Below are 138742 nucleotides of genomic sequence, written 5' to 3' on the forward strand. Positions count from 1 at the left end.
GGGGTGAAAGCGAGGGGGGGTGGGTCGAATATGGGCCCTCGAGCATCTGCTTGTCGGGCAGCGAAGGAGTAAGGAGTGGTGACTATAGTGGGGAGGGGGTACGGCGTGGAAGCTGGCCATTATGGTAACCTTCCTGAAGTCAAGTAAGTGTTTGTGGTCGCATTCGAGAGTGCTGACTGTAGTGTTGAGGGGTGGTCTCGGAGACCGGTTGAGTTTGCGGGTGAGGGGAGCGGGCCGCCTCGGTTAAGGTATGTATGGTCGCAATCGAAAGTGCCGACCGTAATAAGGGTGGTCTCGGAGACAGGTTGGGTTGGGGTGAGGGGAGCGGGGCCGCCTCGGTTAAGGATGGGTTGCCTGGTTGAGGCCGAAAGAGAGGGGTAAGGTTAAAGCTTGCAGGAGCTCGCGCTTGAAGGGAGGGGCTACTTTCATGGATCGACTAATAGATATACGGGGTTATGAAGAGTCGGATCAGTCAGAAAGGTTCTATTGGGTTCTACCAGGTTCTGTTGATCGTTAATGTATGAGTTATGTTGTATTTATCATCGCTGAGATTTCCTTGGGTATATCAAGGGGGTTTGTTTGTATTTCTCGTTCTTTTTCTTCTTCTTCTTCCTTTACGCAACGTCTTCTGTATCTACGCTGTCTATTGCTATACAATATTATCGTCCTCTTCTTTCTTTAAGAAGACCACTGCCTCGCTTCCTCCTTGTCTCGTCGAACCTTACCAACGCTAGAGTCCCGTACTACCCTTATTGCGAGTTCCCATACCGCCCCCTATTACACTCTTCGTACCCTGCGGAATACTCGCTACTCCCCCCCTTGAGAAACACTAATCCCACTGCTAGTAGAATTGGACCTATGGTCTTTTGAGAAGTAGTAATCAGTCAAAATATTATAGCTTCTCTTTTAACATTTTGTGGTTGTACAAAGTACTAGTATTGCATGCTTTATCGCGTCTCAAACTGTCTCAGAATGTGCCGAATTTGTTGCTTTGGTACCAGTAACCTCTCTAGAAAATCAAGTCAGGATTGGGTATATGGCTTATAAAGGATTCAAACCTTCCTATCTTCCTGCATAAGTACTGCTTATCTTCCTATTCATATATCAACATCTTCCTCAAAACCTAATACTTATATATGCTTCGACACCAACTACTTACTTGAATCTAGATATGAATATATTTTTACCAAGCTCTTGATTTTAACCCCTATACCGACAATACTACATACTCCTAAACAAAACCAAACAGATATCAAAATAGCAGCAAATCGATTCTAAAATTGAGATCAAATAAAAAGCTGAACTTTTGCATGAGGGTGCACCGAAGAGAATTCACATATTTTTGTTCTTTCATAAATGCAGCTCTGTAGTCACTGGAGTATGTGTAGGCAATCAGGTTTGAATAAATATTTGGGCAGGCAGTTACAGAAAAAAAAGTAGGAACCGGAGTGGATACGGAAGTATGCAGGTCACTAACAAAGGTTTATACAAAATTGGGTAGAAGGATAAAAAATATAACAATGGTACGGAAACGTTGTCATATGTAATATATCAATTTTCAGTTAAATCTCATTCTAGAAGCAAAGGCTGCTAATGAAACCTGTCAACCGGGCTAATGATGATAGCGTAAACATCAGGAAAAAATGTGTTTCGATAGGACGAATCGGTCAGCCTATATATACAAATTATTATTCCGCGCCTATAACCTTGTTTGTTGCTAACAAAACCTCGTCCTGCTACTGCTAAAATTTGGAAAGTCCTCCTTTAGTAACTCGTGAGCATCCGAAATATTACCTTTCATATTTTAACGAATAGTTGGCGTCCAAAATATGATATCTCATCTTTTGATACCTGATCACCTCCGAAAATATAATAAATCGTCGCGCATCTGGCAAAGTTCTAGCAATAGTCCCGACCTTGCTAGCAAACTCCCAAATTACATCATATCTGAGCCGTTATCAACATTCCAAGGATTCTTGCTTACTTACACACCTGATTATCTGACTGTCTTATTCTCGACATCTACATCCACACCTACCTCGTACCTACTTCGATACCTACCTACTACCTGAATGAAACTTAACTCCTACTAGCAGTGATATCTAACTTCTAACAGCAGCGATGCCTGAATATGTATATACTTACCTTTTGATTTTGATGAGTGTACTGACACCGCTACATACTGCTAAAAATCCCAAATTCTCAATAATTTCACCAAATTGTCGCCCAAATCTACACCTAAATCGGTGTATGACGATGCAACAAGTCAACATCAAATAAGCTCCTAATCGGTAAGAGGGTTAGCAGGCAGCTGCAGAGGTATATAGGGAGTCAATGTGGTGTAGAGCCGTCCGATAGGCTTCGCGCGGTTTTACGCAAGGTGGCAGGTAAGCAGTATGGGAGTGGGTAGAGTACAACCGATTATTTATTTCGAGTTAGGTGGACAGATAGATGAAATATTGTGAAAGTCAATTGAAAATCTTCTCCTGACCCATATACTGTTTGCCGAGTGATCTAATACTACCAGCAAAACACTGCTAGCGAAACCCGTTAACCGGGTACAATATAGTAGTAAGGAGACGGAATGAGGCTCCGAAAGATGACTATGCATCCTATCCTGTCGCCACGGTTATTTCTCGCAAAGAGGCGCACTGGCTCCAATTCCGTATATCCCGGGGTCAGGATACAAGCAAGTAAAAGTCTAGGGATATATGGGGCATCTAGAGAATTTGAGGGATTTCGGGCACCCAAGTGCCCCAAAAAGATATGCAGTTTTTTCCTGATCAAAACGATACCGAACAATGATACCTACTAAAATCACGAGTTGTTTATTAAACTGCTGCAAAGTAGTCAGATGAAAAAGTTAGAGAATCATGTCAGCTGAATCTAGGTATAAATGTAACATATGCGTGGAATTTGATGCATGTCGGTTGTGTGAGAAGTAGTAGTAATGTAACGAAGTCTAAAGAGGCGGGGTTCTCGGGAGGATTTTGGGTTAGGTACCCAGGCTAGAATTGACTCGGGTAAGTTCTTGGACTTGGACGCAGGATCGGGCTGAATACCGATCGAAACAAAGTATATTACTAACAAACAGAATAAAGATTTTGCGTAAAGAAGGAAGAAAGAGAAGTACACGGAGTAAGGACGAATCCCCGAACATAACCCCCAAAGAGAAACCTGATGACTAACCCCAGTAACCATATCTAAAGAAATCTCATAAAAACATAGTAAAATCCTATAACCGAGCCCGATCTTTCTTCCCACAATACTAACCCGAAGCGTTCAGCGCTTCCTGTATCTTCCGTACACCTTCCTTTCTGATCCAACATAACCAATATCATCCCGATCCTTCAACCAATGACACGATTCCGGAGACTTCCCGATGGCAAGGCAGGTGAGGGCGGTCGGGCCGTGATACGGAGCCATTTCAACTGTCTGTTGTATGAGTACAAACACAGCCCGGTTACATGCTGAGAGTAGTTGTTAGAAGCCAGTTGTATAGTAACATTCAAGTACCAGCAGTGTGGTTAGCAACCAGCTGTCAGAGTAACCAAATTCTGAGCCCTAGGAAGAGGATCTATTTCTGGGAATAACGACTGACGAGTCTATGCCTCGCCAATAATTAGAAGGCCAGTCAGAGTGAAGTTTTGAGTGCTCAGGAATCCTATGCATCCTCTGAGCATTGTAAGTCCACCTGTAGTGGCAAGGACTATGACTGAGCAGTCTACAGTATACGAAGTTTCTACAACAATGATTAAACTCACACACAAGCGGCAGCTTATTCATACAGGCCCAGTTTTGTGACAACAAAGGCTGCAGATATTACAAAGGCTTTGACTAATGGTAGTTGCCTTCGGAACCAGAAGCACTCGCTGACGCTTGTATAGAAAAGAATTAGCGATGGTATTGTTTCACTTACATCAGGAGGTATCGCCGGAGCTTAATAAGGAAGTAGGAGTAGAGAACGGAGTTCTTTGGAGTATAAGTACCCGTTGCCATTCGCGCTCAGCTATCGGATTTCCTCAGTCTTCTTCAGAGGTTTCAAGTATTTTACTCGGTAGTCAAGTCCTTAAAGATAATTAAGTTCTAGCGATAGTATCTTTGAATAATCTGTACCTGATTTCTATCTTGTACGGCTACATATATTCTATTGAATTCTAGCGATAAATAGAAAGTCTGCCCCAGTTACAACTAATATATATCATTACTAAAAGCGATCTTACCTTTATATTTTATATACGGTTATACAAGTACTTGTGAACCACACAAAAGTTTGGTTTCGAAACCAAAGCTTGTAAATACAAAGCTTAGCAGTATTTGACAAAAGTTCAACTCGTTTCAATTGTGCCGGTTAATGTTCCCATATGTACAATGTATCAAGATCATTCATTGGAAATTGATTTATGTCAAAAATAGTTTGTGCTTTTAGATTCTGAAAGACGTAACAAATTCAGTTTTGTTAACTCTGACAAAATAAATTCACAAAATCAAACTTTGTCAAATATGAATCACTATTACTTTATAGAAAAAGCAAAGAATATTCCGAATCAATAAAATACAAACAGGATAAATAACACATTTCGATCTGCTGAACGTATTCTATACAAAATACACTAATATCAAATCAAGTATTTTATTGATGAAATACAGCTTTCTTTGTTTGTATAAATTTGGAATTTTGATAGAATGGTAGCTAAATAACACAATAAAATTTGGTTAACATAATGAAATACAGAAATATTTTATCAATCCCAAACATTTCAACTATAATTGCATTAGTCTCATACAAATCAAAATGGTTAAAGGTAAACCTACATATCCGGATTTGTGAAATATTCCAAAACTCACAAAATAGTGTAATTCTGAATTGCAGATTTCAATCCCGTAATTTGCAGTGTATCCTTGGTACCAAAATCGATAAAAACTGGGATCGGAAAATTCTGCATTGGTAGTTGTTTTGGTTCTCCTGTTTGATAATCTCCTTTCCTCCCTGACCCCTCTAAAGCTTTCTCAAAAGTCTTCCAGTCAGTTACTGGTATTTGTCTGACTGAATACCAAATTCTTTGTCTTCTTCCCGGACCCGCTCTATGGTTTGAGGTGTAAATTCTTTGATAGAATCTGGTTTTAACTGGATGTGGCAAAACCCAATTATATTCTAGGAATTGGTGACAGTGTTTTGGTGCCCATGCTTTGGCTTTGGAAATCCCGAAATTTCGATCCAAAAAGGTGTAAATCTGTTTGAAAAGTAGCCTGAAATGCTTGTTCTCCCAACTGTTTCTTTCAATACCATCATTGAAGAACCAGAGGTATTCTGCCCTCTGTAATGGTGAAAACCGAAATTTGTTGGATGACTCTGTATAATGGTATTCCAGGCCTTCCACAACTCTTTTCCTCAACCCTTCCACACTCATCCCAACCTTTCCCAATAAACAATCCTCCATATCCTCACATTCAAAATCCTCCGATGTGTTTGACCAAACCTCTTGTCTGAAATTCATAATACAATTTGTAGACAACAGTAACAAAGCTTGATAAACGTAATATTTGTTTGTTGAATGTCTCTTGATTGTATCGAGTATGGCGGTAAATTGATTGTGAATATCAGTGATGGATTTTGTAACGGGGACTGTGGGCGTAGGAACTATGAAGCCAAGGAATACAACCGAGGTGAAGACGTAAACGTAGACGTGGGAGGTTCGTGGACTATGGACTATGGGGCCGAAGGGTACACCTAAGGCAAGAACGGGGACTGTGGACTATGGACTATGGATGGTTGTACCTGGTCTAGTATACCGGGTAAACCCTATGACGTAGTGCAAACCAAATAGTATTCGTAACTGTGAAGTACAGAGGTTGCATAAAGAGAAAAGGAAAAGAAAGAGAAACAAGAAATCATGAAACAACGCCCCCCTTATATATCCATACGCTATCACAATGCTGACTCATACTCTCGCATAACAGAAACAGAAAGAACATAATAGAAACCCGCTTCGCTAAACCCAACCACACTACATAACCCTTCCTCTTCGTACCCTAACACCTCGCATGACCAAACCACATGGCTGCCATTACAGATTTAACCTGCCCCCATCTCTTCTTGTATGATTGGTGAAGGCTGTTGTTCTTGAATAGTATTTTCTGAGAATACAAAACCGAAAAATTCCACTTCCCCCAGTCAATTTTCTGAGATGGGAGCCAAGGATATCCAAACTCTTGCATGGAATTTTTAAATCCCATTCCCTCCATGCCCTTATCACCATAAATGCCACCAATGCACTTGTCATGCCATAATCCAGCCTCTCTACTGATATCACGACCTCCATAACAAATTTCAATATTCTCAAAAACATCACCATGAAACGAGTGTGTTCCCATGAAACTGTTGTACTTGCAGGTGTGAGGCTCATTGTATACTCAAATCCAAATGCGAATTTGTTGATATTTGATTTCAGATACTCAAATATTTCAGGAGTGGGATGAGCCCAGAATGGCCTGTCGAAAGTGGGATTGGAATTGTGAATTATCTTTGGTGTTTGATCCGAAAGGTATTGACTGATCTTGAACAATAAGGACATAGTGACGCGATGTTCCTCTCTTATCCCATAGGACTTCATGCAATCCGATTTCAATGCTTCATGACATCTCATTTTGGAAGTGTAATATGCTTTCTGTACTGAATTGGTTTCCCACTTTGAACCACCACCAGCTGCAAACCAAGAGGATTTCAAATAAGGATCAACTGCCAACCCTTCCAATGCGTCATTTTGGAATGGATATGTCTTCGCTGCATTGAATATCTCATGTGTAATAGTGTAAAATTGAAAATACACTAATCCCGCTTTTCGAAATACACTTTTTTGAGTTGGTGTGAAGGACATGCTAGCTGTTTCATTGCTTAATGCCCACTGGTAAAACACAAACTGATTGGCTTTGATAAAATCCACTTTTGAAATCAAAGTGTTATAGTTTTGAAGGCAACATTTACGCCAGAGATAGGTGATTGGGGTTGCTGAAATTGCTGGTCCCTCAATGTGGTTGGGGAATATTGAGAAAGGAGGACACTTTTCCACATATTCCTTCCCGTAATCCAACCAAGTATACTTGGGATCCAAGTATTGGTTATCACAACTGTGACTCCAGAGATGCAAAAATGAATTGAAACAATCATTTGGATTCTCCTTCTTGGTTATCAATTTCAAATCCTTTCCATCAAGCAGAATAACCATATTTTCGAAATCATGTAATCCCGCATTATTACATCTTGATTTCATTTTGATCCAAATTTCATCCAAGTACTGTGGAGCAATGAGGTGGGTAATCAACTGTGTGGCGCCTGAGGTTTTCGTTTTTCTTGATCTGTTCTCTGTACCAGCCGCATATGCATTGAGTTTTGCCTTTTCTATTGAGGAGGGAAGATGTTGAAGTCTGTCTGGAGGACAACATTCATGGACTGCAGGGAGAAATACAGAATCATAAAATCTTTGCAATTCTTTTTCTGTCAGGAAATTGTTGTCCTTGTCTGGGTGGTATAGGTTGGGGAAGAAAATGAAAATATTCAATTCAGTAAATTGAAATATTCTGCCCAGAATGAGATGCGGGATTTTCTGAATTGGAAGTGTATTATTTCGTTTCGTTTTTGGGTTGGTAACAGAGAGTTGTATGTGAAGGTTTTGTTGAATGTTGAGATGTCTGGGAGGAAAGAAAAAGACCCTTAATCCTCTTTTTGCAACAGCCAAAGATTTAGGTAATGCCAATACACTGTCAATGTCAAACATAGTATGGATTTGCAATTCTCGATTTTGAATTGTTGGTGGTTCCAATGCAAATGAGATTTTGGGTGGAGGAGAGCCTGTTGTTTTTGAGATACCACAAAAAACTGTTCTGAATTCATTTGGTGTAAGATTGTTTTCCGTGCCTTTATAAAATGATGCCTTGTTCAAAACGTATGGTATTTCAACTCCAAGGGATTGGGGTGTAACTCCCAATGGTGGGAGAATTTCGGTTTTTGACTGCTTGGGACTTTTGATGTCTTGTTGCGAATGTATTTCTTGACCACAGCCTTGGAAACTGTGTAGTTGTTGTACCAAAAACTCCACCACCCTCTCCACTGTACTTTCTCTCTGTTTTTCCAATTCTGAAATTTCATTCACCGTTCCAACACCAAACTGTTCCTCATACTCCTCCTCCTCCTCCTCCTCCTCATCCTCAGTTTCACTGAAAATGTAGGAGGAATCTGATTGAATTGAAACCGGGATATGTATTGTAGGAGTTGATTCTGAAATATCGTTGAAATCTGAAATGAATAATCAGTCAATCATAGAATAGAATTATTTCGAATTTGATGTAATGTATGTAAGTACCTCCTTCCTTATCCTGCTCCTCATACTCCTCCTCATCCTCATCTGAAATAGTATTACAATCAGTCTGACTGAAAGTGTAGGAGGAATCTGATTGTCGTGAAACGGGGATATGTATTGTTGGTGTTGATTCTGAAATATCTTTGGGATCTGAAAGAATAATGAGTAAATCATACAACAGAATTATTTCGAATTTGATATATGTAACTACCTCCTTGAATATCTGCTACAAGGTTTGCAGAAAAAGGGATTGATATTCCATGAGATACTATTGCAGTATTGGTGGGCGAAATATCGTACTTGGGATTTGGGATTTCATATTTCAAATCTTCGGAATTCTGCAAGAATACTGGTATTGAACTTGTTGTTAATACTGGATTGGGTACTTTGTTGTTACCTGTTTATTATCAGTAAGCTGAATTTGAATTGTATTGGACCTAAAGTTACCAATCAAAGTTGAGGTGGAATTGTTTATTTTTCTCCTGGCTTTTTTTCCTGTTGGAACTTCTATTTTCAACTGGTGTTTTTTTGGGCTTTGTGGGAGAGAATCATCAGAGTCATCCAAACATAATGGCAACATCTGTTTGGTAATCCTGGCTTGTTTTTGCCGTTGTTGGAAAAGGTTAACTGATTTTTTGTTCGAAACCATTTTGTGAAATATGCAGAACTGAAATATTAGAAATTGTATTTGGTGGTTAGAATTTCTTTGAGAGGATTGAGAAGTATGTAAGGGTTTGGATGAGAATGTAGATTATATATATGTCATATTAACAGTACCATTATAGGACAACCATTACCATTATAGGGCAACCATTACCATTATAGGGCAACCATTACCATTATAGGGCAACAATTACCAATCGCATGCATGAACTTCAAAATTAACAAAATAATCGAATACATCGTAATATTAAAATACTTTAAACAAAACACTATTTATGTATAATTGATACAGAAGTATTCATAAACAATTGGAACCATCAATTTTCATGCATTTTGTTTTTGCGAATTTCTAAATATAAATAAAATCCAAACAGGTAACTTGAAGTAAAAAAGGTTACCTAATTTGGACGGGAGTGTATTACTGACATGTTTTCAAAATACGCATTTAAAATAATATGCATTATCTCAAATACAGTATTGCAATACTTATACCAAATTCTTACTAATATAAAAAATATATTGAGTATTTGATCACATCTCTTCTACAGGGTAAAAAGCACACTTTCAACTTACGGTTATCATTGCTCTGGAATATTACAATTTCGCTAGGGTAAAATCATCACCCAACTCCGAATGAAACTTGAGGTCAACGACGATCGATTCCGCAACGAGGCAGCAAAGGTTATCTATGCCGTAAGCTGCTTGGAAGGAATGGCCCTTGATCAGGTCATTCTACTCTTTAACGCTAACTCTCCTGCCGAATTCTCCTCCGTCACCGTTTTCGTCGTCTACCTATAAGTCTTGTTTGGAGCACCAGATATCCGGCGTACTGCGAGCCGCCAACTCTTCACCCTGAAGCAAGGCAAAGGTGACTTCGTCACCTATTACTTACTGTTCCTCCGTATCGTCGCCTACCTACACTACAACGAAGGAGCCAAGATAGACGGCTTGGCCGAAGGACTATCGGAAGATCTGAAGGATGTCATGCTATACCGGATGGACAGGCCTAATACTCTAGAGGCATAAGCGACTATGTTAATGACAATCGACTACCGGATTCGGAGCCGTAAGATCCAACAACGTGCCATCTGTGTCATTATGGGACAATTCACCGCCCCCACCGCTGTCGTACACCCATCTCATACCGCCGGAGGCCTCGCCCCAATGGACCTCTCCGCCCTCCAAACCTATCCCACTCAACGCTCTGCCACCGAACAACGATACACCTTTGTCAATGGACAATTCAAAACCTCCGCCGCGGAAAAACAATAGCAAATGGATAACAATCTCTGTATGTACTATGCCAACCCTGACCATCTCTTCGCCAACTGCCCCTCTGCCAATCGCCAATGTGGCAAGCAACCGGTCATGAGGGTTGGTCTCCTTGCACCAGCTCATACTGCCGCCGACCCTGCTGTCCTGCCGATCGCTAGTTCGGCCTGCTCCGAGTCGGGTTTCCAATAGTCCCGGACTTGATGAATGGCCTCTGACCGGGACCTCCTAATGTTTCTGCTTTGTCTGTGTTCTCTATCTGCGGCTTCTCGGTATCGTATGTGGAGGAAAAATTGCATGGGGATCATTTTGCTGCTGCTTGTAGAATTGTAAACAATAAAATATCCATTCAAACTCACACATTGATTGATACCGGTTGCTTCGGGCTTGCATTCATTGATGAAACATTCGCGTGCCATAAGAACCTCCGCTTTCTCCCCTCAAATCAACCCGCACTCTTGAAGTTATCGACGGTCGGCCCATATTCTCCAGATAGATCACCCCATATGCTACCTGCCAATGTCAATTGACTCCCACCACGAAACTATCCCCTTCTTCATTACCAAACTCGGCTCCTACCCACTCGTACTCGGGATCCTTTGTCTTCAACTACACGATGCCAAACTACAGTTTATAGACAATAGCATACTGTTCGACTCCAAATAGTGCAAGCGCAAGTGCAACTTCCCCGCGGGATTGGTTCCCATTAAAGGAATTCCACCACTGTTACGCTTCCAACTCGTCAGTTCAGCTGCCCTCTGCCGCTTTGCTGGAAGGGACAAAGTCCAAATCTTCAGCACAACTATACAGGAAATCGACCAAGTAATGGCCAAGGCCCTCAAGGAAGACTGGAGAGACCGAGTTCCAACCCGGTACAAGATGTTCGATGAGATGATGGACTAGAGGTTCGCTAATGAGATGCCACCATGCCGCCTCTATAACTACAAGATACCGCCCAAGGAAGGACAAGAACACCCGTTCGGGCCACTCTAGGATATGTTCCGCCAGGAACCTATCATGCTCAAGCAATGAATACAGGATAACCTGGAAAAAGGCTTCATACAGCCCAGCTTTTCCCCCACCGGTGCCTCCATCCTATTTATTAAAAAGACCGGTAGAACACGCTGTCTCTGCGTCGATTATCGTGGCCTCAATGAACTTACCGTAACAAACTGCTACCCACTGCCGCTTATCCGGGAAACTCTCGACCGCATTTCCAAAGCCACGTGATACACCAAACTCGACTTTCGCCAAGGGTAAAATAAGATCCGAATGGCTGAGGGTAAAGAATGGAAAACAGCCTTTCGTACACGTTACAGGCATTTCGAATACACAGTAATGCCTTCGGCCTTACCAATGAGCCAGCCACCTTCCAACACTTTATCAATGACAGCATCCTTGACTACCTTGACATGTTCTGTACAGCCTACCTTGACCATATTCTTTGCTATAGCGACACCCTCGAAGAATATCAGGTATACGTCGAAAAAATCTTGGAAGCGCTACAAAGAAATGGAGTACTACGGAAACGAGAGAAATGTGAGTTTCACACACAAAGTACTACCTACTATTGCTCATCATGGAACCCAATGGTATTAAAATGGATCCAAGGAAAGTGAATACAGTGAAGAATTGAACCGTTCCCAAAATAGTTAAGCATGTGCAAGCCTTCCTGGAGTTCCCCAAGTTTTACCGCTGATTCATATGTGGGTTCTCGGAACTGGCTTCTCCCTTACCAAACTGATACGCAAGGACATATCGTTCGGATGGACACCCAAAGCCCAAGCTGCCTTCAACGCCTTCAAGGGAGCCTTCACAACCGTCTCCATCTTTATCAATTTCGACCTCGAGAAGGAAATTACTGTAGACACCAATGTATCTGACTACGTCTCTGACGTGGACTCTCCCAATATGGAATGGTACTCTTTGACCCGTCTCATACTTCTCAAAAAAGTACTTTCCCGCCGAATACAACTACGAGATTTATGACAAAGTTTTACTGGCGATCATTCGATCATTTGAAGAATGGCGACTGGAGCTTAAGGGTCTGCACACCCAATCGCCGTCATATCCGATAATAAGAACCTCGAATACTTTATCAATTTTAAACAACTCAACCGGGGACAAGCACGCTGGGCGGAATACCTCTTACGGTTCAATTTTCTCATCAAGTACCGACTAGGGGAACAAGGAGGAAAACCAGATGCATTGACAAAGAGATCAGGAGATTTCCTTTGAGAGGGGGATAAAATGCAATTACACCAGAGTCAATTTATATTGAAAAAAGAGAATCTTGAAGCAAAGCTAAATTTGTTGGCGGGTTCTTTGTCAAATGAACCCGCTGAAAAGAACGCCTCACTGAGTACACTATTTGACGAAGGATATAATGCTGACCCACTCCAACAAAAGATACTGGACATGCGGAAAAAAAGTGAATGACAATCAAAGGACATATCACACGCCGAATGCACCGAGGTTGAATGCCGATTGCTCTACCGAGGTAGTATATATGTACCTTATCACGAACCTCTTAAACTCCGGATTCTCAAACTATACCACGACGCTGTCTCCGCCGGACACTCTGGGGGCGAAAAAACATTTGAACTCATCAGTCGACACTACTACTGGCCCCTTATGCGGAATTATATTGCCCGCTATGTTTGGAACTGCCACACCTGTCAACGAAGTAAACCCAACACTTATGGAAAACTCCGCGTACTTCGACCTTTACCAATCCCCGAACAACGATGGCAAGAGGTATCAATGGACTTCATTAATGGCCTACCGGAGAGCGAAGGTTACGACGCAATCATGGTAATTGTTGACCGATTAACAAAGAGGCGACATTTTCAACCCTCCAACACCACCGTCAACTCGAAGGACATTGCCGAGTTATAACTGCGAAATATATGGAAACTCTACGGGCTAGCCACATATGTCGCCTCCGAGCATGACACGCAATTGACAGCCAAATTCTGGAAGGCTCTCTGTAAATATATCGGCACCGAAGCAAGAATGTCCACCACCTTCCAACCGGAGAGCGACGCCCAAACTGAAAGACTGAACGCTGTAATGGAACAATATCTACGCGGATAGGTCTCTTATCAACAGGACGATTGGGTAAAATGGCTCCCTATGGCAGAATTCTCCGCCAACAATCAGGTTTCTGCATCCACCAAAGCCATACCATTCTTTGGGAACTGTGGCTTCCACCTCCGGTTGACAGTGACGATTAAACCGCTTGACAGGACCCCAACGAGCAACAATGCTAAGAACTTCACTTCGAAGATAAAAGAGCTCCACGAATACCTACCTTCCAATATCCGCACAGTACAAGATCAACAAGAGCAGGCCGTTCATACCAAACGAACGCCGGCTCCACGTTACGATATTGGCGACATGGTGTTTGTTTCAGCAAAAAACATCCGAACCACCCGTGACTCTCGAAAGTTAGACTGGAAGAAGCTGAGACCGTTCCCCATCAAGGAAATCATATCGTTATATGCATACTGAATCGACCTGCCTAGGAGCATGAAAATGCATCCCGTCTTCCATGTATCGCTGCTAGATCCCACTGCAAATGATCCCATCCCCGGGCAAATTCAACCAACACCCTCACCTATCATCATTGAACAGGACGAGGAGTACACAGTCGAAGAAATCCTGGACTCACGGGAAACAAAAAATAACAGCCTGCAATACTTTGTTAAATAGACAGGCTACACCTACTCCACCTGGGAACCCGCACCACACTACTACAATACCGCCGCTGTTGATATTTTCCACCCACGTTACCCCGACAAACCTGGACCGTTGGGAGAAAAAGTTAGGGTTAAGGCTCGCAGGAGTTCGCGCTTGAAGGGAGGGGCTACTTTCATAGATCGATTAGTTAATACACTGGGTTACGAGTAGTTGGATTAGTCGGAAAGTTCTATTGAGCTCTATCGGGTTCTGTTGATTTCAAAGGTATGAGTTTAGATTTGTTATCGCGGGGATTTCCTTGGGTATATTGGGAGGGTTCGTCCTCGCCTCTGTCCTCTTTCTCTTCTTTCTTTTGATATGCAACATCTTCTGTACCTACACTGTCGATTACTATATAATATCACTTCATATTCCTTTGTCATGAAGCCCACCATGCTGCTGCTTCCCTTATCCCGTTGACCCTTACTAACGCTAAAGTCCTTCAGAACACCTATCGCAGGTTCCCAGGCCAACCTCTACTGTCTCCTTCGTACTTTATGGAATCCTCGCTATTCGTCCCCTTGAGACAATACCACAGACTACTAATTAACGCTGAAATGAAAACCCAAAGAGATGCCCAATTTGAAGTCCAGATCGATACAATTTGATGTCCAAATTGATGAACAAGTTGATGCTGAAATAGACGACCAAAACTATTCCTAATTCAATATCGAATCAATAAATAAACAGACCAAATACAGGCAGTCTGGCTGGGAATCTCTCAAGGGGGTGGGTGGTGAGTATTCCGCAGGGTACGAAGAGTGTAATAGGGGGCGGTATGGGAACTCGCAATAGGGGTACTACGGGACTCTAGCGTTGGTAAGGTTCGACGGGACACGGAGGAAGCGAGGCGGCGGTCTTCTTTAAAGAAAGAAGAGAATGGTGATATTGTATAGCAGTAAACGGCGTAGATACAGAAGACGTTGCGTAAAGAAAGAAGAAGAAAAAGAACGAGAAGTACAAACAACCCCCTTTAATATACTCAACGAAATCCCAGCGATGACAAATCCAACATGACTCATACATTAACAATCAACAGAACCCGATAGAACCCAATAGAACCTTTCTGACTAAGCCAACTCTTCGTAACCCCGTTCCTCCACTAATCGATCCATGAAAGTAGCCCCTCCCTTCAAGCGCGAGCTCCTGCGAGCCTTAACCTTAATCTTGCCTTCCAACGGTCCAGGTTTGTCAGGGTAATGTGTATGGAAGATATCGACGGCGGCGGTATTGTCGTGGTATGTGACGGGTTCCCAGGTAGGGTCGGTATAGCCTGTCCATTTAACAAAATATTGCAGGCCAGTATTCCGTAATTCTTGCGAGTCCAAGACTTCCTCAACTGCATACTCCCCCTCCTGCTCAACGATAATATGTGGGGGTGGTGGTTGAATTTACCCCGGTACAGGATCGTTTGCAGTGGGGTCTAGCAATCATACATGGAAGACGGGGTGCATTTTCATACTCCTAGGCAGGTCAACTCGATACGCATATGGCGATATAATTTCTTTAATGGGGAACGGTCCCAGTTTCTTCCAGTCCAGCTTCCGGGAGTTACGCATGGTTCGGATGTTTTTTGCTGAAACAAACACCATATCGCCGATATCGTACCGTGGAGCCGGCGTTCATTTGGTGTTGACGGCCTGCTCTTACTGATCTTGCGCCGTGCGGATGTTGGAACGTAGGTACTCATGAAGTTCTTTCATCTTCGAGGTGAAGTCTTTAGCATTGAGACTCGGTGGGGTCCTGTCGAGCGATTTAATCGTCACTGTGAAACGGGGGTGGAATCCATAGTTCGCGAAGAGTGGTGTAGCTTTAGTGGATGCGGAGATCTGGTTGTTGGCGGAGAATTCTGCCATAGGAAGCCATTTTACCCAATCGTCCTGTTGGTAAGAAACATACCCACGTAGATATTGCTCCATCACAGCATTCAGCCTTCGGTTTGGCCGTCGGTCTCCGGGTGGAAGGCGGTAGACATCCTTGCTTCGATGTCGAGGTGTTTACAAAGAGCCTTCCAAAACTTGGCTGTAAATTGGGTATCACGGTGGGAGGTGACGTGTGTGGGTAGCCCGTGGAGCTTCCATATGTTTCGCAGGTATAGTTGGGCGACGTCTTCGGAGTTGATAGTTGTATTACAGGGGAGGAGATGTCGCATCTTCGTTAACCGGTCAACAACTACCATAATTGCATCGTACCCTTCACTCTCCGATAGTCCGGTAACGAAGTCCATTGATACCTCCTGCCATGGTTGTTCGGGAATCGGTAAAGGTCGAAGTACGCCGAGTTTTCCGTGGGTATTGGGCTTGCTTCGTTGACAGGTGTGGCAGTTCCGAACGTAGCGGGCAATATAATTCCGCATAAGGGGCCAGTAGTAGTCTCGACTGATGTGTTCGAATGTTTTTTCGCGTCCCGGATGTCCAGCAGAGGCAGCGTCATGATAAAGTTGGAGGATTCGGAGCTTAAGAGGGTTGTAATCGGGGACATATATGCTGCCTCGGTAAAGTAATCGGCCTTCAACCTCGGTGCATTCGGCGAGTGATATGTCCTTTGATTGTCGTTCATCTTTGTTCCGCATATCCAGTATCTTTTGTGGACATGGGTCAGCGCTATATCCTTCATCGAACAGTCCATGCAGTGAGGCCTTCTTTTCAGCGGGCTCGTTTGAGAAAGAACCCGCCAACAAACTTAGCTTTACATCAAGGTTCTCCTTCTTTAATACCACTTGACTCTGATGCAATTGTCTTTCATCCCCCTCTCCAGGGAGATCTCCTGATCTTCTTGTCAACGCGTCCGGTTTCCCTCCTTGTTTCCCTGGTCAGTACTTAATGACAAAATTAAACTGTGACAGATATTCTGCCCACCGTGCTTGTCTCCGGTTGAGTTGTTTGGTACTCATAAAGTATTCGAGATTTTTATGATCGGATATGACGGCGATTGGGTGTGCAGCTCCTTCAAGTTCCGGTCGCCATTCCTCAAAAGACCGAATAATTGCCAGTAGTTCCTTGTCGTAAATCTCGTAGTTGCATTCGGCGGGGGAGTGCTTTTTTGAGAAGTATGCGACAGGTCAAAGGGTAGAAGTGTCATTGTATTGGGAGAGTACGCCGGCAGAGACATAGTCAGATGCGTCAGTTTCCACGGTGATTTCTTTCTCGGGGTCAAAATGAGTAAGAATGGGAGCCGTGGTGAAGGCTTCTTTCAGGGCGTTGAAGGCGGTTTGGGCTTCGGGTGTCCATCCAAATGATATATCCTTACACGTCAGTCTGGTAAGGGGAGAAACCACTTCCGAGAATCCACGTATAAATCGGCGGTAAAAGTTAGCAAAACCTAGAAATGCTTGCACATCCTTAACTGTTTTGGTGACGGTCCAATTCTTCACTGTCTCCACTTTTCTCGGGTCCATTTTAATACCATTGGGTTCGATAATAAGGCCGAGATAAGTGGTGCTTTGTGTATGAAATTCGCATTTCTCCGTTTTCAACAGTACTCCATTTCTTCATAGGGCTTCCAGGACCTTTTCGACGTGTATTTGATGTTCCTCGAAGGTGTCGCTGTAAATAAGAATATCGTCGAGGTAGGCTGTGCAGAACATATCGAGGTAGTCGTGGACGCAATCATTAATGAAATGTTGAAAGGTGGCTGGTGCATTGGTAAGGCCGAAGGGCATCACCGTATATTCGAAATGCCCGTAACGCGTTCGGAAGGCTGTTTTCCATTCTTCACCCTCAGCCATTCGGATCTGGTTGTACCCTTGGCGAAGGTGAAGTTTGGTGTACCACTTGGCTTTGGAAAGGCGGTCGAGAGTTTCCCGGATGAGTGGCAGCGGGTAGCGGTTTTTGACAGTGAGTTCGTTGAGGCCACGATAATCGACACAGAGGCGGAGTGTTCCATCGCCCTTTTTAACAAATAGGACAGAGGCACCGGCAGGCGAAGAGCTGGCCTGAATGAAGCCCTTCTGGGGGTTGTCCTGTATGTATCGTTTAAGCACAATGAGTTCCTCACGGGACATACCATAAAGTGGTCCAAAAGGGGGCTCTTTCCCTTCCTTAAGCGGTATCTTATGATCGTAGGGGCGGCGAGGCAGCATCTCGTTAGCGAATTCTTCGTCCATCATTTCATAAAACCTCTTATATTGGGTTGGGACTCGGATTCTCCAGTCTTCCTTAGGGGCCTCGCCCATAGTTTGATCTATTTCCTCAATAGTTGTACTAAAGATTTGGAGTTTGTCCATTCGAGCAAAGCGACAAAGAGCAGCTGAACTGATGAAGTGGAAACGGGGCGGTGGTGCAACCCCTCTAATGGGAACGGGTATCGCGGAAGAGTTGCACTTGCGTCTGCAGTGTTCGGAGTCGAACAGTATACTGTTGACCTTAAACCGTAATGTGACGTCATGCAATTGGAGCCAGGGGATTCCGAAGAGGAGTGGGTATGAGCCGAGCTTGGTGACAAAGAAGGGGATAGTTTCATGGTGGGAGTCAATTGATAGCGGTAGGTAGCAGAGGTGGGTAATTTGTCCGGAAGATATGGGCCGTCCGTCGATGACTTCAAGAGTGCGGGGTGATTTAAGGGGGAGAAATGGGAAGTTGTTATGGCGCGTGAATGTTTCATCAATGAATGCGAATCCGGACCAACCGGTATCAATCAATGCGTGAGTTTGAATGGGTATTTTATTGTGTATAATTTTACAAGAAGCAAAAAAATGATCCCCATTCAATTAATCCTCCACAGACGATACCGAGAAGCCAGAGATAGAAAACGCAGACAAAGGAGAAACATTGGAAGGTCCCGGGCAGGGGCCATTAATCAAGCCCGGGACTACTGAAAACCTGACCCAGAGGAGGCGGGACTAGCGACCGGTGGAGCAGCGGGGTCGACGGCCGTATGGCTGGGTGCGAGGAGGGCGCCTCTCATAACCGGTTGGTTACCGCGCGGGCGATTGGCAGAGGGGCAGTTGGCAAAGACATGACCGGAGTTGGCGCAGTACATACAGAGATTGTTGTACCTTCGCCATTGTTTTTCGGCGGCAGAGGTTTTGCGTTGTCCATTGATAAAAGTGTATCGTTGTTCGATGGCAGGACGTTGAGTGGGGTGGCTTTGGAGAGCGGAGAGGTCCATTGGGGCGAGGCCTCCAGCGGTATGAGATGGGTGTGCGACAGCAGCGGGGGCGGTGAATTGTCCCATTGTATTCCGAATGGCCCGTTGTTCAGCTTTATGCCCCTGAACCTGGTTGTCAATTGTCATTAACATGGTGGCATATGCCTCTATGGTGTTAGGCCTATCTGCCTGGTATGTTATGGCGTCCTTCAGGTCTTCCGACGGTCCTTCGGTCAGGGCACCGATCTTGGCTCCTTCATTGTAGTCTAGGTAGGCCACAATATGGAGGAACTGCGAGTAATAGGTGGCGAAGTCCCCTTTCCCTTGCTTCAGGGCGACGAGTTGGCGACGGGCGGTATTCTGGGGATCTGGGTCTCCAAACGAGGCTTCCAGGTGGGCAACGAAGGCAGTGATGGACGAAAAGGGGGCAGCAGGGTTAGCGTTAATGAGTGGAACGACCTGGTCAAGGGCCCTTCCTTCCAAGTGACTGACGGCATAAATAACCTTTGCTGCCTCGTTTCGGAACCGATCGTGGTTGACTTCAAGTTTCATCCGAAGTTGGGTGATGAATCTGGGGAGCTTGGTGCGGGTGCCATCGAATTTTTCAGGGTCTGGAAACTTTTCAGACCTGAAGGTGGGGACAGGAGCAGGTGGGGGAGCAGCGGCAACGGGGACAGCGACGGTAGGGGCGGAGGAAGATAAGCGAGCGGTCCAATGCTCTCCTGAGCCATTAAAAAAAAAATTCAACCCCTCTCACACCCTCCTGACATATAGGGAGCCCTCTCATTCTCTCCTGAGCACCCAGCTGCTCTCCTGACATCCCAGGAGAACCTCGGAAAAGACTCTAACAAGGCGCAGTGGGATTTAGTAACCCAAACCCAAACACATAGTAATATATTAGCATACAAAATTTCTGATGGAGCGTAGAGACAATGTATTTATTTATCCATATCCACGAAAGGAATTCCTACCGTTTATTCCTCCTATGCCCTTGGTTAGGCTTCAGAAGGCATTGGTGTAATATCTACTGCCTCACTTAGCCCCTCTACCCTATCAACTAGCCATAGTGACACACCAATGTTGTCCACGTTGCTATGCTCGACCGTAGCTCTGTCTCCCTGAGCTTTGCGATGGGCTTTTGCAGCCCTCCACGCCATGATATCTACTGCCAATGCCTCATCATCTTCCTTCTGCCCCAGCTTCGATATCAACTCCCTGGGCCCTCGTACTTCCTCAAAATATATAGTAATGTTATTAGTACATTCAGCACCATGTCTAGTTACATAGCGATGTTGACCTTCTCTTCAATCGTTTCTCGTATCACTTCTAGAGTGCCCACTTAGGTCTGTACACTTCTCTGCTTCCATATATTCATCATCCTAGAATACGTTCCTTGACATTGACAAGTCAGCAGGAGCCTTTCACAGGGTTGGAGACGCCTTAAACATGATATCCATATTCTGCCTTGGGTTGAAGTGCACACCTTCTACGTAATCTCCAGTCGTCCAACATCAGAGAACAAACTAGATTCCGGTACAGACCAGGCATATGAATGCCGGAGAAATACCATCGACGAAATCAGGATCCTTTGCATCACGCATCTTGTCGCCTTTGTAATACTTCAGAAATATCACGTCCAGGATTTCTGGAGCCCAGAAGTATCAACGGCCTCCCTGAAGTCTGTTAGAGCCTTCTAAAATGCTAATCAAAGACAAGAAATGTTTACCGAATAGTTGTCAGGGTCATTGATGAGGCGGTCCTTTTCGAGTAGATAATTGACTTTGGTGGCCCATTTCTCAGCTGTAAGAAGCTCATTCATCCCATACAGGACGAACTTCGCTATATAGTCTTTGACAGCATAAATAAGGTGTGATCTCACTCGTGAAGATACGATTTGAACCTAGTCGTATAAGCAAGGGCTCCCTGAGCCTTATGGAAGGCTTTAAACCTATTCACACCTGTTCTATTACTTTTAGTCAGATTTAAAGTGGTATTAAAATGATCGCTTGCTTCTGCCTAAAATTTTCGAATATTAACCATAAGAGAGTCAGGTTGTGGCCAAGGTTCCTCAAGCAGTGTATAACACCGGAGAAGCTCTCCGATGTGTTTAATTATTAGCTTGTATTCTGGCAACTTGCTATACGACCTGCCAACTAACTCCGGCCCAGGTGTTCCATGCACGGATGGGAAACCATGATATTGGGTAGCCGGAGGGGTACGATATGACTGTGAAGCCGCTGGTGTACGATAAAGCTCATGCTCATGTCGTAAGGTGCTTAACGAACCAACCGAGGAATTTGGAGATGTAAAGATTGCTCTCTCGAAAGCTTGCCCGGCCCTCAGGGGGTGCTGTTGCATCGTCGGTTTGGGTGGATTAACTGCATCACGATTGCCATACTTGTACGATAAGTATAGACAAATCAAAGAGTATAGTGGGCACATACCTGCGTTATTTTCACCGGGACAGAGAAAGAAGCAATTGCTTCTTCTACTGGCCTACTTGATCTCTTACGGGAGGCCACAAGATCCCTAACGGAGGCTACAGGAGCCTCCACTGCTCTTTTTCTGAGCCGTGATCCCTATTTTGGGGGAGCCTGAAAATGTCTTCATTCTGGGGGAGTCTGAGATAGTATTCATCCTGAGGGGGGCATTTGTAATGACCGGTTAGATGGTGGTGGTAGTGGGGAGGGCCTACATTCAGAGAGGGGACTTGGTGTTAGTCGGGGTGGAGCTAGGATTGGTGGTGGAGGTGGGAGAATCTCATCTCCAGGTTCATCCTCATCATAGTCAACCACATAGTCATAGTCATCTTCATATATCTACAGGGCAGCGTCGTCCTCCTCTGAATGATCGTCAAGTCTGATCCACCCACGTGAGGAGTATTCCACCACTGCTTGGCCCTCAGGATAGCTATCAAAACTCTCTACAAAGCTCGGTGGGCCGTTATCAAAATCTGTGTCCACCTCTGTTGTCGATCCAGAAACTATAGAGTTTATAGAATCGAAAGAGCTGGCCGCACTGGAAACACTCATTGCACCCCGTAAGTGTTTATTAACAGAAGACGAAATTGAAGCACGCTGACTGGGTCTATCGGGAACTGAACGTTTCTGTTATTTTGGTCTGGGAGGCATGCTTGCCGTGCTGGTAGTGGAGCAGAATATGCATCCCGAAAATCTTGACAAAGGCCCTCGGGGCCTCTACTATATAATACCCGAAAAGCACCGGTAACTGCCTCGAGGAATCAACTCCGCTGTCAATAAAGGGTACTTTTAGTTTATTGCCGGCGGCTGTAAAAATATGGCATTGCGACATCGGTTATGTATGGTAATTACTCATGTATAAGGGATGACTTATAGTTGGAATAAGGAGGCTTAGCGCTAGGATTATGTAATCAGGGGATCACGTGGTACTAAGAACTATCTGTATATAAGGAGCAACAAACTCCCATAGTTGTCGCTGGAACTCAGCGGCGCAATAGTATCTTCTTTGCACTAAAAACATATTCCTCACAAAGGTCACGTGTTCAAACCCTCCTCAAGTCGTCTATTCTCCCACACTCCAACTCACAGGTTATGAGCCCGGGTTCTGCCAAATAGAATCCGCACTACACCATCGCCACCTCGCTTAACTCAACAATACTTCATACAACATCATGCCTTCAGAAGGAGAATCGTCATCCAAGGCTGCTGAGATCAAACCCTCAGAGACAACAGCTACCAGTAACATTCGTCTCAAGTTTGATGGACTCCCTAAACTACAAGGGCAATCCAACTACCAAACTTGGGCGAGTGCCTGGAGGATAACGTTCGACGCTGTAGACTGGTGGGAAGCGTTGAGCATCGAGAACCCTGACGAGAATGACACCGAACTCAGCAAAACCGAGATAAAGAAGGCTCGTAAACAAATGCACAGCCTTCTCATCTCCGCTGTATGCGAAGAAATACAACCAACAGTCGTCTCCGCCGAAAATGCATTCTACGCATGGAAGGCGCTCAAAGACCTCTACGATCGTGTCTCACCCAACACCACGATCACCCTCCTCAGCCGCGTCCTAGACACGAAGATGCAAGAAGGCGGATCACTGACCGAGCATCTCGCGACCTTCGATGCGAACTGGAATACTCTCAAGTCCAGATGCCAAAGCGCAGACCACAAACTCGCTCAGGCTCTCCTACCCCTCACCAAATCCAACGAAGCTATGGCGGCATTCCTCCTAAGCTCGCTACCCAAATCGATGAGCAACGTCGTCGACAACATCCAGACCAAACAGGATGTTACCTACGAAGACGTGCGCCAACGACTACAGAACCTGGATGAGGTAGCCCCTCAAACAGGGAACAAAGTGCTCCATACCAGGAGTACCACAAGCGACAAGGAATGCACCTGGTGCAAGAAAAGGGGACAGCCTTACAAAGGCCACGAGTACACGGAGTGCAGAAAGCTCAAGGAACAGAACAAGAACAGAAAGGGAAGGAGAAAGGACAACTCAGCATCGGTTGTAGTAAATGACTCTACAACCACTATCTGTATGGTACGCCACGACAACTCCCAACCCCTTACTTGGATCCTTGATTCTGGAGCAACCTCTCACGTCACACCCTTCCAAGACCAACTCATCAACATCCAACCTCACACCGGCAATGTCCGAACAGCTGATGGAACCAACCACGCTGTCACCGGAATGGGAAGCGCTAGTTTCAGCTGCAACCTTCCCGATGGAAGCAGATCTTCCATACTCCTCACCGATGTGCTGTTGGTCCCAACCTTGGGAAATGTGGGATTGGTCTCCGAAACCGTGCTCGACAAAAAGGGATTTAGAACGGAGTCAGGAGGAGGAAGCAAGTTGGTTACAAAAGAAAAGAAAGGAATAATTTGGGCAAAATTGGAAAAGGGACTTTGGAATGTACAAGTAGTTAGCAATACAGTTCGTTTGACCTCTTACGATGAATGGCATCAAGCGTTAGGCCACCCTGCGACACTAGAAAACTTGTATCACGACATTCAAAGGCTGCCTCCCAAACCAGAAAGTTTCCACTGCAGTCAATGTGCACTATCAAAAAGCGTACATAAGAAACCTGCACCAATTAGTACTAGATCCAAACGACCATTCGAACTAATCCACTCCGATCTATCTGGAAAGTTCAGTATACAGTCACAAGGAAAAGCTCAGTACTATATGTCCTTCATCGATGATTTCACCCGCTTCGCATGGATATACCTCCTGAAACAGAAAGAAGACGCAAAAAAGGCCATCAAGGACTACGTTACAAGGATCGAGAAACAGTATAGTACAACAATACTGAGATTCAGAACGGATGGTGGTGGTGAATACATCAACAAGGACATAACGAACTACTTCGATTCACAAGGAATAGTTCACGAACAGACTCCCCCATATACTCCTGAATCTAATGGAGTTGCAGAACGATTCAACAGGACGGTAACCACAATGGTCAGGTGCATGATCATGGACCACCCTAAATCGTTATGGGGAGAAGCATACGCAACAGCTGTCTATCTCAAAAACAGGTTACCTCATAGTACGCTTAAGGGAAAGACCCCCTTTGAAGCTCTAAAAGGAACCAAGCCAAGTATACAACACCTTCAACCATTCGGCAAAAAATGCTACGTCCACATCCCAGAAAACTCTAGGCCAGCAGGAAGCAAACTAGCACCCCGAGCGTATGAAGGAATCATAGTTGGATACTCAGACAGTGATAAAATATACCGTATCTGGATAGGAACACAATATAGGGTAATTGAAAGTCGGGACGTCACATTCCCCCCTCCTGAATCAGGGGAAGTCTCAGTGGAACTCGACTTCATCCCCAGCCTGAAACCAGAAACGGCAAATGCACCATCAGACGACGGATACGAATCAGAAGACAGGTCTGATCCAGAACCCGAGTCAAATGCAATCGAAGAGAACCGTACAGAAATGCCAGGATTGTTCCCGGAATCACCGGAACTAGTTAGAAAACTACCACCGGCTACACCAGACAAGGGAAAACAACCTGCCGTACCTATGGGACAACCGCGAGACCCAAGAAACAACTGGGAGAAAATTCCAGCACCAGTTGTACCATTCAAAGGCTTCAAAGGAAAACCACTTGTGTCAACGACACCCAAAGGTACACCACCACAACCTCCAAAACGATCAGATCGAATACGCCAGCGAAAAAATAGAGAAATTGAAATGGAAGTACGAAGGAAAGAGTATGACGAGAAGGTATTAGAACAACAGAAGTTACTTACAAGTTATATCGAAGATGTGAAAGAAAATGGCCCAGGAAACAAAGCCACTGAACAAGAATTAATCGATCAATACAAAGAAGACTTCAGACGTTATAGGGCTGAGTTAGACACGGAATATGGAGACATATCCAAACTCCCCCCGAACTACCAAATACACCTCGTAACAGAACCTTCCACCTTCAATCAAGCTATGCAGAGCGACGATCAACACCTATGGAAAAAGGCGATACAGACTGAGAAAGACGCCCTTGACAAAGCCCACACCTGGGATATTGTCAACAGACCATCCAACCGAGCAGTAGTCAAAGGAAAATGGGTATTCAAAGTGAAACACAACGCGGACGGAACAATCGAGCGGTACAAAGCAAGGTACGTTGCTAAAGGCTTCACCCAAGTACAGTACCAAGACTACGATGAGACCTTCGCCCCCGTTGCACGATATGATTCTCTACGACTCCTACTGGCACTAGCTGCACACAACGGTTGGATACCACAACAAATGGACGTCAAGTCAGCCTTCCTGTATGGTGTACTCAAGGAGGAAATCTATATGGAACTGCCTGAAGGCTACAGGCAGGACAACAAGGTTTGTAAACTTCGAAAATGCATATACGGACTAAAGCAATCACCCCGTGAATGGTATGCTTGCCTAGCAGACTCCCTTCAACGGAAAGGATTCGTCCCAGCCAAATTCGACCCATGTGTCTTCATACATAAGAACCACCATCTATACATATCGGTGTATGTAGATGACATCATGATATTCGGACCCGACTCCCCATTCAGAAAAGAAATCAGACAACTACTCAAGGCAGATTTCGAATGTACGGATCTCGGTAATTCGAAGTTCATATTGGGAATAGAAATAACGGTAACCAACAACGGTATCACACTATCACAACGCGCATACATCAACAAGATCCTGGATAAATTTGGAATGAGTAACTGCAAACCAGTTGGCACACCACTCGAACCGAACCTCAACCTTCACAAAGGCGAACCGGAAGATCAAATCGAGAAACCAACTGAGTACCAATCCATAATAGGATCACTGATGTACGCGAGTATAGCTACCAGACCTGATATCACCCATGCCGTTACCGCTCTCTCCCAGTACTCCTCATGTCCAACCGAGGACCACCTACGAGCAGCCAAGCGAACTCTCCGTTACCTCAACGGAACCAAAGACTGGAACTTGTTCTACCCGAAGGGGAATACTAGAACACTCGACGGATTCTCAGACAGTTCCTACGCTTCAGACCTAGATGACAGAAAATCGTTCTCAGGATACGTGTTCAGACTAGGGAAGTCAGCCATCAGCTGGAGAAGCCGGAAGCAGAAATCAGTCGCAGTCTCAACAACAGAAGCCGAATATATGGCCCTGTCCCTCGCAGCTCGACAACTGGTATGGATTCGTAATGCCTTGCTCGAACTCCAACAACAATACCAGTACTTCATACACGCCGACAACACAGGTTCTATTGAACTCTGTCGGAACCCACGCATCCACGATCGGTCCAAGCACATCGACGTTCACTACCACTATACACGTGAACAACTCGAAGTCGGAACCTTCGAAATCCTCTACGTCCCTACCGAAGACAATGTCGCGGACATAATGACCAAAGGACTACCAAAACCAGCTCACCAAAAATTGTCAGAATTGATACGATGTGGCAAGTGAGGGGAAGTGTAAAAATATGGCATTGCGACATCGGTTATGTATGGTAATTACTCATGTATAAGGGATGACTTATAGTTGGAATAAGGAGGCTTAGCGCTAGGATTATGTAATCAGGGGATCACGTGGTACTAAGAACTATCTGTATATAAGGAGCAACAAACTCCCATAGTTGTCGCTGGAACTCAGCGGCGCAATAGTATCTTCTTTGCACTAAAAACATATTCCTCACAAAGGTCACGTGTTCAAACCCTCCTCAAGTCGTCTATTCTCCCACACTCCAACTCACAGCGGCTTCCATTTCTTTTTTGTATTTGAGGACTTTGGTAGCTGCGGTTGTGAATATTGATTCTAGGATATAGTTATCTTTGTTCGTTTTCTGGTTGGTGATGAGTTGGCAGTCAGGATCTTGGATTTTGGAGTTGATTTTGGTTCTGACATCGGGGGGGGTGTGATTAGCGGATCCCTGCTTGTCTCGATAACGAGTTCCCCATTGATTTTTGTGATTTGTGGTTAAACAGTGGGTCATCTTTAGGTTTTTGTTTCTGCTTGTTGGTGACTGTTGTGAATTCAGTCCCTGTATCTTGGGCGGCGGCGACAGCTTATGATTCGTGTTCGCTGCTGAATTAGGTTGGGCAGGGGGCACAGATATTTCAATTTCTTGCCTTTGTGTAATGGGGTGAGTCGGCTTGCAGCTGGGGCTGGGGGGGCTATGATCGGTCTGTGGTGGTTGGAATCGTTCTGTTGGGTCTGCTTCATTGAGGAGGTTTGGTGTTGTAGCCAGTGGAGTTTCTCGTTTATTATGTCAAGGTTCTTAGTTATTTCGAACATTTGTTTTACTGGGATGTTGAGGGTGTGTTTCAGAGCCCCATTTTGCTGGAAAATGAGTTGCTTGCTGGCAGTGTTATCGTGGTTGATTTGGTTGATGTTTTGTTTGATCCGTTCAATAGCGATGGTGACGGCGTTACTAACTACCCATAACATATAGTTCAGGTCTATTCTGGCGTTTGATTCCTGCAGGACAATCCTTGAGTAGATGTAGTAATATCGGGGTGTGTATTGTTCATTGTATGGGGCGTGTTCTGCGAAGATGAAGAATGGTTCATTGTTGAGTTGGATTTGTTCAATGATAGTAGATTGAGTTGATTGAACTTGTTGGGTTTGGTGAAACGTGGTGGTGCGAAAATCCCTGTGGGTAGGGTTGTCACGAAAGAGAAGTTCAGGAAGCCTTGCTGGGACGTGACAGATATCCTGGATTGGTTGAGGACAGGGGAGACTTGTGAAAGTCTTCTTTTCCTGCCTGCAGTGCTCGGTGGGGTAGAGGGGCGTAAGGGGGTTGGGTATATCAGGTTATAAGTTTTTGCTAGGGTCACGAAGGTTGTTTTCCTTTGTTAAGCAAGGGGTTTGGGACGGATAAGAGATCACAATTCAGGGACCAGAGTGTCATTAACTTAGCGTACAAACAGATTTGCGATAAGATTTTAGTATATTGTGCGGTCTATTGACATACAGGATCCTGTTTGCAAAACATTTTTATCGGTTTTGTTAGGATTGTAAGTTGTCGATGTTTTATATTAGAAGTTAGTTTATGAGTATATTTAAAAAATTTCTTTAAGTTTCGTGGTTAGCGGCTCTCACATAAAACTCACATGTTTCAAAAGAATTAAGTTTGTGGATCGGAAAAATATAATCCAGTGAGTTACCAGAAGTAATTCATTTGCTTAGTCATTTTGACCAACCCTAACAAGGGGATATGCAAAACCAGACTGCAACAATACACAATATGGAATCTCGGTCATGGATCGTCACTCACATATTGGGTTGCAGGTATTGCACATAGCGTTGTTTGAGATTGAAATCCGATTTAGTGTTACAAAACACACCGGGCGGTAACCTGGAGGTCAGAATCCGAGTTGGCGTAAGAAGACACAGCGGAGACAAGAAGTGGGATTCGCCCGATGCGGTGACCCGCAGTTCGGAATCCGAAATTTATGTATTCCATCGAAGCAGAGGATGGGGAAACGCGGCATCATTGAATTTCGTGCGCCGTCATGATCGTGGGCTCGAGACGGTGCGTTCGGTGCCATGCAGTCATCGATCGTTGTACCCGCCCGGTGAGTGGCGGTGCCGGGAGTGAACCAGGATGGGTCGCCAAGACTCACAGTGAGTTACCCTACTCAACAGCCCCCAACCACCACCTCCGCCCCCGCAATCACGACCACGACCCCCTGTACGCGCATACCTGATGATGGGAATGGACTCGGGTCGTCCTGTTCGACCCATAGCCACGGAGCCCGGAATTGTGGGGCGACGGTTCCCGGGCAACCTCAAAATCCTGTCCGACATTCGACTACTAGATTGTACAATGATATTGACGCGGATACTGACCAGCCGAGACGTAATCCATCACGGGAACGGAAACCTCCGGTCAGATACGAATACAACATTCAGCATGATACCACCATTGCAGAACCAACAAACTGTCGCCATGCGATCAACAGTCCTGTCTCCGAGAAATGGCAAAAGGCTATGGAAGTTGAACCAGACTCACTCGCTAGGAATAATACGTGGGATCTGATTGACACACCAGATTACCGAAAACTGGTCGACTGTAAATGGGTATATAAAATTAAACTCGGGCCCGATGGCAACCCCATTTGGTACAAAGCCCGACTTGTCGCAAAACGTTTCTCACGGGTGCCTGGTCAAGACTTTGATCAGACTTACGCCCCCGTCACCTGATACGAATCCATCAGACTGCTTCTTGCTCGCTGCCTTCGAACTGGCGGCCAATACGATCAGATTGAGATTACTAGCGCTTTCCCATACGGCGAACTCCGGAAAGAAATCTATATGAAATCTCCACCTGGCTACTCTACTCCCGGTAAAGCATGCAGACTTATTAAATGCATCTACAGCCTCAAACAGTCATTTCGGGAATGGTATGCTCGTCTCTCCAAAACTCTAATCGGAATGGGTTTCAGAAAAGTGGACTTCAATCCTCGTGTTTTCATTCATAAAACAGTAAAAGTGGTCATCGCCATCTATGTGGATGATATCCTTATCATCTGCTGGTCCGTTGAACACAAGAACTGTGTCAGCCTTTAGCTCCACTCAGAATTGGAGAAGACGGAAACTGGCACAGCCAAGTGGGCACTCGGGATCCACTTGATCCACACTAAGACCGGCGTGATTCTATTACAGGAAGCCTATCTCAAGCTTGTACTTGTTGAATACGGTTTCAATTAATCTAGACCTGTGGCAACACCTATCGAAAACAATGTTCACCTACAAAAGGGAACAAAAGCGGAGAAAATTGACGATCCAACAATCTATCAGTCGATAATTGGTTCATTAATATATGCAGTAATCGGTACCAGACCGGACCTCGCCTATACCGTCACCATGCTCTCGCAATTTTCTTCCTGTCCCACCAAAGCTCATCTGGCTGCAGTCCATCGCGTCTTTCGTTACCTCAAGGGTACCCTCGATTGGTCACTCTTCTATGCAAAAAGACTACCCACTGCACTCATCGGCTTCAGTAACGCAAGCTATGCCTCTGACATCGACGATCACCTCTCATTTACCGGCCACTGCTTTATGCTAGGGGAAGCTCTTATCTCCTGGCGCTCTTATAAGCAGCGCTCCGTCGCCATCTCTACTACTGAGGCAGAATACATGGCTCTTTCGGATATTAGTCGACAATTGATCTGGTTAAGGAATGCGATACACGAGTTGGAACGGAAACCGAAACTTTCTTTTATTCTTCGTGGTAATAATAATCGTTCTTTGTCCTTGGTTAAAAATCCTGTCTTTCATAAAAGGTCTAAACATATTGATGTATATTTTCATTTTGTTCGGGAACGATACGAGTATAAATTGTTTGAGTTGGAATATATCTCTACAAGTGAAAACGTGGCGGATTTACTTACAAAGGGATTGGATAAGGGCAAGCTTGTTTTATTTTCTTCGACTATTCACTGTGGTTCATGAGGGGAAGTCTTGAAATAGTCCGCTTAGCACATTTCATCGTATTGGAAGATTCTCATTTGTCATTATGAGTGATGGGTTTTGACTTATTCTTTCTCTGGTATTTATTAGTCATGTCTTTCTATTACTTATACGGTTATGATTCACTATGTTTTGTGTTACCTTTCTTTAGCATAAATATGGGGCATTTACCCCTCTCTAGTTAGTTGGAATAACACGTTCAATTATTACACTTCTCTACACAAACATTTCTCTAATTCCTTCAGGAAATATGGCGACTACGTGGAGTATCCGAAGAAATCATTTCTGATCGGGACTACAGATTCGAAAGCAAGTTCTGGCATTCATTGATGAAGCTTCTTGGAGTCAACCTCTGTCTGTCTACGGCATATCGTCCTCAAGCTGACGGGTAAACTGAGAGGGTCAATCAAACTATGAGCACTGATATTTTTAAGGCATAACCCCGGCAGAAGAAATGATATGACCAGAAGCATATGAAAGCTCCAGAACCTGAAGATGGGGATAAGGTGATGATGGACCGATGCAATATGGTTGCCAATCGACCCTCAAGCAAGCTTGACTACAAGAAACTATGTCTCTTTGAGGTTGATGAGAAACTTGTTGTTGCGTTCTACAGGCTGAAGCTTCCCTCTCAATGGAACATTCATGATGACTTCCAAATATTTCTGCTGGAGTCCTATCGGGGACTGAGATATCCTCAACGCACTGAAGTCCCTCCTACTCCAGATGAGGTCGAAGGAGAATACAGTCACGTTATCCAAGAAATAGGTAATAGCCGATGGCAACAGGCTGGGCATTAGAAAATGTTTGTAGAGTATCGCATTGTTTGGGAGGGCTATCGTTCGGAACACTCCTGGGAACCATATGAAATTCTGCAAGGAAGAGCCGATGAGGCCCTGAAAGTATTTCATCAAAAATACCCACAAAAACCTCGGAAAATACGGTGAAACTCTAGAGATCCTCAAAACACGGCGTAAGTAGCTCTGTATCTCAGAAGAAATCTGGGAACAAAAACCAACTCTCCTGTACCAGGTTTTTCATCTGTCTGACAGAGTTCGGATACCATTTTTCACTGAAAACAATGCAAGAAACGATAGAAAACCGAAGCGTGAGGAAACCCGCCTAAAAAAGACAAGGGAACAAGAGAGATTCTTGCTAACATCGAAATCTCCACTAGTGGAATGGAAGGTTCTACGACAAGAGTGGAGAATATGTCATTTTCTTTCTTTTAAAAGACATTTCATTTTAGAGTTTTCCTTCTCTGATGGAGATAGAAACAGACATGTAGTTTGTACGTAATCACCAATAGAGTTACTGTTTTTCTTCTATGCCAAATACTAATATTCCAGTAACACTACAGTGGACTCAAAACGAGTCTACCATAGAGGAGAGTAATGTAACAGTGCCACTGTGAGCCTGTTACAAAAGAACCTATTCCATCAGTTAAGCCACCGACCTTAAGTAACAGCAGCTTGTTCTTCATCGACGTGTGAAGACAAGAGCAGTTGAGCTCGTACCTTTATTCATATAGAGGACAGTGATCTCAATGAGTAAGAAGTCTTATAAGTTAAAAATAGGGGGCTGGGCAAGCTTGGAACAGAAGTACAAAGATGGCTGATAGCAAAGGAAACGCAGGACGGGAGTTCCCTACCTATGCAGTCGACTCTTTGAGGTTTCATATCTCTGCAACCGACGCTCAAAGATCATGCTTTAGCACTACAGACATGATTCTGGCGGTGTCCCGGAGCTAATGGAAAATCTAATTCCAAAAACACGTTTTAATACCCAACACTAACCTCCGCAATGTCAAACTGCCGGAATGCACCTGTTTTGCTACGGAGCATCTTTGGGGAGTGGGAGTGAGACTCAAGCTACTAAAGCAAAACTTCGGTTTACAAACACTCAAATCGGTTCTAATAAAGTTAGAATAAACAATTATTATCTGGTCGGCTGTTTCCAATAGTTCTTAAGATTTCGACCACAGCTTTCAACAAATTGCATGATTTGACTCGGACAGAAGTTCATTCAAGGTGTCGCAGTTACTCTCTTCTCCCCTGATAAAAAATAGTTGCTGTACCCCCGACTATCAACAGGCAGTTTGTCAGTCGGAAAAAGAACTTGAGCAAATGCGCCGTATTCCTATAAGGGACTCGGTGTTGCCCCAGGTTGGCCTCTCATCATCAACGGATCTTTAATAGAGAGAAGACCCCTTAAAGTTATAATTTTCTAGACTTGAGAACGTTCAAACATACAAACTCCCTTTTCTTCTTTCTGAACGAGTATTATCAAAACTAACTCTCTTTATTTACACTATTCGAAAGGAATTCACGGTTATGCCTCATCATAGTACGTCAGTTACATGTGGTTGTCGATCGTCATTGACATGGTCGCATATGGTTCCACCATATTGGGTCTGTCCGACAATCTTTCTGCCAATTCGTCAATCTTAACTCCTTTGTTGTAATGCAAGTGGGACACATTTCTGATGAACTGCGAGTAGTAGGTGGCAAAGTCTCCTTTGCCTTGCCTCATGAGGACGAGTTGGTGGTGGGTGGTACTTCGGGTGTTTAGGTCTCTAAACGAGGCTTCCATGTGGTCGACAAAAAAGGTGACGGAGGAAAAGAAGTCAATAGAATTGGCATTAACAAGTGGTCCGACCTGATCAAGGGCTCTTTCCTCCAAACAGCTGACCGTATAGATAACCTTTACTGTCTCATTGGCAGTGTTATCGCGGTTGATCTGGTTGGTGTTTTGTTTGATTGGTTCAATAGCGATGGTGAGGGCGTTACTAACTACCCAATACATATAGTTGAGGTCTATTCTGGGGTTTGATTCCTGGAGGACAATCCTTGAGTAAAATGTAGTCATATCTGGGTGTGTATTGTTCATTGCATGGGGCATGTTCTGCGAAGATGAAGAACAGTTCATTGTTCAGTTGGATTTGTTCGATGATAGTAGATTGAGTTGATTGAGCCTGTTGGGTTTCGGTGAAAGATGGGGGGGCAAAAATTCCTGTGGTTAGGGTTCTCACAAAGCAGAAGTTCAGGAAGCCTTGCTGGGACATGACGGATATCCCGGATTGGTTGGGGGCAGGGGAGACCTGTGAAAGTCTTCTTCTCCTGCCTGTAGTGCTCGGTGGGGTAGAGGAGCTCAAGGTGGTTGGATATACCAGGTTATAAGTATTTTGCTAGGGTCACGAAGGTTGTTTTCCTTTCTTAAGCAAGGGGTTTGGGGGGGATAAGAGTTCACAATTCAGGGACCTGAGTGACAATAACTTAATATACAAACAGATGTGCGATAAGATTTTTGTATATTACGTGGTCTACGGACATACAGGATCGTGTTTGTGAAAAGGTTTTATTGATTTTGTTAGGATTATAAGTTGTTAATGTTATGTATTAGAGTTTAGTTTATGAGTATATTTGAAAATTTTCTTTGGGTTTCCGGGTTAGCGGCTCTCAGATAAAACTAACATGTTTCAAAAGAATTCAGTTTTTGGGTTGGAAAAATATAATCCAGTAAGTTACGAGAAGTAATCCATTTGCTTAGTAATTTTGACCAACCCTAACAAGGGGAGATGGAAAACCAGACTGCAACAATACACAATATGGAATATCAGTCATGGATCGTCACTCACATATTGGGTTGCAGGTATTGCACATAGCGTTGTTTGAGATTGAAATCCGAATTAGTGTTAGAAAACACACCGGGCGGTAACCTGGAGGTCAAAATCGGAGTTGGCGTAAGAAGACACAGCGGAGACAAGAAGTGGGATTCGCCCGATGCGGTAACACGCAGTTCAGAATCCAAAATTTATGTATTCCATCGAAGCAGAGGATGGGGAAAGGTGGCATCATTGAATTTCATGATCGTGGGCTCGAGACAGTGCGTTTGGTGCCATGCAGTCATCGATCGTTGTACCCGCCTGGTAAGTGGCGGTGCCGGGAGTGAACCAGGACGGATTGCCAAGACTCACAGTGAGTTATGCTACTCAACAGCCCTCAACCACCACGTCCACCCCCGCAATCATGACCACGACCCCCTGTACGCGCATACCTGATGATGGGAATGGACTCGAGTTGTCCTGTTCAACCCATAGCTATGGAGCCCGGAATTGTAGGGCGACGGTTCCCGGGCAACCTCAAAATCCTGTCCAACATTGCCCTACTAGAAGTAACCATAAATATCCCTAAATAACCCTAACTAACCCTAAATAACCCTATCCCTAACTAACCTTGAGCCTAACTCAAAGAAGATGATACTAACGATCGATAAAACAGCTAGGTTTGTAGTAGTATGAGCGGATGCGAGAAGGGTGCCCCTCATAACCGGTTGGTTCCCATGCAGACAATTGGCAGAAGGGCAGTTGACGAAGACATGGCCGGGGTTGGCGCAGTACATACAGAGATTGTTGTCCCGTCTCCACCCAGAAAGATGTATCGTTGTTCGGCGGCAGGGCGTTGAGCGGGACGGGTTCGGAGGTCAAAGAGGTCCATTGGGGCGAGGCCTCCGGTGGTTTGAGATGGGTGTGCGACCACGATGGGGGCGGTAAATTGTCCCATCTTATTACGGATGGCCTGTTGTTCAGCATTACGGCCCAGAACCTGGTTGTCGATTCTCATTAATATGGTCGCGTATGCCTCTACACTATTAGGCCTGTCCATCTGGTACTTCGTGGCATTCATCAAATCTTCCGACAGTCATTCGGCTAAGGCATCGATCTTGGCTCTTTCGTTGTAGTCTAGGTAGGCCACAATATGGAGGAACTGTGAGTAATAGGTGGCAAAGTATCCTTTGCCTTACTTTAGGGTGACGAGTTGGCGACGGGCGGTACCCCGAGGATCTGAGTCTCCAAACGAGGCTTCCAGGTTGGCAACAAAGGCAGTGACGGAGGAGAAGGGGGTAGCAGGTTTAGCGTTAATGAGTGGAATAACCTAGTCAAGGGCTCTTCCTTCCATGCGGCTGATGGCATAGATACCTTTTCCTGCCACGTTTTGGAATCGATCGTTGTTGACCTCAAGTTTCATTCGGAGTTGAGTGGTGAATCCGGGGAGCTTGGTACGGGTCCAGTCGAATTTTTCAGGGTCTGTGAACTTTTCGGACCTGAAGGTGGAGACAGTAGTAGGTGGGGGAGCAGTGACAATGGGGGCAGAGAAGGTAGGGGTGGTTAAGGTGCGAGCGACATTGAGGTCGAGGTTGAGCTGAGTTACTTGCTCCTCGAAGTTGTTGATGGTTTCATTGACGGCGGCGAGTTTTGTACAAGCGGTATCCCTTTCGTTGCGGATAATTTGGATGAGGACGGCAATGTGGTTAAATAAGTCAGAAGCGTCGACCTTATACTGCCGCTTGAATTCTTCTGTATCGTTGGGTCGGACCCATGTAGGTGAGTCAGAGTTGAACATGTTCTACGGTGTGGATGAGGACGCAACGTAATCTCAAGGGGATGAGTAGTGAGTATTCCGCAGGGTAGTAAGGGGGTAGTAGAGGTCAGTATAGGAGCCCGTAATAGGGTTCTCGAGAGATTCTAACTTTGGTGCGGGTCAATAGGGCAAAGAAAGCAACGGCACGGTGGTCATCTTGAGTAAAGAAGAGAAAGTAGTATTATATAGTAACAGACAGTGTAGGTACAGAAGCGGTTGCCTAAAGAAGGAAAGAAGAGAAAAAGAACAAGAAACAAGGGCGAACCCTCCTAATATATCCAAGGAAATCTCCGTGACGACTTATCAAAAGTAACTCATACGCTTACGATCAACAAAACTCGATAGAACCCAACAGAACCTTTCTGACTAATCCAACTCCTCGTAACCCAGTGTATTCACTAATCGATCCATGAAACTTTGATGACTGACACGTTAAGAGCAAGCGAAAAGGAAAGTTCATCGTCTGTGGAATCACAATGAACACCAGCAGCTGCACCTTGGAATCTCATTGTGTTGGTACTATGATTGATTTGCGATGAAGTGAAATAGGTTTGTGAACCAGTAGATGGCCTAAAAAGTAGTGGATTGTAATGTTCATCTCTTACCTTCATGAATTGATTATAGACGTCGTCTATAACAGTTGACATAATACCTCCATCAAGATCGCTAATGATACAATGGAATTTGACCAACCGTTACATAAATTCAGAATCTTTAGTTTTCTCCCAAGTTGAATGTACAGCAGGGGTCACTGTATAAGAACCTTAAAGTGTGATTCCGGTCGTATAGGCAGTATTCGGACTATAACAGTTACTGGTCATATAATGATCGAATTTCTAGCAACCTGACTCTCATTTCTGCAACACCTAATCAAAATTGCCACGTAAGTGTTCAGGAAGAATTTTATGAACACGGAGAATTTCAGGATCATTGAAATTGCCGATATGGCTTTGGTCAAAATACATAAGCTTAAACCATTCACCGACAACTTGGTTGTTGTCATCGAGTAACTAATGATAATGAGGTTGACCACTTACTCCAATATGCAGATCGGGGTAATCACAGGGATTAAAAGTGCATTGAGACATCTTTGCCTTAATATCCTGCAATTGAGTAATGGAAAGCTTCGTACCAACCTTATGAAGAATCAGTTCATTTAGCCGGAACTTAATACTTGCCCTTTTTTTCCCCTCTACCCCTGTCAGCTTATATAATACCTACACACAATACTCAACTTTTTCAGTCAGAGTACAAGTTAACCTTGAAAGAAAATGGGTGGTTGCATCCTTTAATATACCTTCCCTTCCACTGCCATCAAACCCTAAACCTCCCCACATCACTACAGAATATTCTACCCCCCTCTGATTCCGATTACTGTATTCGGTCGCCACTCGTGCCCTTGGGCCTTTTCGCAGCGCTCCAACAAAGCGCACCCGATACCTAGTTATTAGTTAATAATTATCCAATCCAAGAGCTTATTAAGCAATTATACAGGAAATAAGCGTTATCCACCAATAATTATTAAATAGAGCGTATTTGACAACTGTTGATTCTGTCAATTGACAGTTCACCAGCTGCAATAGCGGTTTGCTGAACGGTCAATTTTGGGGCAGTGGCGGATTATGTCTCGATCTCGTCACTATTGGCAATTGTCGAGACCTACCAAATACTTGAATATAAACCTGAGAGTTTGTAATATGTATGTAGTGCAGAAAATACATCATGGATCCTCCCAGTTCCGATACCCCCTACAATCCTGCCAGTCTATACGATGGTGTTCCACAGGAGGACTTTGAAATTGATACTCTTTCAGCTGCCGATTTCTACCATTTTACCAGGTTTGACTTTGACGATCTCAAGAGATTAGCCAAACTACTTCAGATCCCCGAAGTTGTCTATACCTGATCTGTTAATGCCTTTGATAGGTTGCATGCCATGTTCCTCTTGTGTGCTCGGCTTGGTGTCTTGACCGAGTTTTGGAGTTGATTGATGGGTGTTGGGGTTCTTTGTTGAGAGACTTTGATTCGGGATTGTTGTCTGAGCTACAGTTGGCCATCTTTGCGTCAGCGATACACCAAAAAGGCGCACCACTTGACAGTAGCTGTGGTTTTTTGGACTACACAATTTGTCCTATTTGCCGCCCTACGATCTATCAAAGACAAGCATACAACAGACATAAGAGACTACACACATTTACATATTCTGTTGCTATGTATCTAAACGGTGTCATCTACCACCTTTACGGTCCAGAAGAAGTCAGAAGGAACGACAATCATCTCCTAGTATCTAGTTGCCTACTTGATCGCTCTGCACAAAATGCCAACAAAACCAATGGGGATGGTTCCTTCTATCTGTACGGAGATCCGGCATATCCATCTAGTAGATATCTGCTATCACCATTCACAAAAGGTGATGACATCACCCCTAATGAATACATTTTTAATGTGCAGATGGCCAAGACAAGAGAATTTGTTGAGTGGAGGTTTGGTGGTATGCTGAGGCTCTGGTCTTATCTTGATCACCGTTTGGGTCAAAAGGTTTATCAGTCTCGTATTGGTTTAAAATACAGGGTGTCGGTTCTTTTGACAAATGCATATGTTTGCTTGTACGGGTCTCAGGTTTCAAATTATTTCTCTTGTCCGCCCCCGAGTCTTGAAGAATATCTACATATCTAATTTTTCTCTACTGTATCGATAAACCTGTTCAATACTGTCTCAATTTTTCCTACTATCTCCCGCAATGTTTTAACCTCTTCAACTAATGCATCTGCATGCCGACAGCTATCTTCATTTTGTTCCGAGTCAGAGGAGATTCTTTGCTTTTCCTGTGTAACTCTATCCAACCTTGGGCCCTTCCCTTGTCCTCGCCATTTTTTAATGCTTTGTTGTTGATTGTTACTTCGCAAACTGTCCAAAGAAACTGTAGAGGTACGAACAAGAGAAGAAACAGCTGAAATCTTTAGTATTTCACCCTCACGGTTCCGCAGCTCATTTGCTATTCTTTTCTCTCTTGTCCTGCTTCTCTTATTTTCCTCCGACTTATCCCAGTCATAAGAGATGTGTTCAAGTACACCCTCCAATGAAGCCTTCACCTCCTCTATAGCGAAGAACTTCCATTTCTACTCTGGATCGTGATGTATTTCAATCAAATTCAATGTCTTCCGCCGTATATACTGACCGTCCCTATTGCAGATACCACATGCTTTTAGGTCTTCTGCCACTGCATTCCACATCTTCATGACCTCTTTATGGGGTGCACACCAAGGCTTTGCATTGTAGATGGCCCAAACAAGATCTCTAGTCTCGTTCGCAGTGGTATTTGGTTGTGACCCGGTAACCTCCCCCTCTTCTAATGGATTGACAAGAGACTCAGAAGGAATTGGAACTGATGAAGATGCACCAGGTCCATCGGAGGGAATCACAGGTACCAAACATGAAGAATTAGGTACAGACGAGGGGTTAGCATCCTCGAGTATCGGTACTTCCAGGGAAATACCCCTCGAAAATGGATTCCTAATATGCGGCCTCATGGAATCTCAAAGGGAACAATAGTAACAGGTAGCGGGCCCAGGGGCAGTGGGTATCGGACACGGGCAGCAGCGGCAGCAGCCTGAGGACAGTAGAGGTAGCGGGCCCGGACAGTAGCAGGTAGCAGGGCCTGACAGCAGCAGCAGGTAGTGGGCCCAGAGAGCTGGCGGCGTCTCGGCGTCTCGGCGTAGAAAGGAATATAGGACCAGTAGGTAGCGGGTCCGGACAGTATGAGCAGCAGCAGCAGCAGCAGTAGGTACCGGGCATGGACACCTTCCGGAACTGTCTCTCGGCGTCTCGGCGTTCAACAGCTAGCTAGCAGCAGCAGAAGGTAGCGGGCCCGGACAGTAGCAGGTAGCAGGGCCTGACAGCAGCAGTAGCAGCAGCAGCAGCAGCAGCAGCAGGTAGCGGGGACTCAGCTGGCGGAATTCTCTCGGCGTCTCGGCGCTGCAATAAGCGAAATAATCAGCTGAATTGTATGTAGTTAGTGAATTGCGTTCTTTATAAATTGAGAAATGAACACTCACAGACGGTTTGTTGATGAACCTTGAGAACCAGACTGTATGCTGGATAAGGTGAAGAACTTAAAGGAAATCAGCGTACAGAAAAATATATTTTAAATTTTTTTATTAGCTCCATATACATGTGGGGCAACCATTTCGTCATAAAGTATAATGTCAATTTTGCGACCCGCAACTGTCAAAGCCGAACTGTCAATTGTCGTAATCGACAGTTGTCAAATACGCTCTAATAACGATTATATAACGATTATTTAAGCCTTTACTAACGCCTATTTTTTTTCCCCATCTCGACGTTAAAGTACCCTCCGGTTCTCTGCTTGGACCTACAAGTAATAAAAATGCGAGGATTCGAAGACGTTACTTGACAGAAAAAAAGCTAAAGCCAATAACACTGTTCCTTTTTTTTTTTACTTTACTTCATGCATCATATCAAATCACTCGCCTCGCACAGACAGCAATCAATTCAGCGAAGCATAAATACCCCCAGACCTGGCGTGGGTGTCTGAAGTTGGGAGCCCGGGCAAGCACAAAGCATTTGGGGGGGGGGGGGGGGGGGGAGATGTGCAGGAGGCGAACTTGTTGATATATATAATTGTCAATACTGTACCCGGAGATTGCAGAGTGACTGGCAAAGAGGTTCACTGGAGTTCATAAGGGCCGGGATAGAATCAAAGATACAAACGGTGTTCCCGTTCAGCGGTCATTAAGAGTTACAGTTGGGAATATTACTCCCCCCCCTTCCTTCCATCCTGTCCCCCACCCACCCACTACAAAACATCCCGCCCTCTCCGCCCCTCCTCCCACACCCGCGCTGCCTCGATCCCCCTTTCCACAATCCCCTTCACCCTCACCACGCCCCTCATCACCTCCACCACTGCTCCCCACTGCTCCCACGTCATCGGCACACTCCTCGGTCTTCCCCTGACCAATACCGTCACCCCCCCTTCTCCCAGCATATGCATCGTCCACACCTTCAAGCTCCACCCCACACACAACACACCCACAACCTGTACCCCATCCCCCGGCATGCCCGTGCCCTCCACCACAGCCCTCAGCATCCCCCTCAAGCCCCTAACCAACTTCGCGCCATCGTCGGCCTCCTTCGCCCCCACGACACCACGGCCCACCACACCACGGCTAACCTCAATAGCGCCCAGATCGTAAACGTGCCCGTCCGCCAGCACACACCGGAGAACCCCGTCGTAGCGGTGGTTCGCACTCCCTGCCGCGCTCTTGATGTCAGTCCGCGACACGGAAAGCCCGGGGATGGTATGCAGGCAGCGGTCCAGCAGCGGCGTCCACAGAGAGGCAAACCAGCCCTCACGGAGGTCAGAGGGGCCTAGCCAGGGGCAGGATGCGTAGCTGGTAAGGAGCGCGAGTCTATAGTGGAGGGGTAGGATGTTAGTGTGTGATAGTTGTAGAGCTTGGGGGGGGGGGGGGGGGGTGTACATAGAGGACGCAGCGCTATTGGCATACAGCGCCGTGGCGTGGAGGCGCTCATCGAACGCCTCCCCCGACGGCCGCGACGGCGTCTCCATTACGTCGTAGAGCTCCGCTTTGCTCTTTGGATTCTGTCACATCTTACTTAGCACGCCAAACGCCAAAAGCCAACCGCCAACCGCCACACTCCCTTCCCGCCCCCAAGGAAAGAGCTTACCGTCGGAAAGCGCCCAACCGCATATTCAAAGGCGGCATCCCTGTCCGGCAGCCCGGGCCCCCACGCTGCAATCTCCTCCCTTTCCGCAGTGTTGAACCATCGAAACACCACCGGGTCGGAGAGGTCGACGATCCATTGCAGGATCGGGTTGTTTTGCAGCCAGGGGGTGGCAGCAGGAGTGGTGCGCACATGGTGGTACACGATGTCCTCGAGGACGCGGGCGGTGGTAAAGGTGTGTTTCTGGGAGGGAGGGATGGAAAGATAGGTGGTGACGAAGAGGGGGTCGTAGGGGAAAGGGGGGAAAGAGGAGTAGGGGTCGTCCATGTAGGGGGGGTGGGGAGAGGTGGGTGATGAGGGGAGGGAGGAGGAGGGAATGGAGGAGTGGCGGCCGTGGTCAGCAGCGTGGTGGTGGTGGTGGTGGTGGTCGGCGGGGTGGTGTGGCGGGACCTCAGGGGTTCCAGAGGGCGGGGTCGAGGAGGGGGTTTGGGGAGAGGCCTGGAAATGATTAGAATTCAAGATGAAAGCGAAAGAGAGCATATGTAGTTGATATTGATGCATGGATGAGGTAACTCACAACAGCCTCTGCCTCCGCCTCCGCCTCTGCCTCCGTCTCCACCTCATCAGCCCCATTGTTCCTCTGCGCGAACCCCTCCACCGCCACTTCCTGCGCCTCCTCCACCTCCTCCGATAGCTCGTCCCTCGTCCGCCGCATCCGCCGCTTCCCCGCCGTCACGCCCTCACCCCGCTGCCCATCATCATCATCCTCCCCCCTCCGCTTCTTCGTCCCCGCCCTCTCAACCGTCACCCCCCCACTCCCACTCCCACCTGCCACGAAAACATCACTGGCAACCTCATTTATCTTCACCCCGCCCGTCTGGATGATATCCCCATTGACGATCGTCTGCTGCTGCACCGACACTGGCGGCGTGTCTGGGCGTGCACGTGTCGATCCCGCTCCCCGACCGTATCTCTTCTGCAATTCAATTAAACCATTAACCGCACACCGAGCAAAGGTACACTCCCTGCGAACGCGTCGGCCCAGGCAGACCAAGTGTCAGCACTAGCATAGCGAGAGGAGAAGAAGGCAAGTGAGGACAGCGCTGGTCCAGCTCAACTGCGGGGGGGGAGGACTAGTATAACCCTCCCTGGCCAGGAGAGCAGTACTAGCGCGGGCATACATACCCACGGTGCAGACAGGGAAGAGGGCAGGATATATGTGTAAGATACAGATAGGTAAATACATGTAGACACCATGAAGACGACTAGCCGCAGCCATCGACCCATATACGGCCCACACAAACCCAGCGTTGGGCATGAAACGGAAGGACGCACCCCACTCCCCGGGCCCCAACCCCCCACTCTGGTGCACCCCCCAAGTCGCAACTAGCCGCAGCCGAAGCTTCTCGTTGGGGGGTGCATAGGAGGCTGGATATGGCAAGGACGCACCCGCCAGGACGCACCCGACCCGGGGAGCCCCAACGCTGGGGGGGAAATTCTAAATAGAGGGGAAAGGATGGAGGGGGGAAGAGAGAAGAAGGGGGAGGGAGGGGGGGGGGGGGGGGGGGGACATACAGCACTAGACCTCGCTGCATCCAAGAGACTGCGCGCCTTCCTCCTGCGGTCGCGCGACTCCAGGCGCGACTCGGCGATGACGGAGAGGTTCTTGGCCCAGCGGAAGTTGAGGACGTCGAACTTGAGGGCACCGAGGGCGGCGGCCAAGTGGGTTGCGAAGGAGGTGTAGGACCATTCTTCGGACGGGCGCGTGAAGTAAAGGTTGCAGTGGGTTGTTAGCTGCTCGTAGGTGTGTTTTGGCGGTGGTGGTGGGGGTGGTTCTTGTGCGGGTCCCTGTGGGGGATCTTGTTGTTGTTGTTGTCCTGATGTGCGTTGGCATTGTTGGCGTTGGCGATGAGGAGTTGACATGGTGGTTGGTGATGGTGGGTGATGGTTGGTGATGGTGGGTGATGGTGGGTGATGGTGGTGATGGTGGTGGTGGTTGTGGTGGTGGTGATGGTGGGTGAAGGTGGTGATGGTGGTGGTGGTGGTGATGGTGGGTGGTGGTTGGGGAAGGAGAGAGATGAGCGAGGGAAGACAAGAGACGGAGAGACTGGCTTGGCTTGGCTTGGGTTATGGCTTGGCATCACCATTTCGCTTAGCGCTGAGTCAGCTTGGCAACATTCAGGGCTTGGCGACCATTGTACCACACCACATGTGGGTACATGATGTTCATACACCACCCACCTGAAGCAACGCCGAAATCAGCACTTATCTAATAGCGCAATTTGATCATGAGGAGAACTACTTGGCAGTCTTGAATTTAAAAATTATTTATTATAGAATTGGTGGTAGAGAACTTTACTAGGCTGTCCTCAAAAACATATGCGCCAAGATCACTGCGAATCTCAGAGTTTGTAAATTCGAAGCACATAACTTTCCACACATTTCTTGAACAGACCTACGTCTTGGAGTATATGTTATTCCATAGTTTATCTCCTTACCCATGGCAGTGGCAGTGGAGGTGGTGGTCGTGGTCGCGGGTGCTGGGTGATACTAGCAAGGTGGTACAGGCTGTGTATGTAAGGCATGTCAAAGAAGTCTATCGAGTGATACTCCATGACTCACTCGGTAGCCCTGCTTACAATGGTGACGGCGGCTTCAAGTCAGTAGGTGGAGGTGTTCAGCATTGCGTCGTAATAGGGGGGAGGGCAGAGGAGAGGGACAGCTCTGATAGGTTGAGTCGAAGGACGCGATGTGGAGCTGGAGGTGGGCGTAGGGGTGGGCGCTAGTGGAGCTACATGTAGTTAGGGGTGGAGGTGGAGGCGGAAGTGTGAACAAGTCGCTCGTTTAATAAAGGCTACTTGCTTGTGGGGGGAGGGGCGGTGTACTAGCCGACGGTGGCGGATGCGGAGTGAAGTATGCGGTCTCTGAATTATAAAACTATGTATTTCAAGCAGCTGCAGCAAGGATCTCGGCATCTGCACATCAATAACCGATTCAGCATCAGCAACAACAACTAAAAAAACCTCAGCTTCTGCGATTTTGTGTTGAAGATCATACTTTTGTTGATTGATCCTCCACCTCCCTGGAGTCGTCTCTCAATGTGAAAGGAAGGCTATGCGTGCGGACTCAGAAATAGGAGAATATCCGGATGGATCCAAAGCACGAATGGCAGAACATCTACGCACATAGGATACGGATACACGTAACCAGTAAACCTAAGAATGAGCTGTAAAATCCCAAAGGTCTTACCCAGCTTGCGCTTAGTGCCGGCAGGGCAGGGATGTTTTGCTGCACTGACGATCGAAACGAGATTCATACATGCGAGGCACATGATCCACACAGGCATCCAATTAACATGCATGCGCTTTTATCTCTCGGGGCACAAGTGCGGAATTTAAATCATGTGTATGTGTGTTTACCAGCATGTAGGTACAAGTAGTTCTTGTTTCAGCGTTATTAGCGCGCAGCCTTCTTCTTGTTATTGGAAACAGAATGGCTACTGCGACTGCGCATTTCAAACAGCACCAAGAAAATTCATGGCAAGCTATAAACATCATCATGAGCTGATGGATCAATTATATTAGTAGCACTTACCGCGGGTGGCGTCGGGAGTAATTTCACCTCCACACCTGCGAATAGAGCTTCAAGTTACTATCACATTAGCACATTAGAGGCTTTGAGCTGATCCCTGTCTTTCATTTTCAAAGTGAAAAAGAAACTCCTCCAGCCACGACTCGAGCATGTCATCGACAAACGGAGCATCGCGCATGTGCAGGCCGAAGAATACTCGAGGACGGAATATTTAGCGTTCACTATTCATGAGAATTAAAGTGACATGTCAGCTACGGAAGCAGGCGCGGCTCTAGCTGCACGGGTTTCCCTGTGACTTTGAGAAGCCTCTATTTGAATATTTGTACTCCTCCAACGAGCTGATATGCACGGCTAGTCTACACCTTTAACTAACCCCTCCCATCAATCCCTGACAAGCTAGTATTACATTGTACCTTAGTCGAGCTATGGATTTCCAGATAGATATATATATCTACGTAATTTACTATAACCTTTTCAAAGACTGGAAACATTAATTCCGATAGGTGATTGTTCCACCAATTTGAGAATGAAATAGAAAGAGAGTATATTCATATTCATTTATGAAGCATGCTTCTCACTCTTCGAGCAATCCCCACATAGGGCAACCTTCCAAGTTGATCAGCCAACTACCTAGCACTTTATTGCCTCTGTGCCGACGTTTACCCCACTGTATTTGAGGCGCGACCACACATTCAACTTGGTGCAGTAGGAGCTGAAAGCAGAAATCTAGAATCGTCATGGACCCTCAATCGCCGATTTCTGTGGAGTTGATTCCACAATTCAGATGGAAACGCCCTATTGCTGACATGACACTTGTAATGTTGCCTTACCCCTTGACCCGTCAATGTTGACCCCACCCCCCTCCCAGAATTGATCCAGAGATCCAGAGTTTATGTGTGGTATCCATATGGTAAATTGTGTAACTTGAAGCCCTTTATCCGGTAGCCTTCGGAACAGGTGTGCTATACATCAGGTCAGTATATACTGGCGATTCGGACATATTTAAGCCACCTCTCACGACTCAACTCGGCTGCAATACACAAGAGCCATCAAGCATATATCCAATTCCCAATCCTCCGGTTATATCCCACGTATTTTACACCTGAGCTTATTTCAAAATGAGTTACAACACTGGCGGCGCCGCAGGCCTCAGAGCTCGTATCGCCAAACGTGTCATTGAAGAGGATATTAAAGTCTCTCGTGGGAAACTCGGATCTTTCGTTTCTGTTCCTTCCTTAGGTCATCCGGCTCCTGGATACGAGGACTTGACTCCAGAAAAGCTTAGAGCCCCTCCCAAGGCAGGGCTTAAACCCGTCGACTTCAATGTCGGGGTTGTTGGGGGCGGAATGGCTGGTCTTTATACAGCAATGATCCTCGAGGATCTCGGTATATCCTACGAAGTCCTTGAAGGCTCAAAGGACTGCGGAGGAAGAGTCTGGACCCATTACTTCTCTGACCCCAAGAAGGAGGGGGATTACTATGACGTTGGTGCCATGCGCTTTCCCGATATCGCTATTATGAAAAGGATCTGGAAGCTGTTTAAGGAGCTAGGAATCGAAAGGGACCAGTCAGCGAATCCAGCACAGGAGGCTCTAATTCCCTACTACTTTGCAGGGCCACAAAACCCTCTGTATTACAACGACAGGTTGGTGGTTGCTCAAGGACCTGGAGAGAACGTCGACGAAACAGACGTTGATCCTTTTCGTGTGAGTGTTTCGAACGATAGATTAGTCCCAGACAGGTAACATAGCTTATATTTAAGAACTCTTTCAGGTGAAACAACTAACACCCGAGATTAGCTTTGTCAAAAAGGGCTACGAGAATATTCTCAAGGAAATAGTTGATGACTGGAAGGATGGTTTTGCGACAAATTTCGAGCAGACCTGGATCGATCTCATGAGGCAAGATGCACAATGCGCAACCGTGCGGTCATATATGGCTGACAAGCTCTCGTCTGAAAAGTACAAACCGTACGTTAATGGCCTATCCGTTTTCTTTTATGTCAGTGGCTAAATGATTGTTATTAGGAGAGATATTTACTACGTCGCCAATTGGTGCGAAACTATGGATGCGTAAGATGACCTACGACCCTAGACACATTTTTTAAAGGTAAAGAGATTGTCCTTTTACCAGGGCTACCAACCAGTACGACTCTTCATTTGTCGCCCTTCTTCTCCACTCCCTCGAATTTGACTATCCATTACACCCGGCTAGTAGCTATGACCGTTGTGGCCCTAAGGTAGACCCCGAGAAGAATATATGGTGGTGCCTCAACGGAGGAACGAGCGTTCTCACCCACCGAATGCTAAGGAAGCTCGATTCCAGTAAGATCCTTGTCAACCACCGCGTGACAGCAATCAAAGCAGATGGCCTAGACCCTGATTGCAAGCCGTCATCTTGGCTGTCACTGTCGATGATACTTCAACCGGAGCCAAGGTGCAGGTTACCAAGACCTACTCCTATCTCATCACAACATGTACCACTCCTGCGCTTCAGATAATGGATCTCCGTGAGGCACAACTGAAATACAGCCATCGTGAGGCGATTCGCGTCCTACGCTGCGACAACTCGGTGAAGGTCGGTATTAAATTCAAGTACCACTGGTGGGCCGATGATAATGGAATCATAAGAGGTGGACTCGGAAAGACACATCGCCCAACTCGAGTTATTGTCTATCCATCATATGTGCTCAATACTCCGCGTGGTCACGAAGGGGTTCTCCTGGCCTGCTACAATTGGGCCCAAGATGCCGCGTGTCTTGGTACCTATTGCGATGAGGAAATTGTGTCTCTTGTGATCGCAGATCTCCCAATCATGCACAACAAGACGGAGTCCGACCTGCGAGATGCTATGGACTGCTACCACGTGCATGACTGGAATCGTGATCCTCGCACCGGAGGAGCCTTTGAGTTATTTGGCCCCGGCCAATTCGCTACTCTATTTCCCAAAATCCAAAGGCTTACTGCAGATGGCAGACTGATATTTGCTGGCGAGTTAACCAGTATTTACCACGGCTGGATAGTGGCGTCCTTGAACAGCTCGTTCAGGGCGGTTCATCAGATGTTACTGGCGCAGTGGGGGAAGAGCACGCCTGAGGAGAAAGATTATATTGCATGTCTCATTTGGAAATTACTTGAGAACTGGGGAGGGGATGATCACGAGCCTACTGCAGGAGCGGAATATGACACATACCCACAGGGGACGGCCGGGTGGCAGGTGTTTCTGGGAACACGCAAAGCGGATATTTGATAATTAATCTATGTGATTTTCTCACTTTCATGAGTATGTAGAGCAGATATCCTCCGGGAATCATTGAATGAACGAATCTTTTAAGAGATCACTCATTTGAATACGAACGCATGCCAGTCAATGAGAACGAAAATCATAAGTCTGATTAAGAAAAAGGGGTTTACAACGTAAGTGCTTGTAAGATATCTACATGCGGAAAACTTTAGATAGAGTAAGATTTATATCACATACTAGAGGTGTAATTAAGATAGCGAGGATGAAGAGAAGATCTCAAGCGATGGTTGGAGGTCAAGAAGCTGGGGAGGGATGAAAGACACTAAATTACGACGTAATAGGACGAGTTCGCCAAGTCTGAAAGTTACCATTTTAATTTACTTTTTTCTTATCTCTTACTTTGATATTGTCATAACCGGCCTACAGGTAACGAGTTGATCACACACTATCACTCCGCTGTGAGGGTTAGGGTTACTATCTCCCTCGATTGTTGTGTTGTATGTATCGGTCGCGATCGGTCCGCGCAGCCCATTCCCAGAAATGACTCACCCAGATCAATTGGGTCTGTTTCTTGTTTACGAATTGTCTATCCCATTTATATCCGCGAACACGAATAGCGGTGATGCTCGTTTTTCGAGTCTTTCTATTGAATATCTCAAGTCCCTAAATTTCTCCTACTATGCGGTAGTCCGCCCAGAACCCACCGGTGCCCGTCGCTCATGTGTTAAACCAAACCACATTGTACATGCACTATGTCCATATGGACCAAGGTTCGCAGTACTGAACTCTCTATGAATCCATGAGGTAGGGTCTGCCGAACACTCTAGAAACCTGATTATATATAGTCCGGACGATAACCCACATTTGCTATATCAGACATAGTTACTAGCGTGTAAGAAAGGGGTTTCTCGGCCGCTAAAGATGGACCTTTTTATCCCTACTTATGCACGTTGGCCCTCTAGGTCTCTCCTGTACTAGTAGTTAGCGAATGGAAGCCCTATTGATTAATCGAGATTCCTCTTTTTTCGTTCTGAGTTAAACAATTAATTATTTGCCTATTGGAACCAAATTTCTAATCGTGTCTCATGCCAAGTTGTGAATATAGATAAAGCTATCATACCTCCACAGTCCATTACATCCCAAGACGTTAATAGAAGCAAGTATATCGTGTGCTAGGATGGCAAAGGTCGTGTAGCTACCGAGGTGGTGTGGTGCGTCGCATCGCTCGAGATCAGCTAATGAGATCTTGAGGTTTCACATCGACCGACGGTCAAATGATCTATCTAGTTTAACGGATCGCGGCTACTTGTAGTTAAAACGTTCTATTCGAGTTACAAAAAATACTCATCTATGCTTCACTACGATACGTTTAGTGATTTCAAAAACTATTTTCAGTATTTAAACATTTTAGAACCGTATGATATGAGCCAGAAAATAAATTTATACCCCTCAAAACTACGACCTTTACTAGAACGTTCGAGCAGTATACATACATCAACACACCCCGAGATCCGCCGAAGTATTCCTTCCTTCAAACTTACTGTACTTTGCGTGCTCTAAGTACTATATATCGGATGTTCAATATCTAGAAATTAACCGCTCCTTATTTACTTGACTTGATCAAATCCGCCGCCTAAAGAATGACAGAATTAGTACTGATCTCGCTATGGAAAGAACTGCCGCCCAACGTACCTTCTCCGCCACCGCGTAGATAGTGGCTTGCAAATGTGCTGCCGGAACAACCGGCACCACTCCCGCATCTATAACTCTCAACCCTGACACGCCAAATACTCTTAACTCCTCGTCTACAACTCCCCCCATTTCCTTTGGCATCATTGGGCTCGTGCAGCACACATGGGAGAAACTTGGTGACATGGTCTTTTTCAAGTAGTCCGCGATCTGCTCATCAGTTGTCAGGTTCCCGGTTGTGGTCTCGATTGCCCCCAGTTCTGTCATTGCCGGCGTTTGCATCAACCGCCTGCCAGCGCGGAAGGCGTCAATCATCAGCTGCATATCCAAGGGGTTCTCAAAAGCCCGCCAGTCGACACTGGGCGGCGAGAACGGATCCAGAGATGATGCACGGATATCACCGCGGGATAAAGCATGCGAAAGCGATATAACAAGTGGACCAGCAGAACCAACGCTGCATTCGATTGTTGCGGCGTCACTAGACTCCCATATGTCAAGCAACAAATCGCGTTGCTTCTTATAACCTGCAGTCACGCTTGACTCAACGCCTGGGCTGAGATACGTCTCATTCTGGTTGCGGCCCTCGGCCACAAGCTCTGATGTTTTATTGGTGAAGGAGTTAGTGGAGATAAACGCGAGTGCATTCCCGGCAGAGACGGTGTACGGGCCCATCTTGCTCCTATTGTAGAGCTCACGATAGTAAGCAGCTAGAGTGGCGTTTGAAGTGAGGTTCTGAGGGCTGAAGGCAAGATTTGTGACTTCTAGGGCTTAGTACACCGCGATGCTCGACAGAAAACTACCATGAAAGAATTCCTGACTTACAGCTATATGGCACAACAAGGGACGGATGATCTTGAAAATTACTCCCCACCCCCGGGAGCTCTGATACCACCTGAACGCCTAGTTCTTCGAGCAGTGTTCTTGGACCAATTCCCGAAAGTTGTAGTAGCTGTGGAGTATGGACTGCGCCGGCAGCAACGACTACCTCGACCGTGGCATTCACAGTGTACCGTGGCTGATTGCTACCAGCGGAATACTGCACCATCAAAAGAAAATATTAGTGAATAAGTTGATCCCCGCGCGCAAGAACAGGGAGGGCGGAATGGCGAACCTCAACACCATAAGCTGCTGCATCCTCTGTTAAAATCTTTGTTACCTGGTTTCCAGCCAGTAAATGATAATTCGCGCGCTCTACTGCCACGTCGTGGTCGTCAGGTCGAGTGAATGATCGTGTCATCGTCATTGGATTCAGCGAGTTCGGGAGATAGAATACACCGACTGCACTAGAAGCTTGATCGTTGGAGGTCTGGACTCCAAGCTGGTTCATGGCCTGTATAAAATTTTCTATGCGTGGGCGAGGGATGTCAGTACAGTTTACACTTAACCCCATGACGTTATATTTATGGTGGGTTCGACTTACTGGTTTGGTTGTATATGAATGGCGGATAACTCGCATGTACTAAGCCATTATAACCATGTACCGACTCATCATAGGTAATCCCAAATTCACTCACAAGCTCATCAGATGGCGGTGTGAATGTCTCGCTCTATATTTATACATGATAGAATTAGCACGCATTTTCCAAAGCATACCGCTAAAAGAAGAGCTCACGAACCTTGATGAAGTATGGCAGCAATCCTTCCCATCCCCACCCCTCGTTTCCCAGTGCCTCCCACAGATCATAATCCGCCGGCGACCCGCGATGGAATAACATCCCGTTCAAGGCGCTACTCCCGCCAACGACCTTACCGAGTGGTATGGTGATATTACCATTTACGAGAACATCCTGCGGGACAGTTGGTACCTGCCAGTCGTAAGAGGTGCCAAGAGTAGCACCGACATCCCCGGGGACATAGATGCTGTCTTCATGCTTGTCTCTGCATTTAATCGTTAACTCCAATTCAGAATTTCTATATATGTACTTTTTAATCTACTTACAGTTCACCAGCTTCAATAACAAGAACCGTCGCTACACAATCGATTAATACTTGTTCAGAAACCGAATTAAGCTAGAGAAGGTTTATAATGAATGGGAACACAGCTGAAACTTACTGGCTAGGTCCTCCGTCAGTCGATTTGCAACCACCAGCCCCGATAGTCCGCCGCCGATAATGACATAATCATATTGATCGAGAAGATCCTCGCGGCGCTCAATCAGTAAGTACGCAGAAGCCGTAGTTACGGCAATGGATAGAAGAGAGATATGACTCCACAGCATCATCGGTCCCTTAGAGAGTTCGAGGTGATGAACCCCTTTATTCGGAAAATGGCATCCTTTTTATACACCCCGGCTTCACTTGTCGCGTGTAGCTCCACATATATGAACTACATGCCAGCTCCTGCATGAACCGCACCAACCAGGTTATCAACACTTCTATCCTTACAGGTGCTGGGGTGGTCCTCCGCCTCTTATTATCATTCGTAGGCAAGTGGATCCAGATGAAATCTCGCTTCCCTGCGCGCCTTGTCTTAGCGAGATCAGGCGAATGATTAATATGCATGCTTTCAGTTAGGGCTGACACCCCAAGAGCCCTGATCCCTGTGGGAACGTTCAGGCTAAGTTAAAATGTCTCGAGACCTTATCATATATTCCGATGCTTGACTTAATAGAATACTGTAGAAATCCAGGTGAAAACCGAGTCCTCTACCCAATTCAAATAGCGGTAATGCTTGTGATGATACCGTTCAATAGCAAGGACGGTTGTCGCGATCTGTTCTGTCCCATTCGCAGTCGCTACCCATTCACTGGACTTTTTATTATAACGTAACAAGATAAGAATAGAGAACAGAGACTGATATATTGAGGTCATAAATTATTTTCCATTCGCTGATTCAGGCAACTTTATTGCTTCCGTTAATTGGATGGTAGGAGGGCGTAGGTGCAGGACTGCCGGATCCAGTCTTCTAAGCGATCCCTAGTCCAGTGTGTAAGGTACTGAAGGTACCAAACACGAGAGATTCCTTCCTCCATAGAATATCACTCGGGCTCAACTGAGACTACTGGTTCATTGATTAATTTATTAATTGATGAAGATTACCAGACGGTACGGTTTATACCTCGCCTGGTACATCAAAACTGCAATACTACTATCTTTGTTTTTTTTCATGATAACTTTCTACATATATTCCAGGGTTCGCAATGGGTCCTCCCCTACTTGGGCCGACCCGGGTCGTGATAGTACAGGTCCACTTGGTCAGGTCCTTCGAATTTGGCAATTGCTTGGGCCGGGTCCAATGAGATATTTGACCCGGGCGATCCCCACCGGTTGCAAATGTCTTTTTTACTTTATATATGATTGGAATTTGGTGTTTGACTGATATTTTATGAGCCTGAACCACCATTTATCAACAATCTCTATAAAGTTTCTGCTATATGACAGTATTTTGCGTACTTCGGTCCTGTATAACTGACCCGGGTAAAGCCGGGCAAAAGATCTTTGGTTAGGTCCTCACTTTGCTTCAGCGGGTCGGGCCAGGTCCTTGGACATCTTCGATCCGGATGGACCATTGCTAAGCCTGATATAATCTGATGTCACTAAGATGGCGCCTTCCACCGGGAATAATACTGGCAAGCCAAGCTTTAATAATGATAAGGTCTCTCCATAATCATAGTCAGCCACATAATTAACAAGATCTTTTATCTGAGAGGGAAGAAATCAATCTCGTGAGCTTTTTAGGTGTTGGAGCGTTTTCCAGGCCGTGGGGCTAATGTTAATAACATTGCATACTAGAAACCTTCCTTTCACGTGGTTTTGAACCTGAAGCTGGCAAGGCAAAGGGTAACAAGGCAATATTGGCTATCCTTTGAATCCTTAACACTTCTCCCTTTATAAGCTTCTTAATCAAAGAATAACACAGCCTTAACTTAGCTGATTAATTGTTGAAGCTTGTTGGCACTATTTTTTTACATGGAAGGCGGTACAAGACTAAGGGAAGTTGCGCCCAGTTTTAGATTCTGCCAATCAGAGATTATATATGCGTGTCGGTTAGGTATTTTTACCCAAGAGGGTTATAGAAATGACGCTAATTCTATAAGTCAAAGAGGGTCTTGGTGCAATTCTGGCGAGTCCATATATACACACCATTTCGCGTTTTAGTGATTAATTGTGAACCCTGAGATTCTTTAATTATCGGTAAGAAGTTCGATTTTTCGTAGAGATGAGTGACCAATCCGGGCTTAAATGAGCTTTAAAGCGCCGCGGTATGAGTATTGATCTCCTGTAAACGCGTTAACTCTTGCTTAATACCGCATCACGTAGTCACCTGGATTCAAAAGAGCGAGTGATATTGTATGATGCAACCTGACATCCAGCTGCTCGCACTAACGGGGCATGGAACACTCAATTGTAAAGGAGTAAATGCCCGGGGGTGTTCTGGTAGGGGTATAAACCTTTTTGGAGTTCATATCTGCGACCATTATTTCTTTAAAAGATTGATCTGTGTGCATCTGGTTGTGTAAGTGGGCAAGTTGTTCCCTTTATGATCAAAGCCGGAAAATGTCTAAGTCGGAGCAGAGAGACGGCCATGGGTTGCTTAGACAGGCTCATGAAGGGTGTTTGAAGACCTTTTGTCGAGGGAAGGGAACACATTCTATTCGGCCACCGTTGTTGTATTTTGACACACGTAAGACAGGCGTTAGGGTTAGGGCTATAATGGTATGATCAAGCGACTATGCGGCCGCGGAAACATGAACAAGCTAGTTCTGTATTGTCCGCATATTATTTGTTACCCAGCCTGGCCACGCTCACTTGACTTTTGATCGATAAAACACAGATCAAGAAGCCTATGAGAATAATGGGGAAGGTTTCAGATATGTCTAAAATAGCAGTAACACTGTACGGAAATGTGCCTTTCAAGACACTCCAGTTATATAAAGTGTATATATATCAAACCTCAAGATCATTAAGAACACCCCGCAACCCCCTTGACGAACCACATCTAATTGGACATATATGTGATGTTTCTTCTGGGATCCCGTCGTAAAACCTAGTCGTTGAAGAGTAATTGTTTTTGTTATAATCTAAACACCGAGGGCCGATTGTTTAAAAGAACAGAGGGTGTGACTTTTAGATATACAAATGCCAATAATGGATGCCTGAATGCCATGCATGGCACACTCCAATTTATTAGTCCCTGCACTTTGCGAATTATGTGAGGAATTGCCATAGATATTCCGGAATATCTTAGATACGGCAACCTTTGAAACAGCGCTTGTAGATTCATCGGCTGCAAATCTACACCAAATATCACTCGAAAGTAACGCCAGTGATAGTGATGGGCATGAGAAGCAAGGCCGGGCGAGATCTTGTAAAGTTGAATATGTAAGGTCTCGAGGCCATTTTACAAAATTCTGGAACTTTCTTTTTAGGGAGGGGTTATCTTTATTTCATTTCTGCGCAATCCCTAAATTAATAACCCTAACCCTCATTAAAGCTCCCAATCCTCAATCATCCGGATCCTCTCACTATTGAGTCGTTTTAGCTGAGAAAGACCTGTGATCACAAAGTCTTGAGACTTTGGGAGGACTAACCCATATGTATTGGGAATTACAAAACATGGATTCGAACGTTACAAGGCGAGATGGGACTATGGTTTGGTCTGGTCTTGTCCTGTAATGTGCCTATCACTAGCCAGTGATCCGCAAACTACCACCCTATCAATTGGATTGTCGCTTGCTCGGTCTCAGTCACGTCAACGGTGTAGAATGAACTTTTCTCTTTAATGACTCCCCCCCCAAAAAAAAAACCGGTCATACATACACACATGCCATAAACTCTACGGCCAACATGTCCTCCCCCGCCTTATTGATACATTCTGTCTCAGGAGGATCCAGCCGTGTGTACATGTAGCCTGGGCAACGAGAATCCCTTGGCTATAATACACATTTGACTTGCTCGATTAGAGTAAGCTCATAGATGAAGTATGCTTTTGTTTTAAATAATGGCTGCTTTGTGCTCTCTCGATGCGGGAGCCTTCAAAACAAGCGCAGAATTATTCATACCTAATTCATACTATCATCTTAGCAGGATACTACATGTAATTATACTAAGCCGATTGTGTTGATACATGTAGCCTGATCTCAATATCAACGATGAGGATGCGGGAGAGATTGTAAATGTACCTTACCGTCGAAACGGGTATTTTTTAAGTCTTATTTTAGGCTTAAATAAACATGATATTTGCCTTTTTTGACGATTAACTCTTATCTCTTTTCAAAGTCCTTGTTAGACTATGGTTTTGCTAATATTAAAATATTTTAATGCTTATTGATTTTGACCAGTCTTATTTAAGGTATTTTTGAAAAATAAGGCTGAATAATGTTTATTCGTGAGATCAGCATGATAGCCTGATAGGTATACTTTTACACTTATTCGCCATAGTGAATTTCGGAAATGAAGTCCTTATTAATACTGAATTTAATATGTACATTGATTTAAGACAATCTATTTATCTCCCCGCCTACACACCTCCCTACCTCCCCACCTGCCTACCTGCCTATTGAACTAGTTCGCTCAATTAGGTGCTCGATTAGGTGCTCGACTAGGTGCTTGATTAGCTGCTCGATTAGGTGCTTGATTTGGTGCTCTATTTGGTGCTCGATTTGGTGCTGGATTCAGTGCTTGGTTCGGTGCTGCTGCTGTTGCTGCTGCTGCTAGATTCGCTGATTAGCCTATGTTTTTGATGATTAGGAGATTGGGGGGGGGGGGGGGGTTGTGCTAGGAGAGTAGAGGGGACGGAAGTGATAGAGAGGTAGAGGTGGGGTGTTAAAGAACAGATGGAAGAACACGGTTTAATATTTGCTAAGTGCCTAACCCTAACCCAGCCTTATCACCCGTAAATGCCTATCCCTTGGACGGATGAAATCTGCAAATTCGCGACCTGGACCGTGCACGCACTTAGTAAGGCAATTGTCTTTCTTTTTACAGGTGATAACAATAATTGAGCCAACCAAAAATCAGCTCTAATGACCACATAAGGCTAGTGATAGCTGAAAGAGGGAAGTCGCGAATTTGCAGGTTTCATCCGTCCAAGGGATAATCCTGACGAATTTCCATAATGCTTATTTATTTAGTAATCCTAATACTAGTAAAGGTCTTAAAAGAGTCTTATTTGGTGGTAATATTAAGCAAATATCATGCTTTTGCCCAAAACACGCTTTTTTGAGATATATGCCTTATTTGAGGCTTTTCTACGTCATAGAGCTCAAAATCAGCCTTATTATTTTACCCGTTTCGACGGTAAGGTATGTAAAGAATATATTTAACATGAACTTTCGTAAAAACGCTTGAGATTACCACTACGCCAAGTGACAAAGTGAAAGAGAGTGAACTATAGAGAATATTAGACTATGATACCACACACGACCGCTTCAGTATCTTTCCCACACGTTTCCTAGTGCCCTGCTGTCTTTTAGATTTTGCGTTCGCTTTCGACATTTGTATCTTCTGCAAGTGTGTCTCCGGCTCCCCCGATATCTGCTTCGTACCGGAAAGGAGCTCCTCATGGGTGGTGGAATTTTCGACTCGCTCGAGGAGTTTGCTTTCGTTTACTGGTTTACCCGCGACCCCTGCCGCGGTTTTGCTGCCATTTATCTTCCCACCAAGTGATCCTCGTAGCTCAATTCTAGATGCATGCTGGTCTGTCTGACGAGTGATTGTTATGGATTGATGACTTTGCTGGATCTCTGACCGTTTCATGATGGACCTCTTGACCACTTCGATCATAGTGTAAGTGTTTCTCCCAGCAGTCGGGATACTGGGATCCTCCTTCTTAGCCCACTCGGTGGCCGGCGGTGAGCTATGGACCCTGGCGGGGGTGACAGCTTTTGTTGAATTCCCCATATCGACCCGACTGATCAATTTCTCAACAATGGTGTCGAACCCACTCGCAGCAGCCCGTTGCAGTGGTGTATACCCTCTGTCTTCTTTCGCGGTGATATCTGCTCCCCTCTCCAGTAACAATGCCACCACATTAGTGTGTCCCACCTCTGCCGCCAGGTGTAGCGCTGTGTACTCGTGGTGGCCCCTCTCTGAGATATCCGCACCCTGGTCCAACAATAGCTCCACTATCCTGTAATGACCATCGGTAGCGGACACTGTTAATGGGGTAGAATTATCGCCAGCTCTCGAACTAACATCCGCACCACCCTTCAACAGTAGCTGCACTGTCTTGTAATCCCCGGTGGAAGCGGCTGAGTGCAGGGCTGTGAATCCATAAGGACCTACACGCATCTCTAGTACTACATGTACTACTTGCGCCCAGCGTGAGATGACCGGAACGCCTGTTGATATTTTGTCTCGGTCGGTTGAGACTTCCAGCTGGTCTTCCGCATTAAGCCCGAGAATAAAAGATACCACATCCCGACGTTTGTTCTGGGATGCTACGTGCAACGCTGTAAACCCATTACTATCCGTCGCTAAAAGGTCACTTGCATCATTTAGCAGTAACTTGACCAACTCCAAGAACCCACATCGAGCCGCAAGGATAAAAGGAGTTGCCCCCCCAAACCCCTTCGCCATCTTATCTGCGCCGCGGTGAAGAAGGAAGAGAGCGATGTCTTTATGGCCGTTCTGAATGGCCCGATGTAATGCTGTGTCTCCATTTCTGTCCTTGTGAGATATATCTGCACCTCTCTCGAGCATGGATTGGACAATGTTGCTGCGTCCGTTTGCTGCACCCTCTATAAGAGCGTCCCCTCTCGATCTCACTAAAGAAAATCCCAAGGCAAGTGTCAGTATCTGAATATAACGACAAGAGAGTGCTTATAGGCGATACGTGAGCTCCTACGTTTTATTTGTTCATGCGGACTCGGTTTGATCTTTCCTCCTGACAAGGGTTTTCCTTTTATATCTGACGCAACTAGGGCTAGTTCTGGCTCAGACCTGCCGATTCCAAGTTGTAATGACTTTTCGTCACGCCCGATGCGTTGATGTTTCAGAGGTTTTATTACCTCTATTTGACCTTGCAGAGATAGCGCTCTCATATCCGGCTTTGTTGGGACGATCCAACGAGGGCGATAAATCTGGGACCTTATTGTAGCGGCGTTTGGCTGGAGGTGAGGAGGAGCCTCAATGACCTTTTCATTCTGATACGTGGGTCTTGTAGCATCCAGGTGAATCCAAGTATCTCCAGATTGTGGGCCTCCCCCTATAGGCCATGGCCATGTATCCGCACCTGGATGAAGCCACGGGTCCGTCAATGCCTCAGTGGCCGTGGGCCTATCCTGCGGGAGTGGCCGCATGAGGCTCATTATGAATCTTCTCATCCCAGCCTCCAATCCCTTGTCTGGGAACGGCGATTGCCCCGAAGTATATTGTGTTAGCCCTTGATTCCCCGGGAATGGTGCGTGCTTGGTCGCCATTGTGTACACTACGCATCCAAGTGACCATATATCGACGAGTTTTGTGTACTCATAGGTATCAGAATCAATGTTCATGGAATACAGGATCTCTGGAGCAAGATAGTCAGGAGTGCCCGTGAACGTCGTGAGAGGCGTCCCTGCCCCTGCTATCTTTGTTGTCCCGAAGTCTGCGATCTTTAAGGTCAAAGGAAACCATTTCGCAATGAGAATATTCTACCTCTCCCCTTAGAAACGGTACAGCTTGCGTGGCCTGTAGAGCACTCTCACCTTTGGTTTTAGATCTCGGTGACAGAATCCGAGGTTGTGCATGATGTCTAACCCTAAAAGTAGCTGTCTCGAAGCAGCCTTGATCTGATCTATAGTCAAGCCATGAGTGATCATGGAATGGAGGTCTCCGCATTCCATGTATTCCATAGCGATATAGTAGTTGGCCTCGTCTTCGAACCACCCAAAGAGCTGAACAAAGTGATCTGGGTGCTGTGTATCATATTAAGTTTTCCATTCCGTTAATATCTCATCGCTGAAGACTTCTAACCGATCCAACAGAGGGAGAATATCTCTCACCGAGCTCATTCTCACCAAAGTTGATAGCTCCCTAATGAATGCGGCCTCGGAATTTGTCGCCTTCTTCATAACCTTTACCGCTCTGACTGTTCCGTTCTCGCGACAGGATTCCTTATGGACCTTGCCGTTTGCGCCTTCACCAACATCCTTGACCCTACACCATGTTTCTATCCTCAACCCCCCTGGCGATGTTGAGCTGGGGATTGTGTGTATGTAGGATTTACCGTCGTCGCTGAACAAAGTACACAGTTTGTGTGAATTGAAGGCGTTGAGTTTGGACGACATTTCTGGGTGGTGCTTATAATTACTTCATATAGTTTACAGTAGTTTCTCCGTGAAAAAGAAAATGCATGTCGTTTAATAGAGAGGGAGGAGGAAGAGGAGGAGGAGGAGGAGGAGGAGGAGGAGGAGGCTTTAATTCTACACTTCATATCATCTCTCTTTGAAATATCTCTCCGCGGGTGATTAATCGAGTCCACAGAGCATAGCCGAACACCACGGAATTAAACGATGACGCTCTCTGGGACGAAGCGTACATACATGTAGGCATAGATGTGCGGTGCATGTCGGCATTGATTGTTACCTGAGGTCCATTGGACACCAAAGGCCACGCAGATAGACGTCTGATTGATGAAATGAGGAAGAGGGGGGGCCCCCGTGAGGGGGGGAGTGGGGCGGGGGCAGGAGGCAATCTCCTAAACCCAATCGCTGCTTTCTGGTCCGGCAGAACCTCCCTGAGAGAAAAAGGAAAAGAAAAAAAAAGGTACATAGATCGAGACTGCCTGGCGTGCCAAATTTTCTTGATGTGATTTGCTGTAATGTACGCGTATATCCAGTGATTTTCAAAGTCTGGGTACGTACTCTATTCTTGATTTCAGAACGAGCACATATGAGATGGACTAGCTGAGTCTTCCATTGCTCGGTAACTGAGCAAGTTCGATTGGAACCAGCAGCAAGGCTGAGGATATACTCTGCTCTTGAGTGGGGTATATGCAGTAATATGCATAACACATATGCCATGCCGACCACGGAAGCGTTGGCCACTTAAAACTCGCCTCGACCGTTACACAACCGTATTTATCCACAAGCCCCCTCAAAGAACCAGTGCGCCGGCCGTTTGAGAGCCCTTGCACCCTGCCCCCTCCCCTACCCCCAATGTAAGGTAGATAGATGATGGACTACAGTCAGAACTCGATATACCGGATTGCCAAGATTCTAAGGATTTCGTACGGGATAGCGGAAAATCCGGGATAGCAAATTGATTTTGCAGTAGGAAAAATAATATTCTCAGAGGATGTACATACAGCAAGGGATCCGGCGCATTGAGTTCCGGTATATCGAGTTGCGACTGTACCTACCTGCCTACTCTTCGGCGATAACAATAAGTTCGAGATGCCCCTCATCGAGGTTTTCTTTTCCACCTTATTCTTTCTTTTTCATCCTCATCAGGTCTCAGGGCAGTGTGGCAAGATTTCATATATGCATCCAGAAAAGGGCGGTGAATTCATGTACACCCGCAGGAAAAAAGTGAGGAAACAACGAGTGCAACCAATCAGAACCCTAACGAAAAAGTGAAAATGGAAACGAATAGAAGTAATATGACTACACAATGAGATACAGAATAGATACTACGGCCTCTGAACTATATTTACCACTTTTTATGACTTCCCTTGTTCTTTACTACTGCTGCAATTCTCTTTGGTATGCTGTCAATGATTTTATATACATTTTCCCGATCTAGCCTTTCCCACTCTTCCCTAGCTTAGGCTTCAATAACTTTTATGTTTTCATTAAGAGTAGCCTCTCTTCACTTTCCGGACTTGTCAAAAGACATGGCTAGGGAATACTCATGAGGCTGTATTACAGCTGTGGGGATGTCAAATTAGACGCACTTATTGTCACGCTACTTATTGTTTCCTCTCTTTTTTCCTGCGGGTGTACATAGTTATATATATACCCTACAGTCATGATCATGTAAACTAAGAAACCGGCTCTCTCTTTTCTCGCATAGCCTTCACTTTAGATAATCCCCCCTCGACGTAATGGAATTCCCCAGACAATTAAGTCGCATCCGACGGAATCCTCCCCCGGTTGTGAGCGAATAGGGCAGATATGCACTCATATGGACTCTTGTTGCCCATAGCGCTAGCTCTGGGCCACCTCGGTAGGAATAATACACTTTGTATAGACGTCATCATAGACGAGGACTTTTTGAAAAACTTTGGAAAGCCATGTAAGACGTACATACATACTATGTACATCTTACACTTGGAGGATTGTAGATCGCCTGGGACAGTAGGTACATGTATGTAATACTTTGTATGGACAAGCTGTGTGTACCTACACATGTACATGGACTGGTGGAAGCTAGCAACCAGCGTTCGTTTCATGTTATAGTATTTACTACGCCTATCACGTTGTAGTGGGCGAAGTTAAGGTTCTGTGAGGACAATGTCAAGGTCCACAGATGATCCAACCGCCATAGGAAAGCTATCGCCCCATCCTTCGCACTTGTAACACAATGCCTCGTCTCGAGCTCATGCAAGCAGCGAGCAGTGACTCTTGCCTATCCCGTCCACACAATCCATACTCTACCTTTATGTCAAGAGCAACTGGAGGCCATGAAGCGAGCCATGGAATACCCAGCCATTCGTGTGCATCCAACGGTAGTCTCCGAACAATTGGCTAAGGCGGTGAGATTCCCTTATCGCAGATGTCTCGAGAATTGATACCATTATGGGAGCCTTGGAGAGAATACATTCCTTTCGCCGTCACAATTCATTCTCGATCCCTCACAAAACTCCTCTCTCATCCACACCCTCACTCGCCTTACTCGCGGCTTATCCCTGCACGCTAGCTCGCTGAAATCCTTCTCTCAGGTCTTGAGGTTTCAGACGGATAAAACGCCACGAAGATACCAATCCGTGGCTGGACAATTTATTGTTCAATCCATCGCCTGTGATGGAGTACCTGATTTCTCATCATGGATGGCTGCTCTTCGCCCACTACCAACCGCGGAGAGTGATCTGCTATGAGAACATTCAATTGGCCCTTGCCGAGGCTGCGATTACCGTCTTTACCTAAATATCCCCTACCACAGGAGTGTACTCCAAGAGGCAGTGCTTACGTGCATTGCTTGTGGCCGAAGGTGAAGGTGTTGTCTAGAAATTTCCTCACAAATGTGTCGGGCAATGCCGATACATCTTCCCCCGGGTTATAGCCTAAGTACGTTTTTCAGTATTTGTGCAGCGGGAGTCACTTATCATGCGGTTCCGGATTGTTCAACGGCAAGGCTGAGCCGAATGGGCAGATGCTGGCGAGCTGAATACGGGCGCTCTTATCGGACTGAATATCGCCGCAACGATCCTTCCCCGCGATCCTTTTTGAGAATGGCAGCTAAACTCACGCTGGCTATGGTCTTGCAAAGTTACGTACGTATGGCGGCATTCCGTGCATCCGCAGTGCCGAAAACATCTAGACCTCATCCAAGAACTCTGTGAATCTGTTTAATTCTTTCTACAGACAAATGTCCCCCCGCATTTGATCGGGAACGGAATCCCGGTCGCTACGGCGCTCGCAAGCGCCACCAGTGTCGGTGGTGGTTGTTTTTCATCAATTCTCTGCTCAGCCACCATCTCTCGCTTTGTCTAGCCACTGACAATTTCTGGTTTCATGCGCGCATGTCGGGAAGGGTCGTTGTGGGTAGCCCAGACTTTTGCAGCAAGAACGTCTCAAGGTAGCAAAACGAGGGAGGTGCCGGTATATATAATAATATAATAAACTATAATATCTTGAAATGTTCATAGAATCCTAGCGTAGGTGAAGCTCGCTCAAAATCGTTCAAGGCACCGAAGAGCTACCAATTCGCCCTCTTCTAGTGTGTGCACGCCCTTGTGTTTACACCCTTGTGTTTCAAAGTCCTATGGGAGACCCCGCAAAGAATGCTTGTATGTAACATTATATAGAGTATTCCGCCGCGCTAAGCTCAAGCGGCCGTCAAACTAACACAAGCGGGGAAGAGCCCTGACCGGGCTGGCCCTGGCCCTGGCGCTTGGCAGGAAAGCTTATCATGACCACCGCGCTGAGTCTTGATACGATAGAATGATGTATGGCCAGGCCAGATGAAGATCGGTCTATCTCTCATCACCTCAACCTTCACTGGATACATGTATGTGAATACACTCATGTTCGATTGAGGTTGCCATGGTATGTGATAGGATGAGCCTCAACCCTAATCCACTATTGCCAAGAGTGTGCGCCCACATTTAATAGATCTCTCCATTGATCGACATCTAGATCTAGGTAGGTAGTACCGTGGAGGTAAGCCGCGCCTTGCGCACATCCTATTGGCCTCTAACTGATGAGCTTATACCGGAACATAGAGCTAAAGCCACAGAAATTAACATTTACCACCGTTCGCATGGTTTATGGAGACACTCTGGGAAGTCAACGCCCGAAACGACTCTTTACTGAAAGCACTCGACATTCATTTCCATTCAAACCGCATACATGTACATAGAGTTGTTGGAAACGACGTCCCGAGTTTAAATAATACCGAATAATTTTAGAGCATGATAAACAGGCTGGAGGTCCTACGATGGTCATGATTGAATAACCTGAAAGTTGAAAATGACCAAACAAGACGAAGGGGTGGGAATCATCAAAGAATTCGTGTCGCTCGGCCGCGGGAATTAATTCCTCCCAAAGTGCGACCGGGGCTCTCCTCACCTGATATATGGTGAGGGTGTTGCGAGTCTCCGTCAGGATGCCCTATACAATGAAAAGAAAAAGATGAAGACGGCAGGAGAGGGTAAAGAAGGATTAGGACACACTAAAGTAGAGAGCACACAAGAGAGAAGATAGATAGAACTACAAAAAATAGGAAGGGAGATAGAGGTGAGGGGCTTTTTTTTTCCTTCTTTTTTTTATATCAGTGTTTCATTTATTTCTGGGTACAAGAATATCGCATGGAGCTTAGGCTATGGCGTGAACAACACCCCTCCCCAACCTAACCGCCAAAAGAAAGTAAACAACAGGAAGATATAAACATGAAGCAATAACTGAAAAGAAATCCTGACATTCCCTCCGCAGAAATGCAAACTTAGAAATTCAGTCGTCCCGTTCCTCGGGCCTTATACTTTCGTATCAGCTACACAATTTTCTCTCAGGATATAGGAAAAACAGAGAGGAACAATTTGGTTGTAATGGTTGTGGTGTTTGCAGGCCTTGCAGCGTACCGCTGTTTATATTATAGCGGAGTCCGAGTTTGATGGGATCGAGGTGAGGTCGGAGTCGGATGAGAGATCGTATAGTGAAGATTTGGGGGGGCCATCTGGGGAGAAACCCTGTCTTAGTGGCTCTGATATATGAGGATAGGTCTGCGAGAGAGGTGGCAGGTAACCAGAGGTCTTCAAGTGATGTAGCAAATGGTATATAGGTGGCCCTTTGGGGGCATGTTGAGGGCAGCGGACGATGGTGTTCTCAAAGTCTTCATCTTCGAGGAGGCATCTGGGGCAGGTGGAAGGGAGGTCTGGACACATCCAGGAGGGGTGGGTAGCGAAGTAGCTTTTGTAAGTGCGCATCTGACATATACAGTACGTGATGAAGCGATCTAGGGAGAGGTGGGGGTGGGGTCAAGTGTTGATCCCAAAGGTATAGTAGTTTGGGAGGGGGTTATTTGGCTAGAGCTGGAGAGTGTCTTTCTTTATAGACAGCCCTAAGCCTAGGTGGATGGTGTTGTGGTCTTGGCTGAATGTAGGGGAGTTGGTGAAAAGGGAATTGCAGAGGTCGCCAATGGGGAGGTGGGCTACACCTCTTCTACTGGAGTTTCAGTTGAGAGGTGGATTGCATTTTCCGTGCAGGAGGTGTCGGTGAGAGGGTTCCCTGTAGTTGGAGAAGATGTGGAAGGTTTCCAGGGTGTATGCAGTGATGTGATTGTAGACTGGTGATGCGGCTTGAATCGGGCAGCATATCATAAGTGGAGGGAGGGGATGTATAAAGCGAGAGGCGGGAAGGATGCCTCTGCCTGTAGTACTGTGAGTGGTATAGATCTGAAACAGTTCGTCACCTATCTGAGGATGGAGTGCCAGGTGGTCTCAAGGCATTTAATGGCTCATGCCGTAGGTATGAAGACTGATGCGCCATAGGTGAGCATTGGGAGTATGGCCATGACTGCTAGTCTTTGGCAGTTGAGTGGTGTGATAGAGGTTGGGGGCTGTTCTATCGTATATATATGAGTTTCTGCTTACAGCTAGCCCACGTGACTTTATGGTATATTACAACCTGCACCGGCCACACATAGGTCCAAGATGGTCAAAGGGGAAGGAAAAACATAAATCTTAATTAACTCCATCGGGACCATTGCAATCGATTCTCTGGTTTTTTCCTTGTGAATTGATAGTTCAACCAGTCGAATAAGCAAAAACGGCTCCAAATCCTAGGCCTTGACTTCGCCCTTCAAAGTTATATCCTCATGGTAGGCCCCAATTACCATTCTCCGCTCAGACGGGTTCTCCGGAGGAGCCTATCGAATCTTTGAAAGATGATACTCAACACAGAATAATAATCAATTTAGGATCATATGCCGAACTTAATAAATTAGGCACGCGTGATGTGTCTATTTTTGGACGACATATTAAACGCAGTCACCCTTCCGGTGTTCCTGTGCCTTTGCGGGGAAGGATTATGTGGGGTACGAGATCATTAGAATCTTGCCCAGTCCCAGCTGCATGCAGGCATACCCGTACTCGACGCGCTAAAAATTAGCAAAACCCGAACTAGCTCTCGCGGGCTGTGTATCCTTAATCCTTTTTTCTCCTTTTTTTACCGCCGAAGACGGTTTATAATTAAGGATTGGGGGGCATTCGTATCACGATCTGAATAGGGGGAAGGGGTCATTTTACGTACCGCATCATTTCCTCAAACTCGAGGCGGTTTAATCTAAGATCTCTGCGAAAGGTACGACATGGATGGCATGATCATGATCATATGAGTTTCAGGAGAACACGAGAATAGCTATAGCTGGCAGGAAGCTTACCCAAGTATTGTGCTTTTGTCAATCGATCGCAATGAGCGCTTTCTGGAGACGTGAGAAACTCTAAACGGGGAATAGAAGATTACTCAAAAACGACTGTGGGTTCGCAATCTATTGATATCAGTTCGCACATAACACACAGCAGCAATATGCATGCTACCACTGACGGGGACTCTCGGGCCCGGTAAGGATTTTGAAACATGTAAACAGTAAAGCGACTTCTGATATCAACTGCTATATCCCTTCGAGCTACAGTAGATCACAGACGGTGCCACATTGTTTGGGTGCACGCTGCTGCCTCGTGGATCAGCTATATTAGCTTTACTGCAGTACAGGCTATGCTGATCATGGCTGCATTGGGGAGTTGAGATAAGATCTAGCTGAAACGCCGTTCAGCGTTCAGCGCGTAGGCGAATCATTATTTTAGATTTGATTTGGAGCACATTTGCCACTTTATAGTCATGCAGACGGGAATCGGCATGAACCTTGCATTTCAAAAGAATGATGTTAGATACGACAAATAACTTATGAGTTTACGAGCGGAACTCGCATCCGAGCTCTGAATAGATACCCGTTCCCCTTCCAATCAACCCATTGGGGTTATAGCTGATGGATGGCACACAAAGGCTATAGACAACTGGGAACGAAAATCAGGTTTACCCCTTCCAGAATGTTTCTCTTGAGAGTATGAGTGTCTTAACGTTAATGTGAGCTTTATTCCTTGCAAAGGTCGGTAGGTAACCGGGTAATCAACTGATGCGGTCAAGATCGGAATGTTACACCTGTTAATCACGGCCAACCATCCCGACTTAAAACTTGCTGAGCACTTGTATAGAAGGTGCTATCAGCCATAAGCTGCATATTAACACATATATTAGTAGCATAATCCTTTCCCGATCCGCTATATATTACTTTTGCCATGCTAATCTTTCACGTTGCTGCACATCAGAAATAGTGTGCATATATTTCAACTCTGAACTTCTGTTGGAGATTGAGACTATATATGTTCAACGCCTACTCTACTATAGGTCACGCACCCCGACCCACACACCCGGTACAAAGCAAGACGTTACTCTTCAACCAATGTATAGCGCGATCAGGTGGTTTTTTACCGGACTGCATGTCTACACTAACTACTTTTATTGGAGATTATCCAACTCTGGCTTGGTGGAGATCGACATATCCTTTCCCATGGCCTATGCCTGGGTCTCGGTGAAGCAGACAGACAATCCTAGTGTGTGCCAAGCCCGAGTGATATCCTATGACCGGGTGATATTCCATGAAACTCAAACCCTTCGCTCCTGGAAAGTGCCTACATCACAGGGAGTTATAGCAAACCGTGGCTAGATTCCATTCGCCTTCATCGATACTACTTCAATATCCGAACTATATATATCAAACTTCCACAAAAATCGAAGGTGGTACACTGCCTAGATAAAAACAGTCGCCCTTCGATCTGACTTCTATAGGTGAGGCCGAGTCCAGGGCGGTTAGAGCGATGCTAGCTATCAGTATTTTGTCGTAAAGTACATATGTATAGGTAGCGAAAGCCACCGAGAAATTGAGTCAGAACCAAGTCGTCGAGATCTAAACCCACATGTCCAAAAAACCAAAGCGTCCAGGGTTTGACATACCCCAATACATGTGGCTGAAATGGGGATTGTACCATATCGACGTAGTGTACTATCTGAGAGAAGAAATTTCGCACATCGAGAGTATTATCGCCTAAATACAAGTAAGCTAACCAATCAATGCTCAGAATTTATATAAACTCCATGAGATCGCACAAGGCGACCACTGGCAAACTACCGAGATTCTTAAACGGGCCGTTAAAAGCATCTCTAATATACGTATGCAGCAGCCCGTGGCATGGTCTCATGATCACTATATAAATCCCACAGAATACCATATTAGGCGCCATACTCATGTGTGTCGCACATCTGCATGAGTCCGCTCTTATATGGATCTCACTGTTCAGGGGTCAACCGATATCGAGGCAGAGAGTTTATAATTACTCACACTAAGCACATGGCAATGAGAAAAACAGCAAGATAAGTTGGTTTCTAGAAAAAGATCCCGCAATTCCCAATATTACCTGGATATCCATTCAACATTTGCTCTAGGATACTACTCTGTATTCCTCAAACCTTTCGGTAATCTTCCGCGGCCGAGTTTCTCTGTTCAAACGCCTATAACATTACTATCTCAAGCTCCTTGTAAGTTTCCCATAGTTATATCGATCAGTACTGTATACCTTCATAGTCATTGAATCGCTTTCATTCCTAAATGTCACAAAACATAATAACTTGTTAACAAGTAAGGATGCTGAATAGCGAACCTGATCCTTACTAACATTCTCACAAGATGGAGAATTTAGAAGAGAAGCCGGAAGTCGACTTCGCGTCAATGTCCAGTAATATTATTTCAGATTTCGCCCCAATCTTGGCACTTTTCGGTGAGCAGGTCGCAAAGCAATTCCTCAGCCAGTCAATGGGGTGGGGTGACCATATCATCTTCTCGATGGCTCCATTGGGGATCATAACGGCTGTTATATCGGCCATCCGTATTGGTGGGCCACAGTGGCTAAAAGCTATCGTTGGCCGAGCGAGAGAGCATCGTGCCGCTGCTGAGCTGGAACTCATGTCATCCACATCGCATGAAGTCTGCGAGTTGTGGAACGGACAGAACTTTGTGAGAACCCTGGGCGCGCCAGCTATTCAGGAGCTTGTCCTTGTTAAGAGTTCAACTCCCGGGGACACATTAGCGGAAGGAAGCGTGATGTATGAACTACACACGCTTGACAACGAAATGAGCGAACAACATTTTGAAGTGCAAGGTAAGAGAAATATAATCCGGAGCATATGAAATATATACTCAAAACCTATAATGTATTAGATGTTCGACGCGTCCGGAGTGTTGTCGCCAATCGCAATGCAGAAGCGGAGAACAATATAGAGCTGAATTCGAGTGTGTATAGCTCCTTACCCGAGACCTCTTGGAGTACAGGATGGCTGACCTTGATAAGTCCCGGAAACGCATGATATTGAGTCTACAGGCGAGACATCAGGGGTGAGACATCGAAGCACTGCGTCCACGAGACAACATACCCAGAGTTCCGCAAGGCTTCGTGATCTTCCCATTATTAGTGCACCAAATATAACCTTGAATATCAATAAGCGAGTGCCCCAAGCTGAGATCTATTGCGTTGCTGTCTCCGCTGTTTCATTACAGGTCGCTGTACTTGTATACGCGTATAATTCAACTTATAACGCCCGACTAAGAAGATCTCTGCAATTAGAATGGAATGCTGTCTGGGCCTGGTACTGTACCCTTATCGGCACGGTGCTCTTGGTAACCGGGGTGCTGGCTTGCTGCCTCATAATCGAAAAGAGCACGGTAGAAAAAAGGTATCGTCTGAAGAGCGGTGAGGGAAGGTTGTTATGGCTCCAAAAAGGACAGACTGTCAGCGATCAGGTCTTTAGCTCCAGTGCAATCCTCGCCAAAGACTCGACGTCTACCATCCTGACATCCAGAAGAAACGATGATTTAAGTGATTTGTTCCATCCAACATCATATGCGATCAGGTATGGAACAATCGGAGCAGTCATATTAAGCATCAGCGGTTTTATCATTCAATTCATGGGTTTGCGAGGTATGCACTGGTCGGTCTCCGTTGCCCAATTCGTATCGACAGCAGTAATGAGCGTCTTGAGGGCTGTACTTCGCCGAGGCCTATCAGATTGTCCAGAACACCATCAACTCCCCAGGGATCATGAGATTGATTGGCTATCCGTTCGATTCTCCGAGAAAGATGGTGGCTTGAGCCTTTGGGATAGACAACCCACAGTAAAAGACCCGGAGCCTTCAAGGAGATGGCTGAGAGCCTTGTTCCGGGTCAGTGCAAAACCAGTATATGCAGACGCAATGGATTCTCTTGGGCCACCGGGAGACCAACAATTCAAGTGGAACATGGTTAGTGAGGCATTAAACAGCGGTTATGACCTTCCTAACGCCCCTCTACCTGGCACCAATAGAGCGCAGTTTGTGGTCAACTCTCGCGAGCGGCTTGGATATCTCACCCGATGGCCGAGTGTGTACTCAGACCAGGCGACCTCACTTGTAGCCGGTATAGAATGTATCATGAACTTCCCCGGCTTGTACAATGGAACCGAACCTTTTGTCTGGTGGATGCGAGCAACTACTGGTGGAGGGACCTCGCCCGCGGCCGAGGTAATCGAATTTCGTATCAATCGGGTCGAGGACCGGTGGGTGGTAAATCTTGGCCAAATAGAGGCAGTATTATCGCTTTGGATGTATTCAGTAAAGCAGAGCGAGAGTATCTTGGATGATGTAGGCGATGCATGGCTGCGTAGCGGTAAGGTAAATAGGAAGCCTACGACCCGACTTCTCGGACGAAGCACACCATTATTACGACGAGATCTCAGATGGTGGATGGGGATGGACGCACAGAGTATCATGGACACAGATATGAGCGCGCAAAACTTAACAGGGCGAGAGCCTCTGGCAGTTCGTATCAAGCAACATGAATATCGAGTGGTTGGTTCTGCAGGAAGGGTCATTGAGAACGATGAGGTCCACAAATACTTACCCATGTCTTTTGTCGATCGTGACGAGATAAAAGAGGGTGATCCGGTAAGGTGCCAACTACCATTTGCAGCATACAATCAATGGAGTACTCATCTGTACTAACTGCGATACGCAGTGTCCAGGTTTTCTCTTTTCATTCACTCAGTCTTCTTTGCAATCAACCTTTGCACTTGAGATATTCACTGCCTTCATATGGGCCTTTGCTGCATCACCTGGCTTATGCCCAATCGGTGTCGAAAGTGGGGCTGGTGGTCGAACAAAGTTGGATGAATACTCGCTGTCCCAGTCGAAAATCTCACAAATTATGAATTGGGACACGATCAGACTTCAGAGCCCTACATTATCGAATATCATATCAGAACTCGAAAAAACTGGGTTGGGAAACTCCTCTCAGTTATTCCTGAGTATTGTCCCACCTTTGAGCCTGCATCGAAAGCTTCCTGATACATATATCGTGGTTGAAAACATACACCACAAGACTAAGGATTTTCAGCGCCGCGGGCAATGGGGAGAGGTATTTAATATGTATTACTGGCTTCTGCATTGTTTCCTTGAGGTTCCCAACCATACTAAAATGCCTACTGGAAGTAATGCTGGCTTGGAGGCAAGGTCATGGGTCATGGCCATAGCAGTATCAATGGAATTTCTCTGGAGCCTCGGAGAGGAAATTCAAAAGCATAAGAATGAAAGCTTGGTGTTGGATAACCAGTTAGTAAGAGACCACAAGCATTTACGAGCTTTATTAACGAACTCGAAATTTCGCTCGTTGACTAAAGAAGTTCTCCTCGGGCTCGCAAACCTATATGATATACAAGAGCGGAAAATAACATGGGAACCACTACGTTCTTTCTACAACTCTCACCTACGGGACTCCCTCATTCCGCGCGTCACTGACTTGCACCACAAAATCATCAAAGGAGAGTATAAGGGTGATCCCATCGCTGATGTGGATCAAAAAGACGACCTAGGGTGGACTGCATTACACTACATGGCTAAGGAGGGTAGAGTCAATATCATATCGCATCTTGTGGAAAACGGCCGCGATTTAGCCCCGGGCGACCATGCTGATTGGAGGGCCATCAATCTCTTAGGTTGGACACCTCTACACTATGCTGCGCTCAACAGCTCACTTAAGCTAGATTGGGCGCATAAAATGGACAAACAAAAATTCGATGTGAACATTCAAGGACGGGACGGAGTATCGCCGCTACATTGTGCAGGAAGAAGTAATAATATTCATATGGCAACACATCTGATAAGGCTCGGGGCAAATCTCGGCGCTCGGGATAACAGTAGAAAAACACCTCTCCATTGGTCGGCCTATCACTGTTCAACAGAAACCTTCGAGCTCATGTTGGCATCCGGTGCTGAATTCAGGTCCCCAGACGAATATGGGAGGACATGTTTACATCTTGCAGGGATGGCAGGCTCTATGGAAATTGTTACTGCTTTGCTGAAGGTCATGAATGTCGCGGAGATCAATTTGAAGGAGAGAGGTGGGCGTACAGCACTAGTGATGGCATGTATCTTTGGGCATGAGAATGTCCTAGAGACTCTCAGAGGGCACAGCAATGATATCATCCCTGATGGATTGCTCTATGTGGCGAGTAAAAAAGGCCTTTCGAATACTGTGAAGTCTCTGCTTCAGCAACCCACGAACAAATCCCCAACGAGAGAGGAATGCGAACGTTCACTTTATATAGCCAGTAAGCATGGTCATGTTGAGATAGTTAGGTTGTTATTGGAAAACAGAGAGGGTGTTGGATCCGGTATCACTAGTGGCGATAGGAGTCCGCTATTCGCGGCAAGCAAATATTATCACCTGGAGACAATAAAGTTGCTCCTCGGCGAAGGATTTAGGATGACCGGAGATAGGAAGAAATGGGAGATGCTGTTGGCTGAGGAACCTATGCGGGAGGAAAACGAGATTGTCGAGTTACTTTCGAACATGTTAAATGAAGGTAACGATGCACTTAGTGGAGGATCGAAATATCATAATACCATCTCTGAATTAGATGACTCCGACGAGTCATCGCCAGATTCTGACGGGGGAAGCTAGTACAACGCCCGACTCGGGTGCGTGATTCGTGGTAATAGGAGGGAAATTTCTTACTTCTCTTGGAAAGTGATTAGGTTTCTACACAATGTAATATCTCTAGTAGCAAACTATGAGTGACTTTGCCGTTTAGTCATGTATAACCCATATATATCGTCAGTTAGTGCTGAATTACCAATTAAGCAAGCAGTCGTTTAAAATCGTCGTTTATGTGACTACACTTGATAAATAACGCAGTCATTTAGAAGTAAACGATCTTTTTCCTCTATTATTAGTATTATTTTACTTTAGAATTATATTATTTACTATAGCTACGGTATATCTCTAGCTCTATCCGTCGTTACCTCTACCGTATTACTGCTACTGCTACTACTCCACCGCTGCTGTTACCACGGCTGCTGCTACCACTACACCACTGCTGCCGCTGCTGCTTCCGCTACACCTATTAGTGATAGCTATGTCAATTAGCACGATGAATCCGACTTACCTTCGTAGGTACCGGTGATGATGGTGATGGTGATGATGAAAGAGAAGAGGGGCGCTCGTGGTGCTGGCTTTATAGTACTGGGAGCACGGAAATAGGGTTCAGTGTCAAGGGCAGACATACGTAATTCAGGTCATTTAGGAGGTAGGAAGGTCATTTAGTAAAGATCATTTAGCTGGGGGTGCCACCCACCCAAAGATCATTTATCGGGCTTAGTAAACGACAAATTCATTCAAGGCTACATGTTACATGTACTTATGTATCCCCTAGAGAATGCATCGATATCTGTTTACTTTTGAAGTAATATAATGGGCCTTATTATAGTGGTTACCGAAATTAATGCACCGATTGGAACGCAAGTAAAACAGCCACCGCGTTTTCGTGTTAAAGAGAAACATATATGTATATTACGTACGTTGAACAACACCTGCCTAACACAATGAAGGTAAACCCAAGTGCAGGTCGAGGCAAGATGTGAACACAGTAAGATGGGGAGGACGAGAAGACGGGAAGACACTTAGCTACATGCATATATAGGCGATAAATGATCTAGGATGTGAACTGCCGCTGTCGAAAGCTGGACCGCATTTACGAAAGCTTCGATTCATCCAGACATTTACTCAGAGCAGGGGACGTTTGATATGAAAGCCATTTGATGTACTTTCAACAGTTAATAAGTTTAGATTATGCTGGATTCTTTGGAGCGGTCTAGTAGGGTTTGGCCTGGCTAGTAATATCACATTGAATGCGACGGAAAGAACTCTGAAAAACGAAATTTAATGAAGCTCTATAGAAATGAAAAATTGCACCTCTAATGTTTAGTGGAATAGAATATCCTTAACTTGAAAGACCGATCCTAGCTTTCTTCCTAGTTGGGGCAGCCATTACCTTTACATTCTATCGGCCTTAGAACCTTTTCTTCAATGACCCACCTCACACTCTTTTCTCCCAACTGATCCTATTCCTTCACCCTATTACCTGGACTATTATCCCCAGCTGCAGTAGCTATAGGCCATGCGCTACATTAAATTAACTCGTTAGCAATCTCGAATCCATACTAGACATTTAAGTATATCAATAATATCAATGTAATCAAGTGCGAAATACTCACAATTTCTCTTCCAAATCATTAACTCTATTCAGTATCTCCCCAAGCTCCTCCTTCCGGTTCGCGTAATCAGCAGATTTCTTCCTCCTGTCATCGTCGAACTCCTTGTTCCCAACCCCTCCCAAGAGATTGTTTTTTACCCGTGTGTACCTATCTTCCGCTTCCTGATACTGCAAAAGCAGTTTAACCAGCGCTTCGCTGGGCTCAATAAGGGTACCGTCTTTCTCTTTGCGGCCCTTCCTTTCCTCCTTCATCCTAGCCAAAAGAGTCTTCGCGGCATCCAGGTACGCAGTGAGCTCTGTAAAGCATTTGTCCCCATTGTCCTGTGACTGTGAATCCGAGGCCATCTCAGCACCTGTAGATGGTGCCGCCATATCGCTCCGGCCGCTTTGGATCTCGATTTAGGGTGATGGAGCACCGATTTGGTATCTCGATTAAGTGATAGAGCAGTGATTCTGGGGCTCAGTCTAGGGTGATTGAGCTTTTGGATATTTGTTGGCCTGTTGAGATGAGCAGGTAGGATTGGCGATCTCTGGCGACTATATATTTATGGCTCGATCCTGCTAGCTAGCTAGCTAGCTCTGTCGTGGGAAACAAAGGCGAGCCCCCTCATCGTGCCGTTTGACGCTAGCTGTAGTCTCTCTCTCTCTCTGGACGCAGAGAATGTGGTGGAGAGTACGCTGGATGGTACTAGTATTGTCCCCGTTGGGATAGTGTTGATGGGCCCCCCGGCCTTTGCAACTGGGAGAATGCATCCGTGGTATTGAGACAAGCAGTGGTTCTTGTCTGTGCTGGGAGTCTTTGTCGATGGAGATCTGGGGACCGACTGAAGCAAACGGTTAGTATATTGTTTCTGAGTATCTTCATGACAACGCCGGCATTCATTTTCGAACATTCTTCAAGAGAGGGAAAACGAACCTGGCCGCACTCCATTTCCGCCCAGAACTATCCGACTTGGTCCTCTGGTTTTCCAACTACTCCTGATGTGTTTGCCGCCCCCTCTCACCCCGTCTTCCACCACCGTCTAGAACCATCCGACCTGGTTCTCTGGTTTCCCAACTACTCCCGGTATATTTACCGCCCCCTCTCACCCCGTCTTCTACCACCGTCTAGAACCATCCGACCTGGTTCTCTGGTTTCCCAACTACACCTGATGTGTTTTTCCCATTCCCGCAAACGAACGTAGACTCTTTAGCCACCACTTTTGACTATTCTTACATTTGAAAGCGTTAGCACCCATCACAGATCTTTATATGATAGAACTCAAAGGAAATCATATACATACGACTCTTTCAAGCAGTAGCAGTCTCCGGCCTGGGTGTCATCTTTGTCCCCACCGGTGTCCGCCGTAATCGTGGAGCGATAGTATCTTTCAAGCAGTAAGAGTCCTCGCAGGGCGCAGTGATAATCCATGATCCAAGGAACCCGATAAAGGGTTCCTGGTGGTATCAAACACTGAGAGCGTCCGCCTTCTCTCCCTCATTCGACGGGGCTGCGCAGCGGTGCTGATGGGTCGATGGCATGATGGCGGGCGGACGGAGAAGTGGTATTTGTTTATCGCTGGAACTTGCGGTTGCGGGATGGTGCTGGGATAGAAGGAGATCAAGTAAAATATGAATAGAAAGCGCGATCAGGGTTCCGCTGGTATAAAGTGAAGAAAGGTATAGCTATTCTTTCTCTTTTACCTCGTGAATATACCAAAGCCATGCATTTTCTTTCTATGGTAGATATGCTAATGATCGTAAGGTGATAAGCCCGCTCTTGCGGGTGGCTGGAGTCTTGTGTTGGTGGTGCAACGAGAATTGAGCCATCATTGCAGGGATAGGGTAGTCATTCTATGAAGCCATGCAGCGACTGTTTTCATCATCCTATATATGATTTCATCGCGACAGTAACCCGAAGGCGGAGATATAAACATGAATCCCTCACCTACCACCCATATGCGGTGACAGGACGTGAGATACGCGCCAAGCGGGAGTGTTTTCAGGCTCCTGAATAGGTGTTCACCATCCACCCACCATCTATCACTATCATTCAACGCTCAGTATGTCCTACAAAAGTTGTCCCGCAAAGTGAAAACCACCCGGAACACACAGGCCCCGCCGAAACGTGGATAAACTCATCCGAGTGATATCTCATGAGCGAGTGAGCAATCATGTTCGGGCCCTCACACGTTTTCCCCGGGCCGATAGAGCAAACAGACACCCGTCGGTAGAGTCTAGGAGAGTACGTCTACCGCATGAACCGCTACGACCGGCCCGGTGGAGAGTAGAGTCATTGAGATGGAGGTAGAACGTGACGCGTCACAGTATATCACTCGTCGGCTATAAAGATTCAGAAAACGCAGTCTTCCGTCAAAGGAGTTGATACTGTCATTCAGAAGAATGGACCTTGGATAACACACAAGATGAACTGCCCGTGATGCAGATTCGCATGAGACGCGGCACGCACGGGACCGGGGACGGCAAGTCCCGCCCGATACGCATCATGAAACAAGGAGAGTTCTTTAATTCCGCGTGTCCTCTGCGGCCCCCGGCCCCTCTACTCATATGGTATTCCCATAGTGGGCCTTTCTCTCTTCTTCTTCCTTTCACCCCGTTGTCTGCGCGGTGACTCGCCTAGAGTTAGTATGCACCATCTAGGCCGGCCTCTCCGGCTTTGTCATAGTTTGTCACTCGGACGTTTCAGGAAAGGCACTGGGCGGTTTGATCGGTAATTCATTGTCTTTTCTTTATTTCAATTCCCCAGAAGGGGAAACGTACGCACTAAGTATATAGAGCACCCCCCCGCGGGCACAACGCGCAGCTAAACGTTTCAGCTCTTGTTCTCCATAACCGACGTAGGCACGAACAGGCCATGCGCAAAAAAAGAGGAATAAACAAAATTAGAAGACGGTCGCGATCGGGGAACTAGAAAACATAGCTTATCTTAGCGTGAGGAAGCGCACTCAGCTGCATACATAAAGTTGTTGTTTCCGCTACAAAAGACAATGAAACGTTCGTTAGATGTGTCGACCTTTGCGGACAAGGACCATCGCCCGAAGCTAAGCTAGTCTTCAACACCCGAAATTAACCGGACCTCCATGGATGTCCAAAGAACAGAGCGGTAAGAGACGTGCTGATAGAATCAAGAAGTGTCAAGAACATACGCGATGCTGGGAAGGTATGCTCGAACCCCACTCAACAAACTCGTTCTTTCTAGCTAGCTCCACCCCCGCTTGTAAAATACGGCTAGCTAGTAGTAGTTCCAATTAAATGAGCCCGTACCTATAGGAAAAATAACGACGTTACGATGCTAGTCAATATATGCTCTTAAGTACAGTATGGGACTAATCCCAATTATTCGTCAATAATGGTGCGTATGGAGAATCATAATATCACACGAGAGGATCGGGCCAAGGTTTTCGGCGTAGTGTGGTCGACGAGCCGGCTCGAGACGAGCAGGAAGAAAAGCTGGACTTGACTCGTGATAGCAGCTGCTCGACTTGTCTCGAATTGTAAAAGCTCGAGTGGCTCGAGCTGAGCTCGGGCTTTTTAGTGGCCCCATATAGGAGTTCCAGAAGTTATTCTAGATCTCTTTGTGTAAACATATGTTGTTAGGGTTAGGGTTGAATACCTCAAGATTTTATAAATCAAATGGCGGAAGGATAATATGGGCATATCAAGTATGGTTTCAAGGCGGGAATATGCAGAAAGATAACACCCAAAAGCTCGAGCTCTTCAAGTCGAGCAGTGAAAAAAGCTCGAGCCAACTCGACTCGTAAGGGTAGCTGCTCGTGGCGGCTCGAGCTTTGGGCCCGAGTCGAGGACTCGAGTTAACTCGTCTCGTCGACCACACTATTTCGGCGTCAAGATCGCTAAGTGTAAATATCAGCTGAAGATATAACGTCGAAACCGAGCAAGCCCACTTTAGCCCCTAAGTCTTCGACTCCACTGCCCATGTGTCTTAGAGATCTCTTACCTCACTGTTAGCCAAGGCTTGTGGCGGGGAGGACAAGCAGCTTAGTTAGCATGTATTTAGCCGGTCTGACCCGACCACCCCTTCAATAGACCATCATTACGTGCAGGTCTAACACTCACCCACCCAGAAACACTAGACAAGATGATACTCCCAAATCATAAATTATCACTCGCACGTCATATCTTATCACTCGTACTGTTTACACTCTGCAAAGAGCTGGAATGTAGGTGAGTTGAGAGGTTGACATGGGGAATATTATAAACGATTGTTAAGACCAAAGTCGCGGCAGGCGACACGTGCTGCTAGGGCTCGTACCGAGAGCCGCAATCGGTACGGGACAACCTGTATCGGTTTCTTCTTGTGCACCCTGACTCTCGGCTCCACATCCTGCCCGCGCCCGCACCCTGAACCCCACATCTGACCTCCTACTCAGCTTCCGCACCCCACAGACCACAAGGCCCACTCCATACGAGAATCAGTTCACTGAGTGTGATTATCAAAATTCTTCTGCGCTATTAAAACGAAGCGAGAACCGATCAAGATCGATTTGGCGCAGCTAGATGGCGACGTCTTCGTACACAATTTGTCACAGAACATGGGTCTCAAATGGAGAGGTAGTCGCTTTAAGGATCGATCGTGCGGGATATGTCACTCTTACGGAAAAGGTAGGCAGTCACAATTACATGAGCTGAGATTGATTTCAGCATGGAGAGTCGAGCTGGGGCTTTTGAGTAAGATGGGTTCGGGAATAGGACATATCACACAACAGTCTCACACCATCCGAGTACTACGAATATCATGGCAACTCAGAGAGGCACAAATCAAGCACCAAGAACACAGCACAAAGACGAACACACAGACAGAAAACAACAACAACCCCTCCATTTCTATAAATCATTAAAAGTGCCCCCACGGGAGTCTGACACTTTGAGCCCACGCGACCCCCAGTGCCACGTTTGGCCAGGCCCCTCCACCCCCGACTATCCTCGCTGCAACTATTAAAACTGGTTTCCCCAACTACACCCGAGAATCGGGAGATCGTCATGGCTCCCCGGTGGGGGGGGCAGCGGCAGTGGTTGTAGTGACTGCCACTTCCACCCCCCCAGGTGTACCTGACTCATTCTCTTCTAGATATCACACTGTTAGCTGGTTACAAACAAAAGAAGAAACAATTCGGGAATGACTTACTCCGCCACCCCTTATTCCGCTGGTAAGTTGACCAGCCAGCCAACCAGGCCCCCATGAACCCTCCCCAACAATCTCACCCAAGTGGACGGCAAGAGCAGGGGCAGGAACATGCCTCAGAGAGGTTGCTGCAATATGTCAGTGCATGTGCGATAAAAGACATATAGTGAGAGAGAAAAATACCGCAGGCCTGGTCGGTGGCTTCCTGGCGGTAAGTGACCCAGGTATATCTTTACCAAAGGTACTTGACCGGAGGGGTGCCGAAGCGTACCAACCTATGCCCCACCCAGGAGGATGATTTCCTAGGAGCTGAGAGCTCTAGTCTAGATCAACTGTTAGCATAAAATACACGAGATGGAGAAATAGATAGAGAGGGGAGCGGTACTGTGCGTGCCCAAAGGGCAGGACCCCCAGAGCAAGCCCGAGTCGGGCGTTCACAACCACCAGGCCACCGATAAGAGCAGTAGAGACTATTTCAGTTATCAGCATCAGTCAGAAATATTAACAGAGATGGAGCCAACATACTCCCTGAGCATACTGGCGGCGCCCACCGCATCTGCCGCTGCGGCAGGGCAGGGAGCCGGGGGAATACACCCCCAGCTGCAACGACACAGATGGCGATTGGGGTCTAGAGGTTCCTCCGGATGGATGAGGAGAACGTGGAACTCCTCGGCCCACATGTTGTTGCTGTTGTTGGCGTTAGTGATTTTTGGGAGTGGGAGGTTCCTCCAGTGGAGGGGCGGAAACAGCGACGGAGATGGTGAGGGAGATGGAAAGGGTGCTGGGAGGATAAGATGATGGCATTTCTGAATTTCTGCCTGTGGTGGGTGGAATGGGTGTTGTGCGGGAGGATGGAGGGGATGGAATATGATTGTGGGCTTGTGGGGTATTATTTGTGGGCTCTCAGGGTATTCTTTGAGGGCTTGTGACTGTCCTGCATGATTACTGTTCGGGAGTAGAAAAGAAAGGCGGGAGACTGCAGTGGGATGTGCCGGTGTAGATAGGGATTGTGGGTTTGCGTCGTCATGTTCAAGGGTTGCATAACGCGTAAGGGGGGTGGTTACATGTTGGTAATGTGGAGTAGCACTCTTTAAACATCCGTCTTAACATGAGACAGGAGGTTTCAGACAATTCCCCTTATACATGAAGTTTGGTCCCGGTGATGATATTTAATGACTGACCCTCCTTCGATCTTGATTCCTCTAGTGCTAGATGATTTCTCACCTTCAGCCTCGGAGTCGACTCATGACATGGTATTCTCAACGCTAAGATCCCAGTGCTGCAGCCATATACATCCCAGTCATCAAGCTGCTCAACAAGAGCCAAAGTCGGCACACTTCCTAATCCCAGCTAGCTATGTAGGTAACCGGCCAATGACCAACGTCTCAATTGATTACATGTACGACGAAGCAACGTAGCTCTAGATCACCCACACCACCAGCAAAAAAGCATGCATGTACCCATCTAGTAGAGAGCTGTATTGAAGGGCCATCTTTCTGTATCCCGGAAACTCATGCCTCGATGACAGAGGCCGAGCTGCACGCTCTAGTGCGCGCCAAGAACACCGAGTGATATTACATGTTTTGCAATTTCTCATGGATCGCGTTTATCCCGCGTCCAGATATTGAAACATGTGTTTACCTAAGAGAGATATGTCTACACAGACCCATGCCCAGTCAAGAGAAACCTCCCTAACCACCACGGTGGAACGACATCATGTCTAATCTGATTCATGATATCACCGTCTCGGCTCGGACCTAAGTACGTAACACCCAACCCTAACCCTGAACTCCTTCTTGCAACACTGACCGCTGTGCCCAGAGGTGTTATGACAGCGCTGGTAGTGAGATGTACTGAATGACCTTTACATAATACCAGCCCACCCCCGGGGGTGTTACTGACAAGCGAGTACAAAGGGTGAGTCACCATGTATCACTCGCATCTCTCGGCCCTACTTACGAAAAGAGCGGGGAGAGCGGCGAGTGAGAGAGCTGTGACTTTAAATTCAACCATATAAGCCATATGTATTCTATTAAGATTAACAAGACATTCAACCCAACTGGGGACTAGTCGACTACCTCCGCTGCGCATGATGTATAATCATCCTCGACCACGAGCCAGAAAATGCCTTCAAATCAGTTTCTCGGTAGGGGTTTTTTATACCTGTAGAAGTTACATATTCGTGATAAGGGATCGCTTCTCCTAATATTTGAATGCTCTCTTTCAGGCACATATGGTTATGTCGGGGTTGGGGGCGACGTACACCAGTACTGACGTTGTTGGTAGACCGACCATCACCATCACCATCACCGTCACTGGTTTTGGCAGCTGTATCGCGGGGATAAGAACTTCACCACGCGTCAAGTGCCCGTAATAACCACAGCTGCAAGCGTGGTGAGGAAGACGCTCAACCCATACCCCGGAATTATAACTCTCCCCTAGGCCTCCCTCGGCCTTAGTTCCCCGAGATGCTGTTCGTTGGATATATGCAGCACTTGCTAGCTAGTTACATACAACCTCCCTGGTTTGTGTAATCCCAGGGACACCGTAGGCTTCTACAATATCGGCTAGTGCGTTACATTCACATCGATATCTGAAGCACCCACTGACTGCGAGATGTATTAGTTGGTGGTAACATGTCAAGTGTCAACAGCCAATCCATGCCAAGACTTCCCCACGCATTCGGTGGGGAAGCTTGGCAGGGACGGACCCTGACCTGCATGGGGGCTGAAAGCAAGTGTTACCCCAGACTGTGACGTTATCATGCAGGTAGAATATACAGCACCAAAAAAGCAGGTGGGCCCATGGCCAGCACCACACCTAGCAGAATACTGCAAAGCTACAGTATTGCTACGGTATTGCTACGGTATAATGTTTAGGATTCCGATTTAATTCTGAAGTTTTGCACAATTTCGTATTGGTACAGTAGCTATTACATCCCTTTTTTTGGTACTGTAGATACATGTAGCTACAATACCAAAAATGGGGCAGGGATTAGTATGGTAGTGCTACGGTAGTCTTGCTATAATGCGGTATTTTCGGGACTGCTGCATCATTTCGGCATTTCAAGGAGTATATTTTTCATAGAATGCCGTAGCAATACCATAGCAATACCGTAGCACTACCACAGCAATATAGACACATTTTAGCGTTGTGACCAGCACCAGGTCCAGCGCGCCAGCACCATGTCCAGTGTGCCAGCACCAGGTCTAGCGTGCCAGTACGCCAGGTCCATGACCAGGACCACACCTACATGTAGGCTTGTCGACACTATGTTACAAGACTAGACCACACCTATACGACTTCATCATCATCATCATCATCACCATCATCATCATCATCATCATCACCAACATGAGCGTATCATAATCGAATAGTAGACGCAACTTCTAATTAAAATGATGTGTATATGTATGCCTAAGAGCCCAAAATTTATTTTTCAAAAGTATATCCCAATTGTTTAAACCCCATCCTAGGATGATAAGAATTGATGGATCGGTGGATGAAACAATATCTGGTCTTTGATTCTGAAATGCTTCATCACCAAATATGATATTCCAGGGTTAGGGGAATGGCATTGTCCTAAATACCACAAGAATGCCATATTTTAGGAAATGAGGAAGTACTAGGGCAGTATAAATATACCACCCACACTGCGAAATCCAGGGAATATATAGATTATATAATACAGTATTGATACGGCATTGATAGAGCATTTGCTGAAAGGCGGCTTTACTCGCTCGACAACCGGAGTGCTACCCGATTTTATGGGATGGCGTAGTACTACCGTACTAACCCCCACCCGTTTTTTGGTACTGTATAGACTCGCCACAACAAACGAGACTACAACATCAACACCAACTCGAAAGAAAGCCTCACCTCCGCTGGTTGTTTGTGTATACCCTCCTGCCCCTCTGTGAACCTTTTGCTTACCGTCACCCCGCCGCCATCTGTTTTTTCACACCTCAGGGTGCATGTATCTCCACGAGCTTGCAATTGCTTCAAACGCGCAAAATGGCAATGGGTCAACAGAAAGTCGATTTCATATATAGATGTCTAGCTAACACGTCTCTATAGTACACTACACTAGTTTTACGTACAGCCACTCAGCAAAAGTGTTCGTGATTTAGTTTTAATGTCAGTGCGCAGTGCGGCGCGCTCACCCATGACGTTGATGTTATTAATGTAGAGATTTAAAAAAACGAAAAATATATAATATAGTTCGTGACTTTATATAAAAGAAGATAGGTCATTGATCTTATTCTTCATTGATTCCGGGCTCCATTGGTGACTAGGAAGGTTTTCTCTTGGGGGGTTTTTAGTGGTCTGCCAGAGCTACATATATAGAGAAATGTCTCACTCCAAAATCGGAATCACGAACACTTTTGCAGATGGCTATATCTCATCCACAAATTCATTTACGCACCCCAAAGGAATGAGGGCATCTAAATTAAAGATATTCGTACGAGATCACGCCTTCATTGACTGCAATTTGCCAATCACGTACTCTCCCGCTTGGCCCGGGCCCCGAGACAACGCGCCAGAGGAAGGATACCCCCCTTTCTCTACACTTCACATCTTATCAGCAGCTCAAAGAGTTGACACCATGATATAGTAAGATGAATTCCCCAGGAGATTCAAATGAAGTATGCGTTCCAAATAACAACAGGAAAACTACGAAAAAAATATAAACTAATACACGTGCACCTGACCAATGCTAAAATCTTCCATATCCCATTTGCAGTGCACATAACTGATCCAGCCCACCTCATTACATCAAGTCCGTTTCAGTACTCAATAGCGTGATAATCCACGTGTTCTTGTGCTTAATAGCCTGATCTCTTACAGTTTCTCCCTTGTGATTCTTTGCATTAAGGTTTGCTCCAGCCTTTACCAACCTTTCGACCATTCCCGGTGAATATTTGGATGTCAGGTGCGGCGGGGTTTCCCCCTCCGAGGTTTCCGGTGAAGATTTGGATGCCAGGTGCAGCGGGGTTTCCCCCTCCGAGGTTCTTGCGTCGATATTAGCGCCTTTATCTAGTAGTAGGCAGGCAAATTTAACGTAACCGTGTTTGGCCGCTAGATGCAATGGTGTATACTCGTCCGCGGCCTTTGCGTTGATGTTGGCACCGCGATCTAGCAGTAGACTTACAGCTGTATAGTAACTGTGACCGCACGTGACCGCCACATGCAATGGTGTATACTCGTCCGCAGCTTTTGCTTCGATATTGGCACCTCTATCTAACAATAGACCGATAGCCCCAAAACCGTATTTGACCGCCAGATGCAGTGGTGTATACTCGTCCGCGGCCTTTGCGTTGATATTGGCACCTTTATCTAGTAACAGACGGGCAACCTCAAGACGAGTGTGTTTGGCTGCGAGATGCAATGGCGTATACTTGTCCTCAGCCTTTGCTTCGATATTGGCACCTCTGTCTAGCAATAGACTGATAACCCCAAAGCCGTATTTGACGGCTAGATGCAATGGTGTATCCTCGTCCGCGGCCTTTGCGTTGATATTAGCACCTCTATCTAGTAATAGACGGGCAACCTCAAGACGAGCGTGTTTGGCTGCGAGATGCAATGGCGTATACCCGTACGCAGCCTTTGCTTCGATATTGGCGCCTTTATCTAGTAATAGACGGGCAGCCTCAAGACTAGCGTTTTTGGCTGCGAGATGCAATGGCGTATACTCGTCCGCAGCCTTTGCTTCGATATTGGCACCTCTGTCTAGCAATAGACTGATAACCCCAAAACCGTATTTGACCGCCAGATGCAATGGTGTATCCTCGTCCGCGGCCTTTGCGTTGATATTGGCACCTGTATCTAGTAATAGACTAATAGTTGTATTGTGACCCTGTTCAGCCGCCAGATGCAATGGTGTATACTCGTACGCGTCCTTTGCGTCTATATTGGCACCTCCACCTAGTAATAGACTAACAGCTTCATTGTGACCCTCTTCGGCCGCCAGATGCAATGGTGTATACCCGTCCACGGCCTTTGCTTCGATATTGGCACCTCTATCTAGCAATAGACTGACAACTTCATGAAAAGCGTGTCTGGCTGCCAGATGCAGTGGTGTATAACTATTTACTAGCTCCCTTGCTTCCAGATCAGCCCCTTTATCTAGAAGCATTTGAATGAGGGCAATGGACCGTCCCACCACCGCTCGGTGTAATGCCCTATATCCACCGTAACTTGAATTCGTGTCCGCGCCTTTTTCCAATAACATCTGAGCAATTTCCACATGCCCATATTCTGCAGCTAGATCTAGTGCATTGTATCCATCTTGAGTCCTTGCATCTTTGGGTGTTGAGGAATCTAATAGGAATAGAAATACTACCGTTGTCAATCCTTTGTAAACAGCTTTTAACAATAAGGATCCGCCCAGGTTTGGGGGACTAGGCGCTGACCAGGTCGTTCTCTCGTCTACCGTAAGGAACCCATATAGCCTAGAAGGGTCCGAATAGAAGTTTGTGCACCAATTGGAGTCATGCAGGATTTTCGCAGGTATGGCTAAGTGTATCTGTGAGATGGGCGGTGCTTCTGCAAGACTGATACCCGATGTTGTGTTGACGGAGACTGGCAAAGAGAAAACGGAATACTTCGAGTCACCAGCATCTAAAGTCCAGTTTCCTCCACGGCGTTTGGATGTCGCCACGGATATAATCGACTCACTACTACTTCTATTCCGATACGGCCGACTGGAGAATAACGTAGACTGTAGGGATGGTAGAATAGATTGAGAACGAATTGAAGACCCTGTTGTTGTCCTGATAGAACTCGCATCGTTGTCCAAAGAGGACCCTGTAATATCATGATACGTTGAAGGTCTAAAATCTGAGTCCGGTTTTATTGATCTTTTTGGCAGCGGAACAACCCCCTGAGCCACTATGGCATGAAAATCTTGCACAAGTCCCTTTACATCGCCGATTGCTTCGCTAGGAAAGGCCATATGGGTTAGTCGAGTCAAAAAGCACTCGATGCCTTCTCCAAACAAAAGAAGACTAGACCAGATGGAGCCATACGTAATCAATATGGACAGAAGTAACCCCAAACTGTTCTTGTGATTCTGAATCCGCGAAATCATTGTGGACATTGTTTGCTCCACGAAATTCCATTTCATGCGATGCCAAACGCCCAGCTTCTTTCCCTCCAGATTTAATTCATCGAGCTTCATTCGTTTCAATTCCTTCTCTAGCTCGGAGAATGTGCACACACATTGAACGAGGGTGAAAGAAATTGGTCCGGTATCAATTAATGAGGCTTTAGCGTTATCGAGAGGTTCTAGCTCTGTGCTAGACACAATATTCTGCAACTTTTGAAGTACTATGCGAAACTCATTAACCTCTTGATAAATACTGTGAGCAGCGGCTGGGGCGTTCGTGCAGCCGGAGATGAAGCGATGCAAGGCGGCACTAATCTGCGCACCCGCTACGATCAGCCCAACTATAGCCGCCCCTACTTCCATAGCGGTGATGAGGAGATGGAGTATGTATATATGGTTGAGGGATAAGCAGTTCTGAACACACCGGCGCTGTAGCCTAGAATCCGAAGGGTTTCTACCACAAATATGTCTCCTGGCCCAGGCGGGGAAGGATACCAGTTGGCGGCTGAATGATTAGGTAATCTGCATGATATCGATGAAGCTTCCTCAGATAAAATACATACATAATTAATACAACAGACCCTTGGATCTATATGATTAACAAGTACATGTAGCCTATCAGGTGAGGAGAGCTATATTGTTTAACTGTCGTTCGCCATCTAAACAGTATAGTCTTCATCGGCGTGGTCAGGAACATTTATGATTGGTTGAATAATCTGCATATATACCACAAAGAACTGCTACCGATAGCCGGGAAGGGAAGGGAGTTGATATATTAGAAAGGGCAAACGGCAGGTAGTCTTATATATATCAACCTTGAACCATCTCGAGGAGAGTAAAACTACATATATCTTCTTGTGAGCTACATATTAATACATGGTTAAAGCCCTTTATTGAGAAGAAAGAACTGATATATATATCATAGACAATTGACTTCGTAGATAGACTGTACAGTATTATTTCACTCTCTCGGGCTTTAGCAAATCTAGGTGGGCAACTTGAGACTGACATTGTATTAGAATTATAGTGAACTCTGGAATCCTATTTACTCACTACATGCATATTGCGGCCGGAGGTCGCACTACACTTGTACCAAATTAAGATAATGAACCGAAATAAAAAGGATCAGCCAAGAAATTTGCTCGCCTGCGCCGGTGCATGCAGTCAGATGAAAGCAAAACGTAAATTCTACAATGTCCAACCCTCATGCTTCTACCTACGCCGTGAACCCACTTTTACGGTTTATAACGGCATATGTGTCCGTCCTGGGTTGGATGTGCAATACCACGAAGCCTACTCCATTCCTGTGAGACTCACAGGCGCACTACGGGGCAGAATAAGTCTCATAGAGCTACGGGAACTTTTGTAACGAGCTAGGACTCCCCAGTACGGATGTGGCAGGTGATGGACTTGGATGGTTGTGCACGTGATCGAGTGAATCATGATGGCTCACTCTTAGAATTAGTACTAAGACGCGAAGGTTTGACTACTCCTTACATGTTTTGGGCAGTTTGAAACTACTGGTTTTATACTATCTATCGCCATGTGAAAACTGACGGCTCAATCTACGAGTTGCACCAGGTCTTATTTCTCAACTCCACATGAAAATTAGATTTTTCTCCCGCCAAGCGTTTAGAATCAGTTCTGACTATGCAGCTAACACTAATCAATTAACCAAATTCCCGATCTAGCGCTAAGACCTTACAATTTAAAAGCCTCAACGCTCCTACCACCACTCGCTAAATAATAAATGGCACCGTCCCCTCCACAAGTCCATGAGCTACCATGAATGAAGGTCAGCTTCTGATAAACACGCCCATGGAGAAGAAATAAGATACTGACCAGCTCCCAGAACTATTGCCCAGGGTGGCAAGTACGTTACCACCTCATTGAATGCCGGAATCTCATCCCCGTTCGTATCACTCCACAAGCATACGATCCTTCCCTCCAACCCTCCGGCAACTACACGTTTCAACTCCTTCCCCTTCTTGAATACCTCAACCTCTTCATCCTCTTTAAAGTTATCTGTTGACCTGTCCCACGTCAACTCAATTCGCCAGATTCTACCGGGCTCTCGACTCCAGAGTCGTAGCTGCTTTGTCCCCGATACCGGAAGAGTCGAGCCAAAGCCCTGGATGGCGAATCGAGGATATCAATACTCGTGACATTCTTGTTATCGAAGAATAGCCGACAGGCGCGGGTATTCTTCCCCTGGAACGCAATCCGGGCCTTTCCATCCGCTAGCTTTTCGATGCTGTGTTCGACCCACGATGAAACCTTGCTTGTATCGCTTGTGACATTTGGAGCTAGCCCAGTCCAAGTACAATGCACCAGCCCTGAAAGAGGGGTTCCGGGCGCCTCTTTACCGCATTCTACAGGATTGTTGAAGGTGCTGGGCAGGTGCAGTATGACTGAGTTGATGATTCCGGTATTCCCGGTTAGCTTTACTCGGTTTTGGCTGGTAGTGAGATCGATACTCTGGATGAATTGAGTTTTGAACCTGGCATCTGCGGTAAACGGAAATGCGTAGAGGTTGTAAATGCCTGTGGTGACAAAGATCAGGAGTACGGGTAGAGCGACACTACACCATATGCGGTGTAAGAAGGGTCCGAGGGGAAGCAGAATAAAGATAGATATCAAGGCAAGAAATATATACGCTCTTGTTGTATCTCCACCGTCGCAGAGGGTTTGTTTAAGTGTTGCAGTAGCAAGGAGTGCTACTTGCAAAGTGAACAGTACTGACATTGGTGCCATAAGGAGGAATTGGGCCAACCAAGTCCAATTTGGCATAAGGGCGCTCCAGGATTCTTCCTCATTTTGGCCATCGATTTTCTGTGCAACTGTCTGTAGATTGGCTTGTTGCAAATCCGGAGATTCGTTGGAAGCAGATGTATTAATTTCTCCTTCCTGTAGGTCATTCTTAAAACCACCTTTATCACGCACAATAAATAGCTCATAAAGGGAAATACAGCACCCTAGGAAGGCACCGACGTATAACGCCATCATGAAATATCCACCACCAGCACCTACTTCAGGAGATCTAAGATAAGCGACTCCAAGCATCACAAGTCACATAAAAACCCACACCTCAGCAAAAGCCCAACCTCTTGCTAACGCAGTCGGATTTCTTAGATCAGCACGCTTTATCACACCCCAGGCCACAAGAAACCAAGTACTCAGTAGCGTTGCCCACACCGTCTCCAAGGATGAGAACATAATCAGCGGGTTCACAGCGTGTATCCTCATCGCAACTATAACTGTAGATGCGCTCGCCAAGGAAAATGCGAGAGGAAAGCGGCATATACCTTTTTTCCAGCCGGGGAATCCACCAAGACAAGATATTGCTATACTTAGAGCGATCGCTGGAACGATAAGTAGCGTCAAGGACCAGGCAAAGAGTGTATTCAATTCGTAAAATGTCCAGATACGATTAAAAACTATCAACAGTTATTCATCAAGTCTATCGTATACGACAAAAGATAATAAGCATGGATATTTACAATCAAAATAAACCGCAGGCTTTCCCGGCCGATTTTCGTTGTAGTCGAGACTTGTATCGGTGGTCATTGCATTGACCGTGTACAGGGCAGTCAGGAGCATATGAGATATTGATCTTTTACTAGCTTGTCAGAGTCAGCAACGGATAGGACGCGGGGAGAGCAAGCAAGGCAATTACCATATGGCATATCATCATCAGGCGTGTGGTAGCGACTCCGATGCATGTAAAATGCAACATCAAGACCTCTCATATGAAGAGCGTCTCTGAAGATATCGTAATCTGTTGCGCTCCTAAAGCGCGTAAAAAAATAAACATACGATCCCACTCCGAGATTGAGAATAGCTGGTATTGGTGGACAAACTTGAGTGCGCCCAGTTTGTACGCATCAGTGAGAAACGTACTTCCTAGTGGCCTTGGAACCTTCTGATAGAAACCGTTGACAGCAGTGTCATTCGCGCGGAAAAGTATCGCCCGGCCACCGGTACCACCGCCTTCAAGATTTAAGAAAATGTCCAACAAGGAGCGAGGTCTAATATTAGCGCTGAATGTAGATGGTGCAAATACAAATGTGCAGATTCAAAATAGATAAGGGTCACGAGTAATCGTGTATGTGTTAGCTGATTGTCAAACCATAGATTATCACTCGTGATGCATGCATAAAGCAACGGGGGAGAATTAGGACCGCAGGCTCTAGTTCCTTGTAGTAGACGAAAGAAAGTCTTACGGGGGAGCCCAGACAAGCTATGAGTCCCGAACGCCCTTGCGCCGTTCTAGCACACACGCGCATGGTTAGTGCTCAGCACAAGGGTAATAAACACATTCGTTGCGTACCAAACCGTCCTCCTCCCCACAGTTCATCAGCAGTATGAGTCCCCTCTGGGGTCTGCTGCCGCTCCTTGTGAGGGATTTAATCAGTTGGAGTATTGTCACCACTCCTACCCCGTCATCACTCACGCCTAGACTTTAGGGTGTGTTAATCCATAGACTTGGTCAATTCAATCTTATCCTCATGGGGAGGAGTGCAAACCATGTGATGTAGAAACACTGTCGTAGTGCGCGTTCACAAGCGCAGGTGATAAACCCATGTCGGTGCCATGAATGTACACCATGATATTCCTCCCTTCAAAGTAGACCTTTACCCCCCAACCACAGCCGAGAGATTAGACTAGACCCGCAATTGCACTAGTGGACCAAGCAAATATGTACATGTACATGTATGTAAATGAAGCGAAACACTAACCGCAATCCCATCCGACGGTCTCACCCATGTCGCATTCAGCCCTACACCAGTCACGTCATCACCGAACAGCTCCACCCCCCCGCTCCCCCGCTCCCCCATCCCCTCCCCCTCCCCCTCCCCGATGATCTGCTCCAACCTCGCAACTAGCCACCTCCCAACAACATCAATCTGCGCGCTATTGTACGGATGTGACTTTTTTGTCAGAGCTACCAGATCTGCATATGCCTCCTCCACGCTCACGCCCCATGACTCCTGCTCCGCCAGGGACACGACGTCGGGGACGGTGCCATCGAGATGCAGTATGTAGCCCCAGATCAGAAAATAAGTTCCCAGGGTGACAATGGTCACCGGCAGCACCTTGAACCCCGTCAGGGCATCAAGTTTGGCTCTCCGGTGAAGGAATTGAAGGATGAGATGGCGGAGGTAGGCAATGATCCGGGCGACCCATGGCCGTTGATGTATGCGGATATTGCGGATGCGGTAGTAGTCAAAGAAGGGTATTCTGTAAGAATGATCTGGCTTTATGAACTTGTGTGGTGCAGCGGTATCGGGGTGTATCCGGCTATTATCCTCCTCGTCTCTGCAGCTCCTCGCTGTCGGTCTCGCTGCAGCGGGGAAGAGGGATTGGACATAAAGAATTGAGGTTGAGGAACCCATTTATGACCCCTGTTTAAAAATTGTTAATACATGTATTGAATGGTAGGGCCGGAGGGGATGGAGTCATCCCATGAGTGACACACATTTTGTGCCAAAGAAGCACCACATATATAACTCGCGGGCAACGACCCTGATGCGGCAGACCAACTTTAATCTAGCGAGTGGTGCCACAGAACTCCAACTGACTACATATCCCTACTACGACTGCTTTGCTCTGACGTTGATCCATCGGGACACCGATCTCTGCTGATTCGGCCTATATCAACACATGACGTAGGTCCCTCATATACAGGATGCCAAAAAAGCTGACTATATAAGTAGCTCTCTAACAGCCTAGAATGCCGCATTCCGTCAGTGTACTACAGTGATACCGCCGCTTAGACGGTGAGGTTACTCAGATCATAGGAGATCAGCTAGGCCAGCGGCCAAGCAATCTTCAGTTAGAAGCTTTTCCACTAGGCCAGGAGATACAGAGAAGAGGTCGTGAGAACCAAAAAACTCAACCTATGTCAGTACACACAATTCTCATCTGGATCCTAATTTGGGCACATGGAATCTGCGTGTTGGTGATACTACGGCTCGTCGGAGTCTAGACCCCTTCTTGTGCTTCCATCGTGAAATGAGCGATATAAAGGCTGCTTCAAAGTGTGTAGATGTTATATACGAGCACTACATCTATATGTTCATGCAACACGATCAAGAATCCCAGCATAGGCGTAGTACAGCCAAACATTCGCCACACGATATACAGAAAGCATCCGAACACTCTTCCATTCCGGACACTCTTCCAACTCGAACACTCTTCCAATACAATTACCTTTTTAATCCAAACACACGAGGTTTATTGAGCACATATACAATATTCAGAGCACATCAAAGGTTCCAAGTGCGACCCCTTTGCCGAAGCAGCCCACCCAGATCTCCCTAATATCTACAAGAGCTAGAGATGCAGCCCTTTCCTTTTACCATGTACAAAGATAAGTATAGTTTACATCCCTAGAAGGCCACTACAGTGAGCTCCATAACGCCGAGCGGTATGGGGCCACTAGTGGGCTCGATGTCACTCGGCCTGTGACACCATGACGCAAGGCCACAGTGTAACCTCCAGGACCATTCAAATTCCTCCTGTTACAGATAGATGCTCCCCTTGAGCTGTCTAACCCGTGGATCGGACTCACCCGGTAGTTTTCCCAAAGTCCGCTACGTGTAGGATCATACGACATCACTCGCATATGCCAAGAACTCGAGTTCAGGGTTAGGGGTCACTCGCCCATTGGTGTGAAAATGAATTTCGTCGCCAGGGGCAGGCGGAGGCTCGGCACGCGTGGAGAGGTGCTATACACCTGGTTGGCCTCGGTATTGAACTTCGGATACCTGGCCCCGGCCAGTGTTGTGTCCTAGAGTACTCCGGGAGCGTTCGAGTTGAAATTAATATATCAATATCGGGCATACGTACGACTACTGCCTCTGCAATATTCTCCACGACATGACGTCTTCTAAACTCTGCTGGCCTCAAGAGCACTGTTCCGATCGATTGGAGGTCGGTTTTCTTTGCTCTCGAGAGTAGTCCGAAGATAGCCTATGTCTCACGGTTTCATCGAATGAATTATCAATCAATTGATCAACGGTTTCATAGAGGTTAGAAACAGGCTACTGCATGATATGAGGACTCATTCACAACCAGGCACTCAAGATGCGCCCAGTACAATTTATCTTAAAATACCAAAGTCTTTGCTGCCCAAGAAATTCTGTTGGAATTTGGCTTATACCCACTCACTCGAATTCTCAAGAGTGACCCGAGAGCCGAGTCACGTGGAGAATACCAAGAACTAGCTCAAGCACACGGCATATCCCGAGCTTTTGCTATAGCTGAATCTATAAATGGATACTCAATTAAAATATCCAGAAGCGGATGATTCCTCCCGGGCACGATTTGATCCCCCCCCTCGTCTTCGATATTGCTACACTTGGAATCAATACTAATTCGGGTTTATATACTATCAAAAGTTCTTCCTGATACCCTCCAGGTCTAGCCGTGGGCCTGAAGCTTTGTGACCTGAATTTACCCCTCTCTCAGGAATTCTGACTTACTGACTGGGCTGATCGATAGCTCTAAGGGGCTACCGCAGTATTGATACTATCAATTAACTAAATCCTTGTGACAAGGCGCGGATAGATCGCGAGCCCTCTCTTGATCATCACATGCCTTACCCCGCGCAAAACAAATAAGTCTCCATATGTTGAAAATAGTTTCAAAATACAGGACAAAAATACAATACAGTCTCAATATCTTTCCCCTCCATAATAACTATTACTTAATGATGAATCGATCAATCAACACGCTCCAAAAAGTGAAATTCTGTTCGTCAAGCTGCAGCTCATGGCTCGGTGTCAATTGAGATACTCACAAAACCAATATGTGCTTGGCTTCTACGCGCTTTCTTGGTCCGGGCAATAATGGAGACCGATTGGAGAGTCATACCAGTGTGGCGGATAATTCGTCAAATGCAATGGTTTCAGGCCCTATGACCTCTTTTTTCTTTCTAACTTCTCCACTCTATCTTATAGCGAATGAAGTATCCCAAGTCGACTTGGCCCTTCACACAAGTGTGCCTGGTCTAGACCAACACTTTCATTCATCCGAGTCTTTGGGTATTCTTTGCTTATTCCCAGTGCTCTGCACAGTATCAACTGCGGGTAAGTAATATTAACTCTTATATGGGAAGGCTGAAATTCATCACCAATATCTAGGTTGCTATTGAGCTGATCATTGCGTGAGTCATCAATACGAGATAATCGTGTTCAGCTCACTCACGCATGGGTTTTGCCTTTTCCAGTGTTCTTTGACGAACCATTGACAATTTCAGTTGGATATATCCCGCCATTGCACTTTAATATGTACCATAGCCATTATTCTAAAAGCTGCTGAAAAGAAAACTGATAAGGCCGTATCCAGAAGAGGAGGACTTTCCGCTCATCAGCTCATTGCAATTGGGTATACTTCCGCATTAATATCACTCACCTCGTCAACCTACTAATTGTAGGCCAACTCGAGCATATCCGTACGCGCCGAGACCGATATCATGCTCCCTATTCTCCTCCCAAACAAATAGTTCACCATTTAGCTCCAACAAGCCTCCTCTGTCGCTCTCCGTATCAGGTGCAGTCTGATAATTGTATTTTGTTTTGTTGTCTATGCTCAAAACGCCCTAGAACTAGACACCAACATATAAGAAGCCACGATCATGGAGGAGAATGATGTTGCACTTAATATGAACCAGGTTTCCAACTATAAAATGATTGTCAAAATGCTGCGCGCAGTGCGCAATGCCTTGCGCTGAATTCGTTGTCACCCGCCAAACCTTAAGGACCTGAGGACCAATTGACTGGAGAAACAAAATCGACTGGGTCGCACATTTCCAGGATCATCTATGTCCACACCATATGCAGTATAGTCTCTTCATAGCCACTTATCTCAAATTCAATTCAATGCAGCAGATCAGTCCCTTACTTTTTTCATATTTCTATGTTGTATTCACTTCTTCTCACCCCTATCGATATATATATCACTGGCCACGTTACGGATCTGCATATTATATAGTTCTGATATTGGATTCCTTCGATTTCGACACTCTTTGTAATTTCAATTGGTTGTTTAATTACTGGTATCGATGGAACGGAGTTTCAAAGGATGTAAAGTACATGTCGTTGATAAAAGAACCCCTGCGGCTCTCGAATGGCCATGTGGTAACTGAAGCCGAAGCCCAAGGTCTACACAAGTTTTGTTCTTCATTTTATGGTATGTAACTTGTCTCGATTAGTATTAGTATTTCTGGAGTACGTGTACCTTGTACGTTACCAAATGGTACTTTCTTGACCTAATTTATTTGTTAGACCCCGCAATGAACTTTTAACATGATCCAAATATGTCCATGCTTTCTTTTCATTGAGAGCGCTAGCCCCCCAAAGTGCATAAATCTACGGTAGATCTTCATCAGAAATTCCCATTTGATACCGGGGATCACTCAGATAGCCGATAGGTATTATTCTCCGATATAGGTCATATTACTCTACTCTACTCCTGGCAAAAATCCCTCGGTCACAAGAATTAAAAAAAATCCGCAAGCTACGCACAAAACTACAATATTTGAAACACACGGGACAAATAATACTCTTGGCAGAGCTTCCGACCCATCATTTTTTCAAGAAGTGACCCTGTGGAACCTAATATGTAGATATACTCTATTAGAAGATCTTCATGTGGAGGTGTCGGGAATTTGGTTGGTGAATTATATTTCCTAATTCTGTATTATGGTATCAATTGCAAGAACTCAAATAGCTCGGATTTGAAAGGCTCATAATAGCGGTTCACTAGAAATGATTCAACTGGTAACTCAGTACTCAGCACCACAATATAACCTTTTTAAGATTGACAAACCTCACAAATAGATCAATATCCTCCACAGCACACCCAGAATTAGCAGTCATAAAGTTTTCTCAAGTAACTAGCATCTTTCACGATCTTTACCAAATCTCTTTTGCGTTGTGTTGATATTGACTCACTCCGTGCTTCACTCTCTAGATCTACCCCGCTCTCTTCGTCACCTATCCTCCCTCTCAAGCTAAGAAGATGGAATCCCCTTCATTTCTTATGAATGACCTTAGACGTCGTATTACTGAAGAAACACTCCTGGATCTCTTTCAGCCACTAATCCCCGTGATCAATATTGAGCCTTCTCTCCTTGATATCAGCCTCAAGGTCACAACGGTCACTTTTGACGAAAGCTCAGGATGGCTCCGCCACATACAATCTCACGCACCGCTCAAGACCACTTTCGGTACCTTATGGAAAGGCGTCGATGTCAACTCCAAAAGCGATGAATTTATCCGAGCAGTCAAAGACGGCGATCTCGAGCGGGCCGAAATGCTAGCAGAGTTCGGGGATACTGATGTCAACAAGACAGACGACAAAGGCAGAACGGCGCTACATTGGGCGTGTATCAAGAATCTCCCGGAGGTGGCTGCCCTATGTCTTTTGTTGGCGCGGATAGATACGAGCATTGAGTATGAGGGAAGGACTGCGTTTGATATTGCTTGTCAGCTGGACACCAGGGTACAAATTTGCTTGTGTTAGTAACACAATTCGTATGTGTCGTGTTATGGTGTTAGTAACACAACCAAAATGCATTAAAACACCGGGCTTTTGTGCAATTACGTGCTGTGTCGAAAATGTGCCAGTAATGTGTCGAAAATGTGCTGGAACTGTGTCTATAGCACCATTTCGATGTGTTAAAAATGTGTTAAAAATGTGTTAAAAATGTGTTAAAAATGTGTAAAAAAAAAACAATTCTTGTGTGTTGGAATTGTGTTCTTGACACATGTAAACTGTGGTTATACTGTGTTTTTGACACTATAGACTTGAGTTTTTAACACTATAGACTTGTGTTACTGGCATAAAACCGAATAAAATGTAAAAATGACTTTGGACAGAATTGAACATCTGACCTTATTGGGATGAGTATACTACTGTGTGTGAATTAACAACTGAGCTATACAACAATTTACATATTATTCTAAGTGATTGAGCATTAGAAACCCGTCAGATAAGGCAAAAATATTAAAAAAAATAATAAAAAATAAAAGAGAGAAATAAATATAAATAAAAATAATAAAAAATAAAAGATAGAAATAAATATAAATAAAGATCGATTTTTAAAAAAGAGGTTTATTGAAATATTGCGAACACAATAGAACTGTGTAACTGATTGACAAAGATCTCAAAATTTCTAAGTCAGAGATTTACACATTTTCATTGCGTCTCGAAATTTCTCCACACTTTTTATGTGTTATTGACACAATAGGACTCCATAAAAAGGCGATTTACACAATTAATGAAGACTTCACACAGCTAATCTGTGTTACTTACACAATCTGCACCAAAATTTTGTACCACGGTGTGGAAAAGAGTATAATTCCACCGCTATTCTATACGAGCACCTTTGAGATAGACAAAATCGACCCTCAGGGTGCCTTACTGCAACTTATCAATCTCACAGCGGAGCCAGACCTCGATCGAACCGAGTTCCCTGGTGAAGCCCTGTTTGATCCAGCAAAGGACGGGAACGAGCGTCTATGTGCTGCACTGTTCAAGAAGAGAAAAGTCAACGTCTTGGCAAGGAACGAGGACTGTAACACTGCGCTGCACATTGCGGCTATGAATGGACACGGTTCCATAGCAAGAATCTTTGTTAATAATGGATCTGATGTCAATGCAGTGGGTAAGGATCTCTTTACACCATTGCACTGCGCAGCACAGCGAGGAGACTGGGAGACTGTGAAGATACTGTTGGAGCTCAAGGCAGATAAAGATGCAAAAGATAAAAATGGAAAGACGGCACTTGACTGGGCCATGGAGAACGGTCACCGTGGAACACAAGACCTCTTGGAGGATAAAGAGGATTAGGAGGAGAGCGGAGACGAATCTGAGGAGTCGAGAACTGAGTTACACAGGGCAGCCAAGCGGCGAGATAGAGCGGCGGTTAAGCAGTTACTGAGAGGGGGGCTCAATATTGAGGAGAGAAACGCGAGGGGGCAGACACCATTGAATGTTGCGGCTGAAAGCGGGTGGGAGGATATTATACTGGTACTGCTGGACAAGAGCGCAATGATTGAAGCAGGAGACCTCAGAAATAAGACATTGCTCCACGGCGCAGCACGAGCCGGCGATCTGGAAACATTAAACTTACTTCTGGAACGCAATACCTACGAAGATGCGAGGGATTCGAATAGAAGAACTCCGTTGCACTACGCCGTTGCTCACCCTGCGCTTGTCAGAAGGCTTCTTGATGGAGGGGCCACTGTTGGACCGAAAAACAAACTAAACCAAACTCCGCTATATGCCGCAGCCTCCATAGGAAATGCAGAGTCAGTTCGGACCTTACTTGAGAGAGGGGCTAGTCCGCGTGTGAGGGATTCAAGCGGAAAGACCGCATCTGATATTGCATTGGAGAACGGACACAACAATATTGTTGAAATGCTTTCACAAAATGTTTAGGTTGGCTCCCCTCTTCTCCATACCCATACTCTTAATCTTATGTATTGAAAAAAAATAGGGCCTATAGTTATGTATATACGGAGGGTTTAGATATGTGGTGTTCTTGTAGCAGAAGGCTCATATTTACGGAGACTGGGATTATTCGTGTCACGATAAAGCTATTTAGGTTTTATCGGCCAGTTGAAGATATACGTATATGTGCGGTCAATAATGAGTACTACGAGAATTTAACGCTATATGTTCTCTATTACACTCCCTCATTTCTTTAGACTCACTCGTTCCTTTGCTCGTATATATATTGTAGACGTTGAATCTTATTATTGTTAGCTATATGAATAAATCGGAATCCTGTACTAGTTGGTGGAACGTTCGAGTGCTGTCTTCAATTACATTAGGTTCTCACTCATGTGAATGGAAACCTGACTTACTTCCTATCTATGTACTGCATATCGGAAAATATAGTCTCCAGCGAGCACTAAACGCCTGTTTATTTGGGCCGTAAACATTTAATGGACACAGTACAGAACACGATGATACTTGAGGATATTTTATCTTTTCTCGTGGGTTACAGAAGGAGATCTCGGAGTTGACAATACTTGAGCCCTGTACATATTATTCAAAATTTCGAGACTTAGAGTTAGAGTCATCTGATTGATCATAATCTTTCACATCAATTCAAGGTTTCAATACTAGTATCTAGTTCATAAACAATCACTCGCATGTTTCTAAAATTCTCGAGACTAGTCTTTTTCTGTTTTGTCTCGTATTGTTTTCTCTCCCGATCCCCCCGCCCATGTTTTGTTTAAGTTATTAGGCGCGAGGCTGATTGAAATGTCCTACCTATTATGGGATCAATGGCCATGTCCGTCATGATCAGAGGTCGGCATATATGTCAGGTTTTGGGGCTCCTTCACATATAAAAAAGGATCACTAAGCGGCCTCTACATTATAGCTGAGCAAATCAATTAATAGAGCCGGATCTTCGCCATTTCTATTCTTTTATTCTCAACACGTTTTTCTCTCTCTCACATCCAGGGACAAAGAAAGCCTCGAGACCTTTTGTCTTGTGCCCATTACTAGTTACTAGCCATAAAATCATAAGAAGCAATAGGCTTACCTACCTATCCGGTGATTCACTCAATAAATAAATTAAACTTCAAATTCGCTCCAAACTTCACTGGTATTGAAACCGAGTGATATATCATGATTTAGGATCACACCTCCATATCTCCAGAAAAACCTCTTCCGGAAGAACTCTGAAGCACGTAACACACTTAGGAGATATCTATCCTGAGTGTACCCTAGCTTTCGGGAGTCTCACATACTTTTCATTCCGTGAAAAAAATGTGGGTCTTTTGCGTATGCGAGTGATCTTTTGTGATTTACATCGGAACAATCATATGGCTGAGGAGTTCAAAAACTGAACTTCTAGGTGGGACTTAAGGCTCATGAGATGTCTCAGACCCGGGATAATCGAGGCAGGAATTACTTTCATCCGTTTATTTACATCTCTCTAGCCCTTCCTCTTCATGACTCATATTATAAATTAAAGCCAGGTTTATATCGGACGAAATGGCCAAAAAAAGAAATAAACATCTATTACCTGACACATACCCCTGAGTAGAGGTCTACGGGATACGGGTTGCGGTGATTAACGTTTGCGAATATATCTAGGGGACCCTTGAATCTTTTAAACAACTACTCTATTAAATTGAATTGAGATATATCAAGCAACTACGACAAATGAAACCCCGAGTACGGGGAAGCCTTCACAGATCAGTACAAAATTAAAAACAAACATAGTATATCTGACCCTCCAACCTCTATCCTTCCGTCACTACCAGCTCTTCTCGGGTGATGGTGCGTAATCATAACAGAGTGTCTCTCCCATAATATCCATGGTGTCCCCAATCGTCACGGTCTTTGAAATCTCGCGGAAGGGCATTTCGAATTCCAAGGTAACATTACCCCTTGAGGTTGCGTTTCCGTAGGGGAAGTCGAATGGGTAGATCGGGTTAGAGATATCGTACAACCTGGCGGGAAGATCCTTCTTCTGCCATTCCCACCACAGGCGGTCCATGTTGGTATGGTGAAGATAGAATAGTGGATCTGCAAACCGCCTCATTAATAACTTGCGCGATCAGGAGGAAGAGGTGCAACTTACCACCAGCACTGCTCCACACATCCGCCAGCTGTAAGCAGCAAAAGAAGAGTCAGCATCCCGTCAGTTTGTCCTAAGACGCGATGACAACTACATACCGTTCCGAGCTCTCCTCCAATCGCAAGATGGCCACCACCGTGATATCTGTATGTATAGACATTCTGAATCTTGCCCTGTGCCTTGACGTCAAACCACCCAAAGGTGGTCTGGTCCAATGTATCCTTCACCAACTGGGCGGACAAGAATGTAGTAGCGATCCAAGGGCTGAAATCCCTCGTCAGGCATCTTGGATTCGATTGGATGTTCTCCCTCGGTCCTAGGCGTACAACCAAGTCCTTGAAAGGGCCGTCTTGAACACATCCTCCACCTGTACGTCCCGGGGCGGGAGGGAAGGGATCGATACTCTCGGCAATCCAGGGACCGTTTCCGCCGAAACCAAGTGGGCCGGGATCAAAGATGGGAGAGGCGAGGAAATCTTCTTCTCTTGCAGAGTCGAGCGTGAAGTCCCAGTATCTTGAAAAACCATTGCATTAGTTTGGTCTCAACTTGAAAACTATGATATTGGAAAGCTCACGGTTGACCGCCAGTATAGTTGCATTCATTGATCATTGCGCGTTCGTATTCCGCAACAAAGTATCTATGCCTGGGAAAGGTTAGATATATCGCTCCATTACTTGGAAAATCAATTCAATCATACCATGGGAGCGTGTGTCCCTGTGTGAGTTAGTAAAATGCTCAACCTTTCTCTGAACGAGTGAAACATACCACAAAATGGATAGTATTTGCGTCTCTAACGTGTAGCCCCACGAAGTCGTCGTACCTCGATACGGCGCCTGGAACAGCATTGGTGCTAACCGCTGGTAGTTCTTGCAAACACTTGACAGCTGTGATATAATCTGACTTTTCCTGGTCCGACAAGGTACGCCTTGTGCAGAAAGTCAGCTTGATGCTACCATGCGAGGATCACTGTAACTAACCATTCCTTGCGGAGAGGCGGGTTGGTGCATGTTTTCGTATCCTGTGGATCCGGAGAGGGTGACGGCAGCGCGAAAGCCGCTGTGAAAAGAAAGCTACACACGAATGGAATCAACTTCATGGCTGTCGAGATTGTCTTTGCGTGTCTGGTGGTGTATCTGGACGGATGAGTAGTGAAGAGTAGTGGATATAGTTCGAGGAACTCAATGTCTTTTATATCTCAATCTCCATGATCAGTTCATTTAGCAAGCGGTCAATGAGCAGAAGATAATTGTCATTCGAGACATGCTGTACGGATTGAACGCGCGAAGGCGTATCTGAAAGGCTACACCGAGTAACTGTAGTATATTCGTCTTCTAGAGTAAGAACAAGGCATACGAGCATCTGCTGAGTAGTGATTCTCTGTAGCGTGAGCTCAGGCACGGGTAGTAGTGGAATGTCGGATAGTACTAGAGTAGCATAGATACGGATCCGATCAAAGACACTTCTATCAAAGTACTCTACCACTGATCTAGAACGAATAAAGAAAACCCTCTGTTACCACGCCTGCGGAACACCTGCAGGCGCTCAGATATTCCTAGTGCAGCGATGAACCAACGCTCAAGAGTCTCTCCGGAAATGTGGTTTTTGCATATCAATATGCAACTATGAACTGTCATAAGATAGTACAACTGGTGATGGTTAGGATCGACAAATATTCTATTAATATACATGTATGGTGTGCTTATACTCGAGCTCTACTCTACTCTACTCGGGTATGGGGGTAAGAACTAGAAATAGGGTTATTTGTATGGCAGAGCGGCGCCACTCCATACGAATAATCACTTGATGTCACCTCTTCACCAGATCGGTGCTCCCGACCCCATCCAGTTGAGAACGGATGGATTGGGAAGTACATATCCACTAGATGTGTACTGATCAGTATTCGATGGAATGTGTAAAAATAAGTATTACCTATGTAGATAAGGACGCGATGCAAGCCTTGCAAACCAAAAGCCTGGTCTTGTGTCCAAGTGCTTAATTCATCGCCTGATGCGTATGATGGTAGTATGATGGATGGTCCCAAGTGGTCACTACGTGGTGGGCCATGTTTTCTTTTGCTAGGACCGAGTAATATTTCATGTTGTCGATTAATTCTGCCGGATTGAGGTACTGTGGGTTGACATCGGTTGGATTATGCACCGCTTCCCGAGAGCTTGGCATGTATGGTTAACCATAGTATCGGGTTGCATGGGAATCTTGTGTTCATGTAGCTTATTTGGAAGCCAAAGCTTAGAGTGAGATTATTAATGGGATCACAACAAAGTTAAAAACGCTTTTCCTGATCACTAAGATAATTTAAGGTTGAGGCTCAAGGGGATTCGCCGGCAGGGATCACAGCCGCTATCGCTACCGCTACCTACTCGATTGGTGAGGGCCCTCGTAGGTATTTTCGCGGAGAGACGATCCCTGCCTGCCCGTGCTGCATGCAACCCCATACGCACGAGCGGGTGATGCACTATGATTTGCTGATCTCAATCGTCACTGCCCCAGGAACCTTTCAGCCGCACTAGCATTCCATCGTGGCGCTCATGAGACCTTTTTTTGTTTTTTCTTCTGTCACAGGTATGTAGGTAAATACATATGTTGGTACCTTATACTACATGTAGTATCATCCTCAAGTTACTCGAGTTCCCTCTAGTTGATCATGAACGATCATGTAAATAGGTCTAGAGTATCCGTGTAATCTACAAATACATATATTCATCTACCCCCCCCCCCCCCCCCCCAAAGTCAGGAGGATCGATGACTAGAAAGAAGAAGAAGAGGTAAAAGTTAGCGAAATCTATTTCAGACTCAACAAGCGTCGGGCTGAAGGTTTGTGTCGCTCCTGTCGGCCTATGAACTCAGAATCCACTACATACGTGTACATGCCTCAGGTACCTCTCTGTGTGAAAAGCGAATACATGTAGGTAGTATCCTCTTCATTCCGATTACAGCCGGCTGAGTTGAAGGTGGCCTTAGGTAGTGTGTGGATTTTGCAATTTGAGGTGCCACGAGGCTAGGTCTCCCTCACTCGGTTTTCCTTGCGGACATCAACTGTGCGACTCTAGAATACTACATAGGAAGAGGAGGTACATGTAGGATGTAGGTAGGGAAAAATAGTACTACATCACTACCCCACCTCAATTAGCACACCCCCGGGGGCTGGGGGCTGGGGGCCGGTAGATGCCGACCAACCCTTGCGATGAGCCTTAACTTTCGATTTTACACAAGGAATGTGTGCGAATGCTGGACAAGTATCCATCTACTCTACACTGTCATAGGCGACAGGAATATGGCAACTACCGCGATACATTGCAATCTCTCGATCTCCATCCCAAATCCACAAGCGAGAAACTACCAAATAGTTAGGCCAGCAAGAACCCGAAGCCAATCCAGCTGAGTCGGATAGTTATTCCGGCCGTCGATGCCTCAGAGCCCAAGTCGCTTTTGCGGACCGGCAACATCGGATTCACCAGCGCCTTTTACTGTGCGCCAAAGACCATCCATACCTTTGTGGACCAGGACCAAGCCAGCTCAGTCTAGAGTACCCGGAGGAACCTCTATCCTCTTCTCCCAACTCATACAGCCAGCACAGAATGCTCCCTCTACCATCATGATCAAGGCGCCGCAGTTCCACTCTTGTTCGGAATTTAAAACTACATCTTCTTCACCACCCTCAGGTTATTGTGTCCATCCCCAGCTTTAAAATCCTCCAGCTCACCAGTGCGATAAAATCTTCCATACTCAACTTACTAGCTCATACAGATACGTTTGGACTGAACCGCAAAACCTTGAATTCTGTGGTATTTGGGTATGTACAATGGCGGCGCCCCAGAAGTTCGGAGCCGGCAGACATGGCCTCGCTGTGTTATGAGGTCAAACGTTCTTTACCCCTTGAGTTCTTAGAATAAGAGGGACACACGCGGATATGCGCGAGCTAGACGCGCTCTATATTATTCTGTATAGTCTACGGTTTACTTACCATAATATCACGTGCACAGGAATGGTAGCGCTCTCTACAGCACCGTAGGTAAAGTGCGATATGTAGAGTAGCTACGTCCACTGGAGTTCTATATGCACATGCGTCTCTCGTAGTCAGGGTCCCTACATGAACAGGCGACACTCTAACCGAAATACTAAAACGATTTCTACAGGACGAGAGAGTGGGATTGAAAAGCCATATAAGAGGCCTAACCCAAACATAAAACCTCCTTTTGAAGATCCACTCAGTCATGGCTATGCGTACTCACAGTGATACAGCGTTGTGTATCTACTTAGTTGGGAGTAGGATCGGTGAAATAAGCCTTCGACAACAGCCATGAGAGTTGTCGCAAAATAAATCGAACCAATGATATGTCCAGGTCGCTCATGCCGCTAAACCACTTTCTTCCCAGGATCAATATGGCTCGTCAAGCTATCCATACTCTTTAGCGATATCCTATAGCGACAATGCTCGTATTTTTGGGATTTGATGGTGAAAAAGAGCGCTGTGCCCGGCGAATATGCTCCTAACATGATATCGTGACTTTGAGAAGAGGGTTTAAGCTTTGGATACTATACTAGATTCTACCCCAAAGCTACTTGTGGGTACTTATATACATATAGCTAGGTAATATAGCTAGATCTACAGAGGAGCTAGATTGGTGTTGATTGAAGAAACCTCTTTGATTTTATCAACATTCAAGTAAGCTTTAGAGGTTGCTGTCTAAGATTTTGACTCGATCTTCGTGTCTGATCACTCGTTACCGATTGGTTCTACGTATCGAACCCTGATTGAATGTTGTTTAGCTACATACACAATGTGTGACGCCTCACTGCGCGTTTGTTCATTAATTGATGTTATGTTTTGTGAAAATTCCGAAATTTACCTAAATTAACTAGGTACATGATTGAATAACTGGTTTTACATATGTACGTAGTGGATAACCGTTTCTGCGGGTAGATATCTTTCAGGAAATTTGAACCGGCCATGTGCGTTTGCATATTTCTAGAACCAATTGTCTCTACATAACTGTATCTCGAAGTTTCATAGGCTCCTGCGCAGTGTTGTGTACTCTACATACATAGGTACACGCGTATAATATTGCGCAGAATTTTCTCACGGCATGGATTATGGAGGACAGCTCTTAATTTCAACACTCACAAGCCTTTACAATATACATTCACACCTGCTATTCAGAAGTTGGCCGAAAGGTATGGGACCTAGCTCAGCCATTCTCACTCTCTCGCCAAGTACTAATACTACATTGCCTACATAGCTGGTTCCGCGTTTGTTTAAATTACCTTGCTCGCTTCTATTCGATTTCAATTTTGGGCCGTAAACAAGGTGTGAAAATCCTTTAATTATAATAATCGGGTCTGATATGTTCTACATTCTCATACTGACACTTACCAAGGTTTTGTGTTCCCGTGGATTTCTCTTATCAGGGTAGCCCTTTGCATCTGAAATAGATATTTCAGCGGGTATGCGTAGGAGGAAGGGCACCCATCCAGAGGAAGCCGGGAATAATGGTATGCTTATATCATTCCTATCCCAATGAATTAATAGCTGATAATATTTATGAAAATAAGATCAAAGAGAAGTAGACATAAAGTTTGATTCTTCAGCTGCGAATGCTCCTGGACCCAAGAACCCGCAGGAGCAAGCCACCTCGGAGGCTAGTCGCCTATCTACGTCGCCTACTGTGAAGAGGACATCGCTTTGGCAGTACATGATACCCTTCTCACCAAGGCTCTTCGGCGCATCTATTTTCGCGGCACGCATCCCATTTGTAAGGGCTGCGGATGCTGGAGATGAGTTCACTAATAATTTCGTTACAGATTTAGCGCCTCTCCTTGCATTGTTTGGCGAGAGAGTTGCAACGCAATTCATGAGCGAGGCTTTCACAATTGCCGACAGTATCATCTTTGCTGTTGCTCCATTGGGTGTCATGACGGCCATGGTTGGGGCTATTAGGGTTGGAGGCCCTAACGAATTGAGGGCTATCATTGGGCGTGCAAAGGAGAGCCGCTCTACAGTTGAGCTGGAGTCTTTGGAGTATAAGTACTCAGGCTCATTCTCGCCCTTCAGTCCTGTTCTCTCCATTCTTCATCAGAAGGAAAAAATCAAGTTCTTATCGGTAGCAGAGCCCTTAAAGATTATTGAATAATCTGCAATCTGATTGTCTATCTTGCACGGCCGTCTCTATTCTATCTTATTCTATTTCTCTTAGAAGAGACCCCCGTTACAACGACGTCCAGAGCAAAAGAACCTAACAGACAGAACCATGCCCAAAAAAGAATGAGCATCTCTGATAGAAAGAATCCGGCGAATGGAAAGATGACAAGATCTCTCCTTAACAGAAAAAGATAATCAGTGTTCTTGGAGAGACCATGCAGTAAATGTGCAATCAAAGGGAACACAGGACAATACTTTACATTTGAATGTGTGGAAGATAACGCAATCAAAGCTTTCAATTCAAGAAATGAACCTCGGATCGGAGGCTTCTTACCCTCCCCAATTTTAGGAAACCAGACGTTGTAAGTATTTAAGGGAGACCATTTGGCATATGCCAACGCCATAATAAGGTTTGACAATGGTTATAGTACCAGAGAAGAAGAGAATATCGGAGACTTAGGAAACGAGTATGGAAGCGAGTAGAAGAGGTTACTAGCTCCCAAAAACTGAATCCTCAACAAATCCAACAGAAACACGGACCTGGAACAAAGAAAGTACGCAACAAGCCTGTTATTTGTTTTTCGGCACAGTTAGAGGAGTTGGATAAGGTAGAAAAAATGGAACCAGACCCAAGAGAGGGGAGAGGTTCGAAAGAGTTGGAAGAAGAAGATGGTAATATAGTAGAGAAGAAGAAGGAAAATATCATACTGGAGACAGACATATCTCTTTCCCTTGCAATTGACAATGAATACGGCCGTAAGTCTTGCAGCTGTCTGATTTCAGGGTACACTGATGAACATCACTCCAAAATTCAAGGAACTGATTTAGAGGCTAACCAGTCAATGAAGTACCTAAAAATACCGAGACCAAGGCACCTTCGAAGGGACGGAAAATACTTCCTCCGATGCGCGCTAATGTCGACAAAAAGCAGACTGGAGCCAACTGGAGATCAACACTAGGCCCTTACGGATTTTTGCTCAAACTCGGGCCTGATGGACAAAGAGGTTTTCGCAGGTACAATGGATTGGAGAAAGTGCTGCCCGAGAGGTCAAAACTAGTCGGGATTGGAACCGGCCAGACTCTAGGCTCAGCAGTTATACTGATATGGATAGACTGTAAAGACAAGAAAGGGTGACCGATAAGGGCAGAAATGGAAATAGAATTTGAAATAGTTAGGGACTTCTTGGCAAAGATTTTACTGATACTAGATGCTATAATGGATTACAGAATCGGAATCTCAATACAAGATCAAGAAGGGGCTCTCGGAAATTTAACATTCAAACATTTCTGTGGTTACTCGGCGTCCAAAGTGATAAAGGTGAAATCAAGTGAAGAAGTGATAATCCCTGCCAGAACGGTGAATGCAATCTCGGTGAAGGATAGTCTTGCTGAAGGCATCGACTACAGATTTGGAGCAGTGATAACTCACGCACAGGTTTCCCCCTGACACCACAACTAACTCACGCAGTAATCGACAGTGAAACAAATATAATGATGTTCGCAAATCATTCCGAACACACTATAAAGATTGATAAGAATATGCTGATCGGGGAAGCTCACTCAGTGAGTTTTGAAGCCCAGGTGTCAGACACGAGAGAGATGATAGATTGGGAAGATCTGATAAGCGAAAAACCAAATGGAGCATCGGTCAACAGAGAAATGGGGACGAGCCCTCAAAGCGTCATCAAAGATAACGAAAGGTTTGACTTGAACAACGGAGTGCAGAAAAGAGAGGCCGAGGAGGTGAAAGCATTCACTTCAGGGATAGAGAGTTTGCGTCCTCCGAGATCAATCTCAGAAGAGAAGGTGAAGGTGATGATGGAGGGCTCGAAGAAGAGAATGTCAGGAGAAAGGTTCCCATCAGAGGACGACCACGAGCAAGCTCCAGAAGCCCCATCTCGGTCACCAGACTCTGAGCTATCAATCTGCGAGGAGATAATGGACGAGAAGAGCTCACAACCCCTCAATCTACTGTCCGAGTTCAATGATTCTTTTACTAAAGGATCAACAATTGGAAAATAGATCCGAAACTTTCAAAGCAACGATAGAAACTACATCACAAATTCCACCACCCCAGCAGAACAGACCAGTGGGGCGAGTCAAATGAAAGGCCATCGACTAGAAAATCGAAGACCTGCTCTCTTGAGATGTATTGGAGCCATCCACCAGCCGGACAGTGTCGGTAGTAGTGCTAGTTTGGCAGAAGCAGAAATGGAGATTCTACGCCGACTTCAGGGCACTAAACAGGATGACGAAAGGCGATGGGTACCATATGCTACGATCAGACTACGTATTCTCATGACTGGCAGTCAAAAGGTTCCTCACCAGTATAGACGCTGTTAAGAGATACTATCAACTGGAAATAGATGAACCCGACGGGTGGAAGATAGCCTTCATATCGCACTTCCATGGATCGATTAGTTAACACACTGGGTTACGAGGAATTGGATTGGTCAGAAAGATTCTATTGAGTTCTATCGGGTTCTGTCGGTCACAAAGGTATGAGTAACTTGGATTTGTTATCGCTGAGATTTCCTTGGGTATATTAGGAGGTTTTGTCCTTGTTTCTGTTCTCTTTCTCTTCTTTCTTTCCTTACGCAACATCATCTGTACCTACGTTGTTTATTACTGTAACGGGGGTCCTTTCTAAGAGAAATAGAATTGGATAGAATAGAGACGGCCGTGCAAGATAGACAATCAGGTTGCAGATTATTCAAAGATACTATCGCTAGAACTCAATAATCTTTAAGGGCTCTGCTACCGATAAGAACTTGGTTTTCTTTCTCATGAAGACTCGAGAGAACAGGACTGAAGGGCGAGAATGAACCTGAGTACTTATACTCCGAAGGTCTCTGTTCTCTGCTCCTAACTCCTTTACTAAGTTCCGGTGGGCCTTCCCTCAGTACCGGAAACAATACCACCGCTACCCCGCTTTTCTCTAAGCGTCAGCAGGTGTTTCCGATACCCAAGGCAACCACCCTTAGTCAAAGCCTTTGTAACACCTGCAGTCTTGGTTGCCACACAACCGAGGACCTGCATGAATGAGCGGCCGCTCAGGTGTAAGCTTAATCATTGCTGTAGAGCTTTCGCTTATTGTAGACTTCCCTAGCATAGTCCCTGTCCTTCGGCGGACTTACAATGCTCAGAGGATACAGTGGATCACCGGACAATCAGAGCTTCACTCTGGCCGGTCTTCTAGACACTGGCGAGGCATAGACTCGTCAGTCATTGCTCCCATGAATAGATCCCCTTCCTAGCGCCCGGAATGTAGTTACTCTAACAGCTGGTAGCTAACCACACTGCCGGTACTTGCATATCACCGTGCAACTGGCTTCTAACAATAACTCTCAGCATGTAACCGGGCCCTGTGTGTACTCATACACCAGACAGTTGAAATGGCTCCGTTACACCACTCCCCTCTTCCAGGATCTTGGTCTCCGAGATCTATAACCATTCTATTACCATTCATTCTATATGACAAGAAACTTCGTGATATGCAAGGAAATGAAAACCCGAAAGGAAAATAGTCTATACCCCAACAATCCGCTTGTCCTTGGGTTTCTTAGGATACCTCATATGGAAATCCCGAAGGGCTTCTTCAGCACTCTTCTTGAGATGCTCCCAAGGTTCCCATGTAGCATCCTCGTTTTCATAACCTTCCCACAGCACTAAGTATTCCACTCGTCTTCTCTTCTTATTGACCCGGCTATCAGCTACCTCTCGGACAACCCAGTTCTGTTCTCCTTCAATCTCTTCGGGCTCCGGTACAGGAACTCTTCTCTCAGGATCTACCGGTGCTCGGTAAGGTTCCAGAAGAGAGACATGAAAGACCGGGTGGATTCCCATTTGGGGGGGAAGAGAGAGCTTGTAGGCACGGGTACCAATAGCTTCTAAGACCTTAAAAGGTCCCATCTTCTTCTGATCCAGTTTTCCCAAAGGCCGCTTTGTTTGCACATTGCGCCGGTCCAACATAACTTCATCTCCTGGCTTGATTTCAGGCGATGCCAGGGCATGAGCATCATACCACCGGGCCATCCTTAATCTAGCTTTACCCAACCTGGCATTCATAGCCTGCCAGATAGATTCCCATTGAGATATCATGACCTCGCTCGCTGGATTGTTCCATTCTACTCCTTCCTTTGGGGCCGGCCAGTTGGTCCTAGGTTCATAACCATAGTTGGCATAGAAAGCCAATACTTTGGTAGACTCAGAGACCGCCGAGTTATATGCATACTCTGCCAAAGGCAAGAGCTCTGCCCAGTCATCCTGTTGATATGAACAATAACTCCGCAAGTAATGTTCCAGGGTCTGGTTAACTCTTTCTGTTTGACCGTCCGTTTGGGGATGGAAAGATGTGGACATCTTCAGCTTCACATTGAGGAGGCTCATGAGAGATTGCCAAAAGTGAGAAATGAATCTGCTGTCTCTGTCCGAGACTATGTCATCAGGTAAACCATGGAGTCTCCAAACTTCCTTCAAGAACAATTTAGCCAAATCTTCCGTTTTATTGAGGGTAGGAAGAGGGATGTAGTGTGCCATCTTCGAAAAGCGGTCCACTATTACCCAGATCTTTGTAAACCCACTAGATTCCGGTAGTCCCACAATGAAGTCCATAGAGATGGAAGTCCATGGCCGATAGGGTATCTCCAACGGTTGGAGCATACCAAACTTCTTGTGTCTTGAGGTCTTATTCCTCTGGCAGCTGTCACAGCTCCGGACATATTCCTCAACATCCTTATCCATGTTGGGCCAAAAGAAGTTATTTTTCACCCGCTCTAGTGTCTTAAATTGGCCAAAATGACCAGCCACCTTAGAGTCATGGGTATCGGACAGTATTTCCATCTGAAGCTTCTTGTCTTTGGGTATATACTATCTATTCTTGTAGAAGATGAGACCGTTCTTGACCGACAAGTTCTGGTCCAAATTTGGTTTCCTTTCAACCAGAGAGCGGTGCAGTTCCTGCCAGAAACTATCCTCTTTAGCGGCCGCATATAGGCGCTCTAAGAATGTATTCTGCAATTGATTCACCCTGACAGCCGCTAGCTTTGCAGGATCCAAAACCAATTGACCTGGCCTAAAAAAGGTCTGTGGCTCCGGCTGCAGAGTTTCACCTCCCTCTCCAAGGCGGTGATCCCAGCGCCTAGATAGCACATCAGTCTTGCCATTCTTTTCTCCCGGTCTGTAGACAACTTTAAAATTGTAGCCTGCGAGGTCTTCAGACCATCTAGCTTGCCGCCTAGTGAGAACCTTGGTAGAATTAAAGTACTCCAAGTTCTTGTGGTCTGTAAAAACCGTGATCTCTTGCTCACAAGATTTGAGCATGTGTTCCCATTCCCGGAAAGAGGCTACAATAGCTCTCATTTCCTTATCATGAATGTCATAGTTGATCTCAGCAGGGGAGAACTTCTTAGAATAGAATGCCACCGGATGTAGCTTCCCATCATCCCCATACTGAGAGAGCACCGCTCCCTTGGCAAAATCACTGGCATCTGTCTCGACCACCGTTCTCCTACTAGGGTCAAAATGAAGGAGGATTGGAGCGCTTGTGAACAGCCTCTTGAGTTCTTCAAAGGCCTGCTCATGTGCTGCCGTCCAATACCATTTCTTGTCTTTTTGCAGGAGGTCAGTTAATGGTTTGCAAACTTTACTGAAGCCTTCAATAAAGCGGCGATAGAAGTTTGCAAATCCGAGGAATGCCTGTACTGCCTTGATATTCTCAGGGACCGGCCATTCCTTAACTGCCTCCACCTTGTCTTCTGACATAGAAACTCCTTCTTCCGAGATGTGATAGCCTAGGTATTCTACTTCTCGGACATGGAAGGATGTTTTACTGATCGAGGCACAGAGCTTAGCTTCCCTAAGCTTCTGTAGTACCTTCTTGACCAATAGCTCATGCTCTTTCTCAGTCTCCGAGTAGATGAGGATGTCATCAATATAGACAACTACTCCTTCATCCAGTAGTTCCTTGAGCACATCATTGATCATTGCCTGGAAAGCGGAGGGAGCATTGCATAGACCAAATGGCATCACATTATACTGATACAGTCCATAGCGGGTTCTGAAAGCGGTTTTCCACTCATCACCTTCTGCTATCCTGATCAGATTGAAGCCGTTCTTCAGGTCTATCTTTGTGAAGATCTTGGCCTTGAACAACCTGTCTCTGAGTTCACTCATGATAGGCAGCGGGTACTTGTCTTTGACAGTGACCTTGTTCAATCCTCTGTAGTCCACACAAATCCGCAATGTCCCATCCTTCTTAGGAATGAACAGTATGGGCGCCGCAGCAGGGCTGTTAGATCTAGAGATCTTTCCTGAAGACAATTCTTTGTCCAGGTACTCTCGGAGGGCCTTCAACTCTGGAGCGGAACATAGGTACAGCGGGCCAAATGGGGGAGCGGTGCCAGGCAAGAGTTTGATCTTCAAATCATGGTGGGAATGCGGCGGCATTTCCTCAATTTTCTCCTGACTGAACACATCAGCCCAATCCCGGTATAGGTGGTGTATTTTCTCAGCAATATCACCTCCATCCTCATCATACCATACTGAACCAACCAATTGATAGACTGTCTCTTCTTCTTCCAACATTTGGTATGGAGAGATCAATTCAATCTTGGTGGCCGCTGGGAGACAATTCTGCTTGCAGTAGTCACTCCTCCAGCTCATGGTGTTGAGTTCCCAGTTGATGTCCGGGTTATGCTTCCTAGCCCAACTAATTGGCAGGTAACCGGTCATCCCTTCTTCCAAAGTAGCCACTTCCCATCGGAGTGTCTCCTTATGATCTCCCATAATCATGCGGACTGGGTGAGTGTAATACTCGCCTCCTCCCATCATGACATCTCCTTGAGCATCAAACATTGTCAGAGGTTGATCCCGCCGCACTAAGGGAATTCCATGTTTCCTGACAAAACTCTGGTTGAGGATTGCTCCTGTACAACCGGTGTCAAACAAGAAAGACCCTTGGGCGCCTTCATCCTTTCCTTTGACGATCCATGACAGTCCTGCCTTCAGTATAGGTCTTTTTCCATGTACTGGTAAGGAGGGAAGTCTCTGTTCCAACCTTCTTTGCTTAACAGCGGGTTCTGAACTTGTTTCTCTTTGTCTTTTCAACATAGCTAATAGCTTCGGGCACTACTAAGATCAAAAGATCCTTTGGTTCTATTCCCAAGCGTTAATATAGCAGATGTATTGTGTAGTAGTCTTTTTAGCAGCGGTTTGGAAGTGTCTTATTAGCAAATGTAACTTTGGTAGAGCACTGACAGACCAGCTGTTTCGGGTCTTAAACCCATCCTCAGAGTGCTTGGAGCAATCAAGTAGGCGGAAAACACAATCATAATTTATTCAAGAAAAACACAAAAACCAAGAAACCCATATAAAGGAAAACTAGTAAACATAGACCCAAACAGACACTTTTCTACCAGATGATTTCATTGTCCGAGTCTTGGTCAGGCTGAAAAACAAAATCTTCTGTAACCTCTGGGAGTACAACTAGTGGATCTTCTGCTACTACAGCAGCCACTTTAGCCTTCTTCTGAGAGTTGGACTTGCCATTCCCTCTTTTCCGCTTTTGTACTCTCACTGCTGCCACTCGGACAACAGTAGGTTCCTTGGACCAACAATCGGTCCATTTGTGTCTGGGCTTGCCGCACTATTGCACAAGTCAGTCTATGCACTCTACCAATAGGGAGTACCGGAAGGTTATACCTTCAAGCATACTTCTGCTTTCCTTCTTTCTTCTAGAATATCCCCCGGGATACCCTTCAGTTCCACCGCTTTGTCTTTAGGTCCAGGAGTCTTCTGAGGTCCGGAGGAGCTCGCAGCTTCTCTTTTCCTCTTAGGCTGCTGGTCCTTCTGAGCAGGAGGATCCTTCTTGGTCCGAGGGGACGCTTTCTCGGCTGCCATCCCTTGGTACCTCTCATGTGTGTGCCCTAACTCTCTAAGAGCAGCTATCCGCTCCATCAAGGACTTTGGCTTGGGATTGAAAAGAGCCCAACTCATGCCTAGGTCCGCAAGGAGGGAATTGTTGATCTTATCATCCACCAACTGACCCTCATAGCCAGTCTTCCACATCAGCTGAATAATAGTATTCAGGAAGAGATCTATTCCTCCTCGGGCTGTGTGGGTAAGGGTGTTCCATTGGGCTACAGCATCATCTCGAGAGATGGTTTCACCGAAGGCTGCTCTAAAAGCATCCACAAATGAATCCCAGCGCTTCCATCTCAAATCCAAAGTCACCGGCATTCCAGCAAGGCGGTTGGCGGAGGCTTGATCAATTGAGTTGTGGTATGCCTCATACCATCTGATCGCTGCCTCTCCTTCCATCAAGTTGCCTGCATATCGGATTTTAACCTCCTCAGAGGTAAATGACAGGCTCTCAATGGAGAACACATTCTCACATTGCCGGATGAAGGTCTCCACTTGCTCTGCCTTGCCCTAAAACTTGGAGGGTGGTGGTGCCTTTGGTTCTCGAGCTCTGGTGGAAGTAGAAGGGTGAGAGGTGGCCGGAGGTTGATACTGCTGGGACATAATAGCAAACAAATCTTTCTGTTGTTTCTCCAACTTCTTCTTAAGGTATCTCTGCCAGCCTTTTCTATTACCACCTTCTGGTTCCGAGTCTGAACTATCAGAACTGTCGGAATCACCTGGAGGGGGAGCGCGGGCCGCCGGAGGTGGAGGGTTCTGGTTTCCACCGCTTCCACCCTGCACATCAGCTGGCGGGGGAGCGGCGAACTGAGCAGGAGGGGCCACAGGTGCCACTGGTGCCGGATTGCTGGCCAATGGTGAGGTTGCTGCTGGTTGAGCGGCCCCAGACATGGTGAACCTTCCCGGGTTCCTGGCTAGCGGACTGGGAGGTCCTCGGCCTGCACCTGAGAAGAACTCTCCTTCATAGTCAAAGGATCGGTCAGCTCCTCTAAGGAGTGGGTGTGATCCACCGAAGCGGCTAGGTGGTAAGGGTGAGGCTCCCACCGCTGGCTGTACAATAGGGATAACTCTCCTAGTGGATCTGACCGGAAATGCTGCAAAGGGACTGGTCCTCCGCTGCATTGTCCTGGTAGCTGTTCTGGAAGAGGACCTGGAGACTGGATTTAGTGCCGGAGTTGCTGGTCTGGCCACTACCAGTCTTCCTTCATCAAGGGCTCTCTGTATCTCGGCAACAAAGTCTGGTGGAGTAGCCGGGTTTGTCCACTCAATCTCCATGGCATCGGCATTCAGTTCATCTCTCTCCACATACTTCCGGAGTTCTTCCTGAACAGAGTTGACCTCCATCCTCATGTACTCAAGAGCTTCTGCCATCAGAGCGTTCTGTGCTGCCTGGTGCTCTTGTACAATGAGTAGGGCCTGACTGCCCCGGGTCAACTGATTCTGCAGGCTATGCTGGAGGTAGGTCTGGAGCTCTGTGAAGAACTGTTGGACCGAAATCTCATCGGTATCCTGCCAGGCAGGCTCACAGCCGGGAATGTAGGTCTGTAGAGCGGTCCTGGGCTTCTTGACAAGCTGTGTCTGCCCGGTGGCATCAAGCTGGAGGGGCACCGGCTGCCATTCAATCTGCAGGGGCGCATCCGGAGCGGGGAGGGCGGACATTTTGTATAGAGGAAGAAATAATCTGAAGGTGACTTGAGCCTTAAAGATTATCTGTAACGGGGGTCCTTTCTAAGAGAAATAGAATTGGATAGAATAGAGACGGCCGTGCAAGATAGACAATCAGGTTGCAGATTATTCAAAGATACTATCGCTAGAACTCAATAATCTTTAAGGGCTCTGCTACCGATAAGAACTTGGTTTTCTTTCTCATGAAGACTCGAGAGAACAGGACTGAAGGGCGAGAATGAACCTGAGTACTTATACTCCGAAGGTCTCTGTTCTCTGCTCCTAACTCCTTTACTAAGTTCCGGTGGTCCTTCCCTCAGTACCGGAAACAATACCACCGCTACCCCGCTTTTCTCTAAGCGTCAGCAGGTGTTTCCGATACCCAAGGCAACCACCCTTAGTCAAAGCCTTTGTAACACCTGCAGTCTTGGTTGCCACACAACCGAGGACCTGCATGAATGAGCGGCCGCTCAGGTGTAAGCTTAATCATTGCTGTAGAGCTTTCGCTTATTGTAGACTTCCCTAGCATAGTCCCTGTCCTTCGGCGGACTTACAATGCTCAGAGGATACAGTGGATCACCGGACAATCAGAGCTTCACTCTGGCCGGTCTTCTAGACACTGGCGAGGCATAGACTCGTCAGTCATTGCTCCCATGAATAGATCCCCTTCCTAGCGCCCGGAATGTAGTTACTCTAACAGCTGGTAGCTAACCACACTGCCGGTACTTGCATATCACCATGCAACTGGCTTCTAACAATAACTCTCAGCATGTAACCGGGCCCTGTGTGTACTCATACACCAGACAGTTGAAATGGCTCCGTTACAATTACTATATAATATTATTTCCTCTTCTTTACTCAAGAAGACCACCGTGCCACTGCTTCCCTTATCCTGTTGACCCTTACCAACGCTCGAATCTCTCAGGACCCCTATTGCAGCCTCCCCCACCGACCTCTACTACCTCCTTTGTACCCTGCGGAGTACTCGTTACTCACCCCCTTGAGATTACGTTGCATCGTCATCCATACCGTACAACATGTCCACCCCCGACCCACCTACATGGGTCCCACCCAATGATATAGAAAAATTTAAGCGGCAGTATGAGAACAATGCTGCTGCCTTATTCACCACATCACTGTCCTCATCCAACATATCCACCACGAGAGGGAAATCGCTCGTACACAACTCGCCACCGCCCGCAAAACCATCGACATGCTTGAAGAGCAGGTAGCCCAGATCAACCTCGATCTCAATGTCACTCGCGCTGCCCCCACCTCCACCGTCCCTGTCCCCATTGTCGCTGCTCCCCCACCTACTACCGTCTCCACCTTCAGGTTCGAAAAGTTTTCAGATCCTGAAAAATTTGATGGCACCCATACCAAGCTCCCCGGATTCACCATCCAACTCTGAATGAAACTTGAGGTCAACCATGATCGGTTCCGCAATGAGGCAGCAAAAGTTATATATGCCGTTAGCCGTTTGGCAGAAAGGGTCCCCGATCAGGTCATTCCACTCATTAATGGTAAGTCTGCTGCTCCCTTTGACTCCATCACCACCTTCATTGCCCACCTGAAAGCCTCGTTTGGAGACCTAGATCCCCGGGGTACCACTCGCGGCCAACTCGTCACCCTGAAGCAAGGCAAAAGAGACTTCGCCACCTATTACTCACAGTTCCTCTGTATTGTAACCTACTTAAACTACAACAAAGGAGCCAAGATTGACGTCCTGGCTGAAGGACTATCGGAAGATCTGAAGGACACCATGACATACTGGATAGACAGGACTAACATTATAGAAGCATACGCGACTATATTCATGACAATCGACAACCAGATTCGGAGCCGTAAGGCTAAACAACGGGCCATCCGTAACACGATGGGACAATTTACTGCCCGCGCCGCTGTTGCACACCCATCCCATACTGCCGGAGATCTCCCCCCAATGGATCTCTCCGTCCTCCAAACCTGTTCTGCTCAATGCCCTGCCGACGAACAACAATACACATTCGTCAATGGACAACGCAAGACCTCCACCACTGACCCCGCTATACCGCCGATTGCTAGTTCCGCCTCCTCCGATCGCTAGTTCCACCTCCTCCGATCGCTAGTTCCGCCTCCTCCGATCGGTAGTTCCACCTCCTCCGATCGCTAGTTCCACCTCCTCCGATCGCTAGTTCCTCCTCCTCCGATCGCTAGTTCCGCCTCCTCCGATCGCTAGTTCCGCCTCCTCCGATCGCTAGTTCGGCCTCCTCCGAGTCCGGTTTTCAGTAGTCCCAGGCCTGATCAATGGCTCCAGCCTGGGACCTCCTAATGTTTCTCCTTTGTATGTGTTTTCTATCTCTGGCTTCTCAGTACCTATCATCTGTGGAGGATAAATTGGATGGGGATCATTTTGTTGCTTGTTGTAAAATTGTAAACAATAAAATATCAATTCAAACCCACGCATTGATTGATACCGGTTCCTCCGGGTTCGCATTCATTGATGAAACATTCGTGCACCACAACAACATCTCATTACTCTCCCTGAAATCGCCCCGCACTCTTGATGTCATCGACGGACGGCCCATATCTTCCGCACAGATCACCCACTTGTGCTACATGCCACTGTCAATTGACTCCCACCATGAAACTATCCCCTTCTTTGTCACCAAACTCGGCTCCTACCCACTCGTACTCGGGATCCCTTGTCTTCAACTACACGATGCCACACTGCGGTTTAAAGACATTAGCATACTATTCGACTCCTAATACTGCAAGTGCAAGTGCAACTCCTCCATAAAACCCATTCCTATTAAAGGAATTGCACCACCAGCCCGCTTCCACCTCATCATTTCAGCTATCCTATGCCGCTTTGCTAGAAGAGACAAACTCCAAATCTTCAGTACAACTATAGAAGAAATCAACCAAGCCATGGGCAAGGCCCCCAAGGAAGACTGGAGAAACTGAGTCCCAATCCGGTACAAGAGGTTTCATAAGATGATGGACGAGAAGTTTGCTAATGAAATGCCAACACGCCATGCCTATGACCACAAGATACCGCACAAGGAAGGAAAAAAAACCCCGTTCGGACTCACTTTATAGTATGTCTCGTGAGTAACTCATCGTGCTCAAGCAATATATACAGGATAACCTTGAAAAGGGGTTCATACAGGTCAGCTCTTCCCCTGCTAATGCTCCCGTCCTATTCATTAAAAAGGTCCATGGAATACTCCGTCTTTGCGTCGATTATTATGTGTCATGGCCCAACCGCCCCCACCTGCTCTGCCGATGAGAAGGCTACGGAATCGGATTGTTAGGTGAAGGATTAGGATGGCTTCGGTTAGATTAGATATGTTGTGAAGGTGTTCGGAGGATACAGTAAGCGTTAGGCGCTTCGGGTTAGGTCGTAAGGAAAAGGATCGGGATCGGTTGTGGCATGTTATTATATTTGTTTGATATTTCTTTAAGTATGTTGGCGAGGATTAGTTATTAGGTTATTCTTTGGGGTTTATATTTGAGGCTTCGTTTCTGTTATTTGTAATTTCCTTCTTTCTTCTTTACGCAACGTTTTCATTTTGTTTGATAGTAAAATTTTATTCTGTTTCAATCGGTATTCAGGCCAGTCCCCTGTCCTGATCCTAGAACGTATCCAAGTCGATTCTTGCCTCGGTACCTGCCCATGTCCTTGGTATAGAACCCCGCCCCGTTAGATCACGGCCTTAATGAACCTACCGTAAAAAACCGCTATCCGCTGCTGCTTATCTGGGAAACTCTCGACCGAGTCTCCAAAGCCAAGTGGTATACTAAACTCGACATTCACCAAGGGTATAAGCTGATCTGAATAGCTGAGGGTGAGGAATGGAAAACAACCTTTCGTAAGCATTCCAAGCATTTCGAATATACTGTAATGCCTTTCGGCCTCACCAACGTGCCAACCACCTTCCAACATTTTATCAACGATTGTGTCCGTGACTACCTCGACATGTTCTGTACGGCTTACCTTGACGATATTCTCATCTATATTGACACCCTCGAAGAACATCAGGTACATGTCGAAAAAGTCCTGTAAGCCCTACAAAGAAACGGAGTACTGCTGAAACCAGAGAAATGCGAGTTTCATACACATAGTACCACCTACCTCGCCCTCATTATCGAAACCAAGGGCATTAAAATGGATCCAAAGAAAGTGGATACAGTGAAATACTGTACCGTCCTCAAAACAGTTAAGGATTTGCAAGCATTCCTAGGGCTCGCCAACATTTACTGCCGAGTCATATGTGGGTTCTCGGAACTGGCTTCTCCCCTTACCAGACTGACATGCAAGGATATATTGTTTGAATGGACATCCGAAGCCCAAGATACATTCAATGCCCTGAAGAAAGCCTTTACAACCGCTCTTATCCTCGCCAATTTTGACCCCAAGAAGGAAATTTCTGTGGAAACCGATGAATCTGACTACGTATCTGTCGATGTACTGTCCCAATACGATGATAATAGTACCCTTCAACCCGTCGCATACTTCTTAAAGAAGCACTCCCCTGCCGAATAAAACTGCAAGATTTATGACAAAGAATTACTGGCGATCATTCGATACTTTGAAAAGTGGCGACCGGAACTTGAAGGGGCTGCATACTCAATCGCCATCATATCCGATCATAAGAATCTCAAATACATTATGAGTACTAAACAACTCAACTAGAGACAAGCACGCTGGATGGAATACTTCTCACAGTTCAATTCTGTCATTAAGTAAAGTCTAGGGAAACAAGGAGGAAAACCGGACGCATTGACAAGGAGGTCAGAAGATCTCCCTAGAGAGGGGGATGAAAGGCAATTACATCAGAGTCAAGTCATATTGAAAAAGGAGAATCTTGAAGCAAAGCTAAGTTTATTGGTGGGTTCTTTGTCAAATGAACCCGCTGAAAAGAACGCCTCACTGAGTACACTATTTGATGAAGGATATAATGTTGACCCATTGCCACAAAGAATACTGGACATGCGGAACAAAGATGAATCACAATCAAAGGATATATTACTCGCTGAGTGCACTACGGTTGAAGGCCGATTGCTCTACCGAGATAGCATATATGTACTCTTGAAATAGTACGCTCAGCACATTTCATAGTATTGGAGGATTCTTATTTGTTATTATAAGTCACGGGTTTTTGACTCATTCTTTCCTTGGTATTTATTAGTCATGTATTTCTATTACTTATACGGTTATGATTCATTATGTTTTGTGTTACCTTTCTTTAGTATAAATATAGGGTATTTCCCCCTCTCTAGTTAGTTTGAATAACACGCTCAATTGCTACACTTCTCTACATACATTTCTCTAGGTTATCAGCCCGGAGACCATCTACGCTTAAAAAACACTCTAAACCATTTTTACTATCAAAGTACACTCTATCGTTTCACTTTAAACATGTCAAACAACAGCATAAAAATTCCTGCTTTACCATACATGCTGTCTGGCCAAGGCCACTTCACTGTTTGGAGGGACCTCGCTTGTCGCATGTTAAAAGTTTACGATTTGTGGAATCTAGTCAATGGTATGAGTAAGCGTCCTGCATTCACCACTACGGTTACAGCGGCACCACCTGCAGAACAACCAGCAGAAGGTGCAGCAGCAGCAACACCAGCAGAAGAGGACGAAGAAGAAACCACAGACAACGCCGAAGAAATTAGTGAATGGGATAAGAAAGATAACCTCGCGGTCGTCTTCCTTCAATCCAACATCGAATTTGAAGTCATCCTCACACTCACTCCGGCCGATACCGCTCACCACCTCTGGACTCAACTCGAGGACAGATTTGATCGGAAAACTGTATCTTCCCTCCACTCGCTTCATGCCAACGTTGTAACCCTACAGTATACGCCTGACAAAGGCATCAAGGAACATCTAACCCAGTTCAATACTCTTTGGTCATCCCTCCTCACTAGAACTAGTAACTCTACGGACAAAACTAAAGACCCACTCGGTTACCACCTCCACCAACTCGCATCAGTCTCAGAAGTGAAAGCATCCTTCCTACTTCTCTCACTCCGGCACGAATCCCTCAAATCAGTCGTTGACAACCTGCAAACTAAGCCCAATATCACCTTCGATGACGTCTATGAAAAGCAGTTGGATCTGGACTCACGGCGCAACAACGATGGACAAGCGACTGGAGAAGCCTACAACATCAGGCGAGGAAACCCAGGACACGGAAACAACAAAGTTGGTAAGGCACGGAACAACAAAAAGGACAAAAAGGATCTTACATGCACATGATGCACCAAGAACGGCGAATTTGCAAAAGGCCACATGCACAAAGACTGCCAGAAACTCAAAGCTTTCAGAGACAAAGAGAAGTCCGCTGCATCTGGCAATCTCAACGTCGCGTCCGGTACTGCATTTCACACAAAACTAGATCTTTCTTGGATTCCTGACCTCTCTGACCTCCCCGTACTCGAAGAAGCTGATGTATTTACTATGCCGGTTTCCTTCGACTTTACCACTTTCTCAGATACCTCGGATGTAACAATGGAAGACTACTTTAGCTTCGTTGAAGGACCTTCCACATCTGACAACAAGGCATGGATCTTTGACCCTGGTGCAACTAATCACATGACCGCAACTCAGGTTACCAACCCCTCACCTCACAGTGGAACAGTCACTGTTGGCGGCGGGCGAAAGCTACAGATAACCGGAATTAGAAATGTTACCATCAACAGATTACATGACCCTATCACTCTGCAGAATGTATTCTTAATCCCAGAACTCGGCAACACCAACCTAATGTCTTGGTCATGTATTGCCAAAAAAGGATTCACAATGACAGGGACTGAAAACGGCTTTACCATTTACAAACCAAACAGCAAGGAAATCATTGGGATCGCTAACGCAAATAGTACTGGTCTTTATATCTTTGAAACCAAGGAATTTTGCGCACATATCTCCATCGCTACCAGCTTCTATGACTGGCACCAACGACTCGAACATCTCCCCGCTTCCTCACTCTCACGGTTACGTAACATGGTCGCCGACCCAAAGTCTCTCCCCACAACAGGTTACATGGAAACATGCAACACATGCGAACTCGCTAAATCCACCAAATCACACCTCGCTCCCCTTACCGAACCACGATCCAAAGAACCACTAGAACTAATCCACTCAGATCTGAGCGGCAAGTTTTCCGCTCCTTCTCTTGGCGGTTTTAGTTACTATATTACTTTCATCGACGATTACTCCAGGTACACTCACCTCTACTTCCTTAAAAAGAAGTCAGATGCAGCAGCTGTCACACAACGGTACATCGCATACATGGAAAATCAATTGGACAAAACGGTTAAACGGTTCCGAAGCGACAATGGTGGCGAGTACATCTCCAATGACCTTCAACAATTCTTTGCCTCTAAAGGCATAAAGCATGAATTCACTGTACCCTACTCTCATGAGTCAAACGGAATAGCAGAACGCTTTAACAGAACAATAGCAACAATGGCACAATCTACCTTGCTCGACCACGATCTTCCATGGAATCTATGGGCAGAAGCAATCAATACAATGGTACACGTCAAGAATCGCCTCCCGCATAAAGCACTCCCGAACATGACACCATATGAAGCACTCACCGGCAAGAAACCCTTCATTGGGTATCTCCGATCCTTCGGTGAAACAATGTTCATTCACATACCTGTCGAAGCACGACCAGCTGGAACAAAGTTGGATGCTAGGGCAATTACAGGACAATTCTGTGGCTATGGAGACTCTGATAAAATCTGCCGTGTTTATATACCATCACAAAGGAAAGTAGTTCTCTCTCCTCATTTTAGGTTTAAAGGTCCGTCGATAGGGGAAGAAATCGAAACAATGAGAACCGACACACCCCCTAAACCAAAACAAATCGAGATCAAACAAGAACCTCTCTCACGTCCACCAACACCACCTGCAAAACTCTCAGGTTCCGATATCGAAGACTTGTTCAACCAACAAATGCTTCGAGAAACCATGGAACAAATTTCCAACGATGAATCAGAAGAAGAAGAAGAAGAAGAAGCCGCTCGTGAATGTACCCCGCATAATGATGTTGACACAAATACTGATCAACCGAGACGTAACCCACCACGAGAACGGAAACCTCCGGTCAGATACGGATACAATATTCAGCATGATACCACCATTGCAGAACCAACAAACTATCACCACGCGATCAATAGTCCTGACTCCGAAAAATGGCAAAAGGCTATGGAAGTTGAACTCGACTCACTCGCTAGGAATAATACATGGAATCTGGTTGACACACCAGATCACCGAAAATTGGTAGACTGCAAATGGGTATATAAAATCAAACTCTATCACGGGGACTATAGGCGATAGACTGTGGTGCCAAGGAATACAACCTAGGTAGTGACGTGGACGTGGACGTAGACGTAAAGGTATACTTTGACTATGGACTATGGGGTGGCTCTACCTGGTATGATAAACCGGTTGGAGCCCTATGACGTAGTGCGGACAAAGAATAGTATTCGTGGAATAAATACAGAGGTTGCGTAAAGAGGAAAGGAAAGAAAAGAAAACAGAAGAAAGCTGAAACAACACCCCTTTATATATCCAAACCTCAACCCACGATGACTCATCTTCTCGCGTAACAGAAACAGAAAGAACATAATAGAAACTCGCTTAACAAATCCCACACATACTACACAATCCCTCCTTTACATACTCTGACACTTCATATAGCCGAAACGTATAACTGCCGTTACAAACTCGGGCCCGATGGCAACCCCATTCGGTACAAAGCCCGACTTGTCGCAAAAGGTTTCTCACAGGTACCTGGTCAAGACTTTAATCAGACTTATGCCCCCGTCACCCGATATGAATCCATCAGACTACTCCTTGCTCGCTGCCTTCAAACCGGTGGCCAATGCGACCAGATGGACGTTACCAGCGCTTTCCTATACGGCGAACTCCAGGAAGAAATCTACATGAAATCTCCACCTGGCTACCCTACTCCTGGCAAAGCATGCAGGCTTATCAAATGCATCTACGGCCTTAAACAATCGTCTCGGGAATGGTATGCTCGTCTCTCCAAAACGCTAATCAAAATGAGATTCAGAAAAGCGGACTTCGACCCTTGTGCTTTTATTCACAAAACAGGGGAAGTTGTCATCGCTATCTACGTGGATGATATTCTCATCTTCTATTGGTCCGTTGAACGCAAAAACCGCGTCAGCCTCCAACTCCACGCAGAATTCGAAATGACGGAAACTGGTACAGCCAACTGGGCACTCGGTTTCCACTTGATCTACACTAAGACTGGCGTGATCCTATCACAGGAAGCCTATCTCAAGCGTGTACTCATCAAATACGGTTTCGATGAATCTAGACCCATGGCAACACCTATCGACAACAATGTTCACCTACAAAAGGGAACAGAAGCGGAGAAAATCGACGATCTAACTATCTATCAGTCGATAATCGGTTCATTAATGTATGCAGTAATCGGTACCAGACCGGACCTCGCCTACACCGTCACCATGCTCTCGCAATTTTCCTCCTGCCATACTAAAGCTCACCTGGCTGCAGTCAATCGCGTCCTTCGTTACCTCAAGGGTACCATCGATTGGTCACTCTTCTACGCAAAAACGCCACTCACTGCACTCATCGGCTTCAGTGACGCAAGCTATGCCTCTGACATCGACGATCGCCGCTCATTCACTGGCCACTGCTTTATGCTAGAGGAAGCTCTCATCTCCTGGCGCTCTTATAAGCAGCGCTCCATCGCCACCTCTACTACTGAGGCAGAATACATGGCTCTCTCGGATACTAGTCGACAACTGATCTGGTTAAGAAATGCGATACATGAGTTGGAACGGAAACCGAAACTTTCTTTTATTATTCGTGGCGATAATAATGGTTCTTTATCCTTGGTTAAGAATCCTGTCTTTCATAAAAGGTCTAAACTTATTGATGTGCATTTTCATTTTGTTCGGGAACGATACGAGGATAAATTGTTTGAGTTGGAATATATCTCTACAAACGAAAACGTGGCAGATTTACTTACAAAAGGATTGGATAAGGGCAAGCATGTTTTATTTTCTTCTACTATTCACTGTGGTTCACGAGGGGAAGTCTTGAAATAGTACGCTCAGCACATTTCATAGTATTGGAGGATTCTTATTTGTTATTATGAGTCACGGGTTTTTGACTCATTCTTTCCTTGGTATTTATTAGTCATGTATTTCTATTACTTATACGGTTATGATTCATTATGTTTTGTGTTACCTTTCTTTAGTATAAATATGGGGTATTTCCCCCTCTCTAGTTAGTTTGAATAACACGCTCAATTACTACACTTCTCTACATACATTTCTCTATGTACCTGACTACGACCCTCTTAAACTACGGATCCTCAAACTGTACTACAACGCTATATCCGCTGGACACCCTGGACGTGAAAAAACATTTGAACTCATTAGTCAAGACTACTACTGGCCCTTTATACGCAATTATCTTGCCCGCTATGTTCGAGATTTTCACACCTGTTAACGAAGTAAATCCAACACCCATGAAAAACTCAGTGTACTTCGATCTTTACTGATCCCCGAACAACCATGACAAGAGGTATCAATGAACTTCATTACTGGCCTACTGGAGAGTGAAGGGTACGATACAATCATGGCAATTGTTGACCGGTTAACAAAGATGCGACATCTTACACCCTACAATACCACCGTCAACTCTGAGAACTTCACACAGTTATACCTGCGAAATATATAGAAACTTTGCGGTCTACCCACACATGTCACCTCCGACCGCGGCACGCAATTTACAGCCAAATTCTGGAAAGCTCTCTGTAAATACCTCAGCATTGAAGCAAGAATGTCAACCGCTTTCCAACCGGAGACTGACGGTCAAACTGAAAGACTGAAAGCCGTAATGGAACAATACCTACATGGATACGTCTCATACCAACAGGATGATTGGGTAAAATAGCTCCATATGGCAGAATTCTCCATCAACAACTAGGTTTCCACATCCACTAAAGCTACACCATTCTTCGCGAACTATGGCTTCCACCCTCGGTTTACAGTAACGATTAAACCACTTGACAGGACCCAACTGAGCCTCAATGCTAGAGACTTCGCTTCAATGAAAGAGCTCTATGACCACCTACGTTCCAACACCCGCACAGCGCAAGACCAACAAGAACAAGCCGTTAATACCAAACAAATGCCGACCAGCGCTACGATGTCAACAATATGGTGTTTGTTTCAGCAAAAAATATCCGAACCACTGGTAACTCTCGAAAGTTAGATTGGAAGAAGCTGGAACCATTCCCTGTCAAAGAAATTATATCACCATATGCGTACCAAATCGACCTGCCCAGGAGCATGAAAATGCATCCAGTCTCCCATGTATCGCTGCTAGACTCCGCTGCGAATGATCCCATTCCTAGGCAAATCCAACCACCACTCTCATCTATCATCGTTGAACAGGAAGAGGAGTATGCGGTCGAAGAAGTCCTGAACTTACGGGAAACAAAAAATAACAGCATGCAATTTTTTGTTAAATAGACAAGCTACACCGACCCCACCTGAGAAGCCACCACATACGATGACAATACCACCACCGTTGATATTTTCCATACACGTTACCCCGATAAACCTGGACTGTTGGAAGAAAAGTTAAGGTTAAGGCTCGCAGGAGCTCGGTCTTGAAGGAAGTAGCTACTTTCATGGATCGATTAGTTAATACATTGGGTTACGAGGAGTTGGATTGGTCAGAAACATTCTATTGAGTTCTATCGGGTTCTGTCGGTCGCAAGGGTATGAGTCACTTTCGATTTGTTATCGCTGAGATTTCCTTGTGTATATTAGGAGGTTTTTGTCCTCGGTTCTGTTTTTATTTTATTTTTTCTTTTGATACTCAATGTCTTCTATACCTACGCTATCTATTACTATATAATATTATCTCCTCTTCTTTCCTCAAGAAGACCACCGCACTACCAATTCCCTTGTCCTGTTAAACCTTTACCAATGTTAGAGTCCCTCAGGACCCCTATTGCAGGCTCCCCCCACAGATCCCCACTAAATTCTTCGTACCTTACAGAATACTCGCTACGTGTCCCCTTGAGAGACACCCTAGTATATCAAAATAGAACCATTGGGGAAAGCTTTTCATGAGGCCTCTCAAAATTACTTCCTACCAGTTGCAAAAGTGTCCATTGATGAAATGATGATTCAATTTACCAGTCGATCTGTTCATAACGTAAAGATAAAGAGTTAGCCAATCAAGCAAAGATATAAACTTTTTGCTCTCTATTGGTATGAGTTTACATATTCTTTTCTTTACTATTCCAGGCTTAAGAAAATAGATGGGGTTAAGAAGCTGCTTGATTACTCGTTAACTTCCTCTGCGGTAATTCAACTTGCAAAGATACAACCTTACATTGAGTACCGTTTCAATATTTACATAGATAATCATTTTACCAACATACCTCTTCTCTCTTATTTACGATCTCTGGGTATCGGTGAGTGTCGAACTACTCGACCCGGTTCAAAATCATTTCCTTCTGTGTTTTGCCAGAAAGAAAAAAGGGAAAGGTATAAGACTCATCTGGAATACTTTGGAAGGAGAGATAGTTGATGATGTTTTTGTACTTATTTGGATGGATAATAATTATGTTCTTCTTCTTACTACTATCCACTGTGTTAGAGATTTGAATAATTATGTATTGGCTATCAGATGAAGACTTGGGGAATCAAGTACAAATGCTAAGATTGTGAGGCCTATATTCGGAGACAAAACTACCTGTTCACTACTTATTCCTATTATTATCAATATGTACAATTTCTTTATGGGGGCGTAGATATTGCTGATCAGAGACGGAGTTACTGGCCTACCCAGTTGATTGTGTCACGCAATTGGTTAACTTTGGTTTTTTGGTGTCTCGATACAATTATTATCAACGCTTTCCTTCTGTATCGGATCACTAATGTACAAGCAGGAGAGCTCGCAAAAACCTACTAGACCATCGGCAGTTTAGGGAAACGCTTTACCAACAACTCCTCGAAGCTAGTTCTTCCCCAGCAGCGGGTTCTTCCTCAGCAGCGGGTTCTTCCTCAGCAGCGGGTGTTGCTCAAAGCCTATCCAGGCGCAAAGTCAAAGAGTTACCTAAGATCAGATTAGAACCCGGAGATCATCAAAAGATCAAGCTACCTACTGATATAGGAAAGCGAGCCTACTGTGTTTACTGTCTATGGGTTCGTCAAAAGGCAAAGGAGTCCGGGAATCTGAGAGAATTTGGTACTCCTATTAGCGGGAACAAAGGAAAGCGGGCTGCGAACGGATTTGGTAAAAGAGCAAAACAGGCCCGGACATATTGTACACTTTGTAAAACCTCTATATGCGATGCTTTCTTTGATTTGTATCATAGGGAATAGTACAGCGCATGGTCGATTACCAGTGCCATAGTCATTGACATGTCGTTGCCAAACTACCTGAGACATCCGCCGAGCCCTTCTGGGTATTTCGGTCCCCAAGGAAAATGGTCAGCCTGCCAGACGAAGGGATAAGGGTACCCCCTATAAGAATAATCGCCCTATAAGGAGTGCGGTGTAGGGGCCCATTTGTTTTGTATAGTAAATTAAGGGTAAAGCGCTGTATTCTTGCTATAAGAATACCCTTATGACTTTGAGATTGTTTTTGGTGCTGTACCCTTGTAGAGAAATGAGGGTAAGGGGTTATTTTGGTGAAAATGGTCTGCTACAGAGGGCAAAATCCAACTCCCGTACGCAAAACACTGTGTTATATCATATCCGTTAAGTTTATAGGTTACATCCTACCCAACAGGCAGACTATTTTACCCCCAGAACTCTCGAAAATCTCGAAAACCGACCTAAGCCCGAACATAAACCCTAACCCTTATAAACCTATAAGGGTACCTGTCCTATAAGGGTACCATCTTACGGTGCCATCGTACCCTTATAGGGAGATCCGACTATAATACAATTAATTCAAATCCTGCTTACACCTCTTGATAACCTCCCTCTGGGTGACCAGATATCATTCGATAGGTGTTTGGTGGATCAGCTACTGTCTTAGACCAAACTGGAACGTTTCAAGATGTCCAATACCATCGACGTCACGGTAGTAGAACATACGCATCCGAATCAGAGACATTTGGAGATCGAAGTATTGAGCTTGCTTAGATGTGAGAGCTCACTCGAGCATAGGTTCAGTTAATGTCACAGGGCCCCTAGAGTACTGAGACTTGCTTGTGGTGCTTTGGAGTTTGGAAGGTCTCCTTCTGTATAAGATGGGTTGCGAGGCATCTTAAATTAATGAGTTGTCAATAGCGGGGAGGTCTCAGAAGACGTACACTTCATAGTCCCTTCACATTCCACCTGAATATTACTGATCCCCGGGCCCAGGTCAAGCAATCCAGAGCCTATATTTTTAGTCTCCTTATCACCCTCGGGTGCGGCGTAAAAGCTTCCCACAATCTCCATCCTTTTCGAAATTGGGTAGCGGCATTTGATCAGTTTAATCCTCGTCTCATAGTCCATCAACGGCAAATGTAAAATACTGAATATCCCGGCCCCATGAAAAGCGCGTAGCTTGGACACCGTAGACAGGGTGGATTCCTTTTTTGGCTTCGATTTTGAGAACAGAGCTTCGTGGTATTAGCGCGGCGAAGAACAGAGAGGGGGATGGCGGTTCGGAAAGAGTCGTGACCGGATATGCTATCATCTGTTATCACTGGCCGTGAGAAATCTTGATGTATGAAGGATGAAGAGCATACGCTAAAGGGGAGATTTTGAACGAACTCTTCTCGCAAGTCAAGCTTTAGGTACCCCAAACAAGTGCTTTCCTTGGCCATCGTAGTATTCCACCCCGAAATAGGCTTGTTGACCCATCGACGGACGTATCGTTCTCCAAAATCTCGAATCAGATCGTTTCCAGCCTTTTCATGCCCGTACCACCGGCGATGCAGAATGATATCTCGAAATTCGGCACCACCGCAATTAGGACCCTCGATTTCAGATGAAGATCGTAGAGTGTTCCAGCGGAGCGATGATGAGCTTTCGTAGGTACCTACATACATGTAGATACCCACCTACTCTAGATACATGTACCCAATATCTACTCTATCTGAGATAACACACCCCGCCTTCCACACACACATCATGCATGCTGATCGTTTTCCTGTTTCTCGTTCTGCCTCTCTTTTACGTAACCCAGATGGACCTATATCCGCTGCGCCTGTGTATGGAGAGTTTGCGGACCACTAAATGTGCATAGCTGCACCCAAGCTCCCGGTCCGGGCAGCATCCTGTCCGGGCGGAGACCGTCCAGTTAGAGTAGAGTAGCCGCAGGGCGGGAAAAGTGACACCGTGACAAGGCGCTAAACGAGACATGTATGGCCGTCTCGATTCCCGGGCCGGGTTTAAGGTTTTTTGCTCGCTCATGTGTAAAAGCACAAATAGATACTCTACCTACATGTAGGAACCTATTGGTTATGCTCTTATTAACCTCGAGTCTCGGGGGTCGCCCCGCATGCTAGCCTATGTATCGAGAGTGGGTGGGTGAAAAGAATATTGATAGGGCGGTGATCAAGTTGGCAGCAATCGAGTGGACAGTTTGAGATCGAGATGGTTTTTGTTGTTCTACTCGTAGTGAGCTAACGTTTGTGGACGCGACTGATATTGCATGCCATACAAAAAATACGCCAAGCTCATGATTTTGGGTGTATGCAATAATGGCCCGGTTTAAAAACGTCAGCTCCCTACGAGTAGTGGGTACATATGTACCTGTACCGTACATGCTCTGGAGTATGTATTCGGGGCAGGCAATAAGAACCTGAAAATGCAAGCTGCAAGCAGGGGCTCAATTTGGTGTAGCTTTTCGCCAGCTGCGAATCAGAGGTCGTTACCATAAAAAGCCATTTTCAGGTTCTTCTTGCCTGCCCCGAGTACATCTCTTCCTTGCTGTCATGTAGGTACTCTTGACTCTTAAGAGGACACTTCGGGCTCCGTGTAATGTGCCACATCGCATACGGTCCGTGCAGGGCAGAAGGGTCCCAAGACACTTGTAACACAGCATGCATGTACTCTACCTACATGTACATACATGTACTCTAGGTACTCTACATACTCTACTCTACCCACCGGTGCACCATGATCTTGAAGAACAAGAACCCATGCATGTACAACACCAAAGAGACCGGTCGACCGGTAGTGCCGCACATCAGAATTAAGCTTCAATACCTACTAGAGGTATCTACACTTTTCTGCATACCTATGTATTCCTACGTAGGGAGAGAGCTTTTGTTCAGGTGCCATGGGGTCGGACTGTCAGACAGCAATATCACCAATCACATCCTCCACCCCAATTACTACACGAATAAACTACATGTACTGCTTTCTTTCTCTCATGACATTGTACAAATGAAATACATTCGAAAGTGTAATCTAAAGAAGGGAAAAAAAAATCTAACTATATGTGGGAAATCGGTAGAAAGACATTCCGGTCCAGCCAAATCCTTCTCTCCATCAATCATCCCTACAGCCGTGTCGTTAAGTGTAGGGCTCAAATCTACCCAGAGTGCAATAAACAAATAACCGCCCAGAAAAAAAAACAGTACCCACCCAGTTAACCATAAAATCCTATCTTTCACACCCTTAGTTTCATAATATTTACAATAATGCCTGTCATTAGGGCGTACCGTTAGCACACTCAATTCCAAAGGTTGTTGTTGAACACAGGGATGGAAAACATATAGGTTATTCCACTTACATGAAATTGCTTCATGAGTTCCCTACTTTACTAGAAGTCCTCGAGGCATCCCGCCGCAATCCCCCAGACATCGACATACTTCCCCTATGCCCTCGGCCATCATCAGGTACTGGCATCTCCGGCTTTATACCCAATGCACTCCCTGATGTCGATGCCCTCTTTTGCTGGGTCAAAGCCTCGGGCTCCCCTTGTAAATCTCCAGAAGTCCCTGACGATTTCTCTCGCTTCATTCCCATCTTCACTCTCATTCCTATCCGGTGTCTTCTGCCATCGAGGGCTCCCCCCGGCAACAATTGTCCTCTCTCAATCTGCATGGTGGGAGGATTTTCGATCTCCTCGATTCCCTCCTTCGTGGGATGTTCATCGACCGTTATAGGTATAGTATCGAGAATGGCTCCTTTCTCGATAAGCAGCTGAGCAATATCCGCGAACCCACGTTCTTTCGCGATTTGGAGAGCTGTACGACGATCACTTGTTGACGGAGTGTTGACATTTGCTCCCATATGCAGTAATATCTTGACGATACCCATATGACCTCCTTCAACACAAGCTGTCAATGCTGTCTGCCCATCATATGTTGCCGGCATGGCGTCCACATCTGCCTTATTTTCCAGTAGGAAGTTAAAAATCTCCATGTTTCCCTTCTCTGAAGCAATCTGTAAGGCTGTTCGTCCCCCCATCTCTGCTGCCGCGGCATTGATGGCAGCCCCTTTGTCTATTAGCAGTTGTATGATGCCCATGTAACCGCCTTTTACAGCGGCTTGCAAAGCTGTTAATCCACCCTTTGCTGCTGGCGCTGCATTGATATCTGCTCCCTTTTCTAGCAGCAATTGTACAATCGCAAGATGCCCTTCTATTGCACTAGCCTGCAATGCTGTGAGCCCGTATGCTGCCGGCGCGGCGTTTACATTGGCCTTCTTCTCGATCAACAATTTGACTAGTTTTTGATCTCCACATTTTGCTGCGATTTGGAGTGCGGTGAACCCTTTCTCATCTGCCGGCGCCGCGTGCACGTTTGCACCGTTACTGATCAATAGATCAACAGTCTCCCTATTCCCTCCTTCAATAGCCGCTTGTAACGCTGTACGCCCGTTGTTTGCTGAAGGTACTTCGTTAACCTCAGCACCCTCCCTAATCAAGAGCTCAACAGTTGCTTTGTATCCCCCTTCTGCGGCCGCCTGGAGCGCCGTCCGACCATTTACTATCGCCGATGCTGCGTTGACGTCTGCTCCCTCATTGATCAACTGCATCACCAGTCTTGTCTTTCCACTCCCTGCAGCAATTTGTAATGCAGTACGACCGTTTCGTGGTGCTGGTGCGGCGTTAATCTCGGCCTTCTTGCTGATCAATAGCTCGATCGTTTCAATATTTCCACCTTCCACTGCTGCCTGGAGAGCGGTCCGTCCGCCGTTGGTTGCTGGTAAGTCGTTGACAACACTGATGGTAGCTCCCTCCTTAATCAAAAACTCAATTATCTCATTGTGCCCGCCTTCCGCGGCTGCCTGGATTGCTGTGCGGCCCCCTTCTAGCGCGGCTGGTGTGTTTACCTTCGCTCCTTTTTGTATCAGTATTTGCATTGTTTCTTTCTGTGCTTTCCCGGCCGCCATTTGAAGTGCTGTACGTCCGTTTACTCCGATCTGATCTATATCGGCTTCCTGTTTTATCAAGAGGGATATAATGTCCTCCTGTTTCTTCATGGCTGCTAATAGAAGGGCGTCCGGTAGGTCGTAGGAATTTTCGTTTTTCTCCATCAGTAACTTAACAATCCCACGATGTCCTTTTTCTATGGCTGCCATAAATGCTGTATTTACTCCACCCATTGCAGTTGAAGTTGCAGTAATATCAGCCCCCTTGCTAATTAACAGCTCAACCACATGCTGATGCCCCTCATGGGCTGCGGCTTGTAAGACATTACCGCATCCCAAGTAGTTGATTGGAGCTTGGTTACTGATCAATATCTCGACGATTTCGTGGTGGCCTCCACTTGCGGCTGCTTGTAATGCTGCTGAGCCTTCCTCCTCTGTCACCTTGGCTTTATAGCTGATCAAAAGCTTAACAATCTCCTCATGTCCATTTCTTGCTGCTCCCTGTAGTGCTGTACACCCTTTTTCTTTAGATGGAGCTGCGTTAGGATCGGCCCCAGACTCGAGTAAGAGCTGTACCACATTTAAATAGCCTCCTTCAGCCGATGCTTGTAATGATGTACGACCGTCCACGGGTGCTGGCTGCTCGTTGCAATCAACCTCATGATTGAGAAGTATATTGACAATCTCCAAGTGCCCCCTTCCTGCTGCCGCCTGTAGTGCTGTGCGTCCATTCGTGTGGGCCGGGGCTGCGTTGAAGTCGGCCTCAATTCTCAACAATTGCTTGAACATTTCCAGATTTCCACCCTCGGCAGCTGCCTGAATGGCTGTACGTCCTCCATGCTTCCCAGGCGCTGCGTTTACACGAGCTCCCGAATCAACGAGTCTCCTAGCAATATCAACCCACCCATTCTCTGCTGCGGCTTGTAATGCCGTTCGTCCATTGAACTCTGCGGGAGCTATGTTGCACTCCGCCCCATTGTTAAGTAGCGTTTCAACTATCTCCAAATGTCCTCCCCCTGCTGCCCCTTGTAAAGCGGTTCGTCCACCAACCATCCCTGCTGCCGCATTTACATTGGCCCTGTACTGAATAAGTAGCACAACAACATGTATATGCCCTTTCTCTGCCGCCGCTTGTAGGGCCGTACGACCGTCATTGTTGGCTGGTGGCGCGTTGACATCTTGTTTAAGCTCGAGTAAGCGGGTAACAGTTCCTATACTACCGCTTGCTGCCGCTGCTTGCAAAGGTGTTCGTCCGCTCGTCGGTGCCGTGGTACTATCTCGGTGTTCGATGAATCGCTCTGCTCCCTCACAGTGTCCTCGTACTAATGCTCGAACTGGCATATTTGTATTTTTATTAGTACGAGCCAACAACTCCTTTATTAGATCCCCATCACCAGCGTCAATTGCCGCAATCAATTGTTCATCTCTCCCATTCGCAAATCCTTGCTCCAAGTCATACACTTTCTCTCGGACAAATAGACTTTTTCGGACGGCCTTTACAGGAGCAATCATTTTATTGACCTTTTTGCGGGTTATCAAAAGGTTGTGCCAGGTTTGGGGGTCCCGTAAGCTTTTCCAATGCTTCAAGAACGCAACTGCAATCATGATGAAGAAAAACATCGGTATCGCAATTTCTAGATAATAAAACCAGCCTGGGTTGTTTTCTAATATGTTGATGTTCATTCCGAACAAACTCTGTCAAATCGTAAGTATGTAATATTAAGAGTATATCTTCTTGTATAATAAATGAGAGCTTACCGCAACAAATAAGAGTGGTAAGAATATAAACTTGAACAGGTATTTGTTAGATCAGCCTTATTCAGATATATGGATAGCTAGGACCCACAGTTATCCAAC

General features: G+C 45.9%; 33 protein-coding genes across 33 annotated transcripts in view; 14 read left to right on the forward strand and 19 right to left on the reverse strand.

Moving 5' to 3' along the window:
• Positions 1 to 7943: 7943 nt before the first annotated feature.
• H6S33_012243 (uncharacterized protein) lies at positions 7944 to 9006 on the reverse strand (the record flags this gene model as incomplete). Its single annotated transcript, XM_044843681.1, has 4 exons — positions 7944 to 8293; positions 8361 to 8507; positions 8569 to 8754; positions 8805 to 9006. Coding segments are annotated over 4 exons (885 nt in total), but the record flags the coding sequence as incomplete, so codon positions are not given.
• A 647-nt stretch (positions 9007 to 9653) lies between these two features.
• H6S33_012244 (uncharacterized protein) lies at positions 9654 to 9818 on the forward strand (the record flags this gene model as incomplete). The annotated part of the gene is made up of 1 exon (XM_044843792.1): positions 9654 to 9818. The coding sequence occupies one exon, from the start codon at positions 9654 to 9656 to the stop codon at positions 9816 to 9818; it is 165 nt and encodes a 54-aa protein (XP_044694893.1).
• Positions 9819 to 10052: 234 nt separating this feature from the next.
• H6S33_012245 (uncharacterized protein) lies at positions 10053 to 10292 on the forward strand (the record flags this gene model as incomplete). The annotated part of the gene is made up of 1 exon (XM_044843903.1): positions 10053 to 10292. The coding sequence occupies one exon, from the start codon at positions 10053 to 10055 to the stop codon at positions 10290 to 10292; it is 240 nt and encodes a 79-aa protein (XP_044694894.1).
• Positions 10293 to 11581: 1289 nt separating this feature from the next.
• H6S33_012246 (uncharacterized protein) lies at positions 11582 to 13190 on the forward strand (the record flags this gene model as incomplete). The annotated part of the gene is made up of 3 exons (XM_044844014.1): positions 11582 to 11767; positions 12045 to 12245; positions 12741 to 13190. The coding sequence occupies 3 exons, from the start codon at positions 11582 to 11584 to the stop codon at positions 13188 to 13190; spliced, it is 837 nt and encodes a 278-aa protein (XP_044694895.1).
• Positions 13191 to 15679: 2489 nt separating this feature from the next.
• On the reverse strand, positions 15680 to 15889 carry H6S33_012247 (uncharacterized protein; the record flags this gene model as incomplete). Its single annotated transcript, XM_044844093.1, has 1 exon — positions 15680 to 15889. One exon carries the CDS (start codon positions 15887 to 15889, stop codon positions 15680 to 15682), a length of 210 nt encoding a protein of 69 aa, XP_044694896.1.
• Positions 15890 to 15960: 71 nt separating this feature from the next.
• H6S33_012248 (uncharacterized protein) lies at positions 15961 to 17430 on the reverse strand (the record flags this gene model as incomplete). Its single annotated transcript, XM_044844104.1, has 3 exons — positions 15961 to 16832; positions 16923 to 17070; positions 17131 to 17430. 3 exons carry the CDS (start codon positions 17428 to 17430, stop codon positions 15961 to 15963), a joined length of 1320 nt encoding a protein of 439 aa, XP_044694897.1.
• Positions 17431 to 17523: 93 nt separating this feature from the next.
• Positions 17524 to 20278, reverse strand: H6S33_012249 (uncharacterized protein; the record flags this gene model as incomplete). The annotated part of the gene is made up of 3 exons (XM_044844115.1): positions 17524 to 18569; positions 18854 to 19843; positions 20197 to 20278. The coding sequence occupies 3 exons, from the start codon at positions 20276 to 20278 to the stop codon at positions 17524 to 17526; spliced, it is 2118 nt and encodes a 705-aa protein (XP_044694898.1).
• Positions 20279 to 22773: 2495 nt separating this feature from the next.
• On the forward strand, positions 22774 to 27060 carry H6S33_012250 (uncharacterized protein; the record flags this gene model as incomplete). Its single annotated transcript, XM_044844126.1, has 1 exon — positions 22774 to 27060. One exon carries the CDS (start codon positions 22774 to 22776, stop codon positions 27058 to 27060), a length of 4287 nt encoding a protein of 1428 aa, XP_044694899.1.
• A 4481-nt stretch (positions 27061 to 31541) lies between these two features.
• H6S33_012251 (uncharacterized protein) lies at positions 31542 to 31868 on the forward strand (the record flags this gene model as incomplete). Its single annotated transcript, XM_044844137.1, has 1 exon — positions 31542 to 31868. The coding sequence occupies one exon, from the start codon at positions 31542 to 31544 to the stop codon at positions 31866 to 31868; it is 327 nt and encodes a 108-aa protein (XP_044694900.1).
• Positions 31869 to 33423: 1555 nt separating this feature from the next.
• Positions 33424 to 33936, reverse strand: H6S33_012252 (uncharacterized protein; the record flags this gene model as incomplete). The annotated part of the gene is made up of 1 exon (XM_044843682.1): positions 33424 to 33936. One exon carries the CDS (start codon positions 33934 to 33936, stop codon positions 33424 to 33426), a length of 513 nt encoding a protein of 170 aa, XP_044694901.1.
• Positions 33937 to 35390: 1454 nt separating this feature from the next.
• H6S33_012253 (uncharacterized protein) lies at positions 35391 to 35732 on the reverse strand (the record flags this gene model as incomplete). The annotated part of the gene is made up of 1 exon (XM_044843693.1): positions 35391 to 35732. The coding sequence occupies one exon, from the start codon at positions 35730 to 35732 to the stop codon at positions 35391 to 35393; it is 342 nt and encodes a 113-aa protein (XP_044694902.1).
• A 270-nt stretch (positions 35733 to 36002) lies between these two features.
• Positions 36003 to 36470, reverse strand: H6S33_012254 (uncharacterized protein; the record flags this gene model as incomplete). The annotated part of the gene is made up of 1 exon (XM_044843704.1): positions 36003 to 36470. The coding sequence occupies one exon, from the start codon at positions 36468 to 36470 to the stop codon at positions 36003 to 36005; it is 468 nt and encodes a 155-aa protein (XP_044694903.1).
• A 1740-nt stretch (positions 36471 to 38210) lies between these two features.
• On the forward strand, positions 38211 to 38393 carry H6S33_012255 (uncharacterized protein; the record flags this gene model as incomplete). The annotated part of the gene is made up of 1 exon (XM_044843715.1): positions 38211 to 38393. One exon carries the CDS (start codon positions 38211 to 38213, stop codon positions 38391 to 38393), a length of 183 nt encoding a protein of 60 aa, XP_044694904.1.
• Positions 38394 to 39606: 1213 nt separating this feature from the next.
• H6S33_012256 (uncharacterized protein) lies at positions 39607 to 40017 on the reverse strand (the record flags this gene model as incomplete). The annotated part of the gene is made up of 1 exon (XM_044843726.1): positions 39607 to 40017. The coding sequence occupies one exon, from the start codon at positions 40015 to 40017 to the stop codon at positions 39607 to 39609; it is 411 nt and encodes a 136-aa protein (XP_044694905.1).
• Positions 40018 to 41303: 1286 nt separating this feature from the next.
• On the reverse strand, positions 41304 to 44113 carry H6S33_012257 (uncharacterized protein; the record flags this gene model as incomplete). The annotated part of the gene is made up of 5 exons (XM_044843737.1): positions 41304 to 41916; positions 41986 to 42107; positions 42194 to 42688; positions 42768 to 43166; positions 43766 to 44113. The coding sequence occupies 5 exons, from the start codon at positions 44111 to 44113 to the stop codon at positions 41304 to 41306; spliced, it is 1977 nt and encodes a 658-aa protein (XP_044694906.1).
• A 2786-nt stretch (positions 44114 to 46899) lies between these two features.
• H6S33_012258 (uncharacterized protein) lies at positions 46900 to 49030 on the forward strand (the record flags this gene model as incomplete). Its single annotated transcript, XM_044843748.1, has 5 exons — positions 46900 to 47487; positions 47555 to 47751; positions 47809 to 47853; positions 47915 to 48105; positions 48171 to 49030. The coding sequence occupies 5 exons, from the start codon at positions 46900 to 46902 to the stop codon at positions 49028 to 49030; spliced, it is 1881 nt and encodes a 626-aa protein (XP_044694907.1).
• Positions 49031 to 50627: 1597 nt separating this feature from the next.
• Positions 50628 to 52935, reverse strand: H6S33_012259 (uncharacterized protein; the record flags this gene model as incomplete). Its single annotated transcript, XM_044843759.1, has 8 exons — positions 50628 to 50657; positions 50717 to 51471; positions 51536 to 51749; positions 51825 to 52057; positions 52134 to 52260; positions 52330 to 52591; positions 52653 to 52683; positions 52767 to 52935. The coding sequence occupies 8 exons, from the start codon at positions 52933 to 52935 to the stop codon at positions 50628 to 50630; spliced, it is 1821 nt and encodes a 606-aa protein (XP_044694908.1).
• A 5125-nt stretch (positions 52936 to 58060) lies between these two features.
• H6S33_012260 (uncharacterized protein) lies at positions 58061 to 60924 on the reverse strand (the record flags this gene model as incomplete). The annotated part of the gene is made up of 4 exons (XM_044843770.1): positions 58061 to 59421; positions 59502 to 60288; positions 60343 to 60552; positions 60640 to 60924. 4 exons carry the CDS (start codon positions 60922 to 60924, stop codon positions 58061 to 58063), a joined length of 2643 nt encoding a protein of 880 aa, XP_044694909.1.
• A 9112-nt stretch (positions 60925 to 70036) lies between these two features.
• Positions 70037 to 74339, forward strand: H6S33_012261 (uncharacterized protein; the record flags this gene model as incomplete). Its single annotated transcript, XM_044843781.1, has 5 exons — positions 70037 to 70508; positions 70568 to 70639; positions 70698 to 72325; positions 72396 to 73371; positions 73420 to 74339. The coding sequence occupies 5 exons, from the start codon at positions 70037 to 70039 to the stop codon at positions 74337 to 74339; spliced, it is 4068 nt and encodes a 1355-aa protein (XP_044694910.1).
• Positions 74340 to 75927: 1588 nt separating this feature from the next.
• H6S33_012262 (uncharacterized protein) lies at positions 75928 to 76302 on the reverse strand (the record flags this gene model as incomplete). Its single annotated transcript, XM_044843793.1, has 1 exon — positions 75928 to 76302. The coding sequence occupies one exon, from the start codon at positions 76300 to 76302 to the stop codon at positions 75928 to 75930; it is 375 nt and encodes a 124-aa protein (XP_044694911.1).
• Positions 76303 to 80886: 4584 nt separating this feature from the next.
• Positions 80887 to 81753, reverse strand: H6S33_012263 (uncharacterized protein; the record flags this gene model as incomplete). Its single annotated transcript, XM_044843804.1, has 6 exons — positions 80887 to 81015; positions 81077 to 81201; positions 81257 to 81278; positions 81345 to 81396; positions 81459 to 81543; positions 81612 to 81753. 6 exons carry the CDS (start codon positions 81751 to 81753, stop codon positions 80887 to 80889), a joined length of 555 nt encoding a protein of 184 aa, XP_044694912.1.
• A 4091-nt stretch (positions 81754 to 85844) lies between these two features.
• On the reverse strand, positions 85845 to 88544 carry H6S33_012264 (uncharacterized protein; the record flags this gene model as incomplete). The annotated part of the gene is made up of 1 exon (XM_044843815.1): positions 85845 to 88544. The coding sequence occupies one exon, from the start codon at positions 88542 to 88544 to the stop codon at positions 85845 to 85847; it is 2700 nt and encodes an 899-aa protein (XP_044694913.1).
• Positions 88545 to 89920: 1376 nt separating this feature from the next.
• Positions 89921 to 93577, reverse strand: H6S33_012265 (uncharacterized protein; the record flags this gene model as incomplete). Its single annotated transcript, XM_044843826.1, has 12 exons — positions 89921 to 89961; positions 90024 to 90214; positions 90292 to 91221; positions 91267 to 91291; positions 91487 to 91618; positions 91682 to 91804; positions 91858 to 91970; positions 92042 to 92171; positions 92405 to 92450; positions 92512 to 92636; positions 92708 to 92813; positions 92921 to 93577. The coding sequence occupies 12 exons, from the start codon at positions 93575 to 93577 to the stop codon at positions 89921 to 89923; spliced, it is 2619 nt and encodes an 872-aa protein (XP_044694914.1).
• A 4630-nt stretch (positions 93578 to 98207) lies between these two features.
• Positions 98208 to 100040, forward strand: H6S33_012266 (uncharacterized protein; the record flags this gene model as incomplete). Its single annotated transcript, XM_044843837.1, has 2 exons — positions 98208 to 98690; positions 99543 to 100040. 2 exons carry the CDS (start codon positions 98208 to 98210, stop codon positions 100038 to 100040), a joined length of 981 nt encoding a protein of 326 aa, XP_044694915.1.
• A 201-nt stretch (positions 100041 to 100241) lies between these two features.
• Positions 100242 to 100631, forward strand: H6S33_012267 (uncharacterized protein; the record flags this gene model as incomplete). The annotated part of the gene is made up of 1 exon (XM_044843848.1): positions 100242 to 100631. One exon carries the CDS (start codon positions 100242 to 100244, stop codon positions 100629 to 100631), a length of 390 nt encoding a protein of 129 aa, XP_044694916.1.
• A 1837-nt stretch (positions 100632 to 102468) lies between these two features.
• Positions 102469 to 103888, reverse strand: H6S33_012268 (uncharacterized protein; the record flags this gene model as incomplete). Its single annotated transcript, XM_044843859.1, has 7 exons — positions 102469 to 102740; positions 102796 to 102823; positions 102891 to 103305; positions 103367 to 103435; positions 103490 to 103506; positions 103558 to 103717; positions 103770 to 103888. The coding sequence occupies 7 exons, from the start codon at positions 103886 to 103888 to the stop codon at positions 102469 to 102471; spliced, it is 1080 nt and encodes a 359-aa protein (XP_044694917.1).
• A 4369-nt stretch (positions 103889 to 108257) lies between these two features.
• Positions 108258 to 108941, forward strand: H6S33_012269 (uncharacterized protein; the record flags this gene model as incomplete). The annotated part of the gene is made up of 2 exons (XM_044843870.1): positions 108258 to 108303; positions 108364 to 108941. The coding sequence occupies 2 exons, from the start codon at positions 108258 to 108260 to the stop codon at positions 108939 to 108941; spliced, it is 624 nt and encodes a 207-aa protein (XP_044694918.1).
• Positions 108942 to 109566: 625 nt separating this feature from the next.
• On the forward strand, positions 109567 to 110971 carry H6S33_012270 (uncharacterized protein; the record flags this gene model as incomplete). The annotated part of the gene is made up of 4 exons (XM_044843881.1): positions 109567 to 109705; positions 109789 to 110064; positions 110122 to 110384; positions 110477 to 110971. The coding sequence occupies 4 exons, from the start codon at positions 109567 to 109569 to the stop codon at positions 110969 to 110971; spliced, it is 1173 nt and encodes a 390-aa protein (XP_044694919.1).
• Positions 110972 to 112477: 1506 nt separating this feature from the next.
• Positions 112478 to 113791, reverse strand: H6S33_012271 (uncharacterized protein; the record flags this gene model as incomplete). The annotated part of the gene is made up of 1 exon (XM_044843892.1): positions 112478 to 113791. The coding sequence occupies one exon, from the start codon at positions 113789 to 113791 to the stop codon at positions 112478 to 112480; it is 1314 nt and encodes a 437-aa protein (XP_044694920.1).
• A 27-nt stretch (positions 113792 to 113818) lies between these two features.
• Positions 113819 to 116059, reverse strand: H6S33_012272 (uncharacterized protein; the record flags this gene model as incomplete). Its single annotated transcript, XM_044843904.1, has 1 exon — positions 113819 to 116059. The coding sequence occupies one exon, from the start codon at positions 116057 to 116059 to the stop codon at positions 113819 to 113821; it is 2241 nt and encodes a 746-aa protein (XP_044694921.1).
• A 3886-nt stretch (positions 116060 to 119945) lies between these two features.
• On the forward strand, positions 119946 to 120620 carry H6S33_012273 (uncharacterized protein; the record flags this gene model as incomplete). The annotated part of the gene is made up of 1 exon (XM_044843915.1): positions 119946 to 120620. The coding sequence occupies one exon, from the start codon at positions 119946 to 119948 to the stop codon at positions 120618 to 120620; it is 675 nt and encodes a 224-aa protein (XP_044694922.1).
• Positions 120621 to 123938: 3318 nt separating this feature from the next.
• Positions 123939 to 132122, forward strand: H6S33_012274 (uncharacterized protein; the record flags this gene model as incomplete). Its single annotated transcript, XM_044843926.1, has 9 exons — positions 123939 to 124733; positions 124797 to 126833; positions 126869 to 126959; positions 127239 to 128587; positions 129279 to 129485; positions 129528 to 129716; positions 129743 to 130005; positions 131509 to 131855; positions 132007 to 132122. 9 exons carry the CDS (start codon positions 123939 to 123941, stop codon positions 132120 to 132122), a joined length of 5394 nt encoding a protein of 1797 aa, XP_044694923.1.
• Positions 132123 to 135310: 3188 nt separating this feature from the next.
• The window catches only part of H6S33_012275 (uncharacterized protein), a gene marked incomplete at both ends in the record, with an annotated part of 5107 nt that continues 1675 nt past the window's right edge, over positions 135311 to 138742 (reverse strand). The window contains 3 exons of the mRNA XM_044843937.1: positions 135311 to 138580; positions 138644 to 138673; positions 138732 to 138742. The exon at positions 138732 to 138742 is cut by the window's right edge and continues 70 nt beyond it. Of these exons, the coding sequence (XP_044694924.1) occupies positions 135311 to 138580; positions 138644 to 138673; positions 138732 to 138742 (3311 nt within the window). The remainder of the gene's footprint in view (positions 138581 to 138643; positions 138674 to 138731) is intronic.

The sequence above is a fragment of the Morchella sextelata genome (assembly GCF_020137385.1).
Source record: "Morchella sextelata strain SCLS chromosome Unknown scls_8, whole genome shotgun sequence".
In the NCBI taxonomy this organism is placed as follows: domain Eukaryota; kingdom Fungi; phylum Ascomycota; class Pezizomycetes; order Pezizales; family Morchellaceae; genus Morchella; species Morchella sextelata.